Source organism: Coregonus lavaretus (genome assembly GCF_964263955.1).
Source record: "Coregonus lavaretus genome assembly, chromosome: 34".
Lineage (NCBI taxonomy): Eukaryota > Metazoa > Chordata > Actinopteri > Salmoniformes > Salmonidae > Coregonus > Coregonus lavaretus.
The window spans coordinates 3827715-3950052 of NC_140021.1; the positions used below are offsets into that span (position 1 = coordinate 3827715).

At 43.6% G+C, this 122338-nt stretch overlaps 5 protein-coding genes, 1 long non-coding RNA gene and 5 pseudogenes across 14 annotated transcripts in view; 6 read left to right on the forward strand and 5 right to left on the reverse strand.

Moving 5' to 3' along the window:
• Positions 1-740, forward strand: part of LOC311109222 (B-cell receptor CD22-like) — a 3289-nt pseudogene extending 2549 nt beyond the window's left edge. The window contains exon 6 of the transcript in view: positions 712-740. The product of the transcript in view is annotated as a B-cell receptor CD22-like (transcript). The remainder of the gene's footprint in view (positions 1-711) is intronic.
• Positions 741-6643: 5903 nt separating this feature from the next.
• Positions 6644-11182, forward strand: LOC311109223 (sialic acid-binding Ig-like lectin 7; annotated as a pseudogene). The gene is made up of 7 exons: positions 6644-6650; positions 7485-7857; positions 8059-8364; positions 8499-8765; positions 9737-9830; positions 9943-10000; positions 10379-11182. The product of its transcript is annotated as a sialic acid-binding Ig-like lectin 7 (transcript).
• Positions 11183-13171: 1989 nt separating this feature from the next.
• LOC311109412 (phosphoenolpyruvate carboxykinase, cytosolic [GTP]-like) lies at positions 13172-26534 on the reverse strand. The gene is made up of 10 exons (XM_084152279.1): positions 25807-26534; positions 20049-20261; positions 19486-19670; positions 18832-19038; positions 18423-18610; positions 17933-18095; positions 17378-17593; positions 15124-15261; positions 14761-14856; positions 13172-14351 (listed from the first exon to the last, which is right to left on the reverse strand). The coding sequence occupies exons 1-10, from the start codon at positions 25836-25838 to the stop codon at positions 13882-13884; spliced, it is 1908 nt and encodes a 635-aa protein (XP_084008405.1). The 5' UTR covers positions 25839-26534; the 3' UTR covers positions 13172-13881.
• Positions 26535-30732: 4198 nt separating this feature from the next.
• On the forward strand, positions 30733-33224 carry LOC311109115. Of its 2 annotated transcripts, XR_014610572.1 has the most exons (3): positions 30737-32299; positions 32433-32559; positions 33075-33224. It is a non-coding gene; the product is annotated as an uncharacterized lncRNA (long non-coding RNA). The 2 variants fall into 2 exon arrangements; XR_014610571.1 differs by lacking the exon at positions 32433-32559 and having other exon boundaries at positions 30733-32299.
• A 4058-nt stretch (positions 33225-37282) lies between these two features.
• LOC311109149 (proteasome activator complex subunit 1-like) lies at positions 37283-40831 on the forward strand. Its single transcript, XM_084151971.1, has 11 exons — positions 37283-37534; positions 38407-38439; positions 38531-38593; positions 38719-38820; positions 38972-39041; positions 39238-39335; positions 39493-39561; positions 39661-39728; positions 39867-39921; positions 40000-40086; positions 40510-40831. Exons 1-11 carry the CDS (start codon positions 37496-37498, stop codon positions 40588-40590), a joined length of 765 nt encoding a protein of 254 aa, XP_084008097.1. The 5' UTR covers positions 37283-37495; the 3' UTR covers positions 40591-40831.
• A 291-nt stretch (positions 40832-41122) lies between these two features.
• Positions 41123-44061, reverse strand: LOC311109224 (fat storage-inducing transmembrane protein 1-like; the record flags this gene model as incomplete). Its single annotated transcript, XM_084152070.1, has 2 exons — positions 43589-44061; positions 41123-41828 (listed from the first exon to the last, which is right to left on the reverse strand). Exons 1-2 carry the CDS (start codon positions 43870-43872, stop codon positions 41123-41125), a joined length of 990 nt encoding a protein of 329 aa, XP_084008196.1. The 5' UTR covers positions 43873-44061.
• Positions 44062-44678: 617 nt separating this feature from the next.
• On the reverse strand, positions 44679-64804 carry LOC311109225 (DDB1- and CUL4-associated factor 11-like; annotated as a pseudogene). Its single transcript has 12 exons — positions 64750-64804; positions 60578-60807; positions 60122-60224; positions 59365-59482; positions 59190-59255; positions 58879-58979; positions 54239-54339; positions 49579-49757; positions 49054-49203; positions 48206-48325; positions 47823-47929; positions 44679-44771 (listed from the first exon to the last, which is right to left on the reverse strand). The product of its transcript is annotated as a DDB1- and CUL4-associated factor 11-like (transcript).
• Positions 64805-68079: 3275 nt separating this feature from the next.
• On the reverse strand, positions 68080-71076 carry LOC311109226 (annotated as a pseudogene). The gene is made up of 5 exons: positions 71069-71076; positions 70824-70894; positions 68424-68512; positions 68192-68332; positions 68080-68102 (listed from the first exon to the last, which is right to left on the reverse strand). The product of its transcript is annotated as an uncharacterized misc_RNA (transcript).
• Positions 71077-71295: 219 nt separating this feature from the next.
• Positions 71296-87763, forward strand: LOC311109384 (uncharacterized protein). Its single transcript, XM_084152239.1, has 5 exons — positions 71296-71350; positions 73281-73439; positions 73844-73904; positions 74213-78411; positions 86992-87763. Exons 1-5 carry the CDS (start codon positions 71345-71347, stop codon positions 87403-87405), a joined length of 4839 nt encoding a protein of 1612 aa, XP_084008365.1. The 5' UTR covers positions 71296-71344; the 3' UTR covers positions 87406-87763.
• A 5410-nt stretch (positions 87764-93173) lies between these two features.
• On the forward strand, positions 93174-111804 carry LOC311108857 (polyadenylate-binding protein 2-B-like). 3 transcript variants are annotated; one of them, XM_084151628.1, is made up of 8 exons: positions 93196-93665; positions 95315-95423; positions 95642-95709; positions 96946-97052; positions 104045-104132; positions 104646-104800; positions 107250-107334; positions 111137-111790. In XM_084151628.1, the coding sequence occupies exons 1-8, from the start codon at positions 93519-93521 to the stop codon at positions 111341-111343; spliced, it is 966 nt and encodes a 321-aa protein (XP_084007754.1). In that variant the 5' UTR covers positions 93196-93518; the 3' UTR covers positions 111344-111790. The 3 variants fall into 3 exon arrangements, with proteins under 3 accessions (XP_084007753.1, XP_084007752.1, XP_084007754.1); XM_084151627.1 differs by lacking the exon at positions 107250-107334 and having other exon boundaries at positions 93174-93665; positions 110266-111804; XM_084151626.1 differs by lacking the exon at positions 107250-107334 and having other exon boundaries at positions 93188-93665; positions 111157-111804.
• Positions 111805-113146: 1342 nt separating this feature from the next.
• LOC311109227 (neuroguidin-like) lies at positions 113147-117506 on the reverse strand (annotated as a pseudogene). The gene is made up of 6 exons: positions 117471-117506; positions 117049-117402; positions 116645-116741; positions 114438-114592; positions 114128-114292; positions 113147-113227 (listed from the first exon to the last, which is right to left on the reverse strand). The product of its transcript is annotated as a neuroguidin-like (transcript).
• Between the last annotated feature and the right edge of the window lie 4832 nt (positions 117507-122338).

Genomic DNA, 122338 nt, shown 5'->3' on the forward strand with positions numbered 1-122338 from the left:
CTTTGTGATTTACATAAATTCACAGAACACCTGTACCAAAACATGGTTGTATTAATAGTATTGCACTTTTGATGTAGCCTTATTTTGGCCAGCTAATAGCCTAACCACCAATGGAACAACATTATGGACTAAACGTTCAAATCCTTTTGCTGCAGGATTATTTTGCTGCAACAATACTGGTCAAATTAAGATCTTACATCTGTACATCTACAGTACACGTGTAATTTGTAATATTAGACAATGTGCAAAATGTTTCTTCTTTTTGGAACAGATGACCATACAATATGTGCTTTATTTACAGGGCAAGAGGAGCCTTTTAGCCCAAAGGTTTATGAGATAATAGGAAAAACCTTGGCGTTGCCTTTCCTTTTTAGCCTGATCGTGTTCTTTGCATGGTAATAAGCTATTCCAAGCCTCAATGCAAACATATTTATCATGCTGTTTGTGCTTTTGTATATGAAAACCTAAATTATTTATTCTTGTCTTCCAGGAGGAGGAGAACATCTAGACTCTCCAATGGGTTTGAAATGACAGACCGTTCATAGGGACAGGTGGGAATGTTAGAGTCATCTTTTAAAACCCATCTAGAATGTGCATTTAAGGAAGAATTGAATGAAAAATGTGTTGTATAACCAACTGTAACTATGAAGTCATTCTTCATCTGAAGTGTCTGTCCTGACACCTGTGCCTTTCTCTGTGTTCTCTCCTCAGAACTCCCCGGTTGGGACGATGTTCTCTAACCAGGCCACGGTCGGGAGAGGGGACCAGGAACCACCACTTAACTGCCTAGATGGGCTTTATGCACAAGTGAATAAAATAGGTGCATTTTAAGTATTTTGCCAATAGGTATTAAGTGTTTATGTAGATTAATGTCATTATGTATCAGTTTTCTATTGGTACTTTAGTTACTTTTATATTTGTGTGCTCTTTGATTATCTGCATATTTGTAGAATTTTCTGGGATGAAAAGTGTTTAACTGCTACTATAGTGGTGATACGATGATGTAGGCTACTCTTTATTTTGAGCCAATTCATTTTGAGTGTTGAGTTCACAGAGCATCCGTTTAATGGGTTCCAGTATAGAGGAACTGCTGAGTTCAACTATCTTACTGAAGGCAGTTTAAGACCATATAAAGTCAATGATGACTGAGGAGAGAAGACACAGTTAGTTGGAGAGACAGTGGTCTGATACAAGACAGGAAGTTGGTGAAGTATGTCTACATGACGGCAGAATGGTGTTAACATCTACTAGTCACTGTTTCTCTGCATCTTTTGTGCAGTTACCAGAATAATAATATTATCTATTTTAACTTTATATCTATTTAGAAGTTATTGTGTCAGTTTTATGTTGAGTTTTAAACCAGATGAACAATTGGGACTGAATTCATGGTTGTTTATTAATTGCACTCTAATCAAAACCTTTACATTAAATTCCCATGAAATCTTTTGGTCTTATTGGTCCAACATTTTACATATCTCATTAAAATGGAATACATTGAGATGTTGTGTCACTGGCCTACACACAACCCCATAATGTGGAATAATGTTTTTAGACATTAAAAAAATACAAAATGAAAAGCAGAACTTTCTCGAGTCAATATGTATTCAACCCCTTTCTTAAGGCAAGCCTAAATAAGTTGCATTGATAAGATTTGCATAACAAGTCACATAAGTTGCATTGATTCACTCTGTGTGCAATACTAGTGTTTAACATGATTTTTGAATGACTACCTCATCTCTGTACCCCACGCATACAATTATCTGTAATGTCCCTCAGTCGAGCAGCGAATTTAAAACAGATTCAACCACGAAGACCACGGCGCTTTTCCAATGCCTCACAAAGAAGGGCACCTATTGGAAGATGGGTGTATCCCTTTGAGCATGGTGAAGTTATTAATTACACTTTGGATGGTTTAGCAATACACCCAGTCACTACAAAGATACAGGCTTCATTCCTAACTCAGTTTCGCTCGTGGTAATGTGTTTCATGCCATTCCATTTGGACCGTTCCAGCCATTATTATGAGCCGTCCTCCCCTCAGCAGCCTCCACTGATTTCACCATTAGGCCATTGGTGACTTTAAAACAGTTACAAAGTTTAATGGCTGAGGATGGATCAACAACGTTGTTGTTACTCCACAATACTACCCTAAATGACAGAGTGAAAAGAAGGAAACATTTACAGAATCAACATATTCCAAAACATTCATTCTGTTTGCAATAACGCACTGAAGTAAAACTGCAAAACATTTGGCTAAGAAATTAACTATATGTCCTGAATACAAAGTGTTATGTTTGGGGCAAATCCAACACAACACATAACTGAATACCACTATTCATATTTTCAAGCATGGTGATGGCTGCACCATGTTATGTTTATGCTTGTCATCAAGTTTTTTAGGATAAAATAAATGGAATAGAGCTAAGCAGAGGCAAAACGCTAGAGGAAAACCTGGTTCAGTCTGCTTTTCAAAAGACTCAGTGAGACAAATTCACTTTTCAGCAGGACAATAACCTAAAACACAGGGCCAAATATACACCAGAGTTAATTACTAAGACAACATTGTACAATCCAGGTGTGCAAAGCTCTTAGAGACTTACCCAGAAAGACTCACAGCTGTAATCGCTGCAAAAAGTGATTCTAACATGCATTGACTCAGGGGTGTGAATACTTATGTAAATTAGATATTTCTGTATTTCATTTTCAATAAATCTCCAAACATTTCTAAAAACATTTTTTCACTTTGTTATTATGGGGTATTTTGTGTAAATGGGTGAGAAAACCAATCAATGTTTTATTCAGGCATTAACACAACAAAATGTGGAATAAGTCAAGGGGTATGAATACTTTCTGAAGGCACTGAGTATACCAAAAATTAGGAACACCTTCCTAATATTGAGTTGCACCCCCGTTTGCCTTCAGAACAGCCTCAATTCATCGGGGCATGGACTCAACAAGGTGTCGAAAGCGTTCCACAGGGTTGCTGGCCCATGTTGACTCCAATGCTTCCCACAGTTGTGTCAAGTTGGCTGGATGTCCTTTAGATGGAGGATCATTGTTGATACACACAGGAAACTGTTTAGTGTGAAAAACCCAGCAGTGTTGCAGTTCTTGATACAAACCGGTGCGCCTTGCATCTACTACCACACGTCGTTCAAAGGCACTTACATTTTTTTGTCTTGCCCGATCACCCTATAAATGGCACACATACACAATCCATGTCTCAGTTGTCTCAAGGCTTAAAAATCCTTCTTGAACTTGTCTCCTCCCCTTCATCTACACTGATTGAAGTGGATTTAACAAGTGACATCAATAAGGCATCATAGATTTAACCTGGATTCACCTTGTCAGTCTATGTCATGAAAAGCGCAGTAAGATACTGCTAAACGTTGGTTCTGATCTATCACCTAATACCTACTCATATATCCATTGACAGTGAGTGGTAGCCTGAACTGCATGCAGACAAGACGTTTCATTGTAATTTCATACATTTTACCCACATATAGGAGAAGCAGTTTCCACCAAACTGAAATGAGCTTGTTAGTCCCTTTTCTGTCAGTCTCACCATATCCCCATCCCCACCATATTGCAGCATCAGCATAGTGTAGTGTCCAATAGTCCATACTTTCTCTCTTCTCTCTCTGAATCATCTGGTCCCTCCACCTCTCAATTCCTGACCCTGTCCTCCAGAGCCTTCAGCTCTCCCTCCACCTGTTGGGGGAGGTCGGCTCTCAACTGCTGGGTAAAGTACGCCCTCGGCTCCTGGGTCTCCTTCTCCCAGAAGGCCTTGGGTAGGTCGAAGAGGTTTTTTCATTCTAGAAGGGATACAGCTTTTGACAAAATTGACTTTTCCTAGCAAGTTTAAAGCAATTTATGCAGCAGGTTCGGATAATTAACGTAGCAGGTTAGGAAAATTAGATTGATGTAAAGAAAAGGGTTAGGGTTAGCTGAAATGATAAAAAAATTCAACTTTTGACATTCATTTGACAAAAGCTGTATCCCATCTACACATCATCGTCGAAGAGGGTGCCCATGTACACCTTGCCGCCCAGGCCCTGCAGGTCGCTGGCTCCTTCCTGTGGCAACACGGCCATGCTCTTTTCATGAAATTTCAATAAGAAGTCATTTTGGGAGTAGGGCCCGATTACCGAACGGCCCCAGATAGCATATGATAGCAAAATGTGTTGAATATCAGGACATTTGCTTAAAAACAGCAACATTTCTGATCAGCTTCATGACTAAATGTGTGGAATAGCATTATAAAACTCTACATTTTTCTCTCTGCACCATGGCAAAATGGGTTTAAATGGAGTAAGTAAACTCCTGGGGGGAAATAAACCTCAAAGAAGAAGTGAAGCAAGAAAAACAGGAAGTTAGTGCAGTAGAAGTTGAGTGGTGTGTGAGAATCAGTCAGATACAATTATAGTTACTCTGTTACATACCAAGTCTGTTTTTCATGTAAAAAAATTATGTGAGAACCATATGTTTTGTATCGAACTCAAATGTAACTTTTTTTTTTGTCTTAAAGAAATTAATAGTGGATTTTGGTTCATGATTTAACTATATGTTTTAATCCCACATACATTCCCATTGAAGCCTGGGAGACAGGGGAGAGGGAGATGGTTATATTACCTAAAGTTTCCTTTATTATATTTATTGATGTAACAGGGGAGGACTTAGCAATTTGGGGGCCTGTTTCAAAATGCTGTTGAGGTGTTCTTCTACCCCCATTAAGTCACATTTAATTAAATGTATAGGCCATATAAAGCTGTTGAATCAGTGGATAAAACATAATTTGTCTTTAGAATCAGTCAGTGGACAACTAAGGCCTATTTCATTTGAAACTGGTGGAACATGATTAAGGCCACCTCTGCAATGTCTCAAGTGACAGAAACAGAAGGTTCATTAGCAGAGCAGAAGGTTCAATAGAAAATGGAAATGTTCTTAGCACTTATTTATGCATGCAGTGTTTTCACAACTGATGAGGACACCCAGCACATAGACTATTCAAGCATCCTGTTATACAAATACTGTAGTATTCTTTTAAAATAATTTCTCACACTCTTATTAGGAAGTACGTCACTGATGAGATGTGAGATGTGTCACATATATTTCAGCATTTTAGTTTGTCAGACCACACTATGGGTGTGTGATAGTCTCTCCTGTGGACCGTTTACATCATTGGAAGGCAAGTGTCGACTTCTTCACTATCTTATCTTTACATTTTAATGTTCAGATTAAATTTAGGAAATTAATTACAAGTAATGAGATTCAATATGTTCAAAGTACTGTTATCCGTTCATGTTTTAGCTTCACAACTGAAAGACATACACAACATGACCAAAAGTATGTGGACACCTGCTCATCAAACAACTCATTCCAAAATCATGGGCATTAATATGGAGTTGGTCCCCCCTTTGCTGTTATAACAACCTCCACTCTTCTGGGAAGGCTTTCCAGTAGATGTTGGAACATTGTTGCGGGGACTTGCTTCCATTCAGCAACAACATCATTAGTGATGTCGGGCATTGATGTTGGGCAATTAGGCCTGGCTCGCAGTCGGCGTTCCAATTCATCCCAAAGGGCTTCAATGGGTTTGAGGTCAGGGTTTTGTGCAGGTCAGTCAAGTTCTTCCACACCGATCTCAACAAACCATTTCTGTATGGACCTCGCTTTGTGCACGGGGGCATTGTCATGCTGAAAAAGGAAAGGGCCTTTCCCAAACTGTTGCCACAAAGTTGGAAGCACAGAGTCGTCATTGTATGCTGTAGCTTTAAGATTTCTCTTCACTGGAACTAAGGGACCTAGCCCAAACCATGAAAAACAGCTCCAGACCTTTATTACTCCTCCACCAAACTTTACAGTTGGCATTAGGCATTTGGTCAGGTAGCGTTCTCCTGGCATCCGTCAAACCCAGATTCGTCCGTCAGACTGCCAGATGGTGAAGCGTGATTCATCACTCCAGAGAACGAGTTTCCACTGCTCCAGAGTTCAACGGCGACGAGCTTCAGACCACTCCAGGCGATTCTTGGCATTCCGCATGGTGATCTTAGGCTTGTGGGCGGCTGCTCGGCCATGAAAACTCATTTCATGAAGTTCCCGACGAACAGTTTTTGTGCTGACGTTGCTTCCAGAGGCAGTTTGGAACTCGTTAGTGAGTGTTGCAACCGAGGACAGACGATTTTTACGAGCAACCCACTTCAGCACTCGGCGGTCCTGTTCTGTGAGCTTGTGTGGCCTACAACTTCGCGGCTCAGCCGTTGTTGCTCCTAGACGTTTCCACTTCACAATAACAGCACTTACAGTTGACCGGGGCAGCTCTAGCAGGGCAGAAATTGGACCTATGACGGTGCCACGTTGAAAGACACTGAGCTCTTCAGCATTGCCATTCTACTGCCAATGTTTGTCTATGGAGATTGCATGGTTGTGTGCTCAATTTATAGCCAAATCCACTCATTTGTTGGGGTGTCCACATACTTTTGTACACATAGTGTATTTGATATGGGGATTGTTCAATGCAATGTGTTGTGTGAGTTAAGCTACTCTACCAGTAAGTGTGTGTTTGTCCTGTTTCAGGTGATCAGTAGTGTGTGAGTTCTCACATGGCTTGTCCTGAGAACATGTTTTTTCTCATTGGCCTCTTTATGTCAGGTGAGTCTTCCACACAGCAACAACTAGTTATGAATCAGACAGAGGAATAAGCACAAGTCATGATATTTCATGGTATGAGCTATATTCCCATCTGTCTCAATGTGTAGAAAAGTGTACAGTTGACTCCTGATAATGTAGAGGGTTCTTTGCACAGTGCTGATATTCTCTTATTCTTAAACAAACTTTAAACTTTAGAAAATGACACAGACACTGAGTATATGTAAAATATATTTAGTTATGCAATTGTAGGCAGACGTTAATATTGAGTCAACAGCGAAATGTAGCTCTTCATAAGTTCTGCAAAGTGTCCAAAACAATCTCTGCTTTTCGTACATGCACGCCCCTCCCTGGCAGATCAGGAGCCACCTTGTTTTCTTCTTGTGGCTATGTGTAAGCAACGAGAAATTGAAACAATACAGGTCTCTGTTCCTCAAGTTTATCTCTATCCCATGTCCTTGACTACACGCCCAGACCAGCTGCAGGGAGCTGGAGGGAACCATCCTTACGAAAAGCACAACATTGGTAGTTAAGAAATGTCTCTGCTATTGTTAAGCATATTAATTGTTAACTATTAATATTAAACAAATCAGGTAAATACGTGGTCTTTCTCTCACAGCATAATAGATAATATATTCCCCATTAATAAGTATAGTTTAATAGTCTGGATTCAATGCTGGATGAATGCTCCAGTTTAGGGCATGGAGTCACGACATCAAGAATCACCTGTACATTGAAATGAGTTCATATGTTTTGCTTTAGAGGCAGAATATTGGGAGAGAGTGACTGTACGGAAAAGATCACATGACCTCCCTGATGTTGTCCTTTATGTTGCAGGTGTTTTGGCCTGTTTTGGCCAACGAGATTTGATCGCCACAATGCCAGATAGACTGGATGTACTGACTACTCCCATGTGCATTTGATATTCCTGACCAAAAGGACTATACATTTAACAGCACAATACTTACCTTTGGAGGGTGGATTAAAAACTCCTCACAGTTTGGTGTCAATCTGGCCAATGTGATATTTAACAGTAGTAAGACGGTCAACAGATATCAAGGGAAGATAACTGGAAACATGTCCCAGAAGAACTGCACCACAGTCTTCTTCAATGTAACCACCAGTTACTCTGATAAATACTTCTTCAGGATTGAAAGTCAACCATACCGTGCAACAGACCCAGACAAGTCTGTTAATATAGATGTCAGGGGTAAGAGACAATTTAACTGTTTACCAACTATTTTTTTCCAGTTTAGATTCCTTGCATCAAAGATAAGAGTTGAACTAATGGACAGTTGAGCTATTAAATAATTATAATAATTGGTCATTTAGCAGACGCTCTTATCCAGAGCGACTTACAGATTGTAGGAGGGTATTAGTGTAAAATATCTTTATCTGCAATGTATTACAGATTTGCCTCCCAGTCCCATCATTACTGTCTCAGGTGAGATGAAGGAAGGGACCCCTGTCAGTTTGAACTGCTCTGCTGTCGCTCCCTGTCCCGAACACCCCCCTGAGCTGATATGGACTCTCCCAACACAGTTCACATCTGAGAACCAACTGCAGGAGAATCCAGACCAAACCAAATCAGTTCTCTCCATAGTGAACTTCACTCCGTCATACCTTCATCATGAGAAGAACATCACTTGTACTGCAGTCTACCCAGTAGGGACAATCAACAAGACAGCTGAACATACCATGATGCTTAACGTTTCATGTAAGATTTAGTCCCAGTTTCCTGTAGAATAGATCATTCTATCATGTTTTCACTGATGATTGTCAGAGTGGTTTTGATTAGACTGTTCAATATACCACATCCAGATACATTCTAAATGAACCCCTCTCCCTCAGTCTCTCCTAAGGACACCTCAGCCTCCATCAGTCCAGCTGGTCCAGTATTAGTGGGCAGCTGTGTTAATCTGACCTGCAGCAGTACAGCCAACCCTCCTGTGACAAACTTCACCTGGTTCCAGATCAGTGGTGGTAAAACAAGACAGGTAGCATCTGGACAGAGTTACACCCTCAATGTGACTGTTGGTGATGGAAGACAGTACTACTGTGAAGCAAGAAATAGTCACGGCCGTGGGAAGTCAAAGGAAGTGAAGCTGGCTATTAAAGGTGAAACGGGCACGTCGGGTACAATCTTAGTACACAATCACTGTATATACAAATGTATGTGGACACCCCTTCAAATTAGTAGATTTGGTTATTTCAGCCACACCCGTTGCTGACAGGTGTATAAAATCAAGCACACAGCCACGCAATCTCCATAGACAAACATTGGCAGTAGAATGGCCTTACTCAAGAGCTCAGGGACTTTCAACGTGGCACTGTCGTAGGATTCCACCTTTCCAACAAGTTAGTTCGTCAAATTTCTGCCCTGCTTGAGCTAACCCGGTCAATTGTAAGTGCTGTTATTGTGAAGTGGAATCTTCTAGAAGCAACAACATCTCAGCCGCGAAGTGGTATGCCACACAAGCTCAGAGAACGGGACTGCCGAGTGCTGAAGCACATAGTTCGTAAATATCATCTGACCTCAGTTGCAACATTCACTACCGTGTTCCAAACTGCCTCTGGAAGCAACGTCAGCACTAGAACTGTTTGTCGGGAGCTTTATGAAATGGGTTTCCATGGCCGATCAGCCGCACACAAGCCTAAGATCACCATGCGCAATGCCAATAATCGTCTGGAGTGGTGTAAAGCTCACCGCCATTGGACTCTGGAGAGGAGGAAACCGGATCTCTGGAGTGATAAATCCCGCTTCACCATCTGGCAGTCCAACGGACGAATCTGGGTTTGACGGATGCCAGGAGAACGCTACCTTCCACAACGCATAGTGCCAACTGTAAAGTTTGGTGGAGGAGGAATAATGGTCTGGAGCTGATTTTCATGGTTCTGGCTAGAACCCTTAGTTCCAGTGAAGGGAAATCTTAACGCTACAGCATACAATTACATTCTATATTCCATATTAATGCCCATGATATTGGAATGAGATGTTCGACGAGCAGGTGTCCACATACTTTTGTTCATGTACTGTCCTTTAGAGATCTTTTTGTGAGAAATGACCATAATATGTGCTGTATTTTCAGGACAAGAAGAGCCTGATAACCCAATGTTTTCTGGGATTGCAGCAGGAACTCTGGGGGTCTTTCTGCTTATCAGCCTGATCAGTCTTTTTGGATGGTAAAAACTATTCCTGGCATCAATGCAAAACTATTTATTTATGTTGTGTTTGTGCTTTTGCATATGAAAACCCTCTCAGTGCATTCAGAATACCTTTCTAAATGTCTTCCAGGAGGAGAAACTCTAGGCTCCCCGATGGACTTGAAAGGACGGACAATCCACAGGGACAGGTGGGAATAAGGCTCAACATTCAAAAACCATCTACAAAGTGTATCTAAGCAATTACTGAATTAATGATGAAACTACCCAAAGCCATGAGGTTAACATCATTTTAGAGAATGTTTAGGGTGAGATGACCACACTGATAGTAATGCTACGTCTTGTGAGAACATTGAATGATAACAGAATAGCTGTTGGACTTTGACAGTATTTTCTGTAGATTGGAGCTCATTTGTTGTCAAAATGTAATTATTTTCTTCTGTCAGTTTAATTGACATTGTCATTGACATCCCCTCAGTATGTGTTGTGTAACCTGCTGACTTTAGAGTTTTACAAATGACTGAGCTTAGAACTTTACACCTGTTCCTCTCTCTGTGTTCTCTCCACAGAACTCCCCGGTTGGGACGGTGTGTGTTAACCAGACCACAGCCGGAGAGAAACCAGAGGAACCTGCAGAAGACCAGCCTGAAGAGATCCACTATGGTGACATAGACTTCTCCAAACTACGGCCCAAAGAGACCCCAGCTGCAGCCCAGGACAGGAACAGGGTCCAGGGGCAGGAGAGTGAGTACGCTGAAGTCAATGTGACCAGGAGAGGGCCCCAGGAACCACACCTTAACTACCTAGATGGGCTTTATGCACAAGTGAATAAAAGAGGTGCATTTTAAGTGTTTTGGATATATACAGTATGTCTTGTGAATTTGCTTTCTCTTGTTATTTTTGATTTCGTATTCATAAGTTTGTGAACCTCAATTGTCTGCATATTTGTAGAATTTTCTGGTATGAAAATTGTTTAACTGTTTAAAAGTGCCGTGCCACCTGATAGTTAAAATGTAGTTTAAGGCCATATAAAGTCAATGATGACAGAGGATATATGACACAATTATTTGGCTGATACAAGACAGGAAGTTGGTGAAGTAAGTCAACATGACAGCAGAATGGTGTTAACATCTACTAGTCACTGTTTCTCTGCATCTTTTGTGCAGTTACCAGAATAACAATATTATCTGTAATAGGAATTACCAGGTGAACAAAAAAGAGCAGTCGCAGATAAAGTCAATCATAAATCAATCTGGATTAATACAAGTTGCAACAGGGAGACAACTTCCAGCATAGAAGCAGAGATAATGTCTAACTGATAAAGTATTCAACCCCCTTAGCATTTTTCCTATTTTGTTGCCTTACAACCTGGAATTAAATTTTGGGGGTTGTATCATTTGATTTACACAACATGCCTACCACTTTGAAGATGCAAAATATTTTTTCTTGAAAAACAAACAAAAAATAAGACAAGAAAACAGAAAACTTGAGTGTGCGTAACTATTCCCCCCGCCCCAAAGTCAATACTTTGTAGAGCCACCTTTGGCAGCAATTACAGCTGCAAGTCTCTTGGGGTTTGTCTCTATAAGCTTGGCACATCTAGCCACTGGGATTTTTGCTCATTCATCAAGGCAAAACTGCTCCAGCTCCTTCAAGTTGGATGGGTTCCGCTGGTGTACAGCAATCTTTAAGTCATACCACAGATTCTCAATTGGATTGAGGTCTGGGCTTTGACTATGCCATTCCAATACATTTCAATGTTTCCCCTTAAACCACTCAAGTGTTGCTTTAGCAGTATGCTTAGGGTCATTGTCCTGCTGGAAGGTGAACCTCCGTCCCAGTCTCAAATCTCTGGAAGACTGAAACAGGTTTCCCTCAAGAATTTCCCTGTATTTAGCGCCATCCATCATTCCTTAAATTCTGACCAGTTTCCCAGTCCCTGCCCATGAAAAACATCCCCACAGCATGATGCTGCCACCACCATACTTCACTGTGGGGATGGTGTTCTCGGGGTGATGAGAGGTGTTGGGTTTGCGCCAGACAAAGCGTTTTCCTTGATGGCCAAAAAGCTCAATTTTAGTCTCATCTGACCAGAGTACCTTCTTCCATATGTTTGGGGGGTCTCCCACATGGCTTTTGGCGAACACCAAACGTGTTTGCTTATTTTTTTCTTTAAGCAATGGCTTTTTTCTGGCCACTCTTCCGTAAAGCCCAGCTCTGTGGAGCGTACGGCTTAAAGTGGTCCTATGGACAGATACTCCAATCTCCGCTGTGGAGCTTTGCTGCTCCTTCAGGGTTATCTTTGGTCTCTTTGTTGCCTCTCTGATTAATGCCCTCCTTGCCTGGTCCGTGAGTTTTGGTGGGCAGCCCTCTCTTGGCAGGTTTGTTGTGGTGCCATATTCTTTCCATTTTCTTATAATGGATTTAATGGTGCTTCGTGGGATGTTCAAAGTTTCTGATATTTTTTTTATAACCCAACCCTGATCTGTACTTCTCCACAACTTTGTCCCTGACCTGTTTGGAGAGCTCCTTGGTCTTCATGGTGCCGCTTGCTTGGTGGTGCCCCTTGCTTAGTGGTGTTGCAGCCTCTGGGGCCTTTCAGAACAGGTGTATATATACTGAGATCATGTGACACTTAAATAAAGTCCACCTGTGTGCAATCTAACTAATTATATGACTTCTGAAGGTAATTGGTTGCACCAGATCTTATTTAGGGTCTTCATAGCAAAGGGGTTGAATACATATGCACGCACCACTTTTCCGTTATTTATTTTTTAGAAACAAGTTATTTCTTTCATTTCACTTCACCAATTTGGACTATTTTGTGTATGTCCGTTACATGAAATCCAAATAAAACCCCATTTAAATTACAGGTTGTAATGCAACAAAATAGGAAAAACGCCAAGGGGGATGAATACTTTTACAAGGCACTGTATATACTAATCAGACCAACAAATGTTCTGTCAACACCAGCCTGAGAGGCTTGTAGGAAGTCAAAAGAAAAGGCAGTGGCTTTGTCAGCTACTACTGAATCAGTGTTTAACAGAATACAATAATAATCAGTGTGTCCTCGGTCCTTGGACCTCCAGTCTGGAGTCAATCACTATCAACAGTTATGAGTTTAATCCATAACATGCAGCATTGATTCTAGTGACCATCATCCCGAGTGTTAGAAACAGAATACTGGAAATCATGTGTTACAGAAAGGGAAACTATATCAATATTGCAAACATTATGTTAATCACTCTAACCTGAATGTGAACTTTATTCATCTTAAATATTCCATTACATATATATTTTAAATGTACATATTTTGGGGAGTTATGTCCGTTTTTATGTTGAGTGTTGATCAAGAGACACAATTGAGGCTGAATTTGATGTTTATTAATTGCACTGTAATAAAAACCTTTACGTTCAATTTCCATTAAATCTCTGTTTTATCGGTCCAACAGTTTACATATCTTGTGTGTAAACATTAGATTATAATCATTTTTATTAATACAAAAGTGAGAAAAAATGCTAATTAATCTTTCCCCCTGAGCCAACCAGATGTATTTCCTCCACATGGTCCAAGCCAATGGTCATTCAGTAATACCAGGGACTAGTGAGCAAATAAAAGGATATTGAGGTAACATTCTGCAAAAATGTTGAAATTAATATGGATATTAAAGCTTGTCATGATTAGATGAGTCTTTGGGCTATAACTTGTAAACATCCAATGCCTTTATACTTCATTGCACGATGTCAGTAAGGTACTGCTAAACACTGATTCTGCTCTATCACCTAATATCTACTCATATAGCCACTGACAGTGAGTGGCGGCCGAACTGCATTCGTCAGTGATGCAGTCACATCATATCATTGTATTTTCTTACAATTTAGAAACGTTGGTTTACATGTACCCACATATAGGAAAAGCAGTTTCCACCAAACTGAAATTAGCTTGTTAGACCCTTTTCTGTCAGTCCCACCATATCCCCATCCCCACCATATTGCAGCATCAGCATAGTGTAGTGTCCAATAGTCCATACTTTCTCTCTTCTCTCTCTGAATCATCTGGTCCCTCCACCTCTCAATTCCTGACCCTGTCCTCCAGAGCCTTCAGCTCTCCCTCCACCTGTTGGGGGAGGTCAGCTCCCACCTGCTGGGTAAAGTATGCCCTCAGCTCCTGGGTCTCCTTCTCCCAGAAGGGCTTGGGCAGGTCAAAGAGGGCACCCATGTCCACCTTGCTGCCCAGTCCCTGCAGGTTGATGGCTCCCTCCTGTGGCACCCAGCCCACCATGCTCTTCCTGGCCGCCTCATCCTCCCTCTCGCGGCTGCAGCGCTTGAAGATCCACTCCAGAACGCGGGCGTTGTCGCCAAAGCCCGGCCAGAGGAAGGAGCCCGACGTGGGGTCCTTGCGGAACCAGTTGACATGGAAGATCTTGGGCAGGTGGGTGGGGCCCTTGCGGGTCTCCATGCTCAGCCAGTGGGCCAGGTAGTCCCCGAAGTTGTAGCCGAAGAAGGGGCGCATGGCGAAGGGGTCGTGCATTATGACCTTGCCTGGAGAGAAAAAATACATTTTATTCAAAAGGTCATCGTTTTATTCATTATCACTGGAGAGGAATGAGGGAAAACAGTATGCCATCATATCAGGTGATATTAACCTTCGAGATGTTTTTACTGTTCTATTCTACTCTATAGACAGCTCATATCCACTTTAATTAGGCCCTCCTGTAGCTCAGTTGGTAGAGCATGGCGCTTGCAACGCCAGGGTTGTGGGTTCGTTTCCCACGGGGGGGGGGGGGGGGGGGGGGGGGGGGGGGGGGGGGGGCAGTATGAAAAATGTATGCACTCACTAACTGTAAGTCGCTCTGGATAAGAGCGTCTGCTAAATGACTAAAATGTAAATATGTTATAACTAATTTAATTATATGACAAGCTCTTTAATGTGGTTTATGAGGTACTGTACCTTTGTACTCAGCAGCTGCTGTGGCCTCAGACCTCATAGAGGCTCCCACAAACACACCGTGACGCCAATTAAACGACTCGTACACAAGAGGGACTCCTGGGAAACATAGAGGTCAGAGGTCAGGGCAACAGTGTAACAGTGTCCCAAAGTGACACATTGGACAAGAATTTCAGAACATTTTCAAATCAGTCATAGGGAATCATTTGTATTGTTCTAGTTACATTAACCAAACTGTATAATTTATAACACTACCTACAACACTAGATGCTAGCCTGCTACATGACTAAAATGAAAATATAGTGTTAATCTTAGATTAGTTACTAAACCAGTATCTTAGTAATTGGATCAGTAGAGGGCACTCACCCTCTGGCCTCCTGCCCCCAAAGATGATTGCATCGATGGGCACACCCTCGTCACTCTCCCACTGGGGGTCAATGATGGGGCACTGGACCGCGGGAGTACAGAACCTGGAGTTGGGATGAGCACATGGGCCAGAGTCTCCTGTGAGGAAGAGAAAGAGGGTGAATTTGATTAGAACATATTATTACTTTTAGACTTAAATAGTATTTGGACATTAACATTTCTATAACATTTTGATTTGATGGTAATCATATACAGTACCAGTCAAAAGTTTGGACACACCTACTCATTCAACGGTTTTTCTTTATTTTTACTATTTTCTACATTTTTAGAATAATAGTGAAGACATCAAAACTATGAAATAACACAAATGGAATCATGTAGCAACCAAAAAAAGTGTTAAACAAATCAAAATATGCTGAGCTCCTATTGGCTGCTTTTCCTTCACTCTGCGGTCCAACTCATCCCAAACCATCTCGATTGGGTTGAGGTCGGGGGATTGTGGCGGCCAGGTCATCTGATGCAGCACTCCATCACTTTCCTTCTTGGTAAAATAGCCGTTACACAGCTTGGAGGTGTGTTGGGTCATTGTTCCGTTGAAAATTGTTTTTGTCCCACTAAGCCCAAACCAGATGGGATGGCGTATCGCTGCAGAATGCTGTGCTGCCATGCTGGTTAAGTGTGCCCTGAATTCTAAATAAATCACAGACAGTGTCACCAGCAAAGCACCCCCACATCATCACACCTCCTCCTCCATGCTTCACGGTGGGAACCATACATGTGGAGATCATCCGTTCACCTACTCTGCGTCTCACAAAGACACAGCAGTTGGAACCAAAAATCTCAAATTTGGACTCATCAGACCAAAAAGGACAGATTTCCACCGGTCTAATGTCCATTGCTCGTGTTTCTTGGCCCAAGTAGGTCTCTTCTTCTTATTGGTGTCCTTTAGTAGTGGTTTCTTTGCAGCAATTCGACCACGAAGGCCTGATTCACGCAGCCTCCTCTGAACAGTTGATGTTGAGATGTGTCTGTTACTTGAACTCTGTGAAGCATTTATTTGGGCTGCAATTTCTGAGGCTGGTAACTCTAATGAACTTATCCTCTGCAGCAGAGGTAACTCTGGGTCTTCCATTCCTGTATTTTTCATCACAGGTAAGACATTTAGCTTGTTTTAGTCTATTTGTAACTCCACTCACTAGCTGTATAGTCCGTTTGTTTGTGTTGTTGGGCTTGGCTAGCTTAATGTTCCATTTGGTTGGTAGCTAGCTAGCGCTCACTCACAAGGCTGCTAGCACCTTGATGAAATGGGGCATGAGGGAAGCCCTACAGTCAATATTACATTTTTCTAAGTAGAGAGAATGCTCGGGAGCAGGCACTGTTGAAAAGTCATCTTTAGACATACATTTTGTAATTGACTAAAAACAAGCAGATATCAAGAAAACTACATTTGAAAAAGGTCAAGTATTTGCTGCGAGCCAATGGGGTAACCTAGGTAACCACAGGTTGTTTTCCTCACAGGCGGGGCAGGGCCGCGACATTCTATCTAATACCGAGTGGGAGTATCAGAACCCAAAATACAGTATAACCTTGTCCAATGTTTGGAAACAAAGTAAATGTACACAAACACTGTATAGCCTCAACACATGGTTAAAACTATCATTTTGATATAATTGATGGTCAGTCCTTGCATACATAGCTCTCGCTTTGAATTTCAGAGCGGTTACATTTCTCCAGGTTCATCACTGAGCTTTTTACTAAAACATTGTTTAAATGAAAGATTCCTGCTTAAAAGGGCTTATTATTATTATTATTATTATCAATTTGCATTGTGAAAAGTAATGTAAAATTGCTTATAATACCATTAATACTCCCAACTGTTATTTACAAATAAAGATCAATATTTTATTTGTATAAAAAATAAAATATATATCCTAGACCACCTGCAGTACCCCCGCGGACCAACCACAGGACCAAGCACAGGACCAAGCACAGGACCAAGCACAGGACCAAGCACAGGACCAAGCACAGGACCAACCACAGGACCAAGCACAGGACCAACCACAGGACCAACCACAGGACCAACCACAGGACCAAGCACAGGACCAAGCACAGGACCAACCACAGGACCAACCACAGGACCAAGCACAGGACCAAGCACAGGACCAAGCACAGGACCAAGCACAGGACCAAGCACAGGACCAAGCACAGGACCAAGCACAGGTTGGAAACCTGCACTACAGTGAGACAACGCTACCTGCTTTCCAGGATTTGCCGTGCCAGTCAGTCAGGGAGACCCCTGCGGCAGGAGGGTCCAGTCCCTCCCACCATACCCCTCCGTCGCTGGTCTCGCCCACGTTGGTGAACACAGTGTTTTTGGCGATGGTCGCCATGGCATGAGGGTTGGTCTTCAGGGACGTGCCGGGAGCCACGCCGAAAAAGCCATTCTCTGGGTTGATGGCCCTGAGTTTACCTGAGAACAAAGTGACAAGGACAATGTGAGTGACAGAGATGCATGTATGGATTTGTTTCCTGAAGGAAGCACAATGACCTCTAAAACAGGAGGGAGTTGCTGGTTATAGTTTTAATGGGTGGTACAAAATGTCTGACCATGAAATGAATAGCCTGACAGTAAATTCAAAGCTCTATTATGTTACTGTTTGAGTCTTTACCAGTATGTTACTGTTTGAGCCTTTACCAGTATGTTACTGTTTGAGTCTTTACCAGTATGTTACTGTTTGAGTCTTTACTAGTCAGTCTTGACTCCCCAAAAGCTTCAAGTCCCAGTGTGTGTTGAGTGTGTATCCCTCACCCTGACTGTCGAACTTCATCCAGGCGATGTCGTCTCCTACACACTCCACAGTCCAGCCAGGCAGCGCAGGCTTCATCATGGCCAGGTTAGTTTTCCCACAGGCACTGGGAAACGCTGCCGCCACGTAGCGTTTCACTCCCTGAGGATTGGTGATGCCCAGGATCTGGTTGGGGAGGAGTGACAGAAAAGACAGCGAAGGAGAAAGAGAGGGTGGGTGTTGCATTGACTGAGTAGTTTCTCCCATAATGTAGGAACATCACAAGGGACTAACTAACTACTCACTGCTACCGTATGAGGCACTGACTGTGTCGCAAATTCTAGGATCTGAATCTGGCAACCCTGAATCTGGCAACCCATCTCCTGATATTCCTTTTGTCCTACGGGCATCCTGTCTACTCTTCCTGCCTAAGATACAGTATTTTTGTACGAACTGCTCCTAAAAAGGGAATACAGTTATGTCAGTGCACCCCTATCGGGTCCCTTTTCTCACCAGCATGTGTTCGGCCAGCCAGCCCTCGTCCTTGGCGATGCGCGAGGCGATCCTCAGGGCGAAGCACTTCTTCCCCAGCAGGGAGTTGCCTCCGTAGCCACTGCCGAACGACAGGATCTGCCTGGTGTCTGGCAGGTGGGAGATCAGCACCTTCTCTGGGTTACACGGCCAAGAGTTGACCAGGGGAGCTGGGGTGGGGGAGGTGGGGACCATGGGAGGAAGATGGGGATGGAGGGATGAATATGGAAGCAGGGGATGGAATTAGAGGAGAGTAAGTGGAGAGAGATGAAATGAAGTGAGGCAACATGGTGGTTGAATGTCATGTATGGCATAAAGCTGGATGTGTATGGTTATGTAGGGGATGTGATACATAACAGTAGATAGAGAGAGGGCCTCTGTGAAGTGGTACCTTTCAGTGGGAAGGGTCGCCCGAGGGAGTGCTGGCAGCGCACAAACTCTGCTCCCTGCGCCAGCTTGTCCATGACTGGGGTACCCATGCGCGTCATGATGCCCATGCTCGCCACCACGTAGGGCGAGTCTGTCACCTGCACACCAAACTTAGATAGTGGAGAGCCCACCGGGCCCATGCTAAAGGGGATCACATACATTGTTCGACCTGAGGAAGAATGAGACATCATTTTCCATTAGAGACAAGTCTCAGTTAGCTGATTAAAATAATTGGTGTCTCAATAAAATGTGACCCTTTTCAGATAATTATTTAACCCTACATTTTAATCCTGAACTCGACCATTTGATCTTTTAATGACTTCTGGCCCTTTCACGGTCTAATTAGTTAAAATTAGACTTCAGTAGTTTGACACTATAACACTGGATTCAACATTGATAGTCGATTATGACACTTGCCACTGTCAACATAGCTAGTTATTTTGGAGGTTTAGGCCCGGTTTTCTGGTAGGCAAAAATAGCCATTTAAAAAAAGGGATGAACCCAATTTGACTGAAGACTGACACTCCATTACAGACAATTCATATACTGTAGACCGCTGATGGGGTAAACCTCCAGAGAGGCCAGGAGTAGAGGAATGTTGTGTACAGTCCAGTACCTGCCATGCAGCCTGGGAAGCGGTCCTGTCTGGCCTTCTGGAAGTCACCCTCGCTCATCCAGCTGCCCAGCTGGCTCTTAGCCCCCCCATTAGGGACAGGGATGGTGTCCCTCTGGTTCTTGGTGACGATAACAGTCTTACTCTCCACCCGAGCCACGTCCTTGGGGTCTGTACGTGCCAGCCAGCTGCACAGAGATAAAGGCCATAAACAGACTATTCATTCTCTTATCATTCTTTATGGTAGAGTGAGAATAATAGGCTTTTGATGAGCTCCAGGGCCACAGTGGAAAAAGTGACTCAAAAGACAGATATTGTTGTAGATTAATCTAACTGAGTCAGCCAGATTACTTAGTTTGACAGACTTAGTACTCTCAATAATGTATATTGAACGTAAGCATTCTTTACTAACCAGAAAATCGAAGTTAATGTATTCTATTCTGCTCTACATTACCTTAGCTCGTTAGCTTACTTAACCTGCTTCGTGACATACAGAGCCAGATTCCTACCAGTTCCCCTGCTGTTGAGCGGTGTTAGAGTATGTAGGGGATCACAGCAACACTCACCAGTTCTCATACTTGGGTAGCCTCTTCACCATGCCGTCTTTCTCCAAGCCAGCTAGGATGTGAGCCGACTCCTCTGCGCTCCCCGTCACCACATGCACATTGGCAGGCTTGCACTCATCCACCGCCCCCTTCACAAAGTCAGCCACCGCTGGGGGCAGGGAGGGGATCGAGGCTAGGGAGCGGACCCCCACGGACGCCCCGACTCCACCCCGTCTGTACCAAGACACAGGGAGGTAACAGTGGGTGTGTTACGGAGGCCGACAGGAAGGGGAACTGTATTCAAACATACCGTACCATAATATACATGATACTAGGTTGCTGGCTGATATCAGCTGTAAAAGAAGCCATACTATGATCATTTAGCAACTTGCAGTTATCAAAAAAAACATGCCCCAAATGGATACCAAATTTAAATCTGGTGTCAAAATAGGCAACAATACAAACAACATTGAAATACTGGGTAGCAAGATGCATAATCAACCTCTTCAGTATGGTTTCAGGGATGCAATTCTATTGAGAGCGGATTACAGGAAAATGTGTCACTATAATCCTACTATTAGTGCTAGTGAGCAATCCACACATCAATAATACATAGGGGTAATATACTAATGTAGTGTCACTTCTCAGATCACACACTTTTTGGGGTTTCCCTAAACAAAGGCAAGCACTGTGAATGTGTTACTTCTGAACATATTCTAGAAGAGCCTTTCATTATCAGGTGCATGGGTTAGAAACAAATAATATCCACACATGTTCACCATTACTTAAAATCGTCTGTGAGACATACAGTGGGGGAAAAAAGTATTTGGTCAGCCACCAATTGTGCAAGTTCTCCCACTTAAAAAGATGAGAGACGCCTGTAATTTTCATCATAGGTACACGTCAACTATGACAGACAAAATGAGAAAAAAAAATCCAGAAAATCACATTGTAGGATTTTTAATGAATTTATTTGCAAATTATGGTGGAAAATAAGTATTTGGTCAATAACAAAAGTTTTGTCAATACTTTGTTATATACCCTTTGTTGGCAATGACACAGGTCAAACGTTTTCTGTAAGTCTTCACAAGGTTTTCACACACTGTTGCTGGTATTTTGGCCCATTCCTCCATGCAGATCTCCTCTAGAGCAGTGATGTTTTGGGGCTGTCGCTGGGCAACACGGACTTTCAACTCCCTCCAAAGATTTTCTATGGGGTTGAGATCTGGAGACTGGCTAGGCCACTCCAGGACCTTGAAATGCTTCTTACGAAGCCACTCCTTCGTTGCCCGGGCGGTGTGTTTGGGATCATTGTCATGCTGAAAGACCCAGCCACGTTTAATCTTCAATGCCCTTGCTGATGGAAGGAGGTTTTCACTCAAAATCTCACGATACATGGCCCCATTCATTCTTTCCTTTACACGGATCAGTCGTCCTGGTCCCTTTGCAGAAAAACAGCCCCAAAGCATGATGTTTCCACCCCCATGCTTCACAGTAGGTATGGTGTTCTTTGGATGCAACTCAGCATTCTTTGTCCTCCAAACACGACGAGTTGAGTTTTTACCAAAAAGTTATATTTTGGTTTCATCTGACCGTATGACATTCTCCCAATCCTCTTCTGGATCATCCAAATGCACTCTAGCAAACTTCAGACGGGCCTGGACATGTACTGGCTTAAGCAGGGGGACACGTCTTGCACTGCAGGATTTGAGTCCCTGGCGGCGTAGTGTGTTACTGATGGTAGGCTTTGTTACTTTGGTCCCAGCTCTCTGCAGGTCATTCACTAGGTCCCCCGTGTGGTTCTGGGATTTTTGCTCACCGTTCTTGTGATCATTTTGACCCCACGGGGTGAGATCTTGCGTGGAGCCCCAGATCGAGGGAGATTATCAGTGGTCTTGTATGTCTTCCATTTCCTAATAATTGCTCCCACAGTTGATTTCTTCAAACCAAGCTGCTTACCTATTGCAGATTCAGTCTTCCCAGCCTGGTGCAGGTCTACAATTTGGTTTCTGGTGTCCTTTGACAGCTCTTTGGTCTTGGCCATAGTGGAGTTTGGAGTGTGACTGTTTGAGGTTGTGGACAGGTGTCTTTTATACTGATAACAAGTTCAAACAGGTGCCATTAATACAGGTAACGAGTGGAGGACATAGGAGCCTCTTAAAGAAGAAGTTACAGGTCTGTGAGAGCCAGAAATCTTGCTTGTTTCTAGGTGACCAAATACTTATTTTCCACCATAATTTGCAAATAAATTCATAAAAAATCCTACAATGTGATTTTCTGGATTTTTTTTTCTCAATTTGTCTGTCATAGTTGACTTGTACCTATGATGAAAATTACAGGCCTCTCTCATCTTTTTAAGTGGGAGAACTTGCACAATTGGTGGCTGACTAAATACTTTTTTCCCCCACTGTATCCCATACCTTCAAAAACTCAAATGACTTTCATGAGGAAAGGCCATTGACAGAGCAGACATCTTCCCAAGCGGTTTGGTTATGCTGCTCTCCCTCAGGCGAAGTCAGTACGTAAGTCAGTAAGTGGCAGGAAGTGGCCGATCTAATGCAAACTGTGGCCAGGGCACTGTAACCTGAGACTTCAGCTCAGAGCTCTTTATAATGGCAGGGGCACATAGGGGGGGCTTTCTTTTGTTTGTTAACACCACAGTGTTCATAAACAAGGGCAGAACACAATCAGTTACAACATGTGTGAGCGAACTGACTAGAAAAATCAGGCACGATGGTCCATGGTTTTACAAAAAACTAAAAAAAGGCTGTGGATGATTGTATGAGTTCTCAGATGCACTCTTCAATTGAACTTTTTAAACTAATTGTATTGACATGTCTAGGAACCTCTGGAACTGGTTTGGGCTATCTCTTTGCCTCTAGGTGCTGCATTATAATTGAACTCACATTCCAACTCGTGGCTAGGTCAATTGAATATTTGGCTTGAAATTCAAATCACATTTTTCTACTAGGTGAAAGTTGGGTCCTGGTAAAAGTGCTGGCACACAGTCCGTTCCAATTGGCTGCATCGTTGGTGTCATTAAACTTCACGTTTACACAATAACAACCATTTCTAAAGGAAGGGTTAAAGGTCACCCAGTGCCCTAGGTGCAAACAGAAGATAAAAATGTTGTTGATGGGAAGATGGCATTTTTCCAAGAACAATTCTTGCCCAACATCACAGGGAACAAGTATTATTTAAACACTGTTTAACCATTTATGTGATGAGAAGTCATCTTAAAATCTTCTCCAGTTTATGAAATCTATTTTAAGTGACATTTCTGCATGCAGTCGACCAGACGTGTGTGGAGAAACTTCAGACTGGGAGAGAGCAAGCAGACAGAAAATGAACCAGGAGAGGAGAAAGGTTGGGCTTTCCACCTTTTCCTCTGTGTAGAATGCCATGCTCAGGTCCCTTCAAGCAGACTTCACTGATAATCTATTGAGCATACTGCTGGAACTTTTGTCCTGTCATGCATACATCTAAACTATACAAGTGCTGCACAATATTATATATATATATATATCTAAGAGAGAGAGAGAGAGAGAGAGAATGTGCTCAACATATAACATGTGCTCATATGCATTGTATAAGCTCTACATGTTTCCATTTAAGGGTATGGCAAAATCCCAGCTCCCACTACAAGTACCATAGCAGCCCAGTTAAACTTAAGTACAAATCTGCCTGTAATTTTGCAATGTAGCTCACCAAACATAAGCTATATTTAATTACGAGGTCACCCTGCTTTCACATTGTGAGGTGCCCAAAGACATTTCTGTAAAACTGAATTTAAAACAAGGAATAGGCTATTCTCCTATTATCCTGACTTAGTCAGGGAGAGATAAAAACATGAGAAACAACGATAACACTGTAGCTCAATTGGTAGAGCATCGCGCTTGTAACGCCAGGGTAGTGGGTTCGATCCCCGGGACCACCCATACACAAAAAATATATGCACGCATGACTGTAAGTCGCTTTGGATAAAAGCGTCTGCTAAATGGCATATTATTATTATTATTATTATTATTATTATAACCATGACAATGTATCATTTCTCAACCCCTGTGGCCTATTTTGCATAGTCTCATTTACATCAGGAAAAAAAAATGTCGACCAATCACCACGCGCCACACACAGTCACATCCACACTCCCCCAAAATTGAATGTTAATTAGCTTGGTCCATAGGGAATTTTCAGGAACTGAGCAGAAATGCATGTAGCGCATGCACACTACATATACATTAATTCATCATGCATATACATGCAGAAGTAAGTCATTAAAACTCCTATGTCAATTACGCAGCTACACGAATCCTGACAGTGCACTCGCAGGACAACCTTTAAACATAATGCACTGTGATTCTGTATCAATACACACACGCATAGACACGCGGACATATATCCTCTCCAGTGTCTAAGACTGTCAAGACAGTGTCATGCAGTTCACTCTGAAAAGAAAGACAAGATGCACTCAAGACTACTCACATTGACTTTTTAAGTCTCTGTGCTACGTCACCAAAGCCTAGAGAAAGAGTTGTGAAGGGGAACGCAAGAGATTCAAATCAGGGACATCTGAGCACGTCTCTTCGGGCAGTGCTATCTATCACTTGTTGTAATAGGATCTTGAAATTATTTCCGTCATTTTCTATCTCAGAGGCAAACAGCTTTTGAAATATGGTTGTTCAGATTTGTGCAACCAGAGCTGTCTGTTTGTGCTGTATGTCTGTGACAATTTCACAACTGACAATCAAGTTGTAGATGATGAACGGCTAATTTCAGTGCTTTGCAAATTCTTCAATAGGACATTCCATTCTACAATGGGGACATTTAATCCTTAGTTTGTGGACATTTAATCTGTCGTTTATGTATCAATGATATTTGGTTACAATGCATCTCTTGATATTCCAGGGTGTGTTTATTCCCCGAGTTTACAGTCATAAACATATACCCTATCATAAGGTTTGCTGCCAACAGACACACAGTCTCTTGGGTGAGATAGCAATAACAACTGGTAAAAGTATCCTATCCACGATAGTGATATTACTAATTCATGACAACTCATTTAATACAATCATTAGGCTACCATTGCATGAGTTGCCTAGTGCAGTTGCTAAAATTGACAGAACATAATGTTGCTGAGAGTAGGCTACACTATACTGTGCCATGATGGTTGGTCAATAAGGAAATCCACTGAACAAAAATATAAAACGCAACATGTAAAGCGTTGGTCCCATGTTTCATGAGCTGAAATAAAATATCCCAGAAATTTCCCATACACACAAAAAGCATATTTCTCTCAAATTTTGTGCACAAATTTGTTTACATCCCTTTTAGTGAGCATTTTTCCTTTGCCAAGATAATCCATCCACCTGACAGGTGTGGCATAAAGAAGTTGATTAAACAGCATGATCATTACACATGTGCACCTTGTGCTGGGGACCATAAAAGGCCACTCTAAAATGTGCAGTTTTGTCACACAACACAATGCCACAGATGTCTCAAGTTTTTAGGGAGTGTGCAATTGGCATGCTGACTGCAGGAATGTCCACCAGAAATACCGTGAAGAGATCCTGAGGCCCATTTTTTAAAAGGTATCTGTGACCAACAGATGCATATATGTATTCCCAATTATTAGAAATCCATAGATTAGGGCCTAATGAATGTATTGACTGATTTCCTCATATATAAACTGGTACTCAGTAAAATCGTTGAAATTGTTGCGTTTATAGTTTTGTTAAGTATGAGTTGAGTTTCAAATTGCAAAACGTTAGATACTCACCTTCTGATAAGTCCAAGCAAAAGACACGACATCTTGTAAAATACTAAAATGGGTTAATGAAATATAAAAGTCTAAAAAAAAAAAATATAGAGAGAGAATAAGAGAGTGGTGTGCCCTTTAGCGCCAATCACAACTCATATCTGATTGGCCTATGAAGAAGAACCGCAATGTTGAGGTAGCCCAGTATAGGCTACTGAGAGAACTTTGCACTTTGCAACACGTGTAACAACTTATCGGAGGCATGCACATTGATTGATCCTAGGTTCTGCGCATCGCTCTCCAAACCGAAGCCTATTGACGATGATGCTTAGGTTGATAACTTCAATGCAAACGAATAGCCTACCGATTGCATAGATATATATATATATATATATAGAGATACACGCAAATGTATATTTCTTTCGTCAAGTAATCCAGCAGTAGGCTATTGATGTAGCTAGATCTTCGTTACATCCGTTCAGCAAAGGTTATAAAACAGGACGATCTGGGGGGAAAAAAAGGTCCGCGAGGTGTCTCGTGTTATGTTAAAATTACTCGCTTTCAATAAAACGAAAAAACAAAGAAGATCATTTCATACAACTATCCTATCCCTGCCTCCTTCACAGCCCTCGACAAATGCAACCAAACCGCCTCTACCGGCTGATGCAAGTTCTGAAGTTCCTGTATCCGCCAAGACACAACAGTCGCCGTGGTGACCGTATATACTTCAGTCGTGGTGACTGGTGGTGGATGTAAGGCACGTACAGCCTATGGAGAATCAATGTTGAGGAAAATAGTTGCTCGCTTTTGGTGTGTGCTCGAAAGGGACATGCCGAGTCAGCTGAATAAATGCAAAGTCATTGAAAAAATAGTACAGCGGAAGGATATCTCAAAATGACAATACTGGCTCCTGAAATGATCTTGAGCCAGCTGGTGCGATGCAGGTTATCCACCAAAAGTGTTATTACATAAACTAGTAGGTCTACCTAAATTATTACACACTCTGTCATAGGCATACCTGTAGGACAAATAGGCCTAAGAAATTACCTAGGTTATGTCATCATGATTGACACCTGCGTTATGAGTAGATACCATAACCTATCATGACTTCTGTGCATCTGTAGTTTGATTTTGATAGGGGCAAATATGAGCAGTATGAAGTCTACTGGGCTGTAGGTATCTGGGATTAATCTTAAGATATTTGCTATCTGTGATACCACTATGTTCTTTCTATTTTTCATTGTATCTTCATTCAATGTGTAGGAGGCCTGAGCTGTATTAGTGGATGGGACAAAAAGCTTCTGATCTATAGACCAGTTCTTGTCCAAAAGAGATTCTCTTTTTCAGAATCTACAAAGCAATGCAATGTCTGAGCCTGTTGCAAATTGCTGATTTCCTGTTAATGTTTCAGAGAGAGAGAGAGAGAGAGAGATACTGACAGTAGGGTAGACAGAGGTCAAAGTAAGATGACCCCCCAGTGCCACTGTTTAAACTTCAGTCTGTCAACTGTGATATGGCCAGCAGAATCAGACGCCATATGGAGAACACCATGCACATTATGAATTAATTCACTCACTCAACCGCCCACAGATGCAGTCCTCGGTTATCAAAGAGAACATTCAGAAATGCTGCTACAAATCATGGTTGGAATGTGGACTTAGTCTTCTTATCTTACATTGAGGGTCCATGAGAGAGGCCTATCATAGGAGGTTACATGTAGGCTGATAAGGGAACAACTGCAAAAAGTAAAGTCTCAACTAGACACTGGCCAAACCGTTCTCAAGCCAAGTACTGTGGGTTGTTCATTTTTTTGCATACTCAAATCAGGTCACAGAACCAGGATAGAAACTGAAATCATCTTCAAATGCACATTCAAGAATAGAAGGCAGACAATGCTATAATGAGTCTTCCAGTTAGGTTTAAATGGTCTAGACATTTTCCCCCTTTGTTTTGAACCACCAAAAGGAAAATGTTTTGACTGAGGATCAAACACAAGATCTCTTGATGCTTGTTCTTTTATAATCGTAACTAATGTGTCAATAATGAACTTGATTCAGACTTGTATTTGTAGTTTGAACTAATACCATTTCGTGGAACAACTATTAACATGTCAGGCAACCTTTGCAACCGTGTTTCTCTCCTAGATGTTCCCTTTCTCTTCTGTCATCCTTTGAGGAAAGACCTTTGGTCAGTATATTTCGCAACTAGGCAGAAATGACGAACAACTTTCAAGTTTTAATCACTCACTCAATCACGTCAATTAATAACTAATGGTTTTGCAAACACCCTTTGCCCTCTGGATTAAACGCATCACAAGCAAAGTCACAAAAAAATGTTATGGGCTATTTTGTGTAACTCTCCTTTGACTATAAAGGACATACATATTAAGTATATAACCAAGAGAAAAGTCAAGACATGTTTAAAGCATTTTTAATTGTGTGCTTGTAATGGTTTGCATCTTTCTCATTTTACTAAAATGGATTATGAATGTCTCAGTCAAATTATATAATTCCATCAATGCAACACACCACAGCAAAACAACGACCACCAGAAAATACAGCCCTATGATACGTAACCAGGCTACTGATAAGGGCTTTATTGGAGGTCTGGGGCAGAGAGGGGCTTGTAATCAGTCTGAGTTGTTCCATGACTATAGTACATTTTGCATCCCTTTGATATTTTAAGTAGAAATTGTGCACCAATATTGAATTTAAAAGCCTATTATATTAAATGAAGTGCCCTTTAATATTGACCACATGGAAAATGTAATCAATCTGATTTTTTATATTAATAAAGTCTTTCTAACGTGCCAAAGCACATCATTTCGATATGTCCCTTGTCATGTTTTTCATACTTCTAGGCAGATTTTAACCCAGTTAATCCCAAAATCTCTTCAAGTTCACCATCATCGTAAAGCCCTAGTTTCTTGCTTTGACAAAGTCATTTGTAAATATTATTATTTATTTCATGTGATTAGTGATTAATTTACATCTGTCCCTCATTTTAAGGTCAACCCTGTTACGTGAACTGAACTGTCATTCTAATATGGTGAAACTATAAAAAAAAATTATTAAATAGAAACATTGAACATAGTTAAATCATAGTGTAAAAGCAGGTGAGCTGGATCTCCTATTTTTTTGTTGTTTACATTTGTTTTACTATTTCAATGTTTTTGTGAAGCTTGCATTCAATTGCCCCTCCCAGTTGCACACAACAAGCTTCCATTCCCCCTTTCAGGAGGGGATTTATGGCTGATTTAAGATGAAAACCTCAAACTGTTATGGTCAACCCTGTTACTATAATGGCACCTTCTATAGTAAAATAATTTATACAACTTGAGATGGGATAACATGTTTTTAATGAAGTTGAGCATGTGCTCTTATGACAGAATGTTAAAATTAGGTGAAATTAATAGTTGTTTCTGACCAAGTTACACTACCCAAAAATGGAACGACCCTATTTTAGATTACACGTTCTGTTGGGTATACTGGATGTCTGCAACACTGATATAATAATAAATATTATTAGGCGCTTACATTTGTATATCCCACTCTCCCTGAGACACCTTCAACGAGTGGGGTCATGGCTAGGGATCAGCCATTATTGACAGCAACCCTGGAGCAATTAAGGTTAACCTGCTCAAGGGCACATTGGCAGATTTTTCACCTAGTCAGGTCTGGGATTTGAACCAGCAACCTTTTGGTTACTGGCCCAACGCTCTTAACCACTAGGCTACCTGCCACCCAATGTGCTCACAATCATGTTTGAATATCTCCACTGACAACATGACTGCAGTTTGCACAGGTCATTGCTTGAACAAGTGGATGATTCGTTGACAGCTAAATATTCAGATTACAATTGTCAATTAAATAATTTGAGTAATCAGACAACAAAATAATTAGATTGATTTGCAGTAAGTGAGTTTTTTGCTGAAAGTGGAACAACTGCAGGTCAAGCCAGGCTATCTCGAAGCACCCTTCATGATGCAGGCACTCACACCACAGTGTTGCCATGAACAGAAAAAATGACCTAAATATAGCCACACCATTGTTTCAATATTAGACACATGTTATCCAGCCTAGTACATTTTAGGAGTCTTACAGGCTTAGACAAAATGGTTATTTGGGGTTCTATATAGAACCTTTTGCTGCTTTGGACGAGATTAAAGAACCCTTTACTAAAAAAGGTTCTAGATACATTAAATACCAAGTGAAGGCAAATAACCTTGAGGGTCCTATCCTTACCACAGAGTGTAATATGGATTTTAACAAACAACAGCTAACAAAAGCTAACACAGTCACATCAAACTCTGAAATGGCAGCTAACTAGCTCCCTTTTCATTTGTTTGAGCTGTTTTGCATTGACATTTATATCCATATTAATGATGCTGCTGCATGATTTCGCGTGGTGAGAAAAATGTCCAGCGGACGTCCGACACCGTTAACTCTATGGCAGGGGGGAGATCGAATTCGCATTTTGCAACATTGCTGCTGAGGTCGGAGTGGCAAACAGCAAGGTTCATAGAAACCTGTGCTGTTGCAAACTTAATGCTAGCTAGAAGCAAGAGCAAACAAAAGCAGACACTCTTACATAAAAAAGGGGATTCTATAGAACCTATTGGTCAATTCAAATTTTAACTGCCATTCTGATTAAAAAACCAACTGCCATTCCAACATGACGATGCAAGAGGACGGTGGTTGAATATACAGCATGAAGCCAAAGTCATATGATAAACTATAGCTAGACTAGATAGATAAAGAATTTGAGCACCGTTTGTAAGCTAGCTAGCTAACTTTGCTAGCTAACTAGCTAGACAGGAAAAAGCTAGGCTTCTTTAATTAGCCACTTTACAAGCTAGCTCTTACAAATACACGTTATTTTTTTATCATGGAATATGCCAAATAGAGGTACAGACCCAGCCTGACAATGGCTACTAGCAATATTTCAGTATAGAGTCAGATGAGGGGACTATGTTTCATGAAGCCATTACAAGACTGTTGTTGACCTCTGTTGAATGCACTTGATGGGCAGTGGGCTGTCTGAGAGGAAGTATTTATCTAAATTATTTATATGTGTCTTCGTGATTCAATAGGCTAGTTAATCATTACATGGCTTTTGACACACTATCTATGTTTTGCTCAGTCTGGCAGTAACCCATCAGAGGCAGAAGATCTCTCTTTCAGCTGCTGCTGACAACAACTCTGTACAGTGCTTTCGGAAAGTATTTTTCCACATTTTGTTATGTTACAGCCTTATTCTAAAATGGATTAAATAACGAAAAATCCTCAGCAATCTACACATAATACCCCATAATGACAAAGCGAAAACAGGTTTTTATAAATTTCTGCAAATAGAAAACAGAAATATAACATTTACATAAGTATTCAGACCCTTTGCTATGAGACTCGGAAATTGAGCTCAGTTGCATCCTGATTCCATTGATCATCGTTGAGATGTTTCTACAACTTGATTGGAGTCCACCTGTGGTAAATTCAATTGATCGGACATGATTTGGAAAAACACACACTTGTCTATATAAGGTCCCACAGTTGACAGTGCATGTCAGAGCAAAACCAAGCCATTAGGTCGAAGGAATTGTCCGTAGAGCGCAGAGATAGGATTGTGTTGAGGCACAGATCTGGGGAAGGGTACCAAAACATTTCTGCAGCATTGAAGGTCCCCAAGAACACAGTGGCCTCCGTCATTCTTAAATTGAAGTAGTTTGGAACCACCAAGACTTCCTAGAGCTGGCAGTCTTGCCAAACTGAGCAATCAGGGGAGAAGGGCCTTGGTCAGGGAGGTGACCAAGAACCCGATGGTCACTCTGAAAGAGCTCGAGAGTTCCTCTGTGGAGATGGGAGAACCTTCCAGACGGATAACCATCTCTGCAGCACTCCACCAATCAGGCCTTTGTGGTAGAGTGGCCAGACGAAAGCCTCAGTAAAGGCACATGACAGCCCGCTTGGAGTTTGCCAAAAGGCACCTAAAGACTCTCAGACCATGAGAAACTAGATTCTCTGGTCTGATGAAAGCAAGATTGAACTCTTTGGTCCAAGCGTCACGTCTGGAAGAAACCTGGCACCATCCCTACGGTGAAGCATGGTGGTGGCAGCATCATGCTGTGGGGTGTTTTTCAGCGTCAGGGACTGTGAGACTAGTCAGGATCGAGGGAAAGATCAATGGTGCAAAGTTCAGAGAGATCCTTGATTAAAACCTGCTCCAGAGCGCTCAGAACCTCAGACTGGGGTGAAGGTTCACCTTCCAACAGGACAACGACCATAAGCACACAGCCAAGATAACACAGGAGTGGCTTGGACCAGCCAGAGCCCGGACTTGAACCCAATCCAACATCTCTGGAGGGACCTGAAAATAGCTGTGCAGCGACGCTCCCCATCCAACCTGACAGAGCTTGAGAGGATCTGCAGGGAAGAATGGGAGAAACTCCCCAAATACAGGTGTGCCAAGCTTGTAGCGTCATACCCAAGAAGACTCAAGGCTGTAATCGCTGCCAAAGGTGCTTCAACAAAGTACTTGTGAAAATATGATTTTTCAGTTTTTTATTTTGAATAACTTTTGCTTTGTCAATATGGGGTGTTGTGTGTAGATTGATGAGGGGGGGGAAATATTTAATCAATTTTACATTTTAGTCATTTAGCAGACGCTCTTATCCAGAGCGACTTACATTTTTCATACTGGCCCCCCGTGGGAATCGAACCCACAACCCTGGCGTTGCAAGTGCCATGCGCTACCAACTGAGCTACAGGAGGCCATTATGTTAGTATATATTTTAGAATAACAAAATATGGAAAAAGTCAAGGGGTCTGAATACTTTCCGAATGCACTGTAAATTGTTCTTCTACATCATAATAATTATATGTCTGCATTGCAATTTGTCTTCATTTTGGCAGATTAACTCATGTTTATTTCTGTAGATTAACTCATGTTTGTTTCTGTAGATTAACTCATGTTTGTTTCTGTAGATTAACTCATGTTTATTTCTGTAGATTAACTCATGTTTATTTCTGTAGATTAACTCGTGTTTATTTCTGTAGATTAACTCATGTTTATTTCTGTAGATTAACTCATGTTTATTTCTGTAGATTAACTCATGTTTATTTCTGTAGATTAACTCATGTTTATTTCTGTAGATTAACTCATGTTTGTTTCTGTAGATTAACTCATGTTTATTTCTGTAGATTAACTCATGTTTATTTCTGTAGATTAACTCATGTTTATTTCTGTAGATTAACTCATGTTTATGCTCCTTTTTTCTTGTTCTCCGGAAACAGCAGGCAACGACCCCTACTGTACTGTTCCACAAAGCCACAGAGTTGGTACCAATATTGACGTGGGCCATATTCAAACAAACAGATGCCTCCCTGGCCACCAGTGCATATTTCCAAATGTTAGCATATAATGACAATAAAATGTAAAAACTATGCCGGTATTATTTTGTCCATTAATGTTTATTATATTATATTGTTAGCAAAAAAATATTACAATTTGTTAGAGTAGCCATAATTCATAAATGGTACCATACAGGGTTCTAAATGGAACCAATTTTTGTTCAGTGAAGAAGAAGCCTTGGGATTCAAATCAAAGAACCCTATAAAAGGGTTCTACACAGAACTTTTAGGGGTTCCATATATGAAGCAAGCGATAGAAACCTTTTTGAATCTATAAGGACAACAATTTTTTCTAAGTGTATAATATGCCATTTAATTTCTTGTTTAGTTTTTTTGTCTAGATTCAACAGTTCATCAACGTTGGTCAATATTACTTTACTGTAACATAAAATATCAATAATAGGATTTACTTGCCCTCAAAAAGCAATATCACCTCTGAGAGAAGCAGAGTTTCCCAAACCTTCATGGCTTTTTCAAGCACTCTTTGAGCAGAGAGCAACTTTTAATCTGTAGAAAGACTTATAATTGATCTGCGTAGGGCAGCAATTAGGCTACTTGAATTAGATTGTTTCAGGTGATGGAAACTTCAAGTGAGAAAGCCCCTATGACCAAGACTGGCCCAGCCTGCACACTGTAGTCTTTGTAATCATAGTTTCTTTACCATGGCTAATTGAGTGCCAACTTTATGTCATGTGCACTTGCACACTGGGAGCTACAGTTTATTATGAATTCAATCAAAATTGGAGATCAGAAAGGATTCTGGATAAAAAATATATCAGATTTTCATTGATGAGACCGACTTAGTCATATGACATCAGAGAGACATAAGTAGACCATGAGCATGTTACACTCAAAATGACAGAAGATTTCCATCTATAGGACACACTCAGAACTGCAGTTAGGTAATAATTTCTCTGCCATTATTCAAAATGTTACATTTAATTAAATATTAGCCATTTTATTTGTTTAGCCAGGGTAGTCAACATAAAATGTTAGATTATACACTCTGAGTATTACAGTTCACATTGTTACACTGTCATTGCATTTATTACAGCGCAATAATAATTAATAATTGTCCATTAATTTATGTATCTCAAATGGATCACTGATTAAAAACGTCTCTCATGTTATGTTGTTGCTATTCACCTTTCTTTACGAACTCAGAAACAAAACAATGTCTGAACGTTCTGTTTTGTGGAGGACTTCCATTGCAGTGTTCTTGCCATAGCCGTTTTGCTAACATTAGCTAGCTAGCTCAAAACGTTGTGGGATCACACTGCAGGCCTTAATGCTCAAATCAGTTTTGTTTTTACAAATCCGTTTTGGAATACTGACTGTCCAAACCGCAAGAGCCAAGTGACCAAATTGGATTTGTGTGTGTTCAGACAGCAGTCATTTGCTGACATGGCTACGCTAGTTGTCATAGTAATGAGGGGCGTGTGCACAGCAATGGTCGCTGTTGAGGGGAGGACGGCTCATAATAATGTCTGGAACGGAGCAAATGGAATGGCATGAAACACATGGAAACCATGTGTTTGATGTATTTGATACCATTCCACTAATTCCATTCCAGCCATTATCACGAGCCCATCCTCCCCAATTAAGGTGCCACCAACCTCCTGTGGTGCACCGTGGATAAGAGGCAATCTGTAATTTCGATTAAGACATTAATGACCGAGCTAGGACTCATGTAGTCAATATAACTATTTGTTTAGCACTTTTTAAATGTACAGCGACAAAATTCAGAACATGGGCCGTTCTTACAGTATTCTCCCTGTACACCAAGTCAGAACCGTAGGATAAATAAAGTGGGCATATAAGCAGACAATGAAAGCTCTTACAATATTTGATTACATTTCTCTAAAACAGGTTATAGGCTACATGTGCACCACCAAGTCAGAACAGTAGGCGAAATTAAGAGTGGTAAATAGACCAAATTATTAGGGTGAGGCACATGGGCTACTAACATCTTACTACACAACATACACTTAGTGTTACTTTCTTAGCTACAGTATACATATCTCCCTGGCATATTACATCATTTATGCAGCAGCACACAATACATTTTTGGACTCACCTTGTTGTGCTGTGCTCACTTGAACAGGAAGGTGGCGCTGTGGTCCTTCGCGGGCAAATTTTGTCATCAAAGAAAGAGAAAAAGGCCGGATTTACAATTCTGAGTTAGATGACTGTTCAAAATGTATTTTCCCAGTCTAAGCTCGTTTATTCCCGACTTCCCAGTTCTCTTGAACTCAGTGAAGTCAAGTTTTCGCAGTTCCGAGTTAACAGTTGTTTTGAGCGCGGCAAAAATCATGCTTCATTGACAGCATGGCCAATGTTGAACGTTTATCATTTTAAATTTGGAAAAGAGCCCCTTAATCCCGGATTTGGGACCACACACCCACTCCACTGAATAGCCGGCTAGTGATTGCTTTGCAATGCTTGCAGTTAGCCACTGTCACCGATTCCTTCCAAACCACTTATTGTTGAATTTGCGATTTCCAACTTGTTGTGTAATGTTTATGTCCAATGGCCGATGACCACCGATATGTTTTATCTAGAATTTCTCTTCATTATTTCTCTTCATATGACAAGGATTAAAAAGGATTTGCCAGTAGATTGCCGACTTGATTCATGATGATGACTGCTAGCTAAGATTTTGAAAGTATGATGTTGACATGATCAGTCCAATCAAAGCTACTGTACATATAACGTGATTTGACATAATTTTATCTGTGGCCAGTGACCTTGAGCCTTCTTGGATGGGCACTTCTAATGTAACTATATGGCAGAACCCAAGGGGCTTGAATTTTCTAGCTCTACCCTTAGACTTGGCGGTGACGTAGTGTCCCAATGAGTGACAGAACACTGAGCCAATCACGGCGCAACCCACCGTATTTTCTGCTGGCTTGCCTCACCACCACAGAAAGCACTGAGCTAGTCTGAAACACCTGCATTTTGGAGCTGCCTTACTCAAGAAAACAAAAAAGAGACCATGTTTGTATGCGGCTTTATTACCTCAATGATATATATATATTTTTTTTTTACATTGTTTGTGTAGTGTATTAAAATTATGTCTTTGTTAAAGGTTTTTCATGAAGAAATGGAAGGTTGATTATTGCTATCAAGAGGGAAGGTTTTAGCGTGACGTCACATATGACAGACAGGAAGTGGGTGGTAAGATACGGGGATTGAACAGTAGAGGGAGCTATTCAACTCTTGGAAGGCTATATAAAGGGGGGAGCAGCGACGAAGAGTTAGAATACAGCAAGATTTATTTGGGTCTGGTTCTCCGGACATTGTGTCTGTACTTACGCTGGAACCTCGTGGTTTGAATAAAGGCCTTTGAACACGATCCAGCCTAAGCAGACTCCTTGATTGACGGTAACACCTACGAATAACCTACACTACATTTGCAAACTGATATGTGACACGTATTAATGCCAAAATAACATGCAAAACAGGCAAGCCCCCAAAACAGCTCTGTCCCACCTGCCCTGAATGACAGGTCGCCACTGCAAACCACCTATGAAGGTGGTTTGAAATGTGGCTTGAAATATCTGATTCCATGTGCTTTTTGGCTGTTCAGACTGCAGGAAAAATAACAGATTCGAATCGGATATGCAAATAAATAGGATTTGAGTCACTTCAAATTGCCAATTTGAACACGGCTTACTAGAGCTCGCTAGTTTGTAGTCCTAAAAAACGGAAATGATTTACCTCTAGTTCGTTCAGCCATTCCTATAGGGCAAATTATTGGGAAAATAATAAGGTTTTGGAATAAACACATAAAATAAGGTCTGAGGTTAACACAGGCTTAGGATTCTTATACGTTTTGTTCTATGAGATCATATCAGTCAGTTAACATGACGTTTATGAATTATGCAGCCTTTATGTGCTTCATGTGCTTTTTCTGATTACATAAATGCTTCAAAATTCACAAAAAGTGACGTTAGCTGATGAAGATGATCTCATAGAACAAAACGTATAATGTCTCCCAAACCTGTGTTTACCACGTACACATCATTGGGCTACACTGTGGTACACTGCGGTCCCATAATCAAACTACAAATCCCACGATGCTCCATCTTGCTCATCTAAACAGGAAATTACGGATCTGTGAGAAGTTGTTTAGTTACTTTCATTTTCACTTTTTGAGCTGACTAACCGTGACTATTTTCAGCGTTGTGCGCTATAAGACATTTGGGAAAATCCGCGCATTCTTTCAACTATTTAGTTGCTGCCTATTATTGCATTGCAAAAGGTCATTTTTGCCTATTAAGTATATTTATTCCCATCACAAGATGACTTCCATAGACATTCGCCCTGAGTCGAAGAAACAGGTAATTTGTCAATTTGTTGTGGAATAACAAAGGTAACCTATCTAATGTAGTCTAATATAATAATTTATGACTATAGCCTGTCAATATAATTTGTGTCAGATAACTCGGCAGCCCTGTTAATCTTCAAGGCGTTTTGATATTTAGACCAACAATAAGGCCATGTGTTCACATCAAAGTCTCATAGACAAGACGTAACATAGTAAACGTACATCTTGGGACGATCAAATTACTATTATATATATATATATATATGTGTGTGTATGTGTTTGGTATGGTTAGATAAGACAGAAGGTTACTTAAGGCAAAGGGTGGGCGTATAATGCGAACGTCTAGTAACGCAAAGGTTGCGTGTTTGAATCTCATCACGGACAACTTTTGCGTTTTAGCTAATTAGCAACTTTCCAACTAATTACTACTTTTTAGCTACTTTGCAACTACTTAGCATGTTAGCAAACCCTAACCCTTTAACCTAACCTTAACCTTAATTCCTAGCCTAGCTAACGTTAGACACCTAGTCACCTAGCTAACGTTAGCCACAACAAACTGTAAACTTAACATATCATACATTTTGTAAATTCATAACATATTGTACGAATGGCAATCCGTAACATATTGTACGAATTGCAATTTGTAACATATCATACAAAATGGATGATGGACATCCACAAATTAATACATACCATATGAAACGTAACATATCATGCTAATTGGAGTGTCCCGGATTTACATTTACTATGTTACATCAGGTGAACCTGACCCCAGCTATCACAGTCCAGTGGAAAGTAACTGTCCCAACATTATAGAGACACTGGGAGTTGGGTTTGCTACTGTGAATTCAAAACATTTTTCTGTCTTTGGTTTCAATTCCCTAGGTTGATGATTTCTGCACTCAGCTCACTAAAGAGGTAGGCCCTTAGTGGTGCAGGTCTACTTGAATAATACCATTTGAGATGGTAATCATAACTGTGTCCAACAATGGTAACTGATGTATTACAGGCAGAGACCCTGGTCACGTCATTCTTCCCTCAGAAGATTGCAGAGATGGAGATGCTGTTGAAGGTGAGGCCATGAAAAACACAAGCACACCTTTCAATATCAGTCCAAATACCTTGATTCAAAGCTATTGTGCATAAGTATGCAAATAGTATCTATTTTTGTTCATGCCTATGTGAAATGGTCCCCAGACGTCCTTAAGCATAGATGGCCTGGCAGCTCTGAAGGCCCCTCTGGACATCCCAATACCAGACCCGGCTAAAGAAGAAGCAAAGAGAAAGAGAAAAGAGGAGGTACAGACGTTTCACAAATTCGGCATTCTATCATGATTAACCCCTTGGAGTACACTGGAATCATTAAAAGTAGTATCGACCATACATACATACACACATTAATGAATGTATCAAAATCCTTCTCCCACCCCAATCCTCACTTGTTTTGCAGAAAGAGGCAAAGGAAGAGAAGAAAGAGACAAAGAAAGAGAAGGACAGCGAGAAAGAAGATGAAGATGCAGGTAGTTAAGACACAATACCACCGATTTACAACTGCGGTTAGCTGTCAAATTGGCTGTATGCACAGATCTAGGATCAGCTTACTCTTCCCCTAATCCTAACCTTAACCATTAGAGGGGACACACAAATGAAATCTTAGACCAGTGCTTTGGTATAACTTCATCCTACTCTGAGTTTTCTCATGGTGTTTCTCCCTAGGGCCTCCCTGTGGTCCGATCCCCTGCAACGAGAGAGTAGAAAGTCTTCTGAAGGAGATCAAGCCTCAGATCCAGCTGCTGAAGGAGAAACTCAACACAGTCAGTCAGCCCTTTGTCCCTCTGTTAGTCTCTGTGTGGGCCAAACTGTTATTTTAAATCTAAAATTCACCAGCACATCTCTTTTCCTAAATAGGTGAGAAGGCACTTGTAAGTGTCTAGAGAAATAGATAAATACTATGATCTCTTGCTCTGGCAGGTGTCAATGTGGGTGCAACTTCAGATTCCCAAAATTGAAGATGGGAACAACTTTGGGGTGGCTGTACAGGTCAGACTTTCTGAGCTTAATAAAATGATGATTGTCATATCAGTCATCATACCTTGATAATACTGTTGGTAGGCCTATACTCATAATGTTTTTCCACAGGAAAAAGTGTTTGAATTGTTGACCAACACTCGCACCAAGATCGAGGAATTCCAGACACAGATCTCAAAGTAAGAGACCTTTAACCAAAAGATCCACTCATTTTAATTAGTTGTGTAATTACTGTTTACATTCATATCTAATTAGTTATGTAGTAGTTGTGTTAATGTGACTAACAAACACCTTCGTTATCTGTGTTGTGTTGTCAGGTACTACAGCGAGAGAGGGGATGCTGTTGCCAAGGCCTCAAAACAGCCTCATGTGGTTAGTATCCGTGTGTGTGTGTGTGTGTGTGTGTGTGTGTGTGCGCGTTGACCATGTTGTGTGTAACTATACCCCCAGGGAGACTACAGGCAGTTGGTGCATGAGCTGGACCAGTACCAGTACTGTGAGCTGCGCATCGTGGTTCTGGAGATCCGCAACATCTATGTAAGCTAAGATGCCTCATGTATCATACCTCTTTTTCCTTCATTAGAAGTGCTCAGCACCCACATAATTTAACCCCTAAGTTAAATAAACTTTCCCAGTGTGAACAAGTATTTACCTCGACTTCAATGGAAACCAAACCCTGTTATCAAGCGAACAAATTGATTGGGTTCATAATTGCCAATGCCTCTCATGCTCCTCACATTGTACCTACCTATCTTCCTCTGTTTGATGCCCTTGTTGTCAAGAAAGGGCCGATGTAGGTGATGATGAATTTATATGTTTGATATGTCTATCGCAGTGCATTTCTTGACGTAAAGCAAATATCTGTGTGAAACAGACAATAAATAAAATATCTATCTTATCTAATGATGAAAGGCTTTCAGTGATGTAAACACCCTGCTATTTCTGTCACCCATTCACCAGGCCGTGCTGTTTGACATCATCAACAAGAACTATGACAAGATCAAGAAGCCCAGAGGGGACTGCAAGGCCCTTATCTACTGATCAACTGACTCTTGTGGTGCACATTCACTGGAGACAGCAATACAGCAATACTTACTCACCCATTCACAGGTTATGATACAAATCGGATAGTGTAACATGTTAAAACGCTTGTTGGGTAACTGAATACCTTCAGACACAGTGCATTTAAAAACGTTTTCATTTTCATCAATGATTGAAAAAAAACTGCTGTATTACACAATCATTTTATTCAGATTTCAAAATAAAGCAGCGATAACTGGCATACCATGATGTGAGTATTTGTTTTGCCTCATGGTGAGATTTGAAAGTTTTAGACTTTCTCAATTCTGTGGTAATGTACATCATCTTCCTATTATTATCCAATTTGATATTCTTGGTGTTAGGAGTTATCCCATTGAATATAAAAAGCACCAGAAAAGGGCAAACAAAAATGTAATTGTTTGAGTTTTTATAAAATATCACGCAGAGACCTTTTTGCTGTGGAGTCATATCCTTTATTATTTTCATCTAGGGTGCAAATAATATTCATCACATAATATTCTAGCCAAATACATTAATCCTTTGGCCACACATCATGAACACCCCTCTCGCTGTATGGCTCTCTCTGAGCTGTGGTGAGAAGTCCCTCTCCAGGCCACCCAGGACAGCACCAGCTGGGCTGCATGCGATACCAGCCCTGATACATCCCCCTCCAGCCCAGACAGCCTAGAGCTCCCCCTAGCAGCTGGGAGGGGAACTGCGGGAAGTAAGCCAGCAGACAGAGCAGCAGAAACAGCCACAGACCCAGTAGGGAGACGCAGAGCAGGAAGAGCAGGCGAAGCGGGGGCCCCGAGGGCCCTCCCAGGGCTAGGTAGGGCCCCAACACTGCAGTCTCCTCGGCCAGGAGCAGGCAGCAGAGGCAGAGGAGGAGAGCGTCCTCCGAGACCTCCCATCCCCGCCACAGCATGCCCGCTTTCAGGCAGGAGGCCTTGCTCTCGCCCTCATGGAGCAGGAGTAAGGACTTCCCTGGGACACCGGCTCCCTGGCCAAGGTTCAGGCCCCCATCCAGGGTAGCAGGCATGGGCTCGTAGCAGCTGCCTGCCATGTTCTCCAGCAGAGTCAGGAGACTGCGAGAGCCCCACCACAGTGCTCCCACGGCGGCTATCCGTGAGAGGTGGCGAAGGGAGAGAGCGAGGGATCGACGGATGGAGAAGGAGAGGAGGAAGATGAAGGAGCCAGTGAAAACACAGGTCCAGCCCCAGCCTGATCGCAGGAACATCCTGAGAGAGAATCCAAAGCAGAGGTATCCAGTATAAATGTAAGATGGCTAAATAACTCTGGACCAGGGGCGGATTGGCCTTCTGGCAAATGCCAGATGGGCTGGACCATTTTTTAGTTGGGTGGCCTGGTCGAAATTGACACACACAAACATATTTATATATGAAGAAGGTTATGTGGCCCATGGGCCAGTTTTTTTTTTATTTTATTGTATTTTTTTGCGCAATTTCTCTGTTATACTCCTCTATAATGAGCCTTTGGCTGCTCAGTGGGAAACGGCCAGCCCCCCTACCAAGATGGGCTGGCCCGGTTTTCTGAACTAACATTCAAAGGCGGCATCAGCAAAGAGACCTGCAACATCTAAAACCATGATTTGGTCAAACAGTAAAGTGCAATATCCTGATGATTCCTGTAATGAAAGTGTGTGCCTTGTGCCCTTGCTGGTGCCAGCTGCTGTGAAGAGCAAGTCACTCTCCTCTCCCCCCATGAGCTCAACAGAAAAATGTGTTCTGATTGTTTAACATTTCAAAATGCAATTGTGGGAAAAACACAGCTTTGGAAGCTTTGTCCCCTTGTCCCTATCGAAGAGAGGAGGGTCTCAGCATTCTGTAGGTATACTTTTTATTTCTCAACTCTCAATATTGATCTCAATAGCAACTATTTTACAACCAAGATATTTGATATGGCTTTGAGATATGGAGTGGCACGCATGCGAAATGTGCACCGGCCATTGTGAGGGCATAGGCCTGCCTATAGGTCTCATGGGCAGTAGCCTATAACTGCAAAGTTTTTTAGGACATTATATTTACTGTTGGATGAATGCATGGCTACCTGCAGTGGGTGTTATATTTAGAGTTAGCGGTCTAGTTAATGTGCTTTGAGTTTCCACTTCCTCAGGTGTTGAACCCCAAATGAATTTGCCTATGATATTAGTTAGTGCACATAAAGATGTATGTAATTCATCACTATTGAACAAAAAAAAAAAAATCTATAGTCTAATTGCCAACCCAAAATTCATGATAATCACTGTATTCGGTTGTTGACTGCGCATCAAAATATCTTGAATCATGCATTCCTGCTTGGACGTGTTCGAAGAAACAACTTTCTTCTTGAATACCTCAGTACTCTAATTATTACACTTCTTAATGAATGACTTTATGATTAATTGGGTCAGACCAAGTCATGGGCTGGTGCCACTAACTGTAAAAGTTAGTCTGGAGCCCTGTAATAGTCGTTAACACTTAGGGTAGGTGTTGATTCAGGGGAACGTATATGACGGGCACTCATTTGCATTATAAACTGGGTGGTTCGAGCCCTGAAAGCTGGTTGGCTGACAGCCGTGGTATATCAGACCATATACCACGGGTATGACAAAACATGTATTTTTACTGGTCTAATTACGTTGGTAACCAGTTTATAATAGCAATAAGGCACCTCTGAGGTTTGTGACATATGGCCAATATACCGCGGCGAGCACAGTGATGTGGGCTGGTGTGGATAAAATGCCAGGGCCGAATTCTTGTCCCAGTCCGCGCCTGCTCGGGACAGAACTAGATGATATGGTCACTGGGTGAATATTATGTGTGAAATTAGGAAAACAAAAACAACACATTCATTATCACAAACCAACAACAAGAGAGCTTTGAAAGAATGGAACTTTGATCTACTCTCTTCAATATTCTATATCATGCTCATGCCCATTTAATCCACATGAATAGTGGCTCTCCATAATACTGTTGGGTGTTGTCAAAAAATACCTCACCTGTAGAGGTAGTGGTTCCTGTTTGCAAAGATGCTGTACTTGGACACCCACAGACTCAGGGCTGGTCCAAATAGAACCACACCTGACAACAGGAGGTGAAAATGGCGTCTGAATACGGCACTGCCAAGTAGTCCAGCCCAAAGGTCTGTAACAACCACCAGAACAGAGGTTAGGACCATCATGACAAGCTTCACCGGTCGGCTTAGGTCCTTAGCCAGTCGTGTAGTTTCTCCCTTGTCACTTTCCATAGTTCCGTTTGATTTGTTTTTAAGCTTTCGGTCCATTGTTTTTATTCAACTTTCTCAAGAGTCGCATCTTTCCATTCTTGTGTTTTTATTGTCCTCTTCCTACGGGCCGAGAGTGTGCTCTGTCATCGAGTCTGTACTGTGCTGTACACTCTTACCCTGTGTTCCCTCTCCTTTATCTCTGGCTGTCAGAGATCACATGGTTTATACCCATTCTTTCCTACCCCCCTACTCACTACATTTTGAAAAAAGCCAGTCTCCTTTTTTGGCATAGTCCTCTCCACTAGGCCCTCCATTCAAAGGCTCAGCTGTTGATGCTTTTGAATTTCAGTCCATCCCCGTTGTCTGCGTTTGTCACTAGCAACACCTGCCTCACAGAGTGTTCTCGAAGGCCCATTGCACCACTTAACATCCCATAACATGCTTCTCCATGTATCCTACCACTTAGCATCTGCCTGTCTTCATTCAGGAATGAGCCCCTGAGGGTTTATCACACAGACAGACTTACTAATAGCCCCGGAGGCTACTCCCCAGACAGACAGCTCCCATCCTCTATCTGGGCTATTTGCTCACTCGCTCTCTGAGGGTGCCATGGAATCTGACTCTAATTTTAGAGCACTAACAGCATTCCTGCCATTACAATACCCCCCCAGAACTCAGCTGTGGATTTATGGCAGCTAATTGTCTGTTAGCTGCGGGGGGCAACCCACTAATTTAAAGCTGTTGATTGTGTTAGATTTTTTCTCCCTCTTGCTTCCTATTGCTCAAGCAGCGACTTTTATAGAAAACCCATCTGTAAAGCCCATTACTGCAAAGGTTGGACAGGTGGCTCTAAGTAGTAACAATTAATGTTGAGCTATCAGATCACTCCCCCCCCCCCCCCCCCCCCCCAGAAGGTGGGTCTGCCTGTGCTCCCAAACACGCACTGCTCCGTCCCACTGTGAAAAGATAGAGAGAGAGAGAGAGAGAGAGGTGTCGTATGTAATTTGACAGGAAGGATGAGAGAACTTACAAGCACATTGGTTTAATAAGAGAAGTATTCTGAATGGTCTTTGGAGACTTTTTCAATTCATTCATAGAATTTGAATTAACTTCCTGAATTCACTGAATTGAAATGGAATTGAGCGCATCCCCTCAGTAGAGTGGAGCAGAGCTAGTTACAGACTTCCAGAGCTGCTGCTGATGTTGTCCTGGTGGGGACGCCAGCTGACATCCCTCACACAGGCATCATGGTCAGAGAGTCGGGTCACAACGCCAGCTTCCAGAGCTGCTGCTGATGTTGTCCTGGTGGGGACGCCAGCTGACATCCCTCACACAGGCATCATGGTCAGAGAGTCGGGTCACAACGCCAGCTTCCAGAGCTGCTGCTGATGTTGTCCTGGTGGGGATGCCAGCTGACATCCCTCACACAGGCGTCATGGTCAGAGAGTCGGGTCACAACGCCAGCTTCCAGAGCTGCTGCTGATGTTGTCCTGGTAGGGACGCCAGCTGACATCCCTCACACAGGCGTCATGGTCAGAGAGACGGGTCACAACGCCAGCTTCCAGAGCTGCTGCTGATGTTGTCCTGGTGGGGATGCCAGCTGACATCCCTCACACAGGCGTCATGGTCAGAGAGTCGGGTCACAACGCCAGCTTCCAGAGCTGCTGCTGATGTTGTCCTGGTGGGGACGCCAGCTGACATCCCTCACACAGGCGTCATGGTCAGAGAGACGGGTCACAACGCCAGCTTCCAGAGCTGCTGCTGATGTTGTCCTGGTAGGGACGCCAGCTGACATCCCTCACACAGGCGTCATGGTCAGAGAGTCGGGTCACAACGCCAGCTTCCAGAGCTGCTGCTGATGTTGTCCTGGTAGGGACGCCAGCTGACATCCCTCACACAGGCGTCATGGTCAGAGAGACGGGTCACAACGCCAGCTTCCAGAGCTGCTGCTGATGTTGTCCTGGTAGGGACGCCAGCTGACATCCCTCACACAGGCGTCATGGTCAGAGAGTCGGGTCACAACGCCAGCTTCCAGAGCTGCTGCTGATGTTGTCCTGGTAGGGACGCCAGCTGACATCCCTCACACAGGCGTCATGGTCAGAGAGTCGGGTCACAACGCCAGCTTCCAGAGCTGCTGCTGATGTTGTCCTGGTAGGGACGCCAGCTGACATCCCTCACACAGGCGTCATGGTCAGAGAGTCGGGTCACAACGCCAGCTTCCAGAGCTGCTGCTGATGTTGTCCTGGTGGGGATGCCAGCTGACATCCCTCACACAGGCGTCATGGTCAGAGAGTCGGGTCACAACGCCAGCTTCCAGAGCTGCTGCTGATGTTGTCCTGGTGGGGACGCCAGCTGACATCCCTCACACAGGCGTCATGGTCAGAGAGTCGGGTCACAACGCCAGCTTCCAGAGCTGCTGCTGATGTTGTCCTGGTAGGGATGCCAGCTGACATCCCTCACACAGGCGTCATGGTCAGAGAGTCGGGTCACAACGCCAGCTTCCAGAGCTGCTGCTGATGTTGTCCTGGTGGGGATGCCAGCTGACATCCCTCACACAGGCGTCATGGTCAGAGAGTCGGGTCACAACGCCAGCTTCCAGAGCTGCTGCTGATGTTGTCCTGGTGGGGATGCCAGCTGACATCCCTCACACAGGCGTCATGGTCAGAGAGTCGGGTCACAACGCCAGCTTCCAGAGCTGCTGCTGATGTTGTCCTGGTGGGGATGCCAGCTGACATCCCTCACACAGGCGTCATGGTCAGAGAGTCGGGTCACAACGCCAGCTTCCAGAGCTGCTGCTGATGTTGTCCTGGTGGGGATGCCGGCTGACATCCCTCACACAGGCATCATGGTCAGAGAGTCGGGTCACAACGCCAGCTTCCAGAGCTGCTGCTGATGTTGTCCTGGTAGGGATGCCAGCTGACATCCCTCACACAGGCGTCATGGTCAGAGAGTCGGGTCACAACGCCAGCTTCCAGAGCTGCTGCTGATGTTGTCCTGGTGGGGACGCCAGCTGACATCCCTCACACAGGCGTCATGGTCAGAGAGTCGGGTCACAACGCCAGCTTCCAGAGCTGCTGCTGATGTTGTCCTGGTGGGGACGCCAGCTGACATCCCTCACACAGGCGTCATGGTCAGAGAGTCGGGTCACAACGCCAGCTTCCAGAGCTGCTGCTGATGTTGTCCTGGTGGGGATGCCAGCTGACATCCCTCACACAGGCGTCATGGTCAGAGAGTCGGGTCACAACGCCAGCTTCCAGAGCTGCTGCTGATGTTGTCCTGGTGGGGATGCCAGCTGACATCCCTCACACAGGCGTCATGGTCAGAGAGTCGGGTCACAACGCCAGCTTCCAGAGCTGCTGCTGATGTTGTCCTGGTGGGGATGCCAGCTGACATCCCTCACACAGGCGTCATGGTCAGAGAGTCGGGTCACAACGCCAGCTTCCAGAGCTGCTGCTGATGTTGTCCTGGTGGGGATGCCGGCTGACATCCCTCACACAGGCATCATGGTCAGAGAGTCGGGTCACAACGCCAGCTTCCAGAGCTGCTGCTGATGTTGTCCTGGTAGGGATGCCAGCTGACATCCCTCACACAGGCGTCATGGTCAGAGAGTCGGGTCACAACGCCAGCTTCCAGAGCTGCTGCTGATGTTGTCCTGGTGGGGACGCCAGCTGACATCCCTCACACAGGCGTCATGGTCAGAGAGTCGGGTCACAACGCCAGCTTCCAGAGCTGCTGCTGATGTTGTCCTGGTGGGGACGCCAGCTGACATCCCTCACACAGGCGTCATGGTCAGAGAGTCGGGTCACAACGCCAGCTTCCAGAGCTGCTGCTGATGTTGTCCTGGTGGGGATGCCAGCTGACATCCCTCACACAGGCGTCATGGTCAGAGAGTCGGGTCACAACGCCAGCTTCCAGAGCTGCTGCTGATGTTGTCCTGGTGGGGATGCCAGCTGACATCCCTCACACAGGCGTCATGGTCAGAGAGTCGGGTCACAACGCCAGCTTCCAGAGCTGCTGCTGATGTTGTCCTGGTAGGGACGCCAGCTGACATCCCTCACACAGGCGTCATGGTCAGAGAGTCGGGTCACAACGCCAGCCATCAACACGTCATAGACTGGGCACACACACACACACACACAGTTAGCTCACATTACAGTGCTCTCGACTCATTTAGCAGACGCTCTTATCCAGAGCGACTTACAGGAGCAATTAGGGTTAAGTGCCTTGCTCAAGGGCACATCGACAGATTTTTCACCTAGTCGGCTCAGGGATTAGAACCAGTGACCTTTCGGTTACTGGCACAACGCTCTTAACCACTAAGCTACCTGCCACCTTGACTCCTTCTCGTGTGCATGCACGTCACACACACCCCACGGGCATAGCGACTCACCGATGACCTTCCCAGTGGAACAGCCAGTGTAGATTAACTTCTGTCCGGTGGTGAACTCCGGGGAGAAGCGAGAGCGTATGAGCGTGTGCAGAACGCCTGCCAGCTTGTGTCTATTCAGGGCTGGGAGGACGGACGGACAACAGGCGAACAACAGGGTAGTCAATTCGACAGTCAAGTAAAGCTGCCTCAAGTACAGCTGAACAACAATGGGAGGGGTAGTAGGAGATGAATGATCAAACATACTGTACACCCATGTCATCAATACTTAATCCAGCAAATATGAGATTTTCTGAGAGCAGATGTAAAATCTAGAGTAGATTACAGTCGGATTGGAGTGGCCTTTTCAACTACTGTTTCTGGCCCACTTGCTAATCTAATGTCATTTAGACTAGAACCCAGTACAGATGTACAACAACCTCATGGCCTCCCCAAACATTCATAAACCCCTGCCCTCCTGGCCCCTCACCTCTCTGGGGAACCTGACCCCCTTCCACCCCTGGCCCCTCTCCTCTCTGGGGAACCTGACCCCCTTCCACCCCTGGCCCCTCACCTCTCTGGGGAACATGACCTCCTTCCCCCCCTGGCCCCATCACCTCTCTGGGGAACCTGACCTCCTTCCCCCCCTGGCCCCATCACCTCTCTGGGGAACATGACCCCCTTCCACCCCTGGCCCCTCACCTCTCTGGGGAACATGACCCCCTTCCCCCCCTGGCCCCATCACCTCTCTGGGGAACATGACCCCCTTCCACCCCTGGCCCCTCACCTCTCTGGGGAACATGACCCCCTTCCCCCCATGGCCCCATCACCTCTCTGGGGAACATGACCCCCTTCCACCCCTGGCCCCTCACCTCTCAGGGGAACCTGCTGCCAGAGGTAGTCCCAGTTCTGGTGGACGATGGACAGCCGCGAGGCCGCCAGGCCCTCCTTGGAGGAGAACTCACGTCCCACAGCTTGTTGGACTGGTCCTTTGAGTTACTGATCAGATAACGTGCATCGCCCTGCAATGTGAAGAGAGCAGGTTTATAATGGACCTGTATTTTCCTGACAGTGATTAGTGGAGTCAACAGACACACAGAGAGCAGGTTTTTACCTTGGTGTGCACAGTTTGAAGGTGAAGTGGTTACAGAGTTTTAGGCCCAGTTCAAATACTAAAAATGCCTCCTTCCTCACTAACGAAGCCCTTACTGATTGGTGAAACGGCACTGCCTGGCTTTCACCTGTCCAGTTATGTCAGAACAGTACATTTGTGTATAAACAGTGTACAAACAGTAAATTGTCCCATGTATTTGTTTAGGGCTTTGATATGGATGATTACATACATTCTATCTTACTGTAAGAGGGGGATTACACACGGTAGTGGTTTTTTCTATTACCTTGCTGTGTATGAAGGTGATGCCGTCTCTGTGTCCAGACAGCTGGCCCACGGGCTGGGGTCTGTCCTCCCGCATCGTCCATCTGTCCCACACCTTGCGTCGTCACTGCCTGAGAACAGGAGCTGGGACGAGCTGTCGGCGAACGCCACTGTGTTCACATCGTCCTCATGAGCATCGATCTGAGGAGAGAGAGGGGGTTAAAGAAAGAGGGAGGAGAGAGAGTGTGGAGGAACGAGAGAGGGGAGAGAGAGGGGGGGGGGGAGAGAGAGAGAGAGAGAGAGAGAGAGAGGGGGGGGGAGAGAGAGAGAGAGAGAGAGAGAGAGAGAGAGAGAGGAGAGAGAGGACAGAGAGAGAGTGACCAAGAGGGGAGGGGAGAGAGAGAGAGACCGAGAGGGGAGGAGAGAGAGAGAGACAGATGGCAGAGGCCAACAACACAATGATGTGGATCATGACCAGTGGCGACCTGTTTTGAGCCCCACATTTATAGCATGTTATTTTGGCATTAATACGTGTCACATTACAGTTTGCAAACAATGTAAAAAAATATATATATATATATCATTGAGTTAATAAAGCCGCATACAAACATGGTCTCTTTTTTGTTTTCTTGAGTAAGGCAGCTCCAAAATGCAGGTGTTTCTGATTAGCTCAGTGCTTTCTGTGGTGGTGGGGCAAGCCAGCAGAAAATTCGGAGCGTAGGGGTTGGTAATGTTCTCTAGTTGCATCGTGATTGGCTCAGTGTTCTGTCACTCATGGGGACACTACCTCACTGCCAAATCTAAGGGTAGACTTAGAAAATGCAAGCCCTTTGGGTGCTGCCATACAGTTACATTAGACATGCCCTTCCAAGAAGGCTCAAGGTCATTGGCCACAGATAAAATGACACAAAATCACGTTATATCTACAGTAGCTTTGATTGGACTGATCATGTCAACATCTTACTTAGCTAGCAGTCATCATCATGAATCAAGTTGACAATCTACTGGCAAATCCTTTTTAATCCTTGTCATATGAAGAGAAATTATAGATAAAGCGTATCGGTGCTCATCGGCCATCGGACATAAACATTACACAACAAGTTGGAAACCGCAAATTCAACAACTTTCTTTGATGACAACATTTTCCCGCGAAGGGGGGGGGGGGGGGGGGGGGGTACACACCCCCATCCACATCAACGGGGCAGCAGCAGTGGAGAGGGTCAAGGGCACCAAGTTCCTCGGTGTCCACATCAATGAGGACTTAACACCGTCCTCTCACACCAGCAGTTGTGAAGAACACACATCAGGAGGCTGAAACGATTTGGCCCCTCAGATCCTCAGCATGAGCTCCCAGCCATCCAGGACGTAAATGCCAGGCGTCTGAGAAAGGCCCAAAGAATTACCAGCCTCCAGCCACCCGAGACATGGACTGTTCTCCATGCTTCCGTACGGCAGGCGGTACCGGTGCATCAAGGCTCAGACAAACAGACTCCTATACAGCTTCTATCCCCTGGCCATAAGACTGTTAAATGGCTAACAATTACTGCTCTCCCTCTCCCACAGACTATCCACACAGACTCTATGCCCATCCACAGGTCTCTACCCACTCAGACACAACCTACGCTGCTGCTAAAATGATTATTGATTAGATGTATTACTCCATTACGCTGTTGTCCATTGATTGCAATTACCATTAGTATTTATCTAGTTATCCTGCTACTGGTTACTATTACTTCTGTTTACATATTCAGTGCCTTCAGAAAGTATTGATACCCCTTGACTTATTCCACATTTTGTTGTTACAGCCTGAATTCAAAATGTATTAAATACACACCATACCCCGATTACGGCTGTGAGTTTTTCTGGTAAATGCAGTGTTCAAAACAACTGGGAACTCGGATAAAAACTAGCTCCGACTGGGAAAAATAGATTTGAACAGTCATCCAACTCGGAATTTCAACTCGGGAACTCAGGCCTCTTCTAGATCTCCGACTGAAGATCATTGAGGTCATGATTTGATCCCATATTTTGCCGAGTTCCCAGTTGTTTTGAACGCTGCATAAGTCTCTAAGAGCTTTGCACAGCTGGATTGTACAACATTTGCACATTATTCTTTTATACATTTTTCAAGCTCTGTTAAGTTGCTTGTTGATCATTGCTAGACATCCATTTTTAAGTCTTGCCATAGGATGTTCATGCCGATTTAAGTTAAACTGTAACTAGGCCACTCAGGAACATTCAATGTCGTCTTGGTAAGCAACTCCAGTGTATATTTGGCCTTGTGTTTTAGGTTATTGTCCTGGTGAAAGGTGAATTTGTCTCCCAGTGTCTGGTGGAAAGCAAACAATCAGGTTTTCCTCTAGGATTTTGCCTGTGCTTAGCTCTATTCTGTTTCTTTGTATCCCCCCCAAAAACCTCTAGTCCTTGCCGATGACAAGCATACCCATAACATGATGATGGGTATGCTTGCAGCCACCACCATGCTGAAAAATATGAAGAGTGGATTTGCCCGAAACATAACGCTTTGTATTCGGGACTTGAAGTTCATTTCTTTGTCACATTCTTCGCATTTTTACTTTAGTGCCTCGTTGAAAACAGGATGCATGTTTTGGAATATTTTTTATTCTGTCATTTAGGTTAGTATTGTGGAGTAACTACAATGTTGATCCATCCCCAGTTTCCTCTTATCACAGCCATTAAACTCTATAACTGTTTTAAAGTCACCATTGGCCTCTTGGTGAAATCCCTGAGCGTTTCCTTCCTCTCCGGCAACTGAGTTAGGAAAGACGCCTGTATCTTTGTAGTGACTGGGTGTATTGATACACCTTCCAACGTGTTATTAATAACTTCACCATGCTCAAAGGGATATTCAATGTCTGCTTTATTTTGTATTGACCTTACAGATAATTGTATGTGTGGGGTACAGAGATAATAGTCCACTATTATTGCACACAGAGTGAGCCCATGCAACGTATTATGTGACTTGTTAAGCAAAATTTTATTCCTGAACTTATTTAGGCTTGCCATAACAAAGGGGTTGAATACTTACTGACGCAAGACATTCTACTTTGACATTATGGGGTATTGTGTGTAGTCCAATAACCACGTTTTCATCCAACCTTTTTCGTGCGCGTAAAGTACATTTCAGATCAAATAAATGTCATGACAGGCCCTGATGGAAACAGAAATTGTTTCGGTAATCTTTCTAAATGTAGACAAAACAAAATAGGCTAGACAAAGTGGGATCTTTTGATGTTGGTGGAAACGCTTTTATGTGCAAATATTGATATAATAACCATCATATCGAAGTAAACTTGGGAGTCACGCGATGACATGGTGTGTGGTCCTCCCACTACGACTCGGGAAACCATGCAGTTTATTAGGCTACAGATTATATAAATTATGATGACCTTCACAGGGTGGTGAAAGTGCACGGTCTGAGCTTGATGCTCCTTTCCAATAAATATCGAGGGTCTTATTCTGGTGACATGACGATCGATGCTTGACTGCCGTTTGACAAATAAAAATCCATAATAATCTCATCATGTAGACTAGCCTACCCACACTGTATCTGCCAGCTGTTGGCTAGAGACCATGCCAACACCAGAGGAGGCACATTTGCTATTTAATGCGACAGTTTGTGACAACACTGTCGGTAGAGTTGAAAATGCGATGGAAACACATTGAACATTACATTTTTATTCGGTAAATGAAAACGTGAAAAAGTACATTGTGTGCACTACATCACACACTTTTTTTTTTATCTGCAACAAATCAGTTTGGTGGAAACAACCCGGGTGGAAATATGTGTATATTTCAGAATATTTGCATGAAAATCTGTCACCAATTGGATGGAAACCTAACTAGGTACACAAAATCTAAATTTAATCCATTTTAAATTCAGGCTGTTAACAACAAAATGTGGAAAAAAGCCAAGCGTTGTGAAAACTTTCTGAAGGTACTGTTTATTACCATTAGTATGTTACCGTAAGTATTTATGTATTCCTGCTACCAGTCACTTTTCAGCTCTGTTTACTGGTATTGGCAGAAACAACCTTTAACTCTCGTCGTTGTTATTGTGTGGATTTTTATTCTTCCTTATTATATCCTGTGCACGTGACGAATAAACGTTTAAACTTGAACCTCCGCTCGTCTGTGTTCTGAGGGAAGAACAGAACATGAACCAGCCTACACAGAGAGAACTACAACTGTGGAACTTCATCTACAACCCATGTAAAGAATAGGCCTAAAATGGGGCTGCGCTTAAAAGCTGCAATATGTTACTTTTTGGGCGACCCGACCAAATTCACATAGAAATGTGAGTTATAGATCTGTCCTCTTAAGTCTAAGAAGCAGTGGATCTGTTCTGTGCCCTTTTTCTATGCTTCCCGTTCTTAAGCTTTGTTTTTGCGTCGGCTGAAAATACGTTGTTGGTTATGGAAAATAGAATTCACAGCGGTGTAGATGGTACAATGATTCTGTACACTACACTTGCTTGTTTTGTCACAAACTGAAATTAGGCGAACTATTAGAATTTTAGCAACCAGGAAATGGTGGAGCAATTTCTGCATAGTGCACCTTTAAAAAGTTTGAATCCTAACTTGAGAGAAAATCTCACATAATTTCTGTGTAAGTCTCACTTTGAAATCAATTAATCATTTAAGTAAAAGTTACACACACACACATATATATATTTTTTTTCTCCAGTCCACGTCTCTGTCCTTTACCGTCCGCTTCAGGTTAAAGCGCCCCCTACTGGTGTCATACAGACGGATGTTCTGGTCTAGGAAAGACAGGGGAGGGATGCATGTGTTAGGAACCAGTGGTCACTCCTAATAAAAATGTGACATTGTTTTAATATGTATTTGGAAATGTACATGTAAACACAGCGATGCGGTTAGTTTTCCCAGTCCACTGTAATGGTTGTGTTCACGTCCTTACCTTGGCAGGCTGAGAGGAACATGTTGCCATTAGTTTTCCCAGTCCACTGTATCCGTTGTGTTCACGTCCTTACCTTGGCAGGCTGAGAGGAACATGTTGCCATTAGTTTTCCCAGTCCACTGTAATGGTTGTGTTCACGTCCTTACCTTGGCAGGCTGAGAGGAACATGTTGCCATTAGTTTTCCCAGTCCACTGTAATGGTTGTGTTCACGTCCTTCCCTTGGCAGGCTGAGAGGAACATGTTGCCATTAGTTTTCCCAGTCCACTGTATCCGTTGTGTTCACGTCCTTACCTTGGCAGGCTGAGAGGAACATGTTGCCATTAGTTTTCCCAGTCCACTGTATCCGTTGTGTTCACGTCCTTACCTTGGCAGGCTGAGAGGAACATGTTGCCATTAGTTTTCCCAGTCCACTGTAATGGTTGTGTTCACGTCCTTACCTTGGCAGGCTGAGAGGAACATGTTGCCATTAGTTTTCCCAGTCCACTGTAATGGTTGTGTTCACGTCCTTACCTTGGCAGGCTGAGAGGAACATGTTGCCATTAGTTTTCCCAGTCCACTGTATCCGTTGTGTTCACGTCCTTACCTTGGCAGGCTGAGAGGAACATGTTGCCATTAGTTTTCCCAGTCCACTGTATCCGTTGTGTTCACGTCCTTACCTTGGCAGGCTGAGAGGAACATGTTGCCATTAGTTTTCCCAGTCCACTGTAATGGTTGTGTTCACGTCCTTACCTTGGCAGGCTGAGAGGAACATGTTGCCATTAGTTTTCCCAGTCCACTGTAATGGTTGTGTTCACGTCCTTACCTTGGCAGGCTGAGAGGAACATGTTGCCATTAGTTTTCCCAGTCCACTGTAATGGTTGTGTTCACGTCCTTACCTTGGCAGGCTGAGAGGAACATGTTGCCATTAGTTTTTCCCAGTCCACTGTAATGGTTGTGTTCACGTCCTTACCTTGGCAGGCTGAGAGGAACATGTTGCCATTAGTTTTCCCAGTCCACTGTATCGGTTGTGTTCACGTCCTTACCTTGGCAGGCTGAGAGGAACATGTTGCCATTAGTTTTCCCAGTCCACTGTATCCGTTGTGTTCACATCCTTCCCTTGGCAGGCTGAGAGGAACATGTTGCCATTAGTTTTCCCAGTCCACTGTATCGGTTGTGTTCACGTCCTTACCTTGGCAGGCTGAGAGGAACATGTTGCCATTAGTTTTCCCAGTCCACTGTATCCGTTGTGTTCACGTCCTTCCCTTGGCAGGCTGAGAGGAACATGTTGCCATTAGTTTTCCCAGTCCACTGTATCGGTTGTGTTCACGTCCTTACCTTGGCAGGCTGAGAGGAACATGTTGCCATTAGTTTTCCCAGTCCACTGTATCCGTTGTGTTCACGTCCTTACCTTGGCAGGCTGAGAGGAACATGTTGCCATTAGTTTTCCCAGTCCACTGTATCGGTTGTGTTCACGTCCTTACCTTGGCAGGCTGAGAGGAACATGTTGCCATTAGTTTTCCCAGTCCACTGTATCGGTTGTGTTCACGTCCTTACCTTGGCAGGCTGAGAGGAACATGTTGCCATTAGTTTTCCCAGTCCACTGTATCCGTTGTGTTCACGTCCTTACCTTGGCAGGCTGAGAGGAACATGTTGCCATTCGTTTTCCCAGTCCACTGTAATGGTTGTGTTCACGTCTTTCCCTTGGCAGGCTGAGAGGAACATGTTGCCATTAGTTTTCCCAGTCCACTGTATCCGTTGTGTTCACGTCCTTACCTTGGCAGGCTGAGAGGAACATGTTGCCATTAGTTTTCCCAGTCCACTGTATCCGTTGTGTTCACGTCCTTACCTTGGCAGGCTGAGAGGAACATGTTGCCATTAGTTTTCCCAGTCCACTGTAATGGTTGTGTTCACGTCCTTACCTTGGCAGGCTGAGAGGAACATGTTGCCATTAGTTTTCCCAGTCCACTGTATCCGTTGTGTTCACGTCCTTACCTTGGCAGGCTGAGAGGAACATGTTGCCATTAGTTTTCCCAGTCCACTGTAATGGTTGTGTTCACGTCCTTCCCTTGGCAGGCTGAGAGGAACATGTTGCCATTAGTTTTCCCAGTCCACTGTATCCGTTGTGTTCACGTCCTTACCTTGGCAGGCTGAGAGGAACATGTTGCCATTAGTTTTCCCAGTCCACTGTATCGGTTGTGTTCACGTCCTTACCTTGGCAGGCTGAGAGGAACATGTTGCCATTAGTTTTCCCAGTCCACTGTATCCGTTGTGTTCACGTCCTTACCTTGGCAGGCTGAGAGGAACATGTTGCCATTAGTTTTCCCAGTCCACTGTATCGGTTGTGTTCACGTCCTTACCTTGGCAGGCTGAGAGGAACATGTTGCCATTAGTTTTCCCAGTCCACTGTATCCGTTGTGTTCACGTCCTTCCCTTGGCAGGCTGAGAGGAACATGTTGCCATTAGTTTTCCCAGTCCACTGTATCCGTTGTGTTCACGTCCTTCCCTTGGCAGGCTGAGAGGAACATGTTGCCATTAGTTTTCCCAGTCCACTGTATCCGTTGTGTTCACGTCCTTCCCTTGGCAGGCTGAGAGGAACATGTTGCCATTAGTTTTCCCAGTCCACTGTATCGGTTGTGTTCACGTCCTTACCTTGGCAGGCTGAGAGGAACATGTTGCCATTAGTTTTCCCAGTCCACTGTAATGGTTGTGTTCACGTCCTTACCTTGGCAGGCTGAGAGGAACATGTTGCCATTAGTTTTCCCAGTCCACTGTATCGGTTGTGTTCACGTCCTTACCTTGGCAGGCTGAGAGGAACATGTTGCCATTAGTTTTCCCAGTCCACTGTAATGGTTGTGTTCACGTCCTTACCTTGGCAGGCTGAGAGGAACATGTTGCCATTAGTTTTCCCAGTCCACTGTAATGGTTGTGTTCACGTCCTTCCCTTGGCAGGCTGAGAGGAACATGTTGCCATTAGTTTTCCCAGTCCACTGTAATGGTTGTGTTCATGTCCTTACCTTGGCAGGCTGAGAGGAACATGTTGCCATTAGTTTTCCCAGTCCACTGTAATGGTTGTGTTCACGTCCTTCCCTTGGCAGGCTGAGAGGAACATGTTGCCATTAGTTTTCCCAGTCCACTGTAATGGTTGTGTTCATGTCCTTCCCTTGGCAGGCTGAGAGGAACATGTTGCCATTAGTTTTCCCAGTCCACTGTATCCGTTGTGTTCACGTCCTTACCTTGGCAGGCTGAGAGGAACATGTTGCCATTAGTTTTCCCAGTCCACTGTATCGGTTGTGTTCACGTCCTTACCTTGGCAGGCTGAGAGGAACATGTTGCCATTAGTTTTCCCAGTCCACTGTATCCGTTGTGTTCACGTCCTTACCTTGGCAGGCTGAGAGGAACATGTTGCCATTAGTTTTCCCAGTCCACTGTATCCGTTGTGTTCACGTCCTTACCTTGGCAGGCTGAGAGGAACATGTTGCCATTAGTTTTCCCAGTCCACTGTAATGGTTGTGTTCACGTCCTTCCCTTGGCAGGCTGAGAGGAACATGTTGCCATTAGTTTTCCCAGTCCACTGTAATGGTTGTGTTCACGTCCTTACCTTGGCAGGCTGAGAGGAACATGTTGCCATTAGTTTTCCCAGTCCACTGTATCCGTTGTGTTCACGTCCTTACCTTGGCAGGCTGAGAGGAACATGTTGCCATTAGTTTTCCCAGTCCACTGTATCCGTTGTGTTCACGTCCTTACCTTGGCAGGCTGAGAGGAACATGTTGCCATTAGTTTTCCCAGTCCACTGTAATGGTTGTGTTCACGTCCTTACCTTGGCAGGCTGAGAGGAACATGTTGCCATTAGTTTTCCCAGTCCACTGTAATGGTTGTGTTCACGTCCTTCCCTTGGCAGGCTGAGAGGAACATGTTGCCATTAGTTTTCCCAGTCCACTGTATCCGTTGTGTTCACGTCCTTCCCTTGGCAGGCTGAGAGGAACATGTTGCCATTAGTTTTCCCAGTCCACTGTATCCGTTGTGTTCACGTCCTTCCCTTGGCAGGCTGAGAGGAACATGATGCCATTAGTTTTCCCAGTCCACTGTAATGGTTGTGTTCACGTCCTTCCCTTGGCAGGCTGAGAGGAACATGTTGCCATTAGTTTTCCCAGTCCACTGTATCCGTTGTGTTCACGTCCTTCCCTTGGCAGGCTGAGAGGAACATGTTGCCATTAGTTTTCCCAGTCCACTGTATCCGTTGTGTTCACGTCCTTACCTTGGCAGGCTGAGAGGAACATGTTGCCATTAGTTTTCCCAGTCCACTGTATCCGTTGTGTTCACGTCCTTCCCTTGGCAGGCTGAGAGGAACATGTTGCCATTAGTTTTCCCAGTCCACTGTATCCGTTGTGTTCACGTCCTTACCTTGGCAGGCTGAGAGGAACATGTTGCCATCGTTACTGTACACACCACAGAATACTTTCTGCTGGTATGTGTCCTTGTGTGCCACATGATTGGGCAGGAAACTGAGGAGAAATGCAAACGGAACATTAACAAATGTCAATGACAACAGGCTCCTCCTCATCTGTCAATATTCAGATCAATGGTCTGATAAGGCTTTATTCATTGTAAACAAGTTGGAACTATTAAGTTGAACAATTTATAAAACATCAGCTTTCACTTGTTTTTGCAATGACTTTACGGCGAGTAGTTCCTGTATCTGTGGATGTACTCACTGTGAGCGAATGCGACTGCACTCTCCGTGAGGAAAGACTGGAGCCTCGACACCGGCCTTGTTCCCTCTGAGAGAAGAACAAAAATCAAAGAAAGTTACCCTCTAGACCTGAGAAACAACTTTGTAAGAAACTACTGTGACAAAGCGAGACCCAACATGAAATTGCTCGTCCTCACCTCCGTCAGCACGTGGGTGAAGCTTTGCCTGGCCTTCAGGCCGGATGAGGCCGTGGCCACGAGGATAGGGTCCGGATTTCACTCCGGTCCAACTCCTGAATGTCGGGCTGGGAGTCCACTGGCAAGACACAAGACACAGAAGCAGTCAGCCAGAGACCTGTGGCGCATACAAGTGTAGGTACAAACAACACACTTGTGAAAGGAACATGCCATTATCACGCATTATGTTCGGTCTTAAGACTTGTTATTGTGTATTTAACCTCCCGAGTGCGTAGTGGTCTAAGGCACTGCATCGCAGTGCTAGCTGTGCCACTAGAGATCCTGGTTCGAATCCAGGCTCTGTCGTAGCCGGCCGCGACCGGGAGACCCATGGGGCGGCGCACAATTGGCCCAGCATCGTCCAGGGTAGGGGAGGGAATGGCTGGCAGGGATGTAGCTCAGTTGGTAGAGCATGGCGTTTGCAACGCCAGGGTTGTGGGTTTGTTTCCCACGGGGGGCCAGTATGAAAAATAAAAAATAATGTATGCACTCACTAACTGTAAGTCGCTCTGGATAAGAGCGTCTGCTAAATGACTTAAATGTAAATGTATTTAACAGTGATGTCTAGTAAGTGCATTGAAATATGTATGAAGAGCACTATAGAAAATAAAGAATCAAATTTTGGGGGTGGTTTTTCTTTCATTGCTTGTGCACACAGTAAACAGCAGGATGTCTGTGACTAGTGCGCACTACAACAATGACACCCAGTTTGGTTTACCGGGAGGGTTGTAGCGGTCTCCTAGGCGTCATCGATGTCCTCGTCAGAGTCAGAGTACGACTGGACGAGCCGCAGAGCTGTTGCTCCACTCCCATGGACCAGCCTGGGGAGATGGGGAGAGGGATGGGGAAACACTTGTGCTCAGTGACATGAACTAGGGTTACATATATAGAACCCCAGAAGAGCAATCACTCCGTTCAGCATTGGGGGCACATGCGCTACAGAAGGCTATAAATCGGTCCACTAATACTGGACTAGTAAAGGCCCAGTGCACTACTTTTGTCAGCGAAAACAAAACAAAAAAATGTTCAGGGCCCTCAGCATCCCTACTACCCCGCAGCTAGAGTGTTGAGTATGTTTTGACTTGGAGCAGAGCACTTCTTATGTGCTAGGTGCACTCTTTAGTTACAGTTCAGGCAATGATCCGACTGTCTCCCAGTCCCTGCTCCAATTTACCTCCTCAATAGGTAAGCCAGCACTTCAAAAAAAAATATCATGTTCCTCCTCAGTTGCTGACAGCCTGTCACCCTGCTGCCTCTCAGGCGATCTGTTGTTACTGTTGCTCTGGTTGGATTCTGCTTCAGACTGGTCAGGGTTGCCGCTGGAGCCCCGACTGACGGACATCCCAGAACTAGACAGAGCCCAGCCATAGAGCGAGAGCCTGTCAGGGAAGTCAATGATGTTGTCTATGAGGATGTGAATAATGATGACAGAGTCAGATAAATGTTTTAACAGGTATCTGTTCATCTGTGTATATGGGCGAGCTGCCCGAATGACGTCAACAACTGTTTTTGTTGTGTGAGAGATTGACAGACTACTACCAAAATACTTAGCTAGGACTATTTAGTGGCAAAACAAGAAGCAGAATCATCAAGCTACTTGCTCTAACGTTAGTTACACATCACTAGCTAACCATCGCATGTATTGTCTGACTAGTTATATGGACTACTTACGTTAACTATCTAGCCAGCTAACCTAGTTTAAATACCTAACGTACACTTAAACGTGCTTGACAGTTCTTTGGTGCCGTTTCCTCTGGCTGTAGATGAAGTATAATAACTTGCCAATTATGTTGTCACGAGTCAGTTTATGAAAACGGTTGTTATCTGTAGATGATTAGCCGTTTTCAAGATATTACCAGACCGAAGTACTGGAACCCCTTCGCGTGTATTTTATTGTACCCGAAGAGGAAGAGAGAGGCCCAACTCCGCGGAAAATCTGTCTCCCTCCAGCAGGTGGCGTTTCTTTTCCGGCCACCAAGCCAGGAATTTATGTATGGCGGTCAATGAGTGTCGAATTTGGTCAACAGAAAAATGAATGGCTTATTTTCTACGTGAAGTTTATTTGATCGAATAGAAGTTTCGTAATAAGTAGGACGCGTGACATCCCGGCAACTTTGAGAAAAAACACTTTATATCGGAGATGGCTATGCATTTTCATGGCATGAGGCTAGTAGCATAGCATCTCCAAAGATGTTTATAACTAACCCATTGTTCTTTCTGCGGCATCTCTCTCCATTGAATACAGGCGGTTGACGTCAACAACCCTCATCGAATATTTAAAAAAAATGATTACAATAATGAGATGTATCCACCAATCCAAAGAAAGGATAGGTGGGAGCTAGAGTGCCGCTTTGACGACAACGACTACCATTGTTAGAGCGGAGAGACGTATCTTGTTAGTATATCCATAATGTTCTTTATACTTCAGTGGCGGACGCGCGCCTCTGCCCCTTTTGCTGTCACATGACCCACTCAAGCTGTGCCAGTGCATGTTGAAACCTTTGAAAATTCACGTCATGACTATAAAACTCTATGTATGGATGGCATTCTCCACAGGAAAACCTTGAAATGAGGACATCCATAAAACCGCAGGGATAGCAAAACATTATAAGGATTTTAATTTTTTATTAGGATCCCCATTAGCCGACACCAATGGCGCCAGCTAGTTACTGGGGCCAGACACATAACGGCAGTGGCGACACCTCAATCAGGCAGAGACCCACCAACTTTGAGCCCCACCTGTTTTTTTATTTTTTTGTGTGCCTGTTTTGCATGTTATTTTGGCATTCATAGGTGTCTCTTTTTTGCTTTCTTGAGTAAGGCAGCTCCAAAATGCAGGTGTTTCAGCCTAGCTCAGTGCTTTCTGTGGTGGTGGGGCAGCCAGCGGAAAATATGGAGAATAGGGGTTGGTAATGTTCTCTAGTTGCGCCGTGATTGGCTCAGTGTTCTGTCACTCAAAGGGACACTACATCACCGCAAATACTATGGGTAGAGCTCGAAAATTCAAGCCCCTTGGGTGCTGCCATAGACTTACATTAGAAGTGCCCATCCAATAAGACTCAAGGTCATTGGCCACAGATAAAATGAAGTAAAATCACGTTATATCTACCGTAGCTTTGATTGGACTGATCATGTCAACATCATACTTTCAAAATCTTAACTAGCAAGCTAGACAAGCAGTCATCATCATGCATCAAGTCGGCAATCTACTGGCAAAACCTTTTCAATCCTTGTCATATGAGGATACATTTTAGATTAAATGTATCATTGCTCATCGGCCATTGGACATAAACATTACACAACAAGTTGGAAATCGCAAATTCAACAATGAGTGCTAAGACGCCACTGCAGCCCCGGGTTCGATCCCAGGCTGTGTCACAGCCGGCTGTGACCGGGAGACCCATGAGGCGGCGCACAATTGGCCCAACGTCGTCCGGGTTAGGGGAGGGTTTGGCCAGCCGGGATGTCCTTGCCTCATCGTGCTCTAGCGACTCCTTGTGGCAAGCGCCTGCAAGCTGACTTCGGTCATCAGTTCGACAGTGTTTCCTCCGACACATTGGTGCGGCTGGCTTCCGGGTTAAGCGAGCAGTGTGTCAAGAAGCAGTGCGGCTTGGCTCTCGACCTTCGCAGAGTCCGTAGGGGAGTTGCAACTACCAATTGGCTATCATGAAAAAGGGGGTAACGCCATGGGCCAGAAAAGTTTGAATACATTGGCCATGCTGTCAATCCAGCATGACTTCTTCCGCCTTCAAAATAACTAGAAACTCTGAACTGGGAAATCTCAGACTTCAGTGAGTTCAAGACAACTGGAAACTCTGATAAAACTAGCTCATACTGGGAAAATACGGAAAATACTTTTGAACGGTCATCCAACTCGGAATTCTAAGTAGGGATTTAAGGAATTCTAAGTAGGAATTCTAAGTAGGCCTCTTTCTAGAGCCCACAAGACGGACCGCCGCGCCACCTTCCTGTTCAAGTGAGAAGAGCACAACAAGGTGAGTACAAAAATGTATTGTATGCTGCTGCATAAATGATGTAATATACGAAGGAGATATGTATACTGTAGCCAAAAAAGTAATACTAAGTGTATGTTGTGTGGCGCAGCGGTCTAAGGCACTGCATCTCAGTGCTAGAGACGTCACTACAGAACCCGGTTTGATTCCAGGCTGTATCACAATCCGGCCGTGATTGGGTGTCCCATAGGGCGGCGCACAATTGGCCCAGTGTCGTCCGGGTTTGGCCGGGGTAGGCCGTCATTGTAAATAAGAGTTTGTTCTTAACCTACTTGCCTAGTTAAATAAAGGTTAAATCAAATAAAATAGTAATCTGTTAGTAGCCCTTGTGCCTCACCCTATTAATTTGTATTGTTTAGTGTTGTAGCTTTGCTGGCATGCATCCCACAACATTTTTGTTGTTGTTTGCCCCACCAAGATTTACATGCTAAAATTGCCACTGAATAACGGAAAATCCCAAATACTTTACATGTAGTGTGTGTGTGTGTGTGTGTGCATCTATGAGTTACACATACATGTCAGTACATGCACAAAAAGTAGGTCACATGGGGTAGAGGCATTGTGCCATGAGGTGTTGCTTAATTTGTTTTTTGAAAGCAGGTTTACTGTTCACTTGTGCTATATGAGATTGAAGGGAGTTCCATGCAATCATGGCTCTGTATAATACTGTACGTTTCCTTACATTTGTTCTGGACCTGGGGTCTGTGAAAAGACCCCTGGTGGCATGTCTGGTGGGGTAAGTGTGTGTGTGTGTCAGTGCTGTGTGTAAGTTGACTATGCAAACAATTTGGAATTTCCAACACATTAATGTTTCTTACAAAAACAAGAAGCGATGCAGTCAGAGAGACTGGCATGCATAGTTGATATTAGCCCAGTGATTACATTTACATTGCATTTTTACATTTTAGTCATTTAGCAGATGCTCTTATCCAGAGCGACTTACAGTTAGTGAGTGCATACATTTTCATACTGGCCCCCTGTGGGAAACGAACCCACAACCCTGGCGTTGCAAGCGCCATGCTCTACCAACTGAGCTACAGGGGACTACAGATCCACAGTATCTCTGTTGAAAGTTACATTTATATTAAATAATTTTCAAATCAACATAATTTCATACAATTCCATGGAAAAACACAAGTACACCACTATCACAAAGGCACATGTTACATGCATGTTATACATATAGTATTATTAATTAATTCAGTTTCCCGTTGGCTATAAATTGCTTTTGGCCCACTGTTCCTTTGTATTAGTATGTTTTATAAAGGACCATGGTAATATTAGGGTTGCTGTCTATCACTGTTTCACTGGCATGGTATAATGCTCTCCACACAGCTGTAGGTCCACTCCTGGCGCTCGTTGATGGGCAGGACATGCTGGCACACCATCTTGGTTCTAATGAAGAGTAAAACGTGCCACTTTTCTGGTCCAGCTGCAGCTTAACTAGTTCCTTCTTTGCAGCACTTGACCATATGACTGGACAATAATCAAGATAAGACCAAACTAGCGCCTGCGGGACTTGCTTTGTGGATGACATGTCTGATAAAGTGTAGCCACTGAGTGTAGCACGCTAGCTAGCTAGCTTAGTTCATGCCCCTAGCTAGCCTACTGCGACGCTGCCTAGCACTGAGTGTAGCACGCTAGCTAGCTAGCTTAGTTCATGCCCCTAGCTAGCCTACTGCGACGCTGCCTAGCACTGATTTGTTACAAACCACGTGCAAATAACCAAGGAATACAAAAACCATCACTATTCCTACTCCAAATAGGTACCTAAATAAACAAGAACATTATTTTTTATCTAAAATGTGATTTATGACATGATCGAGCTGAAGAATTGACAGGTCATTGTTCCAAAGCTGGACATTTGCCTGTCTTTTTTTTTTTTTGGGGGGGGGGGGGGGGGGGGGACTCAGTCTGGCTTTCAATTTACTCCAAAAAGTTGTAAAAGTAGAATGCACAAGGTGCAATTTCGAAATTGGGTAGTGCATCAGCAGTTTACATCTTGTCATGTCATTCATTGCAGACTGAGGTAATTATACTATACTAACTCAATGTTATTTGTTTTGTTTTTTTCAAGGTTGGTTAACAAGACCAAACACACCTAGTTTGGTGATAGAGGTTGGACGACACATTCCCATTCCTAATCATCCAACACCTCCAGCTAGAGTGGATCCAAAACTTGCTGAATGGCAGATGGAAGTATCATTATGTGACACTGGAAGTGATTGCTCTGATTTGACTGACTCCACATATGGACAGGTTGGTAGTTCATTATTCTTTAGAAGTGGTTGAATTACCATGTACTACGCCAATGACACCCAGACAGCACAGCAGGACATATCTGGAAACTTGGGAACCAATCATAATAACTTTTCATTGAATATTTGTAATAACAAAATTAGACCATCATTTTAGTGTTAACCATTTTAATTAGACAAAGTTAAGGACATGACAAACTAAAATAAAGTATTAGAATATGCAGAATTTTCTCTGACATTAGTCAGCTACCTTTCAGCTACTATTTGTTACAATATACAGCTGTATGTGCACTAGTTTTGCATAGTGCTCTGGGCAGTATCTTTGCAGGTAGACATCCATTTTCTCCTTGAACCCTCTGATCGTCAGACAGACCTAAAGGTGGAGGGGGAGAGTGAAATATAAAGAAAATATAACATATTTATAACATAAATACAAACTTATCGGACACTACAGCATGGAATATAGTGGTAATAACATGGTAAGGATAGGGTAACAAGTTCTAGTTACTCATGGTTACACCACATACTTTGTGCCATAGTATAGAGAGGTAACAAAACTGATTCCCTTTCCCAGCCCTCAAACCCTAATCGGCAGGGTAAGTAAACATATTATTCTTAAAGCACAAAGTATTACCCTTAAACAAGAATGTAATTATACTGAAATTAAGGGGTATCAATGTTTTCATTGTAACTATAACTAACCATACTATACTAAACCATCCTATTACCATGCTATTACCACTTGGTTCCGTGCTGTTTGTAAAGCGCTACCAAATTATCTTTAAGAAGACATTAGTACAATATACAGTGGGGAAAAAAAGTATTTAGTCAGCCACCAATTGTGCAAGTTCTCCCACTTAAAAAGATGAGAGAGGCCTGTAATTTTCATCATAGGTACACGTCAACTATGACAGATAAAATGAGGGAAAAAAATCAAGAAAATCACATTGTAGGATTTTTTATGAATTTATTTGCAAATTATTACATTTACATTTACATGAATTATGGTGGAAAATAAGTATTTGGTCAATAACAAAAGTTTCTCAATACTTTGTTATATACCCTTTGTTGGCAATGACACAGGTCAAAGGTTTTCTGTAAGTCTTCACAAGGTTTTCACACAATGTTGCTGGTATTTTGGCCCATTCCTCCATGCAGATCTCCTCTAGAGCAGTGATGTTTTGGGGCTGTCGCTGGGCAACACGGACTTCCAACTCCCTCCAAAGATTTTCTATGGGGTTGAGATCTGGAGACTGGCTAGGCCACTCCAGGACCTTGAAATGCTTCTTACGAAGCCACTCCTTCGTTGCCCGGGCGGTGTGTTTGGGATCATTGTCATGATGAAAGACCCAGCCACGTTTAATCCTCAATGCCCTTGCTGATGGAAGGAGGTTTTCACTCAAAATCTCACGATACATGGCCCCATTCATTCTTTCCTTTACACGGATCAGTCGTCCTGGTCGATGATGTTTCCAACCCCGTTTCACAGTAGGTATGGTGTTCTTTGGATGCAACTCAGCATTCTTTGTCCTCCAAACACGACAAGTTGAGTTTTTACCAAAAAGTTATATTTTGGTTTCATCTGACATTCTCCCAATCCTCTTCTGGATCATCCAAATGCACTCTAGCAAACTTCAGACGGGCCTGGACATGTACTGGCTTAAGCAGGGGGACACGTCTGGCACTGCAGGATTTGAGTCCCTGGCGGCGTAGTGTGTACTGATGGTAGGCTTTGTTACTTTGGTCCCAGCTCTCTGCAGGTCATTCACTAGGTCCCCCCGTGTGGTTCTGGGATTTTTGCTCACCGTTCTTGTGATCATTTTGACCCCACGGGGTGAGATCTTGCGTGGAGCCCCAGATCGAGGGAGATTATCAGTGGTCTTGTATGTCTTCCATTTCCTAATAATTGCTCCCACAGTTGATTTATTCAAACCAAGCTGCTTACCTATTGCAGATTCAGTCTTCCCAGCCTGGTGCAGGTCTACAATTTTGTTTCTGGTGTACTTTGACAGCTCTTTGGTCTTGGCCATAGTGGAGTGTGGAGTGTGACTGTTTGAGGTTGTGGACAGGTGTCTTTTATACTGATAACAAGTTCAAACAGGTGCCATTAATACAGGTAACGAGTGGAGGACAGAGGAGCCTCTTAAAGAAGAAGTTACAGGTCTTTGAGAGCCAGAAATCTTGCTTGTTTGTAGGTGACCAAATACTTATTTTCCACCATAATTTGCAAATAAATTCATTAAAAATCCTACAATGTGATTTTCTGGATTTTCTTTTCTCAATTTGTCTGTCATAGTTGACGTGTACCTATGATGAAAATTACAGGCCTCTCTCATCTTTTTAAGTGGGAGAACTTGCACAATTGGTGGCAGACTAAATACTTTTTTTTCCCCCACTGTATGCCATCAATCTGTATGAGGCATGCTTTCTGGCAGAAACAACCATTAACATGAAAATGAAAAGAGAAAGAAGCATAATTGCATTATGTAACGACTGACACCGGAATCCCCTGCTCACCCAGTCTTTGGGCAGTCTTTTCAATGTTCCTCAGTGCAGACTGTCTTCTCCCTATGGCACGAGAACCTCTATCTCCCCATCACAAAAGCCAAAGTCAGCCTGGTCAAGGTCTACACGCACTTCACTATCCTCTCCTTCCCCCTCAAAAGTAAAAGAACACCTCTGTGTTGTACACTGTGCAAAGCAAACCAGATTCAGTTCCATCAGCCTGGAATCAATCCCTGTCGGGCACATCTCTCAAGGTGAGGTTGAAGTCTGGGGTGTCAAAATACTGGTCTTGGAATTGTGTCTGACCAATACACACCACTGGTAAGAGAAAAGCTGCCAGAAAGGGGGAGGGGTGCAGCGAGAAAATGTATTACATACAGTTGAAGTAGAAAGTTTACATTGACATATTTTACATTTTTAGTCATTTAGCAGACGCTCTTATCCAGAGCGACTTACAGTTAGTGAGTGCATACATTATATTTTTCATACTGGCCCCCCATGGGAATCGAACCCACAACCCTGGCGTTGCAAACGCCATGCTCTACCAACTGAGCTACATCCCTGCCGGCCATTCCCTCCCCTACCCTGGACGACGCTGGGCCAATCGTGCGCCGCCCCATGGGTCTCCCGGTCACGGCCGGCTACGACAGAGCCTGGATTCGAACCAGGATCTCTAGTGGCACAGCTAGCACTGCGATGCAGTGCCTTAGACCACTGCGCCACTCGGGAGACAATACACTTAGGTTGGAGTCATTAAAACTTTTTTTTCAACCACTCCACAAATTTCTTGTTAACAAACTATAGTTTAGGCAAGTCAGTTAGGACATCTACTTTGTGCATGACACAAGTAATTTTTCCAACAATTGTTTACAGACAGATTATTTCACTTATAATTCACTGTATCACAATTCCAGTGGGTCAGAAGTTTACATACACTAAGTTGACTGTGCCTTTAAACAGCTTGGAAAATACCAGAAAATGATGTCATGGCTTTAGAAGCTTCTGATAGGCTAATTGACATCATTTGAGTCAATTGGAGGTGTACCTGTGGATGTATTTCAAGGCCTACCTTCAAACTCAGTGCCTCTTTGCTTGACATCATGGGAAAATCAAAAGAAATCAGCCAAGACCTCAGAAAAAAATGGTAGAACTCCACAATTCTGGTTCATCCTTGGGAGCAATTTCCAAACGCCTGTACAAACAATAGTACGCAAGTATAAACACCATGGGACCACGCAGCCGTCATACCGCTCAGGAAGGAGATGCGTTCTGTCTCCTAGAGATGAACGTACTTTGGTGCGGAAAGTGCAAATCAATCCCAGAACAACAGCAAATGACCTTGTGAAGATGCTGGAGGAAACAGGTACAAAAGTATCTATATCCACAGTAAAATGAGTCCTATATCGACATAACCTGAAAGGCCGCTCAGCAAGGAAGAAGCCACTGCTCCAAAACCGCCATAAAAAAGCCAGACTACGGTTTGCAACTGCACATGGGGACAAAGATCGTACTTTTTGGAGAAATGTCCTCTGGTCTTATGAAACAAAAATAGAACTGTTTGGCCATAATGACCATTGTTATGTTTGGAGGATAAAGCTCCAAACAAGCCGAAGACCACCATCCCAACCGTGAAGCACGGGGGTGGCAGCATCATGCTGTGGGGGTGCTTTGCTGCAGGAGGGACTGGTGCACTTCACAAAATAGATGGCATCATGAGGAAGGAAAATTATGTGGATATATTGAAGCATCATCTCAAGACATCAGTCAGGAAGTTAAAGTTTGGTCTTCGAAATGGACAATGACCCCAAGCATACTTCCAAAGTTGTGGCAAAATCGCTTAAGGACAACAAAGTCAAGGTATTGGAGTGGCCATCACAAAGCCCTGACCTCAAACCTATAGAAAATGTGTGGGCAGAACTGAAAAAGCGTGTGCGAGCAAGGAGGCCTACAAACCTGACTCAGTTACACCAGCTCTGTCAGGAGAAATGGGCAAAAATTCACCCAACTTATTGTGGGAAGCTTGTGGAAGGCTACCCGAAACGTTTGACCCAAGTTAAACAATTTAAAGGCAATGCTACCAAATACTAATTTAGTGTATGTAAACTTCTGACCCACTGGGAATATGATGAAATAAATAAAAGCTGAAATAAATCATTCTCTCTACTATTATTCTGACATTTCACATTCTTAAAATAAAGTGGTGATCCTAACTGACATAAGACAGGGAATTTATACTAGGATTAAATGTCAGGAATTATGAAAAACGGAGTTTAAATGTATTTGGCTAAGGTGTATGTAAACTTCCTACTTCAACTGTATCCTTTGAATAATCTTTTTTCACCTCACTGCTAAAAAGGATGCACATTTGTTTATAATTTGTAAGTATAGTGTGATGGATTCTAAATGAAATCAGTCCCCATATGACTAAATGAACATAGCTAGTAGTCTACATTTGAGTTTTCTCTACCAACCTTCATCAACAGCATTCCACTTGAATTAATCTGTTGGCCCACATTATACATTCTAAGTGTGTACTCTATATTGTAAGTGCATCTATCATATTTGAAAGTGTTTTTTAATATAAAATTATGAGTTATGGCAATGCCGTCGGGGCACAATTGTACAGTCTGGAGGCTATACACACCTATCTCTTCCAATTGTTTCTGAATATCAGCATCACAGACACATTTCCTCTCCGTTCCAAACTCATTGACTCTGCAATGAGACAAATTTATTAACATCAAAATGCTCACTGCGAAATAAATTCGTCTAAGAACTACACATAAGTTCATTTGGAAAATAGTATGTGGTCTTATTGGCTTTGTTGCCATGTGGAAATGTACGATGTCATAGACAGAGAGCGCGTGCAGCAGTAACACTAGCTAGTACATTCGCATTATACATTTCAAATAGGCAAATATTATTTGAATGAACTAATATTGTTACATAAAGGTTTTATATTGACGACTAATGTCTGCGTCCCTGCTGAACGTCAGCAATCAGCCTTGGGGGGAGCTGTCGTGTGTTTACTAGAGGTAAGAGGGGAAAGAGGGAGAGAGCGAATGAGTGAGGGAGGGAGAGAGAGAGAGAACAGGCGAGGGAGGGCGACCAGAAAAACTTTTCAGTTTTAAAGAGCGAGAGGAAGCGTGTGCTGGAGCGGCGACCATGCAGGTAAATGCATTAACTAATTGCTCTGAAGTTAATTAAACGATATTGGCGATGTCTTGATTGCGATTGTGTTTGGAAGATTGCTGCGCAAATGATAGTTTCAATCGAACGATTAATTGTTGTATATCAAATAGTTCTATGCACCGAATTCGAACATTATTTTCAAACTTTTCAACCTCCCTTTCTCTTCACCCCACCACCCCCCTTTGCCGTGCGCAGTGTGCAAGTAGTCTGTTTCAAGTAGCTTAGCATTTGATTATTGTGTCAATTATTGCACGAAACCATCTACAATGATTGTTAAGATGTTCATGAATACTAAATATATTGGATAATGAAGCTGATCATTAAAATGCGTTCTGGGTTTTGCGGAATGGTGAGGGAGGAGGGGGTGCGATGTTTTTTTTTTTTTACACATCTGTGAAGGGAAGCCATATTCATTAATTAAATCGCTTAGTCCATGTAGGCCTCAATTTGCGCTGTTGAGCAGGCAGCGGTTGGTGTAATACTGGATGCCCGATTGGCAGCCCACAATCTGTGGGGTAAGGGAACCACTCTAGGCCGAGGTTTCGGATTGGGAACCAAAAGCCTAGCGACTCAGTCTATGTATCTATTTGTAGTGGAACGCTATGCTTCAGGATGTGTAGCTATGTACACCTGGGCTAAGTATTATTATTTTTTTGTCTACTGGACTAGCTAGTTGAAGGACGGTTGAGAGTGCGACAGGTTATCTTGCTAGCTAGCAGGTTGGCACCATTGTTTTGATCCTTTTGTTTAATTTCGCAACATTAATGAATAATCAATGCGGTAGTATCGAGTCTCTGTTTTAACCGTCTTTATAATTGCAGAGCAGAACTAGTGTTTCTTGCATTTCATAACATTAGTTAGTAACACAACGTTGATAGCTTGGCTAACTAGCTTGCTAGCTAATTGACTGATCACTGTTCCGCGTAGTTAATTAAGCTGTACCTTAATTAGCTAAAGAATCAAGAGCAATGGGCATTTTTTATATGTAACTTTACAGTTGTATAAATCATTTACACTGGTTTATAACGCACTGCACTCTCTCAACCATAATAATCATGCAACCTTGCTAGTAAAACGATATTTTCTGGGAACGGCTAGCTAGCTAATTGGTGAGGACGGAAGTGGGTAATACAGCAGTGTTGGTATTCGCATGTATGTTTTTTTTTATCGCTCATCGATTAATTTAGAAGTACCGGTATTCAAAGTTGTAGCCTAATAATAGGGTCGTTTTAAGTAGTTTGGTCTAATCACACAATTCAATTTCTGCCGAGTAGCATTGGAAAAGGACAACACTGCATTGTCTCGTGGTGGGGTATGCTGGCCATTTACCAGGCTATTTCGTTGGTGTGTGTGAACGTTCAAATGGCCAATGGTTCGTTCATTAGTTACAATGAAGCGACATGTTATGTTTTGCATGACCCTAGATATCATACTCGTCTCAGAAATGTGCTAAATGTATGCTGGTCAAGGTCAATAATCAGGCCATTCACAACAATTGAAGTGGTTTAAATTTTTCTTCGTGCCAAGTGAAGTGAAGTGACATTGCATTCGAGTCAGAAAATATTCGGTATTTTTTTGTTGTCTGTCATTTGAAGTTGATTTTATTGATTTGGACCAAGTTCATTTAATACTATTTTGGGTGGGTCTGTAGCCTAAACAATTGGGATAGCGATAGGCTATATTTGTTTCTTCTGTTATCAGCGTCTGATAGTTAATTATCTATATTGAGGCCTAACTTGGATCACTCTCACTGTTTAGGTTTATTTAGATTTCCAACATACTTACTGAAATAATATTTGCGCTGTCTAGCCTTTTTTGTTTGTTTTTTCTACAGAGAAACACCACTGGGTATGGTCATGATTTCAAAGCAATATTTTTCAATCTACTGAAACACATTTTGATCTTGCAGGAGAAGTCTGGCGAGACAGTGTGCAGTGACAGCAACGAGGTGGCGGTGTGGTTGTGCCCCCTGTGTCAACAAGGGCTACCAGACAGGGGCTCCCTTTCTCTGCACCTGACAGACAGTCATAGCGTGCTCCATAACTGTGTAGACCAGCTGCTGGACATTGTAAGTAGTGCTACGCTACGCTACATCATATGGGTCAACAAAACTTGACATGTGTGTCTGTTATGTTGATGTATTTTATGAATGATACTTGAATGATGTCAAACAGAAATACATTATAAATTATTGTACATACATTGTGTATACATAGTTGTGGGATTTTAGACCGTTTAGGATGTGATAATACAATACAACTTTATTTATCCCCTTAGGGCATTATTAGTAGAGGATCCCTGGTTATGTGAAAGAATGCAAAATCGTAGAATGAGTCACCAATTTGTACTAAGATGCTCTCTTGTTGGACTGCAACACAAAGCAGTTGGTTCCTGTGTCAGCAGAATTTAGTCTTAAGGTAAAGTTTCCTTGACATGTTTTTCAGAATGAATTAATCACGTTTTCTTCACCAGGCTGCTCCCAAACAGGGGGCGAGGGGAGGGGACGGGGACACCGACGTTCAGCATGACGCAGGTGAGTTTGTCCTCCGATTGACAGCAGTACCTACCATTTTGCACTGGATTAATTGATCAATATTGTATTTACGAATGCATTTGATTTATGGATTATTTGAATAGAGGATACAAGCACATTGACAGAGTAGCCTAAACAACTAGCTTGTGCTCATTTTAAAACGTCTGTCACTAAGACGGTATTGTTACACCTACAAGCATACATCTGCTATGACTGTATTTGTGTTGTCAGGTAATCAGTCAGGTGCTGTCAGGGTTCCATCTACCAAAAAAGCTTTTGAAATATCTTGCCTTTCTCCTTTACATCAGATGCCACATCAATACAGCTGAAGCTTTTAGAAGGCTCCACCTCCCTCTCAGACCTATGTCAAAATAATGAGAACACTGAAGGACCCCAACAAAATTCTGACAGTAGGCACACTCTCATTGGGTCTGAAGACAAAGATAAAGAGATGGACAAAGAAGTAGAGGGAACTAGAGACCCGGAGGGAGATGGAGTTGTCTTTGAGACAGATCAGGAGAGAAATCAGTCCACAGGAACACCTGACAACAATGAAGAGTCAACGGGTACAAATTGTGTAATGGCTGAAGGCGATGACAGCCGACCATTCAAGTGTAATGCGTGCTTAGAGGCTTTTCCTACAAGGACTGCATTAAGTGTTCACTACAACTCTGCATCCCATGTGCAATGGATGAGAACAGGATCCCTAAAACAGGGTGGTGAAAATGACACCCCAGCCACTCCCTCAGTCCCTTTTCTGTCTCGGCCATATCTATCAAACAAGCCCTACCAGTGCGCTGTTTGTCGAGTCTCTTACAACCATGCCATCACCCTGGAGAGTCATTTGAAATCTGTTTTGCACCAGACCCGCAGCAGAAATGCAGGAATCTCTGCCAACAGTGCAGCTGGAAATTCAGGAAGCAACAACATGGCTACCAACTTAGTAGTTACATCTGGGGGCAGCGCTGCACAGTTGGTTAGCACTACCACCAGCGATCGTGTCACCCCGGCAAGCCTGACAGCAGTAGCAATGACTACCAAAGACGGAGAACCAATTGAAACCCAGCCGGCTCCCTCACTGCTTTCCTCCCCTGTGGCCTCTGCTCAGGCAGTCTCAGCTTTTCTCACCCTCCTCACGTCCAGCCCAAGCTCTCTCTCTCACTCCCTCCTCCCCCCTCTGTTTGCGGCTGGTGCGTCACCTGCCACAGCCTCACCTCAGCTCATAACCCAGCCTCAGATGCTCGTCCCCTTTATCCTGAATGGGCTCCAAAGCCAGAGACTAAATCCAGAGCTTTTGACACAGTCTGTACCCTTACTAGGTCTCAATGCTGCTCAGCAAGCTATCCTGGCCCAAAGACTCGGTAGTTTACAGAACCAGTGGCCAGCTGTCGGTCACCAAGCAACCACACAAGCCTGTTCAGAAGACAACCAAACAAACAAGAGCAAAGTGAAGCAAGACACAAATGAGACGACAACTGAGGAGAAAGAGTCACTTAAGGCTGAGAAGGGGGAAAATAGGTCCATGGAATGTGGTGATGGAGAAAGAGAGATTTGTGAGGAGGATGGTAAAGGATATGCACAAGAGCTCCTCAGCGCATTGGTAAGCAAAAATAGCAAGGCTGAGTCATGTAGGATAGATGGAGATAATGAAATGAAAGCGAGCACAGCGGAGAGTGGGAACTCAGCAGATCACATGGGGGCAGATGAGAAATGGGGGGACATTGACAAGTGTAGTGACCGCTCACCGTCTGTTACCAGCAACTCAAACCTAAGTCCTACCACTTTAAATCTTATGCTTAGCCCTGATTCTACCCCTCAAAAATCTGAAGTTGGCACAAGCCCTTATGCCTCGGTCTGCTCCCCAAAATCTAGCCCCTCTAAACGCGCCTTCAATTCCTCTGATCCAACTCGTTCCCATGCTCATTTGAGGGCTTGCCACTTCTCCTCAGGCCCCCCGGTACTGTCAGAGTTTCAGATACAGGTTCTGCGTGCTTTTCTGGAGTCGCGTAGTGAGGCCGACGCGGCCAGTCCTCCCCGTGATGACTGCGAGTCGTTGGGCAGGGAGGTGGGGCTCACCGAGGCGGAGGTACGCAGGTGGCTCACAGAGGCCCGACGAGCCAAAAAGAGTCTGAAAGCTGGGGAAACAGGGCACATGAGCAGCATTGTAGCCTATGGTAAAAAATACAAGGGTCTTGATAATGAAGAGGAGGAAGGTTCTCTTACAATAGATGAGACCGAGGGTGGGGACAGCGACGAGGCCTCTGGCAGTCACGCAATGGATTTGTCCAATAGTGGAGGGCGGAAAGAGATTGGGAGGGAGAGCCAAGGGGACTCGTGTCTGACCTCAGACAATGAAGAATTCTACACCTCTGTCATTGTGAGTGATGAGGACAGCCTGAGTGGCTCCATGAGGGAGAGGCCAGGCAGCCCTGCTAAAGAGGAGGCTCTGGTAGAACTGGCAGGAGACAAGGGCTCAGGTGGAGGAAAGGTGCTGCGCTCCACCACTGTGTTCCTCTCAGACGCTGAGGATGACGATGATGCCGAGGAGGCCGCAGCTCAGAGAGCGAAGAGGAGGAAGAGGAAGAGGGAGTTGGAGGAGGTCGAGGTTAAGAAGGAGAGACTAGACCCCGACGTGGATTTACAACTAGAGGCTCAAGCTGATCCTCCTTCCCACCTTCCTATCACCATTGACCATCAACAGCTTACAAGTGGCATTCTACACCCCCTCCCTCTGTCTCTGTCCCTTACTCCATTCTCTACTCAGTTCCATAGCCCTTATGTTCTCTCTCTCCCTCCCTCAGTGGTTGGGCTCAGTGTTGCAGAAGGAGATGGAGGCAAAGTACCTGCCTTTCCAAACCCCCCTAACATCACCCGGTTCTCTGACCCTCTCATTACATCATCTCTCTCCTCCCACACCTCCCACTACATGTCTAATGGTGGAGACTGTGAGGCTGCTTTAGATCTCAGCATTGGGAAAAGCAACAGCTCAACATCTTATTCCTCCACGTCTATCACGGGTGACAAGACTTCAGCACAAAAGGGCCGTCTGCTTGACGGACTCGGTCTAAGGCCCACAGCTTTTGGGGTACCTGGGGAAGGGAGACTCATTGTGGTCAAGGTCAAACCTGAGCAAGCGACTTACAACAGCAGTGGCTTTGTCAGTGGCAATAACATGGCAAAGGCCAGCACTGTCTACATGAGGACAGAGGAGAGGGAAAAAGAGGAGCGGGACCAGAAAGGCAGGCCCAAAGCACGACGGTACCGGGACATGAGACGTTCCAGGACCATCATCCAGGCTGAGCAGCTAAATGTGCTTTATGGCTGCTATTTCAAAGACCCAAATCCTGGGAAACATGAGTTTGAGCAGATATCAGAGTGGGTCCATCTCCCGAAAAAAGTTGTACAGATCTGGTTCCAGAACATGCGGGCTAGGGAGCGCAAGGGCGAGGTTCGCTTCATCAGTGATGGCACTCTGGCAGCAGTTGGCAAACCGCTTATCAAGTTCACCTGGCCACTGTCACAACCCATCTTCTCCTGCACCCCCAAATCAAACCCCAACTCCAACAGCAGTCTCTCTACTGGAGCCAATCCAGTACGGACCCTCCCAAAGACGGAGGTGAAGAAGGAGGAAAATGTAAAAAAACAAGTTCCGAACAGGCCCAAGGTAGCCTCCTCTTCTGTGTCTTCAGTGAGCGGCAGTGTGTCTTCAGTGAGCGGCAGTGTGTCTTCAGTGAGCGGCAGTGTGTCTTCAGTGAGCGGCAGTGTGTCTTCAGTGAGCGGCAGTGTGTCTTCAGTGCCAAAGACCAAAATGGAGATGACAAACAATGTCACAATGGTCAAAATCGCCCCCAAAAGCATCGCTCCGGCCCTCGCTGTCATCCCCAAGGAAACCCGACCTCGCCCCTCTCCCAAACATGCGCCTGATGAGGAAGTGGATGATCGTAACCAAGAGAAGCCACGAGCCATGCCTGGCTCCACCAACCGCATGGTGCCAAAACTGCCCTCTACGCCAATTAGCAAGTCCCCTGCTGCGACGTCACAAAAACAAAAGGGGCTCAATTACTGGTCGGCAAAGGGCCCGTTTAAGATCAACACACTTTCTAGGGAACAGTTGGGTCTGTCAACACCCTGTACCCCCCCAGTTGTTGGTGCAACTGCTGCCCCCACTGCCATCACCATTTCTGCTGCCTCTGCTGCCACGACCGCAGCAACTACCACCACCACAACAGCAAGCCCTCAAACCACCATCAGCATTGTCACCATCGCTAAGACCGCTCCATCGGAGAGCAGCTTCCTGCACCACTCTACCACCCGCAGGCCACGCACACACCTGTCCTGTTTGCAGCTGTCCATCCTGCAGTCTTGCTATGAAACATGCGCCCACCCTAACGCGCTGGAGTGTGAGGCAGTAGGGACGGAGCTGGGGCTGCCGCTCAAGGTGGTGCAGATCTGGTTCCAGAATACCCGCGCCAAGGAGAAACGCTGGAGGCTGCAGCAGGAGAAACTGGTGAGACATTTTACTGTACAGTATGCAATGAATTGGTATATGTGTGTGTGTGTGTGTATATACAGTGAGGGGAAAAAAGTATTTGATCCCCTGCTGATTTTGTATGTTTGCCCACTGACAAAGACATGATCAGTCTATAATTTTAATGGTTGGTTTATTTGAACAGTCAGAGACAGAATAACAACCAAAAAAATCCAGAAAAACGCATGTCAAAAATGTTATGAATTAATTTGCATTTTAATGAGGGAAATAAGTATTTGACCCCTCTGCAAAACATGACTTAGTACTTGGTGGCAAAACCCTTGTTGGCAATCAGAGGTCAGACGTTTCTGGTAGTTGGCCACCAGGTTTGCACACATCTCAGGAGGGATTTTGTTCCACTCCTCTTTGCAGATCTTCTCCAAGTCATTAAGGTTTTGAGGCTGACGTTTGGCAACTCGAACCTTCAGCTCCCTCCACAGATTTTCTATGGGATTAAGGTCTGGAGACTGGCTAGGCCACTCCGGGACCTTAATGTGCTTCTTCTTGAGCCACTCCTTTGTTGCCTTGGCCGTGTGTTTTGGGTCATTGTCATGCTGGAATACCCATCCACGACCCATTTTCAATGCCCTGGCTGAGGGAAGGAGGTTCTCACCCAAGATTTGACAGTACATGGCCCCGTCCATCGTCCCTTTGATGCTGTGAAGTTGTCCTGTCCCCTTAGCAGAAAAACACCCCCAAAGCATAATGTTTCCACCTCCATGTTTGACGGTGGGGATGGTGTTCTTGGGGTCATAGGCAGCATTCCTCCTCCTCCAAACACGGCGAGTTGAGTTAATGCCAAAGAGCTGGATTTTGGTCTCATCTGACCACAACACTTTCACCCAGTTCTCCTCTGAATCATTCAGATGTTCATTGGCAAACTTCAGACGGCCCTGTATATGTGCTTTCTTGAGCAGGGGGACCTTGCGGGCGTTGCAGGATTTCAGTCCTTTACGGCCATAGTGTGTTACCAATTGTTTTCTTGGTGACTATGGTCCCAGCTGCCTTAAGATCATTGACAAGATCCTCCCGTGTAGTTCTGGGCTGATTCCTCACCGTTCTCATGAGCATTGCAACTCCACGAGGTGAGATCTTGCATGGAGCCCCAGGCCGAGTGAGATTGACAGTTATTTTGTGTTTCTTCCATTTGCAAATAATCGCACCAACTGTTGTCACCTTCTCACCAAGTTGCTTGGTGATGGTCTTGTAGCCCATTCCAGCCTTGTGTAGGTCTACAATCTTGTCCCTGACATCCTTGGAGAGCTCTTTGGTCTTGGCCATGATGGAGAGTTTGGAATCTGATTGATTGATTGCTTCTGTGGACAGGTGTCTTTTATACAGTTAATAAACTGAGATTAGGAGCACTCCCTTTAAGAGTGTGCTCCTAATCTCAGCTCATTACCTGTATAAAAGACACCTGGGAGCCAGAAATATTTCTGATTGAGAGTTTTTTTTTTTGTTATTCTCTCTCACTGTTCAAATAAACCTACCATTAAAATGATAGACTGATCATTTCTTTGTCAGTGGGCAAACAAACAAAATCAGCAGGGGATCAAATACTTTTTCCCTCACTGTGTGTGTGTGTGTGTGTGTGTGTATATATATATATATATATATATACACACACACACACACACACACAGTTGAAGTTTACATACACATAGGTTGGAGTAATTAAAATACGTTTTTCAACCACTCCACAAATTTCTTGTTAACAAACTATAATTTTGGCAAGTCGGTTCGGACATCTACTTTGTGCATGACACAAGTAATTTTTTCCAACAATTGTTTACAGACAGATTATTTCACTTATAATTCACTGTATCACAATTTCAGTGGATCAGAAGTTTACATACACTAAGTTGACTGTGCCTTTAAACAGCTTGGAAAATTCCAGAAAATGATGTCATGGCTTTAGAAGCTTCTGATAGGCTAATTGACATAATTTGAGTCAATTGGAGGTGTACCTGTGGATGTATTTCAAGGCCTACTTTCAAACTCAGTGCCTCTTTGCTTGACATCATGGGAAAATCAAAAGAAATCAGCCAAGACCTCAGAAAAAAGTCTGGTTCATCTTTGGGAGCAATTTCCAAACGCCTGAAGGTACCACGTTCATCTGTACAAACAATAGTACGCAAGTATAAATACCATGGGACCACGCAGCCGTCATACCGCTCAGGAAGGAGATGCGTTCTGTCTCCTAGAGATGAATGTACTTTGGTGCAAAAAGTGCAAATCAATCCCAGAACAACAGCAAAGGACCTTGTGAAGATGCTGGAAGAAACCGGTACAAAAGTATCAATATCCACAGTAAAACGAGTCCTATATCGACATAACCTGAAAGGCTGCTTAGCAAGGAAGAAGCCACTGCTCAAAAACCGCAATAAAAAAGCCAGACTACGGTTTGCAACTGCACATGGGGAAATTATCTTACTTTTTGGAGAAATGCCCTCTGGTCTGATGAAACAAAAATAGAACTTTTTGGCCATAATGACCATCGTTATGTTTGGAAGAAAAAGGTGGACGCTTGCAAGCTGCAAGCCGAAGAACACCATCCCAACCGTGAAGCACGGAGGTGGCAGCATCATGCTGTGGGGGTGCTTTGCTGCAGGAGGGACTGGTGCACTTTACAAAATAGATGGCATCATGAGGAAGGAAAATTATGTGGATATATTGAAGCAACATCTCAAAACATCAGTCAGGAAGTTGAAGCTTGGTCGCAAATGGGTCTTCCAAATGGACAATGACTCAAAGCATACTTTCAAAATTGTGGCAAAATGGCTTAAGGACAACAAAGTCAAGGTATTGGAGTGGCCATCACAAAGCCCTGACCTCAATCCTATAGAAAATGTGTGGGCAGAACTGAAAAAGCGTGTCAGAGCAAGGAGGCCTACAAACCTGACTCAGTTACACCAGCTCTGTCAGGAGGAATGGGCAAAAATTCACCCAACTTATTGTGGGAAGCTTGTGAAAGGCTACCCGAAACGTTTGACCCAAGTTAAACAATTTAAAGGCAATGCTACCAAATACTAATTGAGTGTATGTAAACTTCTGACCCACTGGGGATGTGCTGAAAGAAATAAAAGCTGAAATAAATTATTCTCTCTACTATTATTCTGACATTTCACATTCTTAAAATAAAGTGGTGATCCTAACTGACCTAAAACAGGGAATTTGTACTAGGATTAAATGTCAGGAATTGTGAAAAACTGAGTTTAAATGTATTTGGCTAAGGTGTATGGAAACTTCCGATTTCAACTGTGTGTGTGTATATGTGTATATATATATACACACACACACACACACAGTGGGGGAAAAAAAGTATTTAGTCAGCCACCAATTATGCAAGTTCTCCCACTTAAAAAGATGAGAGAGGCCTGTAATTTTCATCATAGGTACACGTCAACTATGACAGACAAATTGAGAAGAAAAAAAAATCCAGAAAATCACAATGAATTTATGTGCAAATTATGGTGGAAAATAAGTATTTGGTCACCTACAAACAAGCAAGATTTCTGGCTCTCACAGACCTGTAACTTCTTCTTTAAGAGGCTCCTCTGTCCTCCACTCGTTACCTGTATTAATGGCACCTGTTTGAACTTGTTATCAGTATAAAAGACACCTGTCCACAACCTCAAACAGTCACACTCCAAACTCCACTATGGCCAAGACCAAAGAGCTGTCAAAGGACACCAGAAACAAAATTGTAGACCTGCACCAGGCTGGGAAGACTGAATCTGCAATAGGTAAGCAGCTTGGTTTGACGAAATCAACTGTGGGAGCAATTATTAGGAAATGGAAGACATACAAGACCACTGATAATCTCCCTCGATCTGGGGCTCCACGCAAGATCTCACCCCGTGGGGTCAAAATGATCACAAGAACAGTGAGCAAAAATCCCAGAACCACACGGGGGGACCTAGTGAATGACCTGCAGAGAGCTGGGACCAAAGTAACAAAGCCTACCATCAGTAACACACTACGCCGCCAGGGATTCAAATCCTGCAGTGCCAGACGTGTCCCCCTGTTTAAGCCAGTACCTGTCCAGGCCCGTCTGAAGTTTGCTAGAGTGCATTTGGATGATCCAGAAGAGGATTGGGAGAATGTCAGATGAAGCCAAAATAGAACTTTTTGGTAAAAACTCAACTCGTCGTGTTTGGAGGACAAAGAATGCTGAGTTGCATCCAAAGAACACCATACCTACTGTGAAGCATGGGGGTGGAAACATCATGCTTTGGGGCTGTTTTTCTGCAAAGGGACCAGGACGACTGATCCGTGTAAAGGAAAGAAAGAATGGGGCCAAGTATCGTGAGATTTTGAGTGAAAACCTCCTTCCATCAGCAAGGGCATTGAAGATGAAACGTGGCTGGGTCTTTCAGCATGACAATGATCCCAAACACACCGCCCGGGCAACGAAGGAGTGGCTTCGTAAGAAGCATTTCAAGGTCCTGGAGTGGCCTAGCCAGTCTCCAGATCTCAACCCCATAGAAAATCTTTGGAGGGAGTTGAAAGTCTGTGTTGCCCAGCGACAGCCCCAAAACATCACTGCTCTAGAGGAGATCTGCATGGAGGAATGGGCCAAAATAACAGCAACAGTGTGTGAAAACCTTGTGAAGACTTACAGAAAACGTTTGACCTGTGTCATTGCCAACAAAGGGTATATAACAAAGTATTGAGAAACATTTGTTATTGACCACATACTTATTTTCCACCATAATTTGCAAATAAATTCATTAAAAATCCTACAATGTGATTTTCTGCATTTTTTTTTTCTCATTTTGTCTGTCATAGTTGACGTGTACCTATGATGAAAATTACAGGCCTGTCTCATCTTTTTAAGTGGGAGAACTTGCACAATTGGTGGCTGACTAAATACTTTTTTTCCCCACTGTATGTGTGTGTGTATATATATATATATATATATACTGCTCAAAAAAATAAAGGGAACACTTAAACAACACAATGTAACTCCAAGTCAATCACACTTCTGTGAAATCAAACTGTCCACTTAGGAAGCAACACTGATTGACAATAAATTTCACATGCTGTTGTGCAAATGGAATAGACAACAGGTGTAAATTATAGGCAATTAGCAAGACACCCCCAATAAAGAAGTGGTTCTGCAGGTGGTGACCACAGACCACTTCTCAGTTCCTATGCTTCCTGGGTGATGTTTTGGTCACTTTTGAATGCTGGCGGTGCTTTCACTCTAGTGGTAGCATGAGACGGAGACTACAACCCACACAAGTGGCTCAGGTAGTGCAGCTCATCCAGGATGGCACATCAATGCGAGCTGTGGCAAGAAGGTTTGCTGTGTCTGTCAGCGTAGTGTCCAGAGCATGGAGGCGCTACCAGGAGACAGGCCAGTACATCAGGAGACGTGGAGGAGGCCGTAGGAGGGCAACAACCCAGCAGCAGGACCGCTACCTCCGCCTTTGTGCAAGGAGGAGCAGGAGGAGCACTGCCAGAGCCTTGCAAAATGACCTCCAGCAGGCCACAAATGTGCATGTGTCTGCTCAAACGGTCAGAAACAGACTCCATGAGGGTGGTATGAGGGCCTGACGTCCACAGGTGGGGGTTGTGCTTACAGCCCAACACCGTGCAGGACGTTTGGCATTTGCCAGAGAACACCAAGATTGGCGAATTCGCCACTGGCGCCCTATGCTCTTCACAGATTAAAGCAGGTTCACACTGAGCACATGTGACAGACGTGACAGAGTCTGGAGACGCCGTGGAGAACGTTCTGCTGCCTGCAACATCCTCCAGCATGACCGGTTTGGCGGTGGGTCAGTCATGGTGTGGGGTGGCATTTCTTTGGGGGGCCGCACAGCCCTCCATGTGCTCACCAGAGGTAGCCTGGCTGCCATTAGGTACCGAGATGAGATCCTCAGACCCCCTGTGAGACCATATGCTGGTGCGGTTGGCCCTGGGTTCCTCCTAATGCAAGACAATGCTAGACCTCATGTGGCTGGAGTGTGTCAGCAGTTCCTGCAAGAGGAAAGCATTGATGCTATGGACTGGCCCGCCCGTTCCCCAGACCTGAATCCAATTGAGCACATCTGGGACATCCACCAACGCCACGTTGCACCACAGACTGTCCAGGAGTTGGCGGATGCTTTAGTCCAGGTCTGGGAGGAGATCCCTCAGGAGACCATCCGCCACCTCATCAGGAGCATGCCCAGGCGTTGTAGGGAGGTCATACAGGCACGTGGAGGCCATACACACTACTGAGCCTCATTTTGACTTGTTTTAAGGACATTACATCAAGTTTACAACAAGTTGGATCAGCCTGTAGTGTGGTTTTCCACTTTAATTTTGAGGGTGACTCCAAATCCAGACCTCCATGGGTTGATACATTTAATTTCCATTGATAATTTTTGTGTGATTTTGTTGTCAGCACATTCAACTATGTAAAGAAAAAAGTATTTAATAAGATTATTTAATTCATTCAGATCTAGGATGTGTTGTTTAAGTGTTCCCTTTATTTTTTTGAGCAGTGTATATATAAAGGACAGGTTTTCACAGAAAGAGATTAAGCCCAGTTGTGGACAAGAAATATATTTCTAAAGGAGCTCTCCATTGTGCGTGTTAGGCCAGGACTAGGCTGTGTCTGGGAAACCAGCCCTAAAACTTTGCTTCTTGTCTAGAACTGTATATATGTACAGTACCAGTCAAAAGTTTGGACACACCTACTCATTCAAGGGTTTTCTTTATTTTTTACTGTTTTCTACATTGTAGAATAGTAGTGAAGACATCAAAACTATGAAATAACACCTATGGAGTCATGTAGTAACCAAAAAAGCGTTAAACAAATCAAAATATATTTTGAGATTCTTTAAATAGCCACCCTTTGCCTTGATGACAGCTTTGCACACTCTTGGCATTCTCTTAACCAGCTTCACCTGGAATGCTTTTCCAACAGTCTTGAAGGAGTTCCCACATATTCTTAGCACTTGTTGGATGCTATTCCTTCACTCTGCCGTCCGACACATCCCAAACCATCTCAATTGGGTTGAGGTTGGGGAATTGTGGAGGCCAGGTCATCACTCTCCTTCTTGGTCAAATAGCAGCCCTTACACGGCCTGGAGGTGTGTTGGGTCATTGTCCTGTTGAAAAACAAATGATAGTCTCCTGAGTGGCGCAGTGGTCTAAGGCACTGAATCGCAGTGCTAGCTGTGCCACTAGAGATCCTGGTTCGAATCCAGGCTCTGTCGCAGCTGGCCGCGACTGGGAGACTCATGGGCGGCGCACAATTGGCCTAGTGTCGTCCAGGGTAGGGGAGGGAATGGCCAGCAGGGATGTAAAAAAAAATGTATTCACTAACTGTAAGTCGCTCTGGATAAGAGCGTCTGCTAAATGACTAAAATGTAAATGTAAATGTAATAGTCCCACTAAGCCCAAACCAGATGGGATGACGTATCCCAGCAGAATGCTGTGGTAGCCATCCTGGTTAAATGTGCATTGAATTCTAAATAAATCATAGACAGTGTCACCAGCAAAGCACCATAACACCACCACCTCCATGCTTTACAGTGGGAACTACACATGCAGAGATCTTCTGTTCACCCACACCGCGTCTCACAAAGACACAGCGGTTGGAACCAAAAATCTCAAATTTGGACACCAGACCAAAGGACAAATTTCCACCGGTCTAATGTCCATTGTTCGTGTTTCTTGGCCCAAGCAGGTCTCTTCTTCTTATTGGTGTCCTTTAGTAGTGGTTTCTTTGCAGCAATTCGACCATGAAGGCCTGATTCACACAGTCCCCTCTGAACAGTTGATGTTGAAATGTGTCCGTTACTTGAAGTCTGTGAAGCACTTATTTGGGCTGCAATTTCTGAGGCTGGTAACTCTAGTGAACTTATCCTCTGCAGCAGAGGTAACTCTGGGTCTTCCATTCCTGTGGTGTTCCTCATTATAGCCAGTTTCATCATAGCGCTTGATGGTTTTTGCGACTGCACTTGAAGATACTTTCAAAGTTCTTGAAATGTTCCGTTTTGACTGACCTTCATGTCTTAAAGTAACGATGGACTGTCATTTCTCTTTGCTTATTTGAGCTGTTCTTGCCATAATATGGACTTGGTCTTTTACCAAATAGGGCTATCTTCTGTATACCACCCCTACTTTGTCACAACTCAACTGGTTGGCTCAAACGCATTAAGAAGGAAAGAAATTCCACAAATTAACTTTTAAGAAGGCACACCTGTTAATTGAAATGCATTCCAGGTGACTACCTCATGAAGCTGGTTGAGAGAATGCAAAGAGTGTGCAAAGCTGTCATCAAGGTAAATGGTGGCTATTTGAAGAATCTCAAATATATATATTTTTGTTACTACATGATTCCATATGTGTTATTTCATAGTTTTGATGTCGTCACTATTATTCTACAATGTACAAATAAAGAAAAACCCTTGAATGTAGGTGTGTCCAAACTTTTGACTGGTAGTATAAGTTGAGGTAGTACACCAGTGACCGTTTGGCCTTCTTGTTGAACATGCATGTCAGAAGCCAGTGTTGGAGTAACATCTTGGTCTCTGCCCCTCTCTCTCCCCCTTGTAGTCTCCTGTGTCGTCAGATCCCTCCCAGAAGGTTGACATGAGCTCGGGCAGCTACCTGCAGTACAACGCTCTGCGAGCCCACCGTCCCATCCTTCCCAAACCGGTTCAGCTGACCGTCCTGGAGCCCTCTTCTCCCCCAGCCGGGGGCCAGCCTGCAGGCCGAGAGACGCTGAGAGGCAAGTGCGAGGCCTGCAACACAGGCTTTGAGTCCAGAGCAGCAGCAAGATCCCATGTCTTCTCCCTTCGGCATCTAGCCACTCTGAGAACCACTAACTTTGGCCAGCCGGCGACCATCGTCAACAATAAATCTGATACCGGGTCTATTTCTGTTTCCGCCTCCGGGTCTTGTGTGGAGGACCCTCCAGCTTCCCCACCCCCAACTCCAACCCCACCCCCAGCCAGCAGCACCAGCTAAGGCACCCGACTCCGGACCTATTGGGCTCCTTACATTTTTATAAACACATTGGGCACTGGTCCTCCAAGCTAATATTCTTTAGTTTCTGATGGAACGGCCCAATCACCTACCACCCTTGCTCCCCCTCTCATTGGAAGTCTTTCTGCCGAGTTCTTGTGTCCAAACTGGATACAGTTGTTGTCACACTGCTTCACCAAAAGTTATGAAATGAGTGAACATTTACCAATCCCCTTTGATATTGTCCTGGGCTGCGGTTAGAATCTTTGTCGCCACATCCTTGTCCTAAACCATCCTGGCCCAGTTTTTTTAAATCACTCTTACAAAACGTGTGTATTATCCCTAAAGACTGTGCTTATGCAAAAACAATTAGGCCATTATCTGACAGACTTAAAATATTCTTATCCTCGTGACCTGTAACTGGATAGATTTGACCAGAAGAAATGAGAAGTAGCTCTGTTTTAGTGGCGTTGAACTTGCCGTCTTGATTGGGTCTGTATCAGTACAGACGTTCTGTCAGGATACAGGTGGAGTGTGTTCAGAGATGGTTCATGCCACGTCACATGGAATCGAAAGGTACTTTTAACTGATGGGACTAGAATTGGCCTGTTAAACTGAACAGATGATCCCCTCCTGTAAACACACTGGCTGCGGCTGAAATGGAATCCTATTCCCTATATAGTGCACTACTTTCGACCAGAGCTCCATGGGCCCTGGTCAAAAGTAGTTCACTATATAGGGTGCCATTTGGGATGCACCCATTCACTGTGTTCTCATGACAATCCTCTATAGACAGGGAAAAGAGAGGCTGAAGAGGGCAGACTCTCATTATACGGCACTTTGATGCGTTTTACATTGTATGAAACGTTTTTATTCTTAAGCGTTCTTATGCAGAGCGTCTTTCTACTTAATGAAAGATGTGCGTGTTGCATGTTGGATGTCTTATTGTAAGTCATGAATTAAATTGAAGCATTGTTTTTGGTACTTGCAGTCTGTCAAAAAAAGATCTACAGTGAGGGGAAAAAAGTATTTGATCCCCTGCTGATTTTGTATGTTTGCCCACTGACAAAGAAATGATCAGTCTATAATTTTAATGGTAGGTTTATTTGAACAGTGAGAGACAGAATAACAACAAAGAAATCCAGACAAATGCATGTCAAAAATGTTATAAATTGATTTGCATTTTAAATTAGGGAAATAAGTATTTGACCCCTCTGCAAAACATGACTTAGTACTTGGTGGCAAAACCCTTGTTGGCAATCAGAGGTCAGACGTTTCTTGTAGTTGGCTACCAGGTTTGCACACTTCTCAGGAGGGATTTTGTCCCACTCCTCTTTGCAGATCTTCTCCAAGTCATTTAAGGTTTTGAGGCTGACGTTTGGCAACTCGAACCTTCAGCTCCCTCCACAGATTTTCTATGGGATTAAGGTCTGGAGACTGGCTAGGCCACTCCAGGACCTTAATGTGCTTCTTCTTGAGCCACTCCTTTGTTGCCTTGGCCGTGTGTTTTGGGTCATTGTCATGCTGGAATACCCATCCACGACCCATTTTCAATGCCCTGGCTGAGGGAAGGAGGTTCTCACCCAAGATTTGACGGTACATGGCCCCGTTCATCGTCCATTTGATGCGGTGAAGTTGTCCTGTCCCCTTAGCAGAAAAACACCCCCAAAGCATAATGTTTGAGTTGATGCCAAAGAGCTCAATTTTGGTATCATCTGACCACAACACTTTCACCCAGTTCTCCTCTGAATCATTCAGATGTTCATTGGCAAACTTCAGACGGGCCTGTATATGTGCTTTCTTGAGCAGGGGGACCTTGCGGGCGCTGCAGGATTTCAGTCCTTCACGGCGTAGTGTGTTACCAATTGTTTTCTTGGTGACTATGGTCCCAGCTGCCTTGAGATCATTAACAAGATCCTCCCGTGTAGTTCTGGGCTGATTCCTCACCGTTCTCATGATCATTGCAACTCCACAAGGTGAGATCTTGCATGGAGCCCCAGGCCGAGGGAGATTGACAGTTATATTGTGTTTCTTCCATTTGCGAATAATCGCACCAACTGTTGTCACCTTCTCACCAAGCTGCTTGGCGATGGTCTTGTAGCCCATTCCAGCCTTGTGTAGGTCTACAATCTTGTCCCTGACATCCTTGGAGAGCTCTTTGGTCTTGGCCATGGTGGAGAGTTTGGAATCTGGTTGATTGATTGCTTTTGTGGACAGGTATCTTTTATACAGGTAACAAACTGAGATTAGGAGCACTCCCTTTAAGAGTGTGCTCCTAATCTCAGCTCGTTACCTGTATAAAAGACACCTGGGAGCCAGAAATCTTTCTGATTGAGAGGGAGTCAAATACTTATTTCCCTCATTAAAATGAAAATCAATTTATAACATTTTTGACATGCGTTTTTCTGGATTTTTTTGTTATTCTGTCTCTCACTGTTCAAATAAACCTACCATTCAAATTATAGACTGATCATGTCTTTGTCAGTGGGCAAACGTACAAAATCAGCAGGGGATCAAATACTTTTCCCTCACTGTACATTGAGTCATTTAAACACCAAACAAAATGGATCAGACCTTACTGCTGTGCAAGGAAAGTCTTAGTCCTGACACTTGTTAAATTATTTCTCAATTTATTAATTCACTACTGGTGTGAAATATCTATTGAATGAATGTGGAGCAAGAAAATAACATATTTCCTCCCTTTTTTGTCAATGAAAATATCCACAACAAATCATTGCAAGCATAAGATTGAAACAAGTGTTATTCCTTATAACCATCAATATACACTGAACAAAAATATAAACGCAACGTAAAATGTTGGTCCCATGTTTCATGAGCTGAAATGAAAGATCCCTGAAATTTTCCATAGGCACAAAAACCTTATTTCTCTCATTTTGTGCACAAATGTGTTTGCGTCCCTGTTAGTGAGCATTTCTCCTTTGCCAAGAAAATCCATCCACGTGACAGGTGTGGCATATCAAGAAGCTGATCATCAGAAACATGATCATTACACAGGTGCACCTTGTGCTGGGGACAAAAGGCCACTTAAAAAATTTGCAGTTTTGTCAACACAGATGTCTCAATATTTGAGGGAGTGTGCAATTGGCACGCTGACTGCAGGAATGGCCACCAGAGCTGTTGCCAGAGAATGGAATGTTAATTTCTCTTCCATAAGCCGCCTCCAACGTTGTTTTAGAGAATTTGGCAGTACGTCCAACTGGCCTCACAACCACAGACCACTTGTATGGCGTCGTGTGGGCGAGCAGTTTGCCCCATGGTGGGGTTATGGTATGGGCAGGCATAAGCTACGGACAACGAACACAATTGCATTTTATTGATTGCAGTTTGAATGCACAGCAAGACCGTGACGAGATCCTGAGGCCCGTTTTATAAAAAAATGTTAAGGTATCCGTGACCAACAGATGCATATCTGTATTCACAGTCATGTGAAATCCATAGATTAGGGCCTAATGATTTTATTTCAATTGACTGATTTCCTCATATGAACTGTAACTCAGTAAAATCTTTGAAATTGTTGCATGTTACGTTTTATATTTTTGTTCAGTGTACGTCAACTTCCTGGGGAGGTCAAATGAAACAGACTTGACAACAAGGAATAGAAAAGAACAGGGTTTTAATTTCTGTGATTTCATTTTGTTTTTTGTCTTGAAACATGTGGTTGCAAGCTAATACTTGTTATTTGTGTACTGGGTAGACATAATGCAACCAGTCCAGAAACCAGCAGAAGGGAGTCAGTTGGGTACACTTGTAGTCACCTTTGTGTTACTGGGGATACTTTTGTAAGCAATTGGGACATGCAAAAAGTCAAGACCGCACAAACTATGAAAGGTGCTGTTTTGAAGGACACATAAAATACTAAAGATGTTTTTCCTTCTGTTTTGTTGTATGTTAGTATTAATGTTACTATTAATAGTTTTAACAAAATGCAAAACTACAAAAATTACACTTTTTATTTTTTATTCTTTTTATAAATATATTAAGAAATAAATAAATGATATTCCAAAGTTATCCTTCCTATGCTTTCTGTCATAAAAAAAAAACCAAAAAGCAATCTTGAGGTTGACAGAGCAGGAGAGTTATTCTTCATGCAAACTGTAAAGGAACTCCCATGGCTTGACACTTGAGCCAGTCCAAGATTTTTACCATGAGCTACAGATGAATGCATTTCAGCCTTCACAACATGGGGCAGGCACTTGATTTGGCTCATAGACTACAAGTTTGAAAATATCCATAATTACTTCTTTTTTTTCTCCTGGTGTCGAGCTGTAGCTTGTGTCTAAAACAAGGACTGGGTTGCAGTGCTGTGCTCCAAGTCTGGGATCTGTCCAAGGTAGTTTTATAGAGATCTGCTTTTTATTCTAATCATTTTTCATTGTCACTTGATTATCACTATTGTTATAACTGTACTACTTCTGCTATTTTTACCATTTACTGTTTTGATTATTATTGACTCATAACGGTTTTGATGTCTCTTTTACTCAAAGAGATTTTATATGAATATTGAACAATAATGGTGGCAGTGTGTTATAAGATGTTAGAATATTGATTTAAGCTTTTTTTTCCTTACTTGTACTTTCATTTTGTGTTGGATCGCAATTCGGTTTTCTTTGGTATACAGAAAATAAATTTAATTGAACAACAGAACGGGTCTAATTACTATGTTATGGGTATGTCAGTCTGGTGTACTACTCCTCATCTTGTTAAATGAATCTTATCAGTCACTTGTAATAGTCTACATGTTATCATAACCAAGAGAGTTGAGGTATTTACAAATTCACTGAACATAGCATAGCTGACTTTTTTGCCATATTACTACTTGGGCTCTGCTGCATGTCTAGTCGGACTAGTTGGTAGGGAGGGGAGAGAGAGTTCTGTCTCTGTCAGGAACCTGGGCTTTTGGCGTGGATGGTAGAGCTCTCCTCTGGACCATGGGATAATACGATCGCACCCCACTATGCCACTTCTCTCTCTATAACTCAGTTGGCTACATTGGTGGCAGGGGTGGGATGCCTATAGGTCCTTTGGAAAGGCATGGGGGTGTGGATGGTTCTAGAGGGGATTACAGTAGCATAGGGTGATGAGAGTTCTACTCTCTGAGGAGCTCTCGATATTTAGTTATTAAGCAGCCAGCCATTTAGTTTCTAGATTACAACCTAATCTGCAACCCAACCTGATCTGGTAATATAATAAAAACAAATGGTAGAAGTAAACATTCAGCTATGCTTTTTTTTAATAACACTTTCTCTCACTACACTTTTCTTGCAATAACATCAACCACCATCATATTTGTTCAGCCATCCCTATGGGGAAAGAATAGGATTTGGGATTAAACACCGAAAATAAGGTCTGAGGTTAACACAGGTTTAGGAGCTATTATACGTTTTGTTCTATTGGATAATAGCAGTCAGTTAACAGCCTAGGTGATTCTTTAATTTTTTATTATCCAAAAACCCTCCAAAAACACAATTTTCCTCATTCATAGGCTTTGTCAAACGAACCATGGCGGAGTTAGCGCCTACAAAAAGACGCCATTAATGATAATGCAGTAATAGGTCGCAAAACAAATAGGGGAGTGGGTTTTGTGATTGACAGATTTCTAATCGAATCAGATTTTTGATGTGTAAACCAAGATTTTGTAAAAAGGGATAAATGTGTTGCCAGATATCCAATAGACGCAGGGGTGTGTGTCTAAAATCCTCAACTGACTAATAAGATTGCGAGTTTACGGCCGCAGTGATACGTTACTCCACCCCCAGTGTCCATTTCTGAACTGAGGGACACGGCGCACGAGAAGAATCCTCGATTTTATGTATATTTCTTCATGTAAATAAACTGTAGATTATCGTCAGAAAATTCGCGACATAAAACTGAATTAGCCACTAGCCTGTGAAATCGTAGCATATATTATCCGTTGAACCCGTTCGGACAGAGGCTAGAGTCGAAGCTGGCCTTTTATCTCACGTTTTAACTTTCCTAAGCGGCGTGTTCCGCCGTATTTTTTTTTTTCTTTGACCCACTCACTCTCCCCCTGTGCGAGTAGTGGCCTGTAACGTTGATTTAGCCACGAGGCGCGTCGGATCAACCGGAATTGGGCGATGGCGGAGTTCGGAAACGGACTGGACTCAGGAATGACGGAGGAATCCCTGCTGGACTCAGACCCAGGGCACCCAGAACTAGAAGACCCGGGTGTTGGCGATGAGGAGCCGGGATTAGAGGAAGGAGAGGCCGCTATCGAGGACCCGGTAAGTGAAGGGCATAGTTTATGCCCAAAACCTCATTTAAAGTTGAGACAGTGTGTTTTGTACGATATGTATTGCGAGTGTAAACACGTTATTTTAAGATGGGTTTAGCTATATTCCTATACCCCGTGGTGGTATGCGACTGTGACTCTTATCTCCTGGTCGATATAACCGCCATTGTGGCTCACGCAGTGCAGTAGAAATGGGTGGTGACATGCGTGGTTTTTGGCGGCCATGTTGGCGCAGCAGTGGTGGTAGTTTCTCTGCACCAGAGATGTCGACCTAGTAGGGGGAAAAAATCTTCGTCGCTAAAATGCGAGACGGAGATGTAGACGGGCGAGGGTAGGACAGGCCGCCATTAGCCGCCGCATTGCGAGTGTATCCGCAGACACGGCGAGAGCTCACGGTAATCACGCCTCCTTTATTTTCTCATACGCTGACAGCTGCTGAAATAGAAGCGCTGAGGCGCATACAGAATATGATAGTCAATTAGCAGTCATTGCTAGCTACAAACAAGCATTGTAATGGGCTGTTAGTTATCCTTCTAACCTCATATAGCAAAAATGCTAGCAAAGGGTATGCGGCACTTGCGCTGTTGTAGGTAGGATGGATATGGACATTTAGGCTGGCTATAGCGGAGGGAGCCGAATAACTAACGTTAGCTAATTGGGACGATGATGACATGCACCTGACATGTTCATCCTCCCGCTTAAGGCATTTAGAAGGACAAGCAAAACACAAGCAATTTTGTGTGAACGTTTAGTCTTTGATGTAATCTTGAGAATGTATTATCTGTTGATACATGAGTGGGTCATGGATATTACTGTAGTTGTGTGCAAAGATGCGGATTGCCAATACTCTTAAATTAAAGCTGTTGGTTTGCGTTTGAATGTTGGCTTGCTACAATATTTCAGATTTTATACGCACGTGTGATTTGTGGTCTTTGACATAGAATGTGTTCGAAAGCAGTTCTGGGGGTGCAGTATTTTTTTTTAGGGCTGGGCTCGCATCCTTCGGGTTTTTTTTAGGGCTGGGCTTGCATCCTAAAATATTTTCAGAAGGGGGAGGGAGGGATAGAGAGGACACACTAAATATGCAACAAAATACAGCCAGGTATCAGTGATGACCGAGTCAAATAAGCCATGTAGTTGCCATGAATTTCAGTGTCCTTTTGAAGCCTGTCAAAGCTGTTGGATTTGTCTATTAGATGTGGATGTCATGTATGACATCCCCAAGACCTGGAATGGATTTAACTGCAATGCAAGTAGTGTCAGTCAGTGAGTGCATGTCTATATAGCTGAGGATGGCTCTGGAGCGAGAATGCTGCGGTGTCAGTGGAGTGTCTGAAATGAATGGTGAATAAATGCTGCCTGTTACAAAGACCCAGCCAGTGGTCATGTGCCAGGCTCTTCTAATCAGAAGCCAGTGTAGAAACGGGGTCAGCTCAGGCTGCTGACATTTTTAAGTGTTATGTGCATGCAGGTCATGGGTGAATATGATGAATTCATTCCTTTTGGTTATTTTTTATTTATTTTCTTCCTGCTGATGTGTGTGTCAAGCCTGCTGACTGGTGTTCTTTGTAATTGATGGGTGTGTCTGTATTTTTTTTTTTTTTTTTTGTATTTTTAAAAAATATATATTTATTTTTTCAGGAGCTGGAGGCGATCAAAGCCCGGGTTCGAGAGATGGAGGAGGAAGCAGAAAAGCTGAAGGAGTTACAGAACGAGGTGGAGAAACAGATGAACCTTAGCCCTCCACCAGGTGAGTTTATGTGGAAGGAAAGGGTAATGAAGTGCCTCTGAGAATGTTTCCCAAAAACAACTGTTTGAGAACACTGAATGAATGTTGTTTTTCACTGAAGTTTCCAGAGAGCAGATACAAGACAGATTAATATCAGACTCATCCAAATCTATATCAGTTTGTTCTGAAGTTCACCATTTTAAATGTCACTCATCATTGCTCAATTTTGCTCTCAATAGCTGGTCCCGTCATCATGTCCATCGAGGAGAAAATGGAAGCCGACGCAAGATCTATCTACGTTGGAAACGTAAGGCTTCGCCTCTCCTTAACAACCTCAGATGTTGTTTGGGTTGCTCTTAGGGATGTAACGATTCACCAATACGCATCGGTCCCACGTTCAAATGTTTACGATCCAAATGCATCGGTACGCGGGAGCACAAACCAATCCAAATAAAGCATGCATCGATCAGAAAACCGTCCAAAATTTTACAAATCGCCCGATTCACTAATGTTTTTACTCGTATTGTTTTATTTGTTGTGACAATTGATGCGCCCTCTCCTTCAGTTCAGTAACCTATTGAGCTTTTATGCATGCAACTGATGCATAACTGTCATAACAACAGCGCGGGAGACAGCTGCTCGCGCCAACGAGAGGTCGGCCTATCCCTGTTCTAATAGGCTATTCGTACATTTGTGCGGCACCTACAGCATTCATATGCATGTAAAATGGCTTTAACTGGAGTGACAACCAATGTAATTAGCTGGGTCATTGTTACCAAATCCGCTGTAGAAAATGGAGTGTAGCCTACCAGAGTGGACGCAACTCCCATCCAACTGCTGATTGGGGTTTTCAATCATTCAGATTCGATTTAGATTGTTTTAATAAAAAATTGAAAATAAATGTGTTCATGCCACACAAAAAAAGTGCATAGACTCCTATCGAACTAAATCGCATCAATTCGTTCCCCTAATCAAACGAATCCCTCGACGAACCTGTGCCCCCGCACATTGACCCCTGTATATAGCCTCCCTACTGTTATTTTATTTTACTGCTCTTTAATGATTTTTTACTTATCTATTTTTTTACTTAACACTTATTCTTCTTAAAACTGCATTGTTGGTTAAGGGCTTGTAAGTAAGCATTTCTCTGTAAGGTTGTATTCGGCGCATGTGGCAAATAACATTTGATTTAATTTTAAATTGAGGCCATGTATCTAGATGCTTATCGAATCCTTAATGAAAGGAGATCTAGGTTGATCTGTTTGCATGTATGTGGGGTTCCCTTGGTCAGGCCTATCAGTTTGCATTTACTATCAGGTTCAAAGGGCTGACTCAAATTTCCACAAATGTCCCGTTGACATTAATGCAGCCATGATGTTCCGTTGACATTTTAATGCATGATTTTCACATGCATTTGTGCAAAAACCTTAATTTGGGGTTTGGCTCTGAGTGAATTCTGTATATGGAATCGACTAGCCACTCTCTCTCTGTGTGTCGGAGTGTTTGTCAGAGGTATCTCACTGTTCTCCCTTTCTGTGGACAGGTGGATTATGGCGCCACGGCGGAGGAGCTAGAAGCCCACTTCCACGGCTGCGGCTCCGTCAACAGAGTCACCATCCTGTGTGACAAGTTCACAGGGCATCCCAAAGGGTAAATATCTACACCCCCATTCCTCCATGTGCAGTAGTGTTCTTTCACTACAGGCCTGCTAGTACACAATACTGCAGTCTTCTATCAGTCATCTAGAGGAAAGAGTATACACAACATACTTTACTAGCTGTACCCTCTAGGCATCCCAGATGGTAATTGTCTACACTCCATGTGCATAGTTAGCAAAGTAGTGCGCTTTTATTCTAATGGATGTACAGTGCCATCAGAAAGTATTCACACCCGTTGACTTTTGTTGTTACAAAGTAGGAATAAAATAGATTTAATTGTGTTTTTTTTTTTTGTCAACGATCAACACAAAATACTTTGTCAAAGTGGAAGGATTATTATTATTTTTTAATGGAAAATAAAACACCAGGTATTCAAGCCCCTGAGTCAATACATGTTAGAATCAACTTTGGCAGCGATTACAGCTAGAGAACGACTGTTAATCGGCCGGGCCGATATATCGGGCCAATATTGGCTTTTTCTTCTCTATCGGCCTTGCTGATAGTCCCTCTACATGGCAAAACTGCTGCTATGCCAACCGCCACTCACCACCTGAGCCACGAGGAATGTCTAGCTGGGAAAATCAGCAGCAAGCAGAAAGCTAGCTCATTCTCCAACAGAAAGCTGGCTCATTCTCCAGCAGAAAGATGCAGTATTGAGAAATGGATGAATTGACAGTGTCCAAAATCAAACTCCTGTTGCAAATATTACTTTAGTTAATGAACTACTAAGGTTTGTCTCGACGTGCCCAGACATGCATGTAATAAGCAAGCTAGCTAGCTAAGCAGATAGCTATGTGACCTGTTAGCAAAGATTACAATAACTAACCCTTTCATCTGTGGTGTTTGCTAGCTATATTAGCTACTATGCTAGCTAGCTGGCTAGATCAGGGCACTCCAAATTGGTTCCTGGAGAGCTACCGTCTTGTAGGTTTTTGCTCCAACCCTAATCTAGCGCACCTGATTCTAATAATTAGCTGGTTGATAAGCTGAATCAGGTTAGTTACAACTGTGGTTGGATCGAAAACCTACAGAAGGGTAGCTCTCTAGGAACAGGGTTGGAGAGCCCTGGGCTAGATAAAAATGGTGATAAGATATCAGATTGGAGCTGATAGCCAACGTAGCTAGCTAACAGTAGCTGGTTATCATTTTGAACGAACCATCTGACTTGAGGTGTGACATTAGCCATTTTACTGGAGTGCTGATCTGAACAGCTGTAATCGTATACGTAAATTGACAGTTGATAGTCGGATTAGATGATTGTCGTAATAGGGAAAGAAGGAAGTGTTTTAAAATGCCAAAATAAAGGTTGGCAATAGGTTTAGCTAACAAAAAATATCCCTGCATGTTTATGGACCAGGAAAGCTGTAGATCAGCACGCGTGTGCGTTCTCATTTCTCAAACTATTTTTGAGTCATTCAGTCAGAACGTGCATTGGTGTTGCATCTTTTTTTTCCTACCCTCGATCTACTTGTTAGATATTATGCACATTTATGGCTTGGTAGCAAATGTCATCGCCATTGAGCTAGTTCTCACAGTAGCAGTAAACCGCAGCAAGTGATATGAGCCAATGGAGAGATGTGAAAGGAAGCAGCGTTACAGCCTCGCTCTATCCAATCGTAGCGGTAGGATCAACCCGCCCATTTCTTGACAGATAGCTGAACTAGCCAATTGTTTTGAATTTCCTCCTGGCAGCTGAATTGTTTAGAGATGTGTCCTGACAGCTGAAAAAATAACTTTTTCCCTATCACTGAAAATGACCAAAAAAAATCCTAGTTCGATTCCCACGGGGGACCAGTTTGGAAAAAGTATGAAAAATGTATGCACTCACTACTGTAAGTCGCTCTGGATAAGAGCTTCTGCCAAATGACTAAAATGTAAAAATGTAGTTTCATAAGCAGCAGTAATCACAAATCATGACATTACGTTGGACTCATTTGCATTGAATAGATGTTCTTTTATATTCTCAAACTAACAGCAGGTGCCTATATGATGTCTTTCCAAACAGGCATGACATACTGGAGTGATGCTTCTATGCAAATGTTGTTGATCGGTAGGCAAATATAACCCCTTATTTTAGCCACTGAACTATCTCCATATTTACTTCCATAATAAATAAATAAAACTGGTACCCGGTTACCTTCAGACTAGTCTTGGGAGGTTTATGGGTGTCCTAGAGCAAAACAACCGAAGTACTTGTTCGTGAGACACTCACCTTTCCACAGAGGGGTCATATTAGTGTGTAATTTGTAAGTCGCTCTGGATAAGAGCGTCTGCTAAATGACGTAAATGTAAATGTAGCCCAAACTGTTCGGACGCTTCAGACAGAAGTTTGCAGATCGGCTTTAAAACTGCAGAATTATCTCCACCAACGAGGGGTGTGAACAGTTTGTGTCATGAACAGTGCTTGTACCCATAGAATAGACGTGGCAGGCGTGGGATGTTCCCCAATGCTGGAATGCGTTTGGGAACCACTGATCTAGAGCAGTGGGATTTAGTTAAAGAATAGGTTCAGCTTCCAGCCTAAATCTACATGCTCACAGGTCTATGTTGATCATTCATGTGCCACTGATTCACATAAACCCATTATTGGCTACAGGCATGTTTTTGTGGATGTAAGGTTACAGATCTGTGTTCAGCCGACAACTTTGTCACATTGCTCATAGACCTATCTTAGCTAAGCTGTTACTTTGATAAGCTACCACATGCTTTAGCAGTACAGTGGATGCTTATTGGAGCACGTGCTTGCTTGTATGAATAATTCAGCATTACTTCCATTGCTTGGTTAGACCGTAAGGACCACATGGCTTAAAGTGTTCTGACAGCTATAGTACATTGAGCATAGAGCTGGGTGATATGGAAGAAAACCCATATCGCGATAAATTGCCTGAATTTATGCGCTAACGATAAATAGAACGATAAGTTGCACCACATTTGTTTATTTATTGTCCTTTTAAACTATACTGAACAAAATATAAACGCAACATATAAAGTGTTGGTTTCATGAGCTGAAATAAAAGATCCCAGAAATGTTACATACACACAAAAAGCTTATTTCTCACAAATGTTTTGTACTAATTAGTTTTCATCCCTGTTAGTGAGCGTTTCTTCTCCTTTGCCAAGATAATCCATCCACGTGACAGGTGTGACATATCAAGAAGCTGATTAAACAGCATGATCCTTACACAAGTGCACCTTGTGCTGGGGACAATAAAAGGCCACTCTAAAATGTGTAGTTCTGTTACACAACACAAGGCCACAGATCTCAAGTTTTGAGGTAGTGTAAATTGGCATGCTAACTGCAGGAATGTCCAACAGAGCTGTTGCCAGAGAATTGAATGTTCATTTCTCTACCATAAGCCACCTCCAACATTGTTTTCGAGAATTTGGCAGAAGATCCGACCGGCCACACAACCGCAGACCACGTGTAATCATTTCTAACTTCACATTTAACTCGAATAGGCTACTTATCGCAATGAACGATATCAGCAAAATGCCTGCAATAAGTGATCAATAATTTTAGGTTTATCGTCTCAGCTCTAATGGATGACCAAGGTTTTCTTTTCTGACATAATGGTCTAGCTTAATCCTGTACCCATTTACTATAGCCATGCAAACAGATGCACAATTCATGACTAGTATCAGTGTTTCCCCTATATTCTTTTAATTCCCCTATATACATTTCTTACCACTGCTGCCAAAAATGAGTATTTAAAATATATATATATATATTACTGAGTGAACAAAACATTAAGAACACCTCCCTAATATTGAGATGCACCCCTCCCCCCTTTTCCCTGAGAACAGCCTCATTTCGTCAGGGCACTTTATAATGTGTCAAGTGCCAATTTGTAAGTCGCTCTGGATAAGAGCGTCTGCTAAATGACTTAAATGTAAGTGTTCTGTGGAAGGTATTAGGCATCCCTGGCTCATGTTGCCTCCAATGCTTCCCACAGTTGTGTCAAGTTGGCTGGATGTCCTTTGGGCGGTGGACCATTCTTGATACACACGGGAAACTGTTGAGCGTGAAAACCCCAGCAGCGCTGCGGTCCTTGACACACTCAAACCGGTGCGCCTGGCACCTACTACCATACCCCATTCAAAGGCACTTCAATCTTTTGTCTTGCCCGTTCACCCTCTGAATAGCACACATACACAATCCATGTCTCAATCATTATGAATAAGAATGAACAGAAAGAAGCAGAGACCAGCTTCGCCAAAATATCTGATTCTCAGATTATACAGGACTATAGAAATAATGGTGTGGGGGACAGTGAGGCACTCTCTTTCTCGCTCACTCGCCTCTCCTCCATCTACACTGATTTTGAAGTGGATTTAAGAAGTGACATCAATAAGGGATCATAGCTTTGGCCTCGATTCACCTGGTCAGTCGGTCATGGGAAGAGCAGGTGTTTTGTACAGTGTATATTTCTGCTTTTAAATGGATAGTCGTTGGCTCAATGAGTTAAATCTGTGGGAACCGCTAGCTACTCGCTTACGTGTCTTTTGTTAGAGCCAAACTTTTTGTGGAAGGTACTACATCGCGCACTCAACGTTGACGAAATACGTTTAGTTTCCTTGTAGGTCTACAGGGAAACTGTGAAGCCAGCTGTACAGCCTATTGCCTGTTTCTGTTTGACTCTCTTTTTTATTAAAGAATGTGAAACGATGTTGTCTGTTTTGATCATTTTCATTACATCATAGCTTTTCTTTATATGGCCTTAAATAAATGTGTTCCTATGTGCAGGATATTACACTACCTGCTCGTCGAACATCTCGTTCCAGAATCATAGGCATTAATATGGAGTTGGTCCCCCCCATTGCTGCTATACCAGCCTCCACTCTTCTGGGAAGGCTTTCCACTAGATGTTGGAACATTGCTGCGAGGACTTGCTTCCATTCAGCCACGAGCAGTAGTGAGGTCGGGCACTGATGTTGGGCTATTAGGCCTGGCTCGCAGTCCGTGTTCCAATTAATCCCAAAGGTGTTCGATGGGGTTGAGGTCAGGGCTCTGTGCAGGCCAGTCAAGTTCTTCGACACCGATCTCGACAAACCATTTCTGTATGGACCTCGCTTTGTGCACGGGGGCATTGTCATGCTGACACAGGAAGGGCCTTCCCCAAACCGTTGCCACAAAGCACAGAATCGTCTAGAATTTAATTTTATGCTGTAGCGTTAAGATTTCCGTTCACTGGAACTAAGGGGCCTAGCCCAAACCATGAAAAACAGCCCCAGACCATTATTCCTCCTCCACTAAACTTTACAGTTGGCACTATGCATTGGGGCAGGTGGAGTTCTCCTGGCATCCAATAAACCCAGATTCGTCCGTCGGACTGCCAGACGGTGAAGCGTGATTCATCACTCCAGAGAATGCGTTTCCACTGCTCCAGAGTCCAATGGCGGCAAGTTTTACACCACTCCAGCCGACGCTTGGCATTGCACTTGGTGATCTTAGGCTTGTGTGCAGCTGCTCGGCCATGGAAACCCATTTCATGAAGCTCCCGACGAACAGTTATTGTGCTGATGTTGCTTCCAGAGGCAGTTTAGAACTCTGTAGTGAGTGTTGCAACCGAGGACAGATTATTTTTACGTGCTTCAGCACTCGGTGGTCCAGTTATGTGAGCTTGTGTGGTCTACCACTTTGCGGCTGAGCCGTTGTTGCTCCTAGACGTTTCCACTTCACAATAACAGCACTTACAGTTGACCGGGGCAGCTCTAGCAGGGCAGAAATTAGAGGAATGGACTTGTTGGAAAGGTGGCATCCTATGACGGTGCCACGTTGAAAGCCACTGAGCTCTTCAGTAAGGCCATTCTACTGCCAATATTTGTCTATGTAGATTTTATACACGTCAGCAACGGGTGTGGCTGAAATGGCCGAATCCACTATTTTGAAGGAATGTCCACATACTTTTGTGTGCATCTATGGGTTATAGCATACCGAATTGTGTTCAGTTATGAAAGAACAATGCGCAAAAAATGGATCTGGTAAAGGGCCGACATTTCAATAAAAAAGACTAGATGGATGGCTTCGATAGTCTAGCAATTGAATTGCAAGTCGTTCATATGCTAATAATCAAAATGTTCTGCTTAAAGATCTTGCACTGCTACCCTCAGCATTCATTATTCTCATAGGAGCAGAACAAGCAATGGAAACCGAATGTATCGTCTGTGCGTGGAAAAAATATCCTGGCGCATGAAGACTACACTTACAGACGGGAAAGACAGACCGCAGATCAGTCCTTCTGGAAGTGCGCCGGCTATGATTCTTTTGAATCCCGAGGTTGTATAACCCTCACCGACAGGGTTATTTCCACGTTAAACGACCAATGTTCATACATAGGACACAGCTACAGTAACGGGTCGATAGCTACAGTTAACTTTTCAGACAATAAAAAAAAAAAAAAGTGCTGCATCAGAAGAGTCTGTACCTTTTCAGACAGTAGATTTCTGCTCCGGCATAGAATGTTCTATTGTTTCCCTGACAACAATAAACGTTGCTGATTTGATGTGCTGTTTTTTTATGGTAGGGTAGATGTTTTTTTCTTTCTACACATTTAATAACAGACTCATGCAATAGTTTACAGCTGGCTTCACAGCTTCCCCATCACTTCACAGCTTTCCCCATCACTTCACAGCTTCCCCATCACTTCACAGCTTCCATGGGACACTCGATGTGTTGTAGCCTCACGCAGACGTTCGCGGTAAAATAAATGAGCTAATTGCACACTGTGACTCAATTCCCAGTAGTGTTACATTAGTGAAGCGTTATTGCTTATTCTAATAGCCTGGAGTGCTCTTTTCTGAATCTCGTAGAAACTGGTGATGCTGATGACCAGGTTGTTCGTCTTACCGTTTATTCTTGTTAAGGGAATTATTGAAGAAAAAATAGGTGTTCCTGATTATTATTATTTTTTTTGTTCAGTGAATTTAGTCCGTTCTCTGCGACGTCATTTTAGTGACCCATTTCTATTTCTGCTGCTGTTGCAGGTTTGCCTATATCGAGTTTTCAGACAAGGAGTCTGTGAGGACGGCCATGGCATTGGACGAGTCTCTGTTCAGAGGAAGGCAGATTAAGGTGAGGATGTGACAGTGTATACACATCAGTGGAGGCTGCTGAGGGGAGGACGGCTCATAATAATGGCTGGAACAGAATGGCGTCAAACACATAGAAACCATGAATTTGATATCATTCCTCCTATTTCCGCTCCAGCCATCACCACGAACCCGTCCTCTCCAATTAAGGTGCCACCATCCTCCTGTGATCATTTACATTTGAGTCATTTGGCAGACGCTCTTATCCAGAGCCACTTACAGTTAGTGTGTTCATCTTAAGATAGCTAGGTGACAAAACCACCAGCTAGGTGACACATTTTTTCCTCAAAGTAGCTATCGGCAATGTCAGCACTAATAGTTGTCGATTCAACTAAAGCACTTGGAAACTCAGAATTCTGAGCAATGTATCTGTCTATGAACTGAATTTCAGTTAGATTTTCTACATTGGGACTGGGACTGACCTATGGGAACTCTGGCCCCTGTGCTAGTGTCTAACCTGTGGTTTCCTGTTTCCCCTCTCTCTCGGTCCTGGCAGGTGGGGGTGAAGAGGACAAACAGGCCAGGCATCAGCACCACAGACCGCGGGTTCCCCCGGGCCCGCTTCCGCTCACGAGGAGGGAACTTTAACCCGTCGCGCGCACGCTACTACAGCGGCTACGCACCGCCCAGAGGCAGAGGACGGGCCTTCAGGTGAGCACCCCGGGACACTCATACCCTGAGACTGAGAGACAGCTGGCCATTACCGGAGGGAGGAGGAGTATGGAGAAGTGAGGGAGTTTGAGTTGAAGGGCAGAAGGGTAGTGAGTGAGATTATAGAAGTAGTGAAGATAATCAGAGGGGGAGATGGTTAGCAGGGGGGAGAAGAGCACCCCGTGAAGCCTTGTTAGTCCTGAGAGGACCCCTGCAAAGCCTTGTTAGTCCTGAGGAGAGGACCCCCGCAAAGCCTTGTTAGTCCTGAGGAGAGGACCCCCGTGAAGCCTTGTTAGTCCTGAGGAGAAGACCCCCCCCCGCCAAGCCTTGTTAGTCCTGAGGAGAGGACCCCCGTGAAGCCTTGTTAGTCCTGAGGAGAGGACCCCCGCGAAGCCTTGTTAGTCCTGAGGAGAGGACCCCCCGCCAAGCCTTGTTAGTCCTGAGAGGACCCCTGCAAAGCCTTGTTAGTCCTGAGAAGAGCACCCCGTGAAGCCTTGTTAGTCCTGAGGAGAGGACCCCCGCGAAGCCTTGTTAGTCCTGAGGAGAGGACCCCCGCAAAGCCTTGTTAGTCCTGAGGAGAGGACCCCCGCAAAGCCTTGTTAGTCCTGAGAGGACCCCTGCAAAGCCTTGTTAGTCCTGAGAGGACCCCTGCAAAGCCTTGTTAGTCCTGAGAGGACCCCTGCAAAGCCTTGTTAGTCCTGAGAAGAGCACCCCGCGAAGCCTTGTTAGTCCTGAGAAGAGCACCCCGCGAAGCCTTGTTAGTCCTGAGGAGAGGACCCCCGCGAAGCCTTGTTAGTCCTGAGGAGAGGACCCCCGCAAAGCCTTGTTAGTCCTGAGGAGAGGACCCCCGCGAAGCCTTGTTAGTCCTGAGGAGAGGACCCCCCGCAAAGCCAAGCCTTGTTAGTCCGGAGAGGACCCCCCGCAAAGCCAAGCCTTGTTAGTCCTGAGGAGAGGACCCCCCGCCAAGCCTTGTTAGTCCTGAGGAGAGGACCCCCCGCAAAGCCAAGCCTTGTTAGTCCGGAGAGGACCCCCCGCAAAGCCAAGCCTTGTTAGTCCTGAGGAGAGGACCCCCCGCAAAGCCAAGCCTTGTTAGTCCTGAGGAGAGGACCCCCCCCCAAAGCCAAGCCTTGTTAGTCCTGAGGGGAGAGAGGAAGGGAGGGAGGGAGGAAGTATGCCCAAAGCATCCCCCTGCACCTGTCCTAGACTCTGTCCATCAAGAAGTGTCTCTATGGGCTGGAGGTTGAAACTGGCCATATAGAGAATCATTCAGAAGGCATGTCTATAAGCCTGCCTGTAGTGGGACGAGACTGAATCTGTGACTAGCATTGATGAACAACAACATTACAGCAATATCAGAACGTGTGTTTCTAGAGCAGAGTGGAGGAGAGGTTTCCTTTAGTGGGGTTATGGTGAGTGGAGGAGAGGTTTCCTTTAGTGGGGTTATGGTGAGTGGAGAGGTTTCCTTTAGTGGGGTTATGGTGAGTGGAGAGGTTTCCTTTAGTGGGGTTATGGTGAGTGGAGAGGTTTCCTTTAGTGGGGTTATGGTGAGTGGGGAGGTTTCCTTTAGTGGGGTTATGGTGAGTGGAGGAGAGGTTTCCTTTAGTGGGGTTATGGTGAGTGGAGAGGTTTCCTTTAGTGGGGTTATGGTGAGTGGGGAGGTTTCCTTTAGTGGGGTTATGGTGAGTGGAGAGGTTTCCTTTAGTGGGGTTATGGTGAGTGGGGAGGTTTCCTTTAGTGGGGTTATGGTGAGTGGGGAGTTAAGAGAGACCGGTGGGAGGGAGTCGGGTAGGTTCGTCGGTGTGTGTGTGTGTGGTCTTGTTGCATGCACCGCCTACAACCGTTTCAGAGGAGGCAGCTGAACTCTCAGTCCACAGCAGTGAGGTCCTCCCAGGCTGTACATGTATGGGAGGCAGGCTGTTTGTATGACTTGGAACTACATTAAGTATACCCACTGTTGACTGGGAGGGGTCATCTCTCCCACTGGGCTGCTCATTAATACTAAAGGTGACAGGCAAAGTTTCACTTAAATGTCAGATTTTATGTTCTCATTTGTTCAGTGCTAATGGTTGGATTCCATTTTAGAATTTTATAATGCAATCATAAGGATCATTAAGATGCCGTATAGATTTAAATGCAGATTGCTGTCTTGAGTGTACCATGGATGGCCTCCATTTTAAAGAAGTTCATCTTTGTAGACATGTTAGCATTGTTGCTTAAACATTAATTGGCATGAGTGTGTGTGTGTGTGTATATCTGTGATATAGTTCAGTTGTCTTGATGTACAGTTAAAAGTAGTAGCCTGTATCCATCCTGTGTTCCATTTCATCAACGCAGTGTTTGTGTGTGTTCACCTGTTCTGGGCCAGCTGCTCCAGAGCTGTGTTTTTTGCCTGTGACCTTTCAAAAGCAACACCCCTGGTATCTGGATTTGTTTTCAATCTGTACAAAAGCTTGCCCCCTATGTATGTAAAACCTGGAGTGGATCAAAGCGCTGTGCACTGGGAGTCTGGTGTGTCTCCCTGGAGTGTGTGTCCAGTGTCTCTCAGTGTGAGGTGAGAGGGGGGTTCCCGTGATGACTCATTGAGCGCTCAAAGTGGGCCTCACGCTGGAGCTCTGTCTCTGGGCACATGTCCTGTTTTAGAAGCATTGCTGAGAAGAGGGGCTGCAGAGCAAGCACAATGAGCATCCTCACCAACTGACATGCACTGAGAGATTCTGACCAATGGACCAACCTTTCCACTCACTAGACCAATGGTGTCAGAGTTAGTAATGTGTAGTAGTGCCTCATTGGCCCCTCTGTGAGAGCTTCTGAAATGATTGTCAATCACTGAATGATAAGATCTTTTAGAGGGGCAAAACTTTGAATCTGTAAGGTCCTATTTAGCACAATTGTAAGGATGACATCCTGTGAGTGTAAATTGTTTGGTGCCATTCAGAATCTCATGCCCCCTGCACTCAGATGGCTCATACACATAGCTCAGACATAGACTAGCCTAGGAATGGGTGGCCCACTATAGGGAGACGAAAAGCAAGTGTCCGGATGCTTTGCCTTGTTGCTAAAGCCAACTCTGTTGTTAACTACACATTGGTGCAGCAGACCCACAGGCTAGATGTTCCACCCACTGCCTTCACTTCCAGAATGAAGGGTTCATTCCTGCAGCCTGATTTTGACCTCAGCATTCTAACCACTGGTTTCTACTCATGTGACCTGTGTGTTTGTGGGCACTGGATGCCTGGGTTTGACAGTCGTGGTGTGCGTGTGTGACAGGGTTTCCGTTAGCTGGTAATAACCAGCTTTTGTCTATAATTTGTTTGTTTGTTGAAAAGCTGATAAATAAAATTGGTGCTGGCCAGTTGTCCGGGAGAATGAAAAAATCCCATTGCGAAATGCTTTTTTTTTGCCTATTAATTTATGTAAATACCAGTCAATGTAAATACATTTGACTGGTCATGCTTATTGGTCTATAGGTTAATTTGTATAATTTAGTGGAATTGGCGGGTGTGTACAGTGTATATATACATTTTGTATCTTATTTATCACACCGTACAGATACAGAGCCTTTGAGTGGATCTGTCAGACCGAGCAAGAGCTGCCACTGCATCTTTGTGGTGCTTTCAAGACAACTGGGAATACGATGTCAAATCATGACGTCAGTGATCTTCAGGTCGGAGATCTAGAAAGAGGCCAGAGATTCCGAGTTGGATGACCGTTCAAAAAGATTTTTCCCAGTTGGAGGTCGTATTTTTCCCAGTCATGAGATTTCCCTTTTCCCCAGTTGTTTTAAACACGGTGTCAAACGGCAACGAAAGGCAGGCTTCCGCAGTGCGTCACTCCACTTTGCAATGGGCTGGAGGCGGTATGCATTTTGAAAACATATATACTTCATTGTTTGAAACCTGAATGTTTTACTACATATTATGAGGCGTGTTTTACCTTGCTTCAAATTAGCCTATTAGATCTCTCTAAAGTTCTAACCGATATCATGTCACATGAAACCGCTCCCGTGTGCATTGCCCTTTTTACAACAGTGTTTTCCTGCCAATTATTATTATTTTTTTAGTCATTTAGCAGACGCTCTTATCCAGAGCGACTTACAGTTAGTGAGTGCATACTTCCTTTTTTTCATACTGGCCCCCCCGTGGGAATCGAACCCACAACCATGCTCTACCAACTGAGCTACATCCCTGCCGGCCATTCCCTCCCCTACCCTGGGCCAATTGTGCGCCGCCCCATGGGTCTCCAGGTCGCGGCCGGCTACGACAGAGCCTGGATTCGAACCAGGATCTCTAGTGCGCCACTCAGATTAACATTTGTTCGTAGCCTACAGCCTTGTGCACATTGCTGAGCTGATAATGTTCAGAAATAATAGTTAATCAACATTTTAAGCAAAACGTTCTGATCTGTTACATCAGACTCACTGTTTTTTAATGTTTTTTTTAATGTAGCCTAGGCCTACTGGTTGTATGAATTTGGGATCTTTCGTCCCACAACTGTCCCAGAGTCTGTTTGGAATAGGCTGTTTCTTTCTCGACAAACTGGCCAAAAGAGTAGGTAGCCTAAACTTTTCTACTACAGTAGATTGACACAGGCTAGTGATTTTGCTGTTCGTTACTCGTCTTGTTGTTCTGTTAATATGAATTACCATATTCAAAATGTGATTTCTGTCATTTTTTGATTGCTGTGTGTGGACGCCTTAATCAGGTCACGCACACCCAATGCATACGGTTCCGGTACAGTTCTCAAACGTCCGGTAAATTTAAAATGTTGCCGGTCAAATGTCCGGCTCCACATTGTCCTAGCGGAAACCCTGGTGTGTGAGTGGAAAAGCGATGTGTGGTGATTGAGTGATGGGGCAGTCCAGGTTATCAGGAGAAGGGGTCAGTCAAGTCTGCTTGTCTGCTTGCTGAAGCTATATGTGTGTGGCCCTTCCTATAGCATGTGCCATGTGAATGACTTTATGACTATTCTGTGGGGTGGGATGGAGGCTTCTGTCCTCAGGGTCTCTCCCAACAGCGTCCTCGGGAGCCGCTCTCGCAGAGAGAGAGAGAAAGAGAGAGAGAGAGAGAAAGAGGGAGAGAGTGCCTCACTGTCCCCCACACCATTATTTCTATAGTCCTGTATAATCTGAGAGTTACAGATATTTTACTGTTGGCGAAGCTGGTCTCTGCTTCTTTCTGTACTGTTAATTCTTATTTATAATGATTGAAATTGTGGTAATTCAACACTTATCAAAGAAAGGCACAATACCATTAAGATGGTATACATGTCATCCTACCAACAATTTGTGTATACTTAAACAATTATTCATGCATACATTTTCCCCCCAGTTTACCTCAAGGATTGAGTTCTCACCAGGCCCCCGTTCTACCTGCCCACATACATAAGCACACTACATACCCTAAAATTGGTGTCCGTCTTTTTAAGGCAATCAAGAAACTCACACTCTTTTTCTCTCTCTTTTCCAGGGGCCGAGGGCGAACAACATCGTGGTATTCCCCTTACTAATACCCCCCCCCCACCCCCTACTATCACCCCCGTCCCCAAACAAAAAAAGAATGAAAAAAAAAGTCCCAGGAAAACACTGAGAAGAGAAAAAAAAAAAATGAAAAAAAAAAAAAAAAACTTCTCCTGGACAGACAGACTGACTGGCCACAGTGTGCGATTGTGTGTGAGCGTGCGTGTGTGAAGGTGGTGCGGTCACCCTGGTAAGGTATATGATGGCCGTTGGGAGATTTGGTGGCATTTCTTTTTTGAGAAGATGTCATCTCAGGCTGCAGATTTGTCTCCTTTGTCTGGCTGTGACCCTCACACCCAACACAGCCCCCAAAATGCTTGCATTCGAAAAGCAAACGCATCGACGAGAAAGGAATCAGTTTTTTTTATTTTTATGTACCGTACATGTTAAACTTCCAAGAGCAAGAATGTTGTTGTTTATTTTTGAAGTTGTGGTGTTGGGAGTTTCACTCCCTTTTCTCTCTCTGATCAGTTGCCACTCACCCCACCCCTTAACTCTCATCACTTTTGCTACCATCTTCTCCCTCTGGTTCCATCCCACGCTCTCTTTGTGTTCAGTATAGCTGTGACTGCTGTTCAGAGGGTGATTTTTATTTTTTCCTATTGTCCCTTCCCTTTTAGCCCGTAGCATTCACGCCAGGAAGGCATGGCCAGAGCTCTGCCGACTTTTCGGTTGAGTTTTTTTGTGGGCCTCAACCTTTCCCCCCCTCTTCTTGCGACCCTCTGCCTTTCTGTGCTGCTACTACCGTTTTGTCCTTCACCTCTTCCTCTCCATGTCCCTCTCTCATTTCTTTCTCCTTCTCTTCTCTCTCTGTATATTAGACCACTTCTTGTCGTTTCAGGTTTCAGGACCAGTGGAGGCTGACAACCCCTCCTCCGGTGGCCGCGGCACCCCCCAATGTCTCGGCAGGGTCTCTCTCTCTCTCTGCTCCTGCTATGCACACTCACCCCATCTTGTCTGTGTGGGGGGGAGGGGGTCAGGGCGACCACAGGGCCACCGCAGGGGGCATTTACTACAACAAGCGTTGAGTTGACTTACTCTCCCACACGCACTCACACATACTAGGCACACATACTAGGCCCACACACTTCACAGACACCACACAACCAACCACCACACATATTTATATAGCGAGAGCTAGAAGTCAAGATGGCAGCAGCTGTTTTAATTGGGAGTGAGAAAGACAGGACCAGAGAAAGGGTGGGGGGGGTTCCAGGGCCCTGGCCCCGACTTTGACAGTGCATAGTGCAGCAACGGCTTGTTGAGGACCAGGAGTGGGGCTAAGGGCATCAATTAATTTAATAGCCGAGAGGGGCGGAGCTTTTATTTTAGGGGGGGGGTAAGGGGTGGGTTTGTGTGGAGAGGTTTGAATTTTTTGAAACGGGAGAGTGGGTTAAACAAAAAAAAGATGTTTTGCTTTTTTTTATTTTTAACCCATGAGTCTGTAATTAGAACAAAAAAATAAAATAAAGACGTTGTGTAAAAATTATTCATTTGTTTGTGATTTTTGACCCTAGTTGCAAAGCATTTTAAAATTGGTTCTTGAAAGTTAAGCTGGGAGAATTCTGAACCTAATGACTGACATTCTGCAGTGTTTTTAATAACAGTATAGTTTCAAATGTCTTCCTTGCTTTCCTTCAATTCTTTAAAGGTGCATTATGCAGAAATCGCTCCACCATTTCCTGGTTGCTAAAATTCTAATAGTTCTCCTAATTTCAGTTTGACGAAATTGTACCATCTCTAAACGGCTGTGAAATATATTTTCCATAACCCAAAATATTGTGTTTTCAGCAGTTTGAAGCTGGTGTAAAATATGTACAAACAAAACTTAAGAATTGGAATCATAAATAGCGCACATAGAACAGATCTGCTGCTTCTTAGACAAATACAGATCTATAACTCACATTTCTATGTGAATTTGGCCGGGTCACCCAAATGGTTACGTATTGCAGCTTTAAATGTTGTCGTTTTAGGCTCGTCTTCTTCAGTACCCTCTTTAATAACATACAGGAGCCTAACACCCCTATGAGGTAGAATGACCATTCTAACTATTTTAAATGTTTTAGTTGAACGTGTCAAGCCAATTGCATTTTTTAAGTGTTCATACCTTTCTGTATTATTATTATTATTATTATTATTACAAAGCAGTGAATAAGATGTTATCTTAGGAAGAAACTAAATCAAATACTTGTAAATAAACAAATCTAGCTAATAGGCTCTTATGCCACAAGAAATAAGGTATTTAAAGAACAATGAGTTAATGTTCGAGATGGGGGCGGCAGGTAGCTTAGCGGTTAAGAGTGTTGTGCCAGTAACCGAAAGGTCGCTGGTTCTAATCCCCGAGCCGACTAGGTGAAAAATCTGTCTGTGCCCTTGAGCAAGGCACTTTACCCGAATTGCTCCTGTAAGTTGCTCTGGATAAGAGCGTCTGCTAAATGACTAAAAATGTTTTAAAAAATTAGAACATATTTCAACAATACACTTGAATTTGAGAGTGAATTCGGTAGGGATAAATGTGTAACATTTTTATTAGACCATGTTTGATTCAGTCCCTCAAATTGAATTCACGTAAAACAAAACAAAAATTCTATATCCTGAAAGGGTGTGACTTAACTAGTGACATTTAGTTAATGCCCAAGGAAAATGAATCCGCTCTGTGCATTCCAAATTGGGGGGAATTTGGGTATTCAAATGGATTTTGGGCATCCATGATATTGAAAACTTGACATTCATGGGGGTAAAATCCTCCTTTAATACACATGATTTGAGCACCAACAATCACGAAAAGCTATTCCAAGTGAATCGTCCCATTTATCAGAAAACCTCAATCTTCATCCTGCTTTGTGTGGTTTTAGGTTTCCGTTACTGATCTTATCTTCTGAAAGCCGCAGGTAAAGAATGACGGATGATCCCTGCACTCCAAGTAAAATGGTCTAACATTGAGAATCAATGATGTGAGTAATTGAAATTGAATTCACAATTTATCATTAAAAACGCTGGAGGAAAGAAATCACTGATGTCCTGGCGATGTTAAACACAAAACACGCAACTTTTTTGTTTTCTTCATTAAGTTTCTTCTTGGGCCCAGGGTTATCCATGTCTTGAAGGGAGGGACAGAAAACGTTGGGGTTAATATCGTCCAACATGGGCCATCATCCCTAAGGAGAATACATCTTAAGTGTGCCAATTATTATTCCCTGGACATAAAAATGTATGCGCGCATGACTACGGTGATTTGGATAAAAGAGTCTGCTAAATGGCATATGTCTACAAAACATGAACACCTGCTCTTTCCCTGACAGACTGACCAGGTGAAAGCTATGATCCCTTATTGATGTCACTTGTTAAATCCACTTCAATCAGTGTAGATGAAGGGGAAGAGACAGGTTAAAGAAGGATTTTTAAGCCTTGAGACATGGATTGTGTGTGTGTGCCATTCAGAAGGTGAATGGGCAAGACAAAATATTTAAGTGCCTTTGAACGGGGTGTGGTACTAGGTGCCAGGCAAAGCAGTTCGAGTGTGTCAAGAACTGCAAAGCTGCTGGGGTTTTTCATGCTCCACAGTTTCCCCTGTATATCAAGAATGGTCCACCAACCAAAGGACATCCAGCCAACTTGACACAACTGTGGGAAGCATTGGAGTCAACATGGGCCAGCATCACTGTGGAACGCTTGACACCTTGTAGAGTCCATGCCCCGATGAACTGAGGCTGTTCTGAGGGCAAAATAGGGGGGGTGCAACTCAGTGTTCTTAATGTTTTGTACACTGTGTATATTATATTATCGATCACTGCATGGCAGTAAGGAGTGACCTGTAGAATACTGGCGTGTCCCTCTCCGCCCTTCAGGGCTGTGATGTCACTGAACCATGGGATGCCACTCAGCTGACCAGACATTCCTAGCATTCATGCCTCATCTTAGCATTTCTCTCATTTCGGGGCACTTGCAGACGCACCATCATTGACTCAAAGTTTTTCCTGAAGGAAGAAAAATTAATTACATGAAGGGACCAAATGAGAGGACTAAAACTATGGTAGTACTACACAGTTAAATGAGAAACGTGTCAATAACAATCTTATCGATGATTGTGTGATGAATATGTCTGATGATGACAGCACTGACCTGTGCAGCTGCTCTCGGCTCTGTCTCGGTCTTGAAGTCCCTGTGGTGGCGGATCTCTACAGGAGTGTCACTGTACTGCTGCCGGAGCTCCTGGATCACAGAGCTGTGGAGGTCGGCACACCTCTGCTTTTTGTCTGCGTCGGTCATGTCTCCATCCGTGGGTCAGGTAAAGATACAGTTGAAGTCGGAAGTTTACAAGTCGGTTAGGACATCTACTTTGTGCATGACACAAGTAATTTTTCCAACAATTGTTTACAGACAGATTATTTCACTTAGAATTCACTGTATCACAATTCCAGTGGGTCAGAAGTTTATATACACTAAGTTGACTGTGCCTTTAAACAGCTTGGAAAATTCCAGAAAATGATGTCATGGCTTTAGAAGCTTCTGATAGGCTAATTGACATAATTTGATTCAATTGGAGGTGTACCTGTGGATGTATTTCAAGGCCTACCTTCAAACTCAGTGCCTCTTTGCTTGACATCATGGGAAAATCTAAAGAAATCAGCCAAGACCTCAGAATTTTTTTTGTAGATCTCCACAAGTCTGGTTCATCTTTGGGAGCAATTTCCAAACGCCCGAATGTTCCACGTTCATCTGTACAAACAATAGTACGCAAGTATAAACACCATGGGACCACGCAGCCGTCATACCGCTCAGGAAGGAGACGCGTTCTGTCTCCTAGAGATGAACGTACTTTGGTGCGAAAAGTGCAAATCAATCCCAGAACAGCAGCAAAGGACCTTGTGAAGATGCTGGAGGAAACGGGTACAAAAGTATCTATATCCACAGTAAAACGAGTCCTATATCGACATAACCTGAAAGGCCGCTCAGCAAGGAAGAAGCCACTGCTCAAAAAACGCCATAAAAAAGCCAGACTACGGTTTGCAACTGCACATGGGGACAAAGATCATACTTTTTGGAGAAATGTCCTCTGGTCTGATGAAACAAAAATTGAACTGCTTGGCCATAATGACCATCGTTATGTTTGGAGGAAAAACGCGGCAGCTTGCAAGCCGAAGAACACGATCCCAACCGTGAAGCACGGAGGTGGCAGCATCATGCTGTGGGGGTGCTTTGCTGCAGGAGTGACTGGTGCACTTCACAAAATAGATGGCATCATGAGGTAGGAAGATTATGTGGATATATTGAAGCAACATGTCAAGACATCAGTCAGGAAGTTAAAGCTTGGTCGCAAATGGGTCTTCCAAATGGACAATGACCCCAAGCATACTTCCAAAGTTGTGGCAAAATGGCTTAAGGACAACAAAGTCAAGGTATTGGAGTGGCCATCGCAAAGCCTGACCTCAATCCTATAGAAAATGTGTGGGCAGAACTGAAAAAGCGTGTGCGAGCAAGGAGGCCTACAAACCTGACTCAGTTACACCAGCTCTGTCAGGAGGAATGGGCCAAAATTCACCCAACTTATTGTGGGAAGCTTGTGGAAGGCTACCCGAAACATTTGACCCAAGTTAAACAATTTAAAGGCAATGCTACCAAATACTAATTGAGTGTATGTAAACTTCTGACCCACTGGGAATGTGATGAAAGAAATAAAAGCTGAAATAAATCATTCTCTCTACTATTATTCTGACATTTCACATTCTTAAAATAAAGTGGTGATCCTAACTGACCTAAGACAGGACATTTTTACTAGGATTAAATGTCAAGATTTGTGAAAAACTGAGTTTAAATGTATTTGGCTAAGGTGTATGGAAACTTCTGACTTCAACTGTACATCTTATACATCACAGCCATGGTTTTGTCAAATCACACATCACAGAAATATTGCAGCTTTGGGAAGATTTGGGTATGTTTTTAAGAGGGGATGACTACATAAGATTCAACAGCAGAAGAGGAAATAGTGTTACATTAACATTATATTGGCCCCTGGACTATTTACGTTGTTTGTTATCTATGCATAGTCACTTTACCCCTACCTACATGTACAAACTACCTTGACTAACCTCTACCCCCTCACATTGACTTGGTACCGGTACCCCCTGTACATAGCCTCGTTATTGTTATTTTATTGTGTTACTTTTTATTGCAATTTTTTAAACTTTTGTTTATTTAGTAAATATTTTCTTAACTCTTTCTTGAACCGCATTGTTGGTTAAGGGCTTGTAATTAAGAATTTCACGGTAAGGTCTACACCTGTTGTATTCGGCGAATGTGACAAATACGATTTGATTTGATTTGATTACCATAGTGCATTGGAGCAATCTTGGGGGATCATGTTTCTTGCCACTAGATGGTACTTTTCTCAGCGCCTTCAGCCTTCTCTCCATTTTCACCCTCAGTCTTCTGATTCACTTAGCTTTGGCATGAAATAAAACATTTTAAGGTAAAGACATTCAGAAGCTGTTGCACAAACCAGATTTTATTCTGCCATAGGGAGCAACGAAACAAAATGAACAATAATGATATAATTGTATTCATTTCACACAGATTGAGATGCCAGGAGGTGGAAATGAAGCCATCTTACTGTCCTTTACTGAACTTTTATACGGTCCCAAGATGCACAGAAATACAACAACAATACATCACAAAACAACAAACGGCGTCTTTTCGATTTTGAATTGCATTTTTGGAAATGAGGGCATCTTACTGTTCTAACGGTGACCAGTCTGTGAAGGGTGACCAGTCTGTGAAGGGTGACCAGTCTGTGAAGGGTGACCAGTCTGTGAAGGGTGACCAGTCTGTGAAGGGTGACCAGTCTGTGAAGGGTGACCAGTCTGTGAAGGGTGACCAGTCTGTGAAGGGCGACCAGTCTGTGAAGGGCGACCAGTCTGTGAAGGGTGACCAGTCTGTGAAGGGTGACCAGTCTGTGAAGGGTGACCAGTCTGTGAAGGGTGCCATTGTCTTTCACACTACCACCCTCTAATTTGAGACTGATCAGGTCAGTGACATCTTGTAGGTAAAACAGCAGCAGCTGGTATCGCAAGTCCAGGAAAGACAAACCCTACAAGATAGTGGGAAATTAACATTTTCATGAATCATTTTAGAGAGACATAACTTTTACACACTTACCTTGGATGTTTGGAATGTTCCATCTTGGACCCTCATGTAAATCTCAAACATGCACTGCAACTGAAGCCACCTAGGATTGAATGTGCACAGACAGACCTTATGCATCTGAGTGACTGGTAAGTAGTAATATATACAGTATAACTGTTAAACAACACTACCTTAGCTATGTCATATTATTAGCAAGAAGGCTACAGAAGACAAATGGCTACCAAGAATGGACTAAAGGAGTCTAACATTAATCCTTATAAGGACCTTTCATGTTCTGTTTAGAGGCAAATTGGCCCTGACAGCCAAAACAGCCAAATACTCTATCTAAATGTGAATCGATTCTCAATTGCAGTATGGTTCTAGAAACATAAAGCCCTGTACTTTCATATCACATCAAAATAATTTCCTAGATGCAAAATACACACTTACTGTACACCAGAGGAGGCTGGTGGGAGGAGCTATAGGAGGACAGGCTCATTAATGGCTGGAATGGAATAAATGGAACAGAGTCAAATGGTTTCCATGTTTGATGTTTGAGACCGCTCCATTCCAGCCATTAATGAACCTGTCCTCCTATAGCTCCTCCCACCAGCCTCCATATTTTTGTAGTACATTCACATTTACATAATTTAGCAGACGCTCTTATCCAGAGCGACTTACAAATTGGTGCATTCACCTTATAGCTAGTGGGATAACCACTTTACAATATGTTTTTTCTTTTTTTTGGGGGTGGGGGGGGTAGAAGGATTACTTTGTCCTATCCCAGGTATTCCTTAAAGAGGTGGGGTTTCAAGTGTCTCCGGAAGGTGGTGAGTGACTCCGCTGTCCTGGCGTCGTGAGGGAGCTTGTTCCACCATTGGGGTGCCAGAGCAGCGAACAGTTTTGACTGGGCTGAGCGGGAACTGTGCTTCCGTAGAGGTAGGGGGGCCAGCAGGCCAGAGCTGGATGAACGCAATGCCCTCGTTTGGGTGTAGGGACTGATCAGAGCCTGAAGGTACGGAGGTGCCGTTCCCCTCACAGCTCCGTAGGCAAGCACCATGGTCTTGTAGCAGATGCGAGCTTCAACTGGAAGCCAGTGGAGTGTGCGGAGGAGCGGGGTGACGTGAGAGAACTTGGGAAGGTTGAACACCAGACGGGCTGCGGCATTCTGGATGAGTTGTAGGGGTTTAATGGCACAGGCAGGGAGCCCAGCCAACAGCGAGTTGCAGTAATCCAGACATGAGATGACAAGTGCCTGGATTAGGACCTGTGCCGCTTCCTGTGTAAGGCAGGGTCGTACTCTCCGAATGTTGTAGAGCAACATAATGTATTATTTTTTTGTTTTTTGCTCAATCTGATTGGGTGGGCCTGGCAGGGCCTGGCTCCCCAGTGGGTGGGCCTATGTCCACCCAGGCCCACCCATGCCTACACCCCTGCCTCCCAGTGGAAAACTAATTAGAAATATTGCACAAACAGGACACAGTTACATAGGCCTATACTGTATGTAGGCTATACATACAGTTCAAAACAACAAAAAGCAGACCACAACTATAACAAAACAACATTACTGTAATGTAAAAGCAATATACTAACCTATACAAAGCAAACAGTTGAGACACAGGTAGCCTACCTTTAGAGACAGTAACAATGGTCATGAGAATTTGGTGGCCTCTCCAAAGTTACACAGAATATATCCAACTTTTACCAGCAAACTAATGTGAAATGTATCTACTTTGGAATGATAGACAGGATATAGGCTACACAGGACAGGATAGCTGATAGACAGGACAGGACACCTGATAGACAGGACAGGACACCTGATAGACAGGACAGGACACCGCTATACTGGTAATACAAAACAAAAAGAAGCAGACCACAACTATATAAAACATACCAAATACAAACTATAGAAAGTTATACAAAATACTATGACTCCGCCCGAGCCATAGTAATCTTGGTCCAGGTCGCTCCCAGCATCTGTCTGACTCACTAAGAATTTCCTCAAAGCCTCTTTCTCGGCGTACCTGGCTTTTGTCATCTTATTACCGTCCTGTAGTTTGCTTGGTTTTTCACTTTTTTTTTTTTTTACATCCCTGATAAGCCATTTTTATGCCAAAGCGATGATAGAACCGTGGGAAAATCCTCTGCAATATCATTAACAGCAGACTAGTTCATTTCCTCAGTGAAAACAATGTACTGAGCAAATGTCAAATTGGCTTTTTACCAAATGACCGTACGACAGACCACGTATTCACCCTGCACACCCTAATTGACAAACAAACCAAAACAAAGGCAAAGTCTTCGCATTCTTTGTTGATTTCAAAAAAAGCTTTTGACTCAATTTGGCATGAGGGTCTGCTATACAAATTGATGGAAAGTGGTGTTGGGGGGAAAACATACGACATTATAAAATCTATGTACACAAACAATAAGTGTGCAGTTAAAATTTGCAAAAAACACACACATTTCTTTCCACAGGGCCGTGGGGTGAGACAGGGATGCAGCTTAAGCCCCACCCTCTTCAACATATATATCAATGAATTGGCGAGGGCACTAGAACAGTCTGCAGCACCCGGCCTCACCCTACTAGAATCTGAAGTCAAATATCTACTGTTTGCTGATGATCTGGTGCTTCTGTCCCCAACCAAGGAGGGCCTACAGCAGCATCTAGTTCTTCTGCACAGATCTAGACACCGTTGCCCTAGAGCACACAAAAAACTATGCAAACCTTGGCCTAAACATCAGCGCCACAGGTAACTTCCACAAAGCTGTGAATGATATGAGAGACAAGGTAAGAAGGGCCTTCTACGCCATCAAAAGGAACATAAAAATGGACATACCAATTAGGATCTGGCTAAAAATACTTGAATCAGTTATAGAACCCATTGCCCTTTATGGTTGTGAGATCTGGGGTCCGCTCACCAACCAAGAATTCATAAAATGGGACAAACACCAAATTGAGACTCTGCATGCAGAATTCTGCAAAAATATCCTCTGTGTACAACGAAAAACACAAAATAATGCATGCAGAGCAGAATTAGGCCGATACCCGCTAATTATCAAAATCCTGAAAAGAGACGTTAAATTGTATAACCACTTAAAAGGAAGCGATTCCCAAACCTTCCATAACAAAGCCATCACCTACAGAGAGATGAAGCTGGAGAAGAGTCCCCTAAGCAAGCTGGTCCTGGGGCTCTGTTCCCAAACACAAACAGACCCCACAGACCCCCAGGACAACAACAACAACACAATTAGACCCAACCAAATCATGAGGAAACAAAAAGAGAATTACTTGACACATTGGAAAGAATTAACAAAAAAACAGAGCAAACTAGAATGATATTTGGCCCTAAACAGAGAGTACACAGTGGCAGAAGCTCATTAAAATGCAAATCAATTCATAACATTTTTGACATGCGTTTTTTTTCTGGATTTTTGTTGTTGTTATTCTGTCTCTCACTGTTCAAATAAACCTACCATTAAAATTATAGACTGAACATGTCTTTAAAGAGTGGGCAAACGTACAAAATCAGCAGGGGATCAAATACTTGTTGAAACAGTCACATACGTGCTTCCATCTGGGAGTATTCCAAATGTTGACATATCTACAGGGTTCATCCTAAAGGCAACTAAAGTTGTGAGTCGAAGAACAAAAAAGTTCCAAGTACTTTAAAAACTACAGTAGGAGCTTTATTGTCTGTGGTTAGATGTGTGACACAGATCTCAGTACACTATCTACCTACACTATTTTGACATGGCAAGAACGATTGCCGAATCTGATTACCCAATACTTTATATGGTTTCAAAAAGATTCATTGAAATAAGCACCACTACGTATAATGCTGTTGTCACCAATTGGTTGGAAGTACCGGAAATAACCTTGTTACCATGTTATTATTTAGTAGATATCAGGCAAAAGTTATGTTATTGTGCAATTCAATTTCTTTTAAATAAGTATTTTTATGGCTCTTTCTCAACATTCTGTGTTATATGACTTACAGTTAAATCAAGGTACAAAATAAAAAAAATAAAGAATGTTTAACTAACACTCAACGTTTATGAACACTATCGTCTTCAAATGCACATTTGTGATTTAATCAAAGGATATGCCTAATTTCCTTAGCTGACAATTTCCACTTTAGCCCAATCTCCTCCAAGTGATTGTATTGCATCTAACATGGCTATTATAATGGCTATGCCTAAACCCGGTTATCTCCTGCTATTTAGCTTCTTCAGTGTAGTATTTTATTGGCCTGTAAGAGCACATAGAGATGCCCCCCTTCACTCTGTTCACAAAGACCATTAAAAACATACACAATGACACAGGAGTTTTATGGGTAGAGAGCTGGGACGGCCTTTGTGGGACGGGTAAGATTTCAGCACAGCATGGGACAAAAAGACTATCAGCTCACAGGAGTGAGAGAGCCTTCCCGTGGCAGCGATAGCAGTTAAGGGACAGAGATGAGATTAGATAGATAGATAGATAGATAGATAGATAGATAGATAGATAGATAGATAGATAGATAGATAGATAGATAGATAGATAGATAGATAGATAGATAGATAGATAGATAGATAGATAGATAGATAGATAGATAGATAGATAGATAGATAGATGGATGGATGGATGGATGGATGGATGGATGGATGCAGCAGATTGACGAGGGCGGCAAGACACACCTCCAACAACAACACATAAAACCGCACATACAGTGCATTCAGAAAGTATTCAGACCCCTTTACTTTTTCCACATTTTGTTATGTAGTATCGCGTCAATGCTGGTAATTATTGCTGTCAAACAAAGAGTCCGCTTAGGCTGTACTTTGATTATAAGTTTTATTTATATCACAAGATGTCAGCATAAGTTTACAGACCCTGCCGGGCTGGAGAACAGTGTCCA

Coding starts and splice junctions, on each gene's coding strand:
- LOC311109149 (XM_084151971.1), top strand. CDS start 37,496: ATGACTTCCATAGACATTCGCCCTGAGTCGAAGAAACAG. Junction 38,594..38,718: donor AGATGGAGATGCTGTTGAAG/GTGAGGCCATGA, acceptor AATGGTCCCCAG/ACGTCCTTAAGCATAGATGG. Junction 38,821..38,971: donor AGAGAAAGAGAAAAGAGGAG/GTACAGACGTTT, acceptor CTTGTTTTGCAG/AAAGAGGCAAAGGAAGAGAA.
- LOC311109384 (XM_084152239.1), top strand. Junction 73,440..73,843: donor TAGACCAGCTGCTGGACATT/GTAAGTAGTGCT, acceptor TTTCTTCACCAG/GCTGCTCCCAAACAGGGGGC. Junction 73,905..74,212: donor CGACGTTCAGCATGACGCAG/GTGAGTTTGTCC, acceptor CCTTTACATCAG/ATGCCACATCAATACAGCTG.
- LOC311108857 (XM_084151628.1), top strand. CDS start 93,519: ATGGCGGAGTTCGGAAACGGACTGGACTCAGGAATGACGGAGGAATCC. Junction 97,053..104,044: donor TTCACAGGGCATCCCAAAGG/GTAAATATCTAC, acceptor CTGCTGTTGCAG/GTTTGCCTATATCGAGTTTT. Junction 107,335..111,136: donor CTCCCTGGAGTGTGTGTCCA/GTGTCTCTCAGT, acceptor TCTGTATATTAG/ACCACTTCTTGTCGTTTCAG.
- LOC311109412 (XM_084152279.1), bottom strand. CDS start 25,838: ATGTCGTGTCTTTTGCTTGGACTTATCAGAAG. Junction 19,671..20,048: donor CTACCCAAGTATGAGAACTG/GTGAGTGTTGCT, acceptor ATCTCTGTGCAG/CTGGCTGGCACGTACAGACC. Junction 17,594..17,932: donor GATGAAGTTCGACAGTCAGG/GTGAGGGATACA, acceptor CTTTGTTCTCAG/GTAAACTCAGGGCCATCAAC.